At 43.2% G+C, this 144179-nt stretch overlaps 1 protein-coding gene across 2 annotated transcripts; it reads right to left on the minus strand.

Annotated features, from left to right (window-relative positions):
* Positions 1-7113: 7113 nt before the first annotated feature.
* Positions 7114-99358, minus strand: ZEB1 (zinc finger E-box binding homeobox 1). 2 transcript variants are annotated; one of them, XM_066631267.1, is made up of 9 exons: positions 99266-99358; positions 45131-45331; positions 42883-42945; positions 34274-34435; positions 32483-32685; positions 26850-26955; positions 22226-24033; positions 15802-15982; positions 7114-9558 (listed from the first exon to the last, which is right to left on the minus strand). In XM_066631267.1, exons 1-9 carry the CDS (start codon positions 99321-99323, stop codon positions 9026-9028), a joined length of 3315 nt encoding a protein of 1104 aa, XP_066487364.1. In that variant the 5' UTR covers positions 99324-99358; the 3' UTR covers positions 7114-9025. The 2 variants fall into 2 exon arrangements, with proteins under 2 accessions (XP_066487364.1, XP_066487365.1); XM_066631268.1 differs by having other exon boundaries at positions 99307-99325.
* Positions 99359-144179: the final 44821 nt, after the last annotated feature.

Here is a 144179-nt window from a genome sequence, read left to right on the forward strand (position 1 = left end):
TTGGTAAACTACTTTGTGAACTTTTTTTTGATTGAAAAGCAGTATATAAATATCCTTACTACTACTACTAGTTCTGGAAGCTACACAGGTAGGCCTTGGGTCTTCTGCAGTTTAGGTTACCTCCTCAGAACAGTTGATCATATATATGCTTCTTTACCAGACATCTTATTACAGTGGGTGGAATCTTAGCCCATAGGACAGTGGTTTTCAAACTCTCCGGGAGTTTGAAAACTGCTCTAAGTCCTTGCAGGGGTGAGGAGGAGGCAGCAGGGGCGGACGGAAGTTAGCGGGCTAGCAGTCCATATTCCAGCATACTGTACATCCACACAGCAATAACAGAGAGTGAAGTGCTGGGATATATATTGTCCAGGGCCTCACCCATTCTCAGATGACCAAATATACCAGCAATCTTGTCCTATGGTAGGGCTATTCAAACTGGTGCGTCGCTACACCCCAGCCTGTGTGCCCTGGCCTCTGCCCTCTTAAGGGGCAGGAACAGCCAGGAGGCAGGAGCCTCCACTTTCACTTTTGAAGCTGCGGGGAGCCCTGCAGAAGGTCGCGCAGGGCTCCCCACACCCCCGGGAGGCTGCAGGAGGCTCAGGTAAGTGCACCCAAGCCCCTGCAGCCCCCTGAGCAGTGCAATCCTAGGGATCGCGCCGCTGCCTCTTCCCTGCCTCCTGGCTGTTCCTGCCCCTTAAGAGGGCAGAGGCCAGGGCGCACAGGCTGGGGTGTCACGATGCACCAGTTTGAAAAGCCCTACCATAGGACAAGACTGCTGGTATATTTGGTCATTTGAGAACGAGTGAGGCCCTGGACAATATATAGCCCAGCACTTCACTTTCTGTTATTGCTGTGTGGAATGTACAGTATGCTGGAATATGGACTGCTAACCCATTTTCAAGCAATGTTAATGGGACTGGTTTTCATAATTATTCATACAGTACAAATAAATAATGGCATCTTTCTGTTTATTGAAAACAAGTTCACGAATTACATTCCTGTTTGCCAGAAATCTTAGCTATACCTCATGCAGCTAAGCCCAGCCACACATTTCATGCTTTTAAAATACTAAGCTGGGTTATGCAACTTGGTACCAAAGAGATGCGAACCAGAGATCACTAACCAGGATGCTGTCGGAAAAACTGGAATTTTGATTGAAGTGTGGGGGAGGGTTTCTAGGGCAGCTGTTTCAAAGGAGCTTGTCCCCATCATCCAACAATTTGTTTTGAAGTTTTACAGTTGCAAATTGAAAGAGAGAGAACCCTGTGGAGTATTCTTGACACAGCTCATTTTATGAAAAAGGAAAATTGCTGACTCATTGAATGCTGTTTGAATGAACTCAAGAGCTAGCAGAATTTGAGCTGATTAAAAAAAAAATTCAAAGCATTCCAGAGGAAGGAAGATTGGAACTCTTGGTTTCCAAAGTTACCATCTCATGATAAAACTCACTTTTTCATTTCATTAAGAAATGAAGCAAGATGCTGTGATAGGATACCCAGTGTTCATTGAGTCAATAAATGGAAGATTAGTAGGAAACAAAGAATCAAGAGCACTACCCCCCCCCCCTAAAAAGAGAAAAAAAGATGCTGTCTGAGAATTATTCCTCAGAAATGTCCAGATCAGTTGCATAGCTGGGGAAGCAGGTGGCCTCCCTCCCTCACAACTGATCGCTGTCCCTGTGTCCCCTCTGAATGTGACAGGAGCTGTGCTCTGGTCATGTCCAGAGGTTGCTCAGGGGCCCAGAGAAGCTGCATGTGGCCTCCCTGGGTCTCAGAAGACTTCTAAAGGCTCCAGAAGGCTGTAGAACATCACTTCCAGTTTTCTGGAGAAAACAGGAAGTAATGTTGTAAGGCCTTTAGAAGGCCTTGTGAGACCCAGGGAGGCTGTGCACAGTCTCTTCGGGCCTCAGAACACCCTCTGGATGTGACCAGAGTGCAGCTTCAGCTGCATTCCAAGGGGTACAGGTTAGGGGTTGACCCTGGAAGGTGTGCCCAGAGGCAGAACTCCTTCTAGCTATGCTGCTGGGTCCAGATTTTCCAAGGAGAAATTACCAAATTTAGAGTATCAGGAACAAATCACTGGAAACGCCAAATCTGGCATCTGGAACAGAAAGGTGTTTTGAAGGAGGCAAAAATGATCTTATAACCAATAACCTAAAGTATGTTTGAGACAAGAAAAGAGGTGTCAAACATAAGGCTCATGGGCCAAATGTGGCCCCCAGAAGCAATTTATCTGGCCCCTGTTATAATTGGGCTCTCTTATATCTCGAAAATACAAAGAAGATTTGCACATTTTCTCTTCTATCATTTGCAGTTAACGAGTTTCTAGGTGAGAACAAAGTGCTGATTTCTGGTCATCAGCTGTGTAATGATGTCACTTGTCAGCGTATTGATGTCACTTCTGGCCCTCTGTATGAAACACGTTTGACATCCTAGAGCAGGGGTGCTCAAACCCCGGCCCTGGGACCACTTGCAGCCCTTGAGGACTCCCAATCCAGCCCTCAGGGAGCCCCAGTCTCCAATGAGCCTTTGGTGCTCTAGAGACTTGCTGGAGCCCATGCTGGCCTGATGCAACTGCTCTCAGCGTGATGGCCAGTTTGACCTCTCGTGTGAGCTGTGGGATGAGGGCTCCCTCCACTGCTTGCTGTTTCACATCTGTGAAAGTAGCAATAGCAAAGGAAAGGCTGGCCTTGCTTTGTGCAAGGCCTTTTATAGGACGAGCTATTGCAATACCTCATCATTCATTCAAGTTTCATCTCTAATATATTCAATTATGTAAATTTATTCAAATTTAAAATGTAAATTAATCTTTTTTTCCCTGGCCCCCGAGACAGTGTCAGAGAGATGATGGGGCCCTCCTGCCAAAAAGTTTGGACACCCCTGTCCTAGTCTGCCAAAGCAGATGGGATACATTAACAAGAGGTCATTATCTGAGAGGAAAGGAGGTGAAATATTTCTTCTGTATTCCTAAGCCTCAAGGATTCTTCCCTGCTCCTTTTACTAAATGCCTCTTTCCTAAATCTCAATGAACACTTAAAAAATACAAGGGGGAAAGTTGGTCCTTATGACGGACCTTAATTAAGCTATCCATCTTGAATTGTGGTAGTAGCTTTTTCAGCAGATTTGTGCATTTTGGGATAGCATTCAATCCTGAAGACTTGTCACTTTCTCTGATATGCTGGCACAAAGATGTAGAGTTTGGGCTTGGATCTGGGAGGCCTCGATTCAAGTCTCTTCTCAAGTTATGAAACTTACTGGGTAACTTTGGGCAAGTCACACTAAACCTAAAGTACCTTGCAGGAAGTGGTGATACAAAGATAAAGTGGGATAGCTCCATTAATACAAATGTTATGGTACTTTGAGTATTACTAGGCAATTGGAGAAGTCTCATTAGTCCAGAGGTAAGAAGTGAACCAGATATCCAGTTAGTTTGCTCACTGTTCAATTTAAGAACAAAAGACAAAACACAGGACACAAAAATACTTTTATTAAATCTTTATTTCATTTTTAATTCTTATGTGTTACCAAATTCAACTATCACGTTTTAGAAAAAGAACATGGATCTTACCTTTTTGCTTTCACATTCTTCTATCTGTCAGACTTTTCTTTCCGAAATTGCTTTGCTACTTGTATTTAGGGCCATGGTTTTACAATGACATTTAAGAAACTTAACCCGTCCTGTTTATGGATAAAGTTTCAAGGAAACTTTATCACTTCAAGAAAACTGTTATAAGGTTTATATGAAAGTTAAATTGGCCTTAAGAACAGGACAGACCTCCAACTAAAAACCTGCCACAGTGAGTAGACAGTTGATCTTTCATGCTATTGTTAAGTATGTAACAGACCATCCCAGAGGACATCTTCACTCTTTTCCTTCCATCTTGGTACCTGCTTCTGTTTACCCCATGAAGAAAAAAGCATCTAAGAGTATTTTTAGTGGAAAAATGTTGGAAGGGCCAGAGTACCTCTCTAAATTGCATTTGGTTGGGGGGAAAAATGAGGAAACCTACATGGGATTGACAGTGCAACCCCATGCATATCTTCTCAGACGTAAGCCCTTTGAGTTCACTGGGACTTACTCCTACATAGATGTGTATTGGAGAGTGTAGCTTTATCCTCAGCCTCAGTGAATTCAGGATTTCCATCCAAGTAAACATGCATAAGAGGTTCTCTTTCCTTTACTGTGAGACGTTCACTGCAAGAAAACTATATGAATTCTCCAGGTTGTAGCTTTTCATTGACTTATGTACAAGGTGAAAATAACTTGAAAGTAAAATCAGGGCAGGAAACCTCTTATTTCCACATTCAAACAACTCTAGTAAGACACAACTACATGCCAACAATCGAGACAAATCTCAATACTGCCACTAATGGTTGGTTTGCTGTACATAGTAATTGCCAGTTTTCTTTGTCATCAAAGGAGGAATTCAGGATTCTGTTTTTATAACCAGTGCTTTGTGTTCAATGTAATTCACTATGGCTGCAATCCTAACCACACTTTCCTGAGAGTAAGCCCCATTGAACAAAATAGAACTCACTTCTGAGTAGACCTGGTTAGGATTGTGCCCTATGTGAAAAACTATCCTGAACACAGAAAACTACAAAAATTTGGTTGGTCAGAGTGACTTAATCAAAGATGCCAATCCTTGTTTCTTGAACACATTTACAAATAGTTTCATGTGAGTGGGAGGAGCAATCTGGATTTTTTTTTTTAATGGGCCCGATAGTAGCTTCAGTGAGGATTCAGAGGAAAAGGGTTAATTTCCTCCCCTCTAGATTCTAGACTGCCCCACTCACATGGCAGGGGTTTATACATTTGTACTGTCACAGCTAGTTTGATCCTTAGGTAGTAATTGAAGAACTATCCCAATTTATTTATCAGAAAACTGAGTCCAACAAAGATGAACTGATTTATCTACATAATTATGCTGCCACTCAAAATACTAAGAGCAGAAACTACATGTCTGAATTTCTACGCTGTGGTACAGCTGACCTGCATCTTATGCAAAGGTTCCTTCCAGAGTCTGTGCCTATAACCAAAACCACATACACTCAAAATTACCTTGAAATTCCTTGCAGCCAAAAAATATAGTCTCAAAGAACTATGAGAGGCAAACAGGAACCGAAACTGACTTAGGAAAAGCAACTTCATTCTCCAGGGTCAGGCTCACTCCGGGGCATGTATTTAATAAGTGGAACGGTGGGCAGAATCACCTGCACTGTTTAAATTGTTGCTTTTTATGTTTTTGTTTGTTTGCTGAGCACATGCAATTGAATGCATGCAAGTAAAGTTCATGTAAGATGAGGACCGACTGTATTTGATTTGATTCAGAGACTAGGCAAGATTAACATCCTAGTTTTTTTTGTTTTTTTTAAATTCAGATGAACGCTACAGTATCACAGCAAGAAGGTGTTAACCCAAGATGTCATAGCTGAACAACTGCTAAAAAATTAATACAGCTATTTATTTTAAAATAAATTAGTGAGAATAAATCTGTGGAATTTTTAAGTTCAATGAGTATATTAGTTTAGTAGCCATTTATTTCTACCATCCTGGGTGCATCGTCTATGTCATCTTCAAATGATATTTTCTTATGTAAGAACAGCATGCTATGTATGTTTGTTGATGGTAAAATGGTGTGAGATGCTGTAGAACACAAAATACAATGATATTGACATCAAATGATCAGTAAGGTATGGCAGAATGAACTGTATAGGGCAATGGGATTAACAATATTTTTCTTTTAATATTTGATCCTTTAAAGGTACTGTATTATACATTTAAGATGTATACTTCAAGAATTTTTGTAGAGTGCAGGCATTAGCTCATTTTCTTTCCAAAAACTCAACAGTATTCTTTAACATGTTCAAACAAGAGAATAGGCGGCCCAATCCTAAATTGTGCTAGCGTAGTGGGGCCACATGTCTCTGCACTCAATGCAGGTCAGGAGGTGGCTGAAAGTCTCCTTGAGATAAGGGCGTATATTTCCCCTTACACCAAGTAGAGCCCCATCCATCCCTATGGGGCTTCTCAGATCTGAGCCAGTTATTTAGCCCAGTGTAATGGTGGGTGCGCTGGGAGGGGGGTTAGGATATGTTGGAGGCCTGCTTTGCCAATCGTGCCCCCTCCAGGGCTTGATCTGCCCACCCCCACCCAAAAACACCCCCTCCCTTCCTCCAGAATGTCCTTCCACCACCCACTCCCAACCCCTGCACCACCTTACTTGTGCCGGCCAGCATTGTTATGGATTCAGCACTGGCAGGTTGGCACAGGCCATTGGCCCAGTGCTGCTGGCTCATGAGTAGTCCCAAAGTGCTTTACAGCACGTCTGTAACACTCTGAGCTACTGCAGGGGGTGGGACTGAACCGGCTCAACTGGCAGTTAGGGTTGTGCTGTGGGCTGCAAATCAAGATTCCTCTGGTTTGAGGATGATGATGATAGCTAACTTACCTGACAGAGTAACATCAAGATAATTTATGTGAAGTGGTTTCCTTACACACTCAAAAAGCACTTCACAAATGCTCAGTTACATCATCATCAAGCTATAAGTGCTGGTGTCAGGGCTAGAACCTTGGCAGCAATATGGGGAAGGTAACTCCTGTTGCTCTCTGTAAATACTCATCTGGTACATGTTCCATAGAAACAGCAAAATATAACCTCCTTATGTTATGTCGTGAGAATGGATGATGGCCGGATCCCAAAGGATCTCCTCTATGGAGAACTCGTGCAAGGAAAGCGCCCTACAGGTAGACCACAGCTGCGATACAAGGACATCTGCAAGAGGGATCTGAAGGCCTTAGGGATGGACCTCAACAAGTGGGAAACCCTGGCCTCTGAGCGGCCCGCTTGGAGGCAGGCTGTGCAGCATGGCCTTTCCCAGTTTGAAGAGACACTTTGCCAACAGTCTGAGGCTAAGAGGCAAAGAAGGAAGGCCCATAGCCAGGGAGACAGACCAGGGACAGACTGCACTTGCTCCCGGTGTGGAAGGGATTGTCACTCCCGGATTGGCCTTTTCAGCCACACTAGACGCTGTGCCAGAACCACCTTTCAGAGCGCGATACCATAGTCTTTCGAGACTGAAGGTTGCCAATACAAATAATGACAGTAAGTCAGACTTGTTGACGCTTTTTATTGTGAGATGGGGAGTCTGGTAGAAAACTAGAAAATGACCATGATGTAACAAGGAACTTAAAAAAAATGAAGTTTCAGATTTGTAACTCACATACATGAATACAGGAACAAATTGGCACAGAAATGTTAAACATTGTTCCCAACACTGTTTAGAAGATTATTCTAGCTTGGCTTACCTAAGGAAATGAGTGTTTTATGGTTAGGCTAATCTCTTAATAAAACTGCAGAGCATCATGCTATTAGTCATACAGTGATCTCAAAATTTAAGAGCTTTATATTAAAAACTGGGAAAAGGTAAAATGAATTGATTGCAATTGTAAAATTGATACATTCCCATTTTAATTCTTCTCTTCTACAGTCCAAGGCAAGTATAAATGTTAACATAACACTGTTAAATCAAATCTCAATGCAAGAGAACCAATTGCATCTCTACTTTAAATCTTATCAACTTTCCAAATTTTCATACTAAAATATATTATTGTATTAATACAAACTACAGTATTATACACTACACTGTGTAATAAATAAAGAAATATAAAAATAAGACACATAAATATAAAAGTTTTCTAAAACTAAAAAGGTACATATGTCAGTAAGAAGGGTATTAATACTGCCAGGTTTGAAAACATACAATACAAAATGTTGCACAGTTCTATAAACTAAAAGAAATAAAATAATACTGATAGGTTAAAATCAGCTAACATCATCAATAAATGGGGTCCAGAATAACTAACATTTGGAAACATTTATGAGCTCAGTAACATACCATGTATGTATCTGAAGTTGTGAACCAATAAAGCAGATTAAAAATTTCCCTTCATAATTACGGTAGAGAAATTATCCAAATGAAACAATTAAAAGAAAACAATACTGAAGAATTGCATTATGAAATGTACCAGTGCTTTTACTTATCTGATGGCTGAGTGTTTTCCCCCCATGATTTAATACAAATCAACAAATGCTAGTTATTGTAGGCCACACATTGGAGAAAGGCTGGTCAGAGCCTTTAAAATACTGAGAAATGGCACTTACAGCACACAAGGTCTTGCATAAGGCCAGAGGAGATACAAAGCTTCATGTCATATCCTTCATATTTTTTACTACAAACTCCAGACACAATTACAAACACTGATTTTGACAACTTGGCTGTCCTCACCAGTATTAACACTGTTAGTCCCTGCAATCAGAACTCCACCACAATCTTTTCAAACTACATTTTCCACCACATGAGTAAGAAACTTTAGTTCTTCTATCAGCTGCTTCCTTAAGGCTAACAATACACTTTAAATGAGAACATGTTCTACTAACAACATCTAAATGTTATAAACTGCTACCTTCTAAGTTGAATTTACAAAGGTAGTCAAGCCGTGTTTGGAACTGCATCATACCTTTCTGCTTAAGGGAATTCTGTAGTGCAGAAGTTCTCACATTTTAAAAACATAATAAAATATCAAAGCGGAATTGTCTCACTGATAAAATAAAATAAAAAACACAACATAAATCTCTCCCAATTGTACAGCTGAAAAATTAAACCAACAAAAAAAATGAAAAAAATTAATACTGACAAAAACTGATGTCCAACACATATCAAATAAAACATGTTTCCTACAACATGTTAAATCTTTGCTTCCAGAGTCACACGTTCACCTAATCTGCTTCACGTCTCAAACTTGTTCCTAACTTTGAAAACTGTGTGAGAAATTATTAGGTTTGAGGTTCAGGCACACCTGGATATATATATTTTATATTTTTCTTTTTCTTCATTTTTTGTTACACAGTAGTGAACAGGAATCACAGTGCACAGGCTACTGTGCTCCATGAAAAGCATGTAGAGTACAGAACAACCTTCATGACCAGCTGAATTTCTTTCCTTGCACAATACCAAGATATCAGTTAAGCTCTATTGGTTTCTTCTTCTGACGCCTGCTCCTCTTCCTTTATAACCTGTTTAATGCTGCCTTCTTCATTGACCGTTTCTTCATCCTTCATGCTACCTTCAGTTTTTCCTTCTTCCTCCTGTAATTTCCCACATTCTTTCTCCTCTTGCAGCTCCTCCGTCCCTTGATCATCGTCGTCTTCCTCCTCCTCCTCTTTCTCGCTGTCTTCTTCCTCTTCCCGGGTGAGGCTCTCTCTCTCGTCCGAATCAAGCAGCGAGGGAGAAGCCCCGGCTCCTGCATGCTCACTGCTGAGGTGCTCCTGAGCCGCCTCCTCCTGCTCCTCTGTGTCCTCACGTTCTTCTGCTTCTCTTTTGCAGTAGGAATAGCGATGATTCATGTGCTGAGAGTAAGACCCCGAGTGTGAAAAACGTTTGCCACATTTGTCACACTGATAGGGCTTCTCTCCAGAGTGCAGTCTCATGTGTTCGATCAAATGATGCTTGTGTTTAAATGCCTTTTTGCAGATCCCACACTCGTGAGGTCTTTTACCTGAAAAAGAAGAACATAACTTCCCAATGTTAATTGCCCACGTAACACCCTGCATTTCTAACAGCTAGTTTGGAACAAACACACTGCATTCACATCCAGAAGTCCCTGGGTGCCCATGAAGGAAAACAGACAATGAATCTGATCTCCGGGACTCCCAGAGGGCATCCTGTCTTCATTCTGTACTCTTGGGTATAAACCTCTCCCCTTGGACAGTAGGCAGGTCCTTGAATCTTGCAGCATCCCTTCCAAGGGATGACCCTCCCCACTCAGACTGTACTGGGAAAGCAGCAGCACACTCTTCAACCCTAATATAACTAAGGCAGGAACCAACAACCATCTCTTATGAACAAGAAGGCTACAAAGGAAAACATAACATGGCAAACAGAACTTGCCACTGGGAAACCTGGCTACCTCCCTCCGATGTGCCATTAAGGCACACGCTAAGCAGCAGACTGTTCACCTGAGCAGTGGTGGCTAAATGCCCTCCAAGAGTCCTGAAAAACAGAAATTAATGGTAAGAATTTCACTGGTTTTCTCCTAGCACTCCCAGAAGGCAGCCTGTCTTTATTCCATATCGAGATGAGTCTATAGGTGAAACCCCAATTCAAGGATTTAAAACGTTCCTCCCAAATACAGTGGTTGAGAAAAAGTAACCTTATATAATGTTCAACATATATATGGGCTGATACCCAGGGGGCAATCTGACAAATCTCATTCAGGGAAGAATTACCCCTCCCCAAAGGTGGTGAATATTGCAAATTCCATAACTGAATGAGCAGTAATACCTGCTGGTGGAACTTTCTGGTTTCTGATTGTAAAACTGACAAGCTGATAGTTGACAAACAAAATGCATTGAGCCCTATGGAAAGTGAAACTGAGCTACACTGCGTGTTCACTCATGAATAGGCAAATGTGCCTTGGCTCCTATCCAAGGCGAGGCAATGGAGAATGCAAGGCCATCAGAATGGTGAACCTGGAGTTTAACAAATGCTCTAGAACAGGGGTGCTCAATAGGTGGATCGCGATCTACCGGTAGATCGCGAGGCAAAATGAGTAGATCGCGGAGTGCCAACCCCCCCCTTCAGGTGCCTCTGGGAGGAAACACCGGGAGTAAGGCCCATTGTACTCAATGGGGCTTACTCCCAGGTAAGTGTGGCTAGGATTGCAGCCTCACAGCCTAATCCTAGGCATGTCTACTCAGCAGTAAGTCCTGTTATACTCAGTGGGGCTCAAGGTACACCAACATACATTGTACACGTAAATGTTATATGTTATGATGGCGCGAACATTGTAAAAAAAACTCTGGTAGATCTCCGAGCCTTACTGGGTTTCAAAGTACCTCTCGAGCCAAAAAAGTGTGAGCACCCCTGCTCTAGAAGGTAGACCCCCACCATAGCAAAAAGAATAAAAACAGAGGCTTGAGCTGGTAAGGTGAAACTTTTTTTAAAAAGTCTTTTAGGCTAGGTGAGTCTTGACAGTATGTCATTTTTAAAAGTGGGTCCTGGTGCTAAAGAGTTTGGAACTACTCTGCTAATGCAAAAATGTAGTCTTAAGACTCCTTTTCCAATGAAGACTCTCTAAAGGAAACGATGGCAGCCAGCTGATCTAGGTAAAATGCAATGCCCTACATACACCCAGTTCTTGCAATTGTTTTCCTGTTGATGCACTGGTTTGGAACAAAAAGATGCAAAGCTACTTCTTGAGATCTTATGAAACAAAGAATTTCTGGCACAAATGTAGAATCAGGATGCCCTCAGCTTTGAAACTCTCCAGGCAGAAGTGATAGCCACAAGAAAAATCATCTTGAACATCAACAACTTCAAAGGACATACAGCCATAAGCTTAAAGGGAATCCACATCAAAGCTGTAAGAACCCAATTAAAATTCCATGATGGGAATGCATGGACTTGGGGAGGGAGACTGAAATGCTATTGCCCCGTTAGAAACTTGTGAATACAGGTATGACTGTTTATAGAATGTGTTCCGAGCCATCCCCAGGACACTATTTAGGGCTAAAACTTGCTGATAAAGTGTACTGGTGTTTAAGCCACTGGAGAAACTCCAGAAACCAAAGGGAGAGCCCCACTACCTTGGTTTCTCTCCTGTGGCCTGCATCACGTACACCAAGCATTGTTACACACTTTACTGGTGTATGCCCTTATAGAAGATAGCAAGGTGTCCATGACCTTGTCTGAATATCCAAGATACTTAAACCACTGCCTCTCAGTCTCCAGGCTGAACTAGACCATTTGTGGCTGGGGATGACCAATGCATCTGAAGGTCAACCAGGGCAGAATGTCTCCAATGTTTCCTCACTGACATGTTGATAAGATCTGGAAACCACAGCCAACATGGCCAATGAGGAGCCATGCAAATAAATTCTGCCTGGAGCTCCTGCAGCTGACATTGCACCTGTGATAACAGGAGTATAGCTGGAAAGGTATAAAGGCAGTGCTTCTGGCCTTTGTTGAGAGCATGTCAGCTCTGGTAACTATCTGGATGAGGACACATGAAAAATTTAGGCAGATGTGTCTTTTCCAATGTGACAAATGAGTCCAGCAGCAGTTGACTGAATTGGTGCACTATTTGTCTGAACACCTGAGAATGTAGACTCCCACTTTGACTTCTGCAGCGACTGACAACTAAACAAACCCACCATCTGGTTAGATGGCAGGCTCAGATGTTCTGTTCTGAGGGAAATCAGATTCCCTACCCATTCCAGAAGAGCACAGGCTTCCCAGTGAAGTAGTATAGACCTGGTCCCCTTTAGCCTGTCCATGCAGGCCTTGGCAGACACATTATCTGTCTGGATGGTGATGTGAGTAAGATGTCCACCCTGAAAATCCAAGATGGCCAACTTGACTGCCCTTAAGTCAGCTGGTTGACTGAGGCGATGAATGGGCCCATTCAGTCTTCCACAACCTGTCAAACATGGAAAGGGCTTACTGGAACTTCTTGAAGTGTCTTATCAGAAAACTTTAGCCCCTTTTGAGATGGACAGGAAGGCACCATCACACTCTGGCTTATCCTCTGAGAGCTGCTGGTCATGACTAGTTTTTTGTTAGAAGAGCTGGGAATACTATGAGAAAAAAAAAAAGCCTGCCTGTGTACAGGTTGAACTAGCCCAGGTCTTCCTTCAAAAGCTCCCCTTCCTCCTCATCCTCTGAGAAAATAAGAGCTTCTGATCTGTCTGGGGAGAGACAGTTAGGCAGATCAGGCAATACAACTTTGGTTCTTACACCTAGTGCTGCTCCCCCTTTAGAAGGTCATGCCCAATCAAAGGATAGGGCAAGAAATAAGGATTCCTGCCTTGACCCAAACCCTTTGTGACCATCTGATCCATGGTTCATCCATGATCCTTGCTCAAGGAGGCACTGAATTCTTAAGAAGAAGCTTTTTCCAGAGTTGCTTGGACCACTTACTGGATGGTGACCTTCGTCCTCTCTTACTTTTATGTCTGGATCTGCCCTGGGAACTACTGTGTTTATAGCATCTTTTGTTCCTGTGGGTCCTCCTAGAAGGTGACATAGCAAAAACGGCTATGAGACATTTTCCTATATCTAGATGCAATTGCCCTTGTACCTCCCTAGAAACTAATCTTGTACCCAATGCAAAAGCTGTGAGTATGTCTGGTCTCCGCTAAAGTAGGGTAAAATAGGAAGGTCAAAAGGAATTGAAGCTACTCAGTCCTTGATGCTGGATGCTGATGGAGCCTCAATCTTACTGCAAAAGGAGGGTCTGGCTTCTCCCATGTTGGTTACCCCTCCCAAAGCTTTCATCCCTATGATTCTGAGTGAAAAGCCTCGTGGGTGGATTCAGTGTTCCCTGTCTGACCAGCTAGGGGGAAGGGGAGTTAGAATGAAGTCTGGATGAAGTGCAGATAATCTGGACTTCTTGTATGTGTGAATATCTAGTTGTTAGTGATCAGTGGTGGAGAGGGTGAAGATGTACCGGAGCTGCTGAATCTCCCCTTGCAAACCCAATTTGTTCCATAGCTTGGCTATTGGGGGCCCACATCCTGTCGCCACTCAGCTGGCTACATGCAGCCTAATGCCTCTGCTCCTTGGCTGCATTTCCCTGCTGTGGGGCACAAAAAGTGCTGAGGCTGGGGGCCAGGTGCGGTGGATAAATCATGGATAAGGAGTTCTCCCTCCTGACAGTGTGGGGCACAGCGCCTTAGCTAGGGAGCAAGGAGGATAGGAGAGAGAAAGAAAATTAAAGTTGCACTTCAACTTTGTCAATCAGCAGAGCATTTGTGGAAGAGCAGACCCCTGGAAGAGCCAATGCAAGATCTGAGGCCCTGCCTACCGTTTGGGGTAGGGACTACATCCAACGGGTATAGACAGAATGCCCTTCGGGAAACCTGCAAGAAACCTTGCCACCAACACCGAAATATTTCTTAAATCACATTGCTGGTTTGAGGCACAAGCACAAACAGTTTCAGCAAAAGTCACTAGAACTGCTATTCCTCCAGCAACTAAACAGGGATGAAGTTTATGAAAGAATACTTTGAGAGGCTCCTTCCTACTTAACACAGTACATCTCTGCTGTTACCATATGAAGCTGCTTTATACTGAGTCAGACCACTGGTTGATCTTGCTCAGTATACTTGATACTGACTGGCAGAAGTTCTCTAAGGTCTCAGACAGACATTTTTCTCTTCCGTATTTGGAGATGTCAGGAATTGAACCTGGGACCTTCTGCATGCAAAGCAGATGCTCTTCCATGGAGTGATGGCCCCTCCCTTGTTTCAGTTCTGTGCCATGTTACCAACCTGTCTTTCTCTTCTGGCTCCTTCAATACTGCATTCCAGCATGCCACTGTCTCCTCAAGAAATAATCCCTTGACCCATCCTTCCTCTCCTGCCACTACCCAGTTTCCCTTCTACCCTCTGTGTTCAAATCCTGGAGTGCACTGCAGATTCCTGCTGCCTTGACTTTCTGGCCTTCAACCGTGCTCTTGATTCCCTTCCATATGACTTCCACACCCTGTACTCCACTGGAACTGCTCTTACAAAAATCACCAATTATCCTCTTGCTGCCAAATTGAATAAGTCTATTTTGTCCTTATCCTTGACCTCCCTGCTCCATTCCACACAGTTTATTACTCTCTCTTACATGACTCCCTTTTATGCCTTAAGTCTCTGATTCAGATGGTTGTCTCCCTACCTGCCTAATCATACTTTCAGGTTTTAACAGAGAAACTCTTCTGCTTTTCCTCTTTGTCAGGATCCCAGAGGAATCTGTTTTTTGATCCCTGGGTGATCTTATCAAATACCATGACTTCCAGTACCATCTTTATGCAGAGTCTAATACGCCATCCCATTTCTCTCTCCATCGAACTCCACATTCCTAACTTCTGAAAACATTCTGTATGTATGCTTCTTCAGCACCACAAACTCAATATGTTGAAGACAGAACTATTCATTGTTTCCCCTAAACACTCCTCTTTCTCCCTCTCAATTGACAATATAAACCTGTTCAGAAAGCACGATTTTATTTTTGACTATTTTCTTCATTCCCCATATTCACTTTCAGAGCCCTGCATGGCCTTGCCCTTTTTTACCTCTCCTCTCTCATATCTTTGTTCCTCTGGCTCCACCACCAATAGCTGCCTGGGGAACTCCTGTTCTTGGAAGCAGCTTCATTCTTTCGCTCTTGCTGATCACCTATGTCACTTACAGATGCTTCCTCTTCATTCAGATCTCTTCTCAGAACTCATCTTTTCTGTAAAGCTTTTGGCACTACCATCTGGTCCCTTTAACCTACTACAACTAAACCTAAGTACATGTATATGAAATAGCAGCATATTTTTCCTATTTACCCATAACCCCTCTTCTTCCTGTTGTCTTCCTTGCTTGTATCTCAAAGCCTCTTGTATTGTTAGCCTCTTGGGAGAGGCCCTATTTTCTATTGTAAAGTGCCATGCACATCACATAAATAAAAACAAACTCAACCAACCACTGTTTTTATCTCTTAACTTCCCAAGAACAGAGGATAATTTGTTACCTTCTAACTATTCATCATAATCATAAATATATATTTTTAACTTATATATACATAACTTATATTTTTATATTTTAAGTTATATATACATAACTTATATTTTTAACTTATATATATATAAGTATACTAATATATACTAATATATTTTAACTAATATATTTTAATTAATGAATTAGAAACATCATACTGTTGATACATGTCTCATTCTAGCAAGGAAGATCTACATACATTCACGTACCTGTATGTTCATATTTATGTCTCAACAGTGAGCTACTCTTCTGAAATATTTTGTCACACAAATCACAAGCATACATTCCATTTTCTGTCTTTCTCATCTTCTTCTTCGGTGGTGTGGAATCAGAATCATTCTGATCCTCTACATTTGATACCCCTTCTGAGCTAGTGTCTTGTCTTTCATCCTATGAAATAAAGGAACAAAACTATTGAATCTTTTAAATGCAATGCTCACAACAATCTGTATTCTAAAAAAGTTAGTCATGACTGATTCATTAATTGCAGCGGGCTTTAAGAATCCTAACTTTCTTAGAATACAACCTAATAGATGGTAAAATAAAAAGCAACTAAACACTTATTTCACTTTTTGCAAATATCATCCACCATTTACAAAGTGACTGCTCTCTCTTTATACAACTAGCATTGAATTTTCACAAACAACTGGAAGACAGTGAGCAAATCTGGCCCAAGAGGGAAAAGCATGTGAAGTTGCCTCCCTGCTGCTACCGTCCTTTACATGGGGGGAGGGGAGAATGTGCCCCATTCTCTTCCTCCACGGGGCTGAGAAGGCAGGTGAACAGAACACTTCCTCTGCTTCCTGTAGTTCTGTGGCAGAAAGGACATGACAGCAATGGCAGCTGCCACCAATGCGACCTGCCCATTGCTTTCTCCTCTTCCTTGCTTACAGAGGCAGCAGCAGAAGTGGGTGGGCTAAGACAGCTGCCACTGCCATTGTCTCTCTCCACTGTGAGCAAGGAGGCAGCTGTAGGCAGGCTAAGAGGGCAGTTGTGGCTATTGCCTTTCTCTTAATTTGCAGAGGACAACAGTAGGAGTAGCAGCAGCAGTGGCAGCCCTCTTCCTGATTCACCACTGCTGCCTGTCTCCTGGCTCCGTCATGCTCTTTTGAAACAGTGTGGCAGAGTGGTGTGGAACAAGGAAGCTGGGGAAAACAAGAGTGGGGTGGTGCCTCTTTTGGCTTCCTTGTTCAGCCCTGCTCTGCGGCTCTATTTCAAACCACAGAAGGGCAGAGATGGGAAGAGAAACTAAGAGAAAAATGGGAACAGATGAATCAGTCCTGGAAGATAGGCTATGCCTACCTGCCACCTGAAGCAGCCCATTTCACCTCATCTCACAGAACAGCAGGTATTTCATTTAACCCATTTTTGCCCAGTCCACAGATGTACACATTTGGTCCCTATTGCGTATGTGCAACATGGGGCAGAAATGGTTTAAAGATTTGCCTGAACAACAGGTTTCTGAGCACCACAGAGGTTCTTCTAAAAACAAACACGCATTATAACACGGCAGCTGGAGCATGTGTTCCAAAGATGACCCAGCTGACTGAATCGGCCACTTCAAGAAGCAGCTGGAGAGGGGGCACTGCACCTGCCTATCATCTCCCACTAGTCACCACTCCACCCTGCCATTCCAATCTACTCAAATTCTTTTCTCACTCACTGAGTGAGAGTCAGAGGAAGGCAGGAGTGGAATTAGGTCACCTCTTCCTTCAGTGCCAGTGTTGTGAGCAATCGGGGCAGACGTACGGCAGGAAAAAGCAGCAGGGCAATCAAAACAGGATCTCTCTGCCTTCTTCACTTCTTTGCCGACCCAGGAAGACTGTATGGAGCCTCCATGCCCTTCAATTTCTCTCTCTCTCTAAAGCATTGGTTCTCAAACTTTTTAGCAACAGGATCCTCTTTTTAAACTGATACTCTTTCGGGACCCTCCTAGCTTTGTAAGACTTTTAAAAATAAAAGTGATCTAGAAAGAAATAACCTTTTTATTTATTTATTTACAAGTAATATTTTATTTATCTATTTGCAAAAAAACGAGACCCATTTCACTTAATGAGGCAGTCCCAATGAATAGCCTCAAGGCTTGAGGGGCTTAGTTAAGTGACCCAGCCCTCATCTGCCCCCCCCTCCCACTATCTGTCATTGACAGACTTGGAAAGAAAACACACCAGAAAAAAGATGCTGAAACATTTACCTCCCTATATTTACACAAGTTTGCAAACTTCAGGAGCTTAGGTCTTCATAGGGCAGTTAACAGTTATCTGATTTCTGAATAGTCTCAGGGCTTGAGGCAATTAGTTATCTGCTCTTTCTATATCCCTGTTTTCATTGGAGGCTCTTTGAGACCCACTTGGGTCCCAACCCAGTTTGAGAAATGCTGCTGTAAAGCAAGCATGACCTTTAGGTTCACCTGCTGCTAATTGCAACTCATGCTTGGCTCTGTTCAAATAAAACAACATGCTTTGCTCATCTGAATGGTGGCTTTATTTATTGGACAGGAGCAAGAAATGGTGGACAGAGAAGCAAGAGGAAGGTGAAGTGGAAAGATTCCACATTGCTTTGCTCTCCTCTCCTTGCCCATCCGGCTATGATCTTAAAACATACAGGCAGATAAGGAGGAGGCAGTGGCAATAACACTTGTGATGGAACACTTGTGCATGTATGTTAAAAAGAGATGGTGGGGAATTATCAGCATGGTGGTACATACTGGTGGACCTGTGGATGGTGGATCTGTGCAATTCAGCTGGAAGATCCACTGGATTGCCTTGCTGTGGCCACCAGTTAGGATATCCTGGGGCTGCAATCCTAAACACTTTCCTGGGAATAGGGCCCATTGAACTCAATGGAACTTATTTCTGAGTAGACATGCAAAGGATAGGGCTGAAAGTGTATTTAGCATTGAGATAGTATCTGTGCTTTGCATTTTCACTCCTTGGTAATTTTTTTTTCTCAGAAAACAACTTTTTCCAAAGTACTGCGAGCATTATGAATATTTTAAAGTTCCAAATTCGCTTACCTTTTTCTACATAGGTATTCATGTGTTTCTAATGTATTTAAGATAAAGGTTCATCGCCAAACCATTAAGATAAAACTCAGGAAAGTCATTTTTATTTTGGGCTAAGCAATAATCTTTTAATAGTACCAACAAGCTAAAAACCCTTTAAGAAAATACATTTTAAAAATATGGTCACACTATAATCAGCCATTCACAATTTGCTTGTTCCTTAGTAATTTTTTTAGATTTAAAATTAGCAATTAAGTTTAGATTTAAAACTAGTTTAGATTTAAAACTAGGTGACATGGAGAATATTTGTTGTAACAGCTAGGGTGGCTGGAAATCTAGGCAATCCTGATGTAGGATTCAGAACTCCCCATTTGTGACAGAATTAAATAAAACCTCAATTTGACTGTCAGAGTTCTACTCCCAGTGCAATACACAGAAGGCAAGGAATGGAAGTCCTACCCATGCAAAAGAACCCTGGGAAATGGGTACATGGTCTGTCAGCATCTACATCCAGCCACTAGGTTGCTAGAAGTATTACAGCACAACAACCGCTAACATGGTAATAGAAGCTCCTCTCCCCATGCCCCCCCTAATAAAGACAACTGGTCTTCTACTCAGGATATTATAGATTGGGAAAGGCAGAGCAGGGATGTGCTCGAGTCACTGAGCCCAAGCGCAAGTCAAGTCCCAAGTTTAACAACTTGACTTGCGTGTTACAGCGCATGGCCGTCGCAACTCAACCTGAGCCACATTTAGAGTCAAGGACTTGCATGAGCAGAACTTCACAACTAAAAAAAACCCCTCAAACATTCCTTCTCTCCTCCACCCCCTCAACCCCTGCCTCTTGGAACCTAAACCTACCCTCCTCCTACCACATCTGCTGCTGCCATCCTTATGAGTGCTGGCTTCTGGATCATCTAAGAGGTCTTCAGCGTGATGCAGAAGCAGCGAAAAAAAGTAAGCCAGAACATACACACATACGCAAGATAGGGACCTGTGGTAGGACTCATTTCAAGTACTAACTCTTTTTTAGAGTCACTGGCCAGGAGTTGAGTCGAGGTCAGCAAAGTCCAAGACTCGAGTCAAAACAAATTGCAAAAACCCAGTGTTGTCAAAACTTGAGTCAAGTTGTTTCAAGTTAAATGCCCATCCCTGGTGCAGAGGATCCGCATGCTAATCTTAAGACGAATCTCTAATCTTAAAATGAGAGAGGTGTTCTCTAACATCTGGCACAGTATGGGAACTGCAGAGCTAAAGGAATGTTCATGGGTTAGTGCTGCGGTTTTCAAACTCTCCGGGAGTTAGAAACTTGCAGTAAGTCTTGGTGGAGGCGGGGAGGCAGCAGGGGCAGGGGGAAGGCAGCAGTGCGATCCCCAGGATCGTGTCGCTCAGGGGGCTGCAGGGACTGGGATGCACTCACCAGTCCCTGCAGCCCGGTCAGAAGGGAAAGCAGAGCGATTGTGCTCCGCTTCCAGTTTTGCGGAGCAGGGCGTGATTGCTCAGCTTTCACTTTTCCTGACCTGGGGAGCCCTGCCGAAGGTTGCGCAGGACTCCCTGCACCCCGGGGAGGCTGCAGGAAGTGTGGGCAAGTGCACCCAAGCCCCTGCAGCCCCTCTGAGCAGCGCGATCCTGTGGATCGCGCTGCTGCCTTCCCCTGTCTCCTGGCTGCCCCACAGGCTGGCTGCCTCTGTCTCCTGGCTGCCCCAGAGGCCAGGACCCAGAGGCTGGGGCGTTGCGACGCCCCAGTTTGAATACCACTGGGTTAGTGGATAAAGGGCTGCTTGGTTATGTGTGCACATGTGTTTTAATTACTACTATGTTACAACAATCTGTTGTAAGCCTCCTTGAGGATCACATAATTGGAAGGCAGGGATAAATCTTTTAAATACATAAATTTTTAAAAATCTATGTAACATGAAGGGACAAGAGAGACCTGTAACAAAATATTGCATCTCCCCAACCCTAATGCCCACCTCCGGCTGTTAAAGTTTGAAGGAGGCCAATTCCCTCCCCCCCCCCCCCCGTATTCTGCTGTTGTTCTTCCAGCTGCAACCACAACATTCAGTTTCCTGGGAAACACTCAGAATGCTCACTTTGCATCAGGCAAGTTTCAAATTTTTACCTTTACTTTTATTTTAATTTACAAATTTATATACTTCTGTATAAATAGGAAGTTCTCAAAGTACATATAAAGTTCTGAAGATTCGTTCTTAAGTTGAAACATTATATATGTGATATAAATAACTTTATGTAGTGATGGAAAAATAGTATACAAATATTTCTATCAATAATTAACTATAAAACATAATTAACTCCCTAGTAAATTAGGGAGAATCTGTGGTAACCCACTTTTTTGTTGTTTATTGTACAAAATGTGAAGCTTAGATGGGTGGGGCTGCATTTTACAAGTTACCATCTGCCTTTGTAGTAGTTGGGGAGGAACATGTGCTTTATTAAGTGTTTTATTAAGTACTTTTACAGCTTCTCTTTTACCCACCACTCTTGCATTTCCAAAATGCAGTGTATTTTTTTCTCTCAAAAACAGTCTCTTTCTCTCTCCCTCCATCCCCAAATCAGCATCTCTCTCTCCTCTCACCAGCTAGTGCTACTGTGCCTTCATGAAAGTGTTGGAGCAGATGGACAGCTTTTGTGTCCTAATGCTGGGATGTCTGTAAATTGGATGTTCGTAAGCTGGGGTCTACCTGTATAATAGAAACCACTGCCTTATTTTGGGGTGGTCCTGTTTTGCTAGATAGGCACTCAGTGTTTTGATTTTGCTATATACAAAAGGGACTTGTAACAAGATGTTGCATCCCACCAATACTACTTGCACAACAGAGTCAAGGAGGTCAATTCCCTCCCTCTGCTCCCCCCAGTTCTGTTGTTGCTTTTTTCAACTGGCACTTCAGTGCTCAATGGCTTCTAGGGGTGACTGAACATACTCAGTCTACCACAGGCTTTTTTTTTAGAAGGTTGTCTTATTTTGTTTTAAGTTACCAACTTATGTTCTTCTTCATACATAGGAGTCTCTCAAGTATGTAGAGTGCCTGGCTCCATTTTGCATACAAATTGACACACGAGTTTGCTGTTAGATATGCAACAGACTATGAGACACTCAAAATAAATATCATACATGCTTATCATGTGACACTTAGGTCTTTTTGGAAGTGCCCTAGAATATAACAAGCACAGAAAACAAGCATGTGACACTGCCATTGTAGGAGTTCTGAAAAGTTGTGTTATACACATACAACGAGGGGAAATTCTGAAGACTTCTCAAACATGCCTTTGGGTTGCCTTGCCCCAAGGTAAGGAGTGTAGCAAGGGCATTAACATCAGATTCTTGATCTGATCTAACCCATACTAATTGTGTTACTGGGTATGTAGCCGATGGGCATGACAGGTTTACTCTTTGGTTATGCTCATAGTGTGATGTGTTTGCACACAAAAATGTTTGCCTTTATTGATACTGGCATTCAGAATAATCTAATATCAGCAAAACGAAAACTGCATTTTCCCATCCATTTTCTGGGACCTTTTAAATTTGACATTTGCCTCATCATACACATGTGTGTGTGTGTATATATATATTTTTAAAAAAAAACATATAAACAGATAAGCTTAGGTACCTGACTTCCATTGGCCTGTACTGGTTTTGTTGTTTCTTGAACTGCAGGGTTAATTGTGGTAGAATAAGTATAAGCTACTTGTGGGATAAGAATGGTTTGCTTATTGGCAGCAAGAGCTCGTAAGCATGGAACACTGTTCTGGTCAGCAATGGCAACAATTGTAGGTAACTGGGCAGTGACTGTAGGTATAGCAATATTAATGGGATTGGCACTTGGTGGGATTACATTTACAACTGGTTCAGAGTCTGTAATACTGCTGTCCTTTTGTGGCTCTTTTTTTGCACAAGTCAAGTTCAAAGGTTCTTCTTGGACAGAATAAACACTGTTCTGGTAAACACTAGTTATAGCAGATCGTTCCAATGATTCTCCATGTTGCTTTGGTAGTGAAAGGTCAAGAGGTTCTATTTGTGGCTCTTCCTGGACACCCTCATTAAGGAGCACATAACCCTGTGAACTTCTAGATGAAGAGAGGTTAAGGGGTGAGGAGGATGGTGTGTTACTTCGGGAACCATTCTGAGTTGATTCGGTTGATACAGTCTGTGGTTTATCAACTCTGAGGGGACTTTCAGAATTAGATGTGCTGTCCCGGGGTTCGCTTGCAGATACAAGTCCTGTGTGGTCATCGTTACCAACAGAAGTTTTTAATTTGTCAGGCTCGGGGGAAGATGGTCCAGATGATGGTACAGAAATTTGGCCAGCTTGCATTTTCTCAAACCACTTTTTTACTACATCCAGTGGCAAATTTACCGAATCAGCAATTTTTGAGAGCTCTTCTGAGCTTGGTTGTGCATTTAATGCATAGTAGGCTTTTAGGAGGGATAAAAGATTCTTTAAGGGGGGTTGACCAGGAGTTAGGCTAGCTTCCCCTGCTTCTGATGAAACAGAGGACTCAGACTTCTCAGCTTCTGCACCACTAAGCTGAGGTGGCTGAGTAGGATTTTTTATATCATAGTGCTTTGATTCTTGAAGTGCATTAGGATCTCCTGGACAGTCAACAGAAAGAAGGCAAGTGCTATCATTGGTCTTTCCTTCAAAGCTTTTTTCTTTTTCGGACTTCACTCTGAGATCTTCTGGCAACTTTTCAATTTTGCAGCTGTTTACTGGGGTGGAATTTTCTTTTTTCAGGTTCTGTGGCACAACCTGAAGTTGACTAGGTTGCTCCAAACTATAGTTGATGATAATTTTGGTTGTCCCATCTTGATCAACCAAAGGAAGACTGATAGCTGAAATGACGGAATGTCCAGCTTGTTGTATGGATGCAGTGTTGATTGTTTCTTGATCTTTGGATGTAAGGTTGGAATGACTGTTCTCCAATACTTGCCTTATAACATTGCCATCTACAGCAACTTTAAGCACATTTTGAAGGTCAGTTAAATTGATACTTATTGGAGACACCAGACCAACAGTTGGCAAAACAACAGCTTGCACCACACCCTGAGGAGAACTGGTTGCCTGTAATGGGCTACCACCACTAAAAACCCCATTCTGCAAAGGGGCTGAACAGTTGATTCCTGAAGAAACCACTATGGGCTTGAATTCATAATCCACAGGTTCAGTTTTAATTTGGTTAACAGGGAGTTGTTCTTGTAAGGGCTTGTTTTCTATCTTTTGCCGTACTTGTGGTCTTGCTGGGCTACCCGGTGATGCAGAAAGGGAAGGGGAAGAGCACTGAGATGTCTTAAGTCCTGATCGTGCTCGGCCATTCACAGGGACCAAACCAATACATTTCTTACTGCTTATGTGGGAGCTGTAGGATCCAGAATGGGAAAAACGTTTCTTGCAGTTTGGGCACTCATATGGCTTCTCTCCTACATATAAACAAACATAAACAAAGAGAGACCATTATAATACAGTACATTTAATGAAGAAATTATGGGTAGAATTCAAAGAGCCCAGTGTGAAAGCAAGTATGTGCTGGTGCCATTCTACAAACACTCGCACAGGAGGCTGAGGAAGAATTCATACAGTGCAGTAATAGGTGATTTCTACAGCAGTTCCCATAGTTCACCTGTGCAAGAGATCGCACAGGTTCTTCTGCAACTGAAAGGTCACTTTTGCAATTGGTTTCACTACAGCTGTTCCATAAGTAGTAGATGACTTCTGTGTGTGGAAGTACCAACTCTGGATCCAATCCAATACCTACACTGCAGCTTTCTCAAAAGTTCCTAGGTGTGAAACTAATAGGAAGCTATTCAGATTCATAAGCACATGTGCACTTATACCGCCGTATGTAACTTTGATTTTCAGAAAGAAAAATTGCAATAGGCACAATCCAATGAAAGTTAAAAGTTAGTTACCAATAAATCCCACTGAAATAGATTGGGCTTAAAAACCAAATTGAGCATGTTCCACAAACAAGGATTTGAATACCCTTAATGTTTGCTAAATTGTTTCTAAACCCCTTTATATGGGAATTCTCTCTGTTTGCAAAACCTGTATATCAAAGCGTGAGCATTCATGGGATATGTGTATATGCTGGACCTGCTTATGCCATTAGTTCAGCCAAACCACGGACACAGTTTTATATGTTCCTCCTCAATAAAAGGAAAAAAGAAAGATTAACAAACAATGACAAAATCCAAGCAAAACTGAAGTTCTATGACAGCTATAACTGATTAGAAAGTGGTTCCCAAATTGTGGGTTAGGACCTACTGGTGTGTCATGATCTGATTTTTGGTGGGTCATGATGCAAAGATCAGGTAACTAATTGCCTCAAGCCCGGAGGCTATTCAAAAATCAGATACTGTAGCTCCTAATTACTCTGATAAGAGCTCATACCTTGCAGTTTGTAAGCATGAATAAATATAGGGAGATAAATGTTTGACGGTCTTTTTTCTGGTTATTATTATTTATTAATAAAACATTATTCCTTTCTAGATCTTCTTTTTTAAAGCCTGGTAAACCTAGGTGAGTCCCAATACAGTGGCGTTTAAAAAAGTGGGTCCTGGTGCTAAAAACTTTGGGAACCATTGGATTAGAGATACAGGCGTGCCCCTGTATCCACGGGGGTTCCATTCCAAAACCCCCCACGGTTAAGTGAAACCACGGATATGGGCAAATGCCTCACCCCCACCCTCCAGAGCCTAGGGGAACGCTGGTTCTCTCGATTCTGGAGGATCCTCTGAGCCCAGCAGAGGCTACAGATGTCCATCCATGGCCTCTGCCAGGCTCAAACTGAGCCCAACAGTGAAAAATCACTTTGGCTTCTCCGTGAAACTGGAAGTGACTTTTAAATGCCTTACAAGGCAATATAAGACCCGGGCCTCCCAATGCCTTATAAGGCATTAAATGTCACTTCCAGTTCCACGGAGAAACCGAAGTGATGCTTTTTTAACTGTTGGGCTCAGAGGACACTCTGGAGGAGGTGTGCATCGAGAGGAGCCCAGATTTGATACGCGGATAAATGAATTTGCAGATACAGGATCCACGATACAGGATTGTGTACAACAGACACTGGAAGTCAAACTACTGGGAGCAGAGAGAAAAGAAACAGCCACCAACTTTGTTACTATTATCATTTATTGGCTTTATATCCTGTTTTTCTGCAATATAATTGAAGTGGTTCCAAAAGTGCCTTTGTAAATAGTTCATGCACATTTCAAAAGGGTTTGCACAAGCTGTGGTATAAATGAAAACACACTTGGATTGAAGTTTCATTTTTCATACATAACCATGTTATGAAAAGTATAAACTATCACCCAATGGGAGAAAAAAAAACCCTCAGCAAGTGGAAAGGCACAGTTGGATCCAAACACTAGGATCATAATAAAAAAGCAGCATCTGTCAGAGAAAACACTGGGCATCTAAAGAGAGAAACACGATACTGCCACCCTTACATATTAGTCAATATGGTGGTCATGCAGTTAAACTGCTTGGGTATCGCACAGTAAGCCTATCTGTACAAAGTCTTTTATTGCCATATATCCTAATCTGCACTGTATCCAGAGCAGGTTAGGAAGAGGCTGAAAGGCTATTAGGGGTAAGGGGATATTTTTCTCCTCATGCCAAGGAAAGCCGTATCCTGCCCTATGGGGCTTCTCAGATCCACCCCAGCTATTTACATGGTGCCAGTCCAGGAAGCCCAATGTAGCACTGGGAGGCTCAAGAGGGGTGTTAGGATATAGCAAAGGAGGGCTCCACCAATCCTGCCCCCTCTCCTGGGCCCATTTCACACCCATTCCGCCTTGTCCCGTCCAGGAACCTCCCTCCTGACACCTCTGCACCACTTGGCACCTTACCTGCTTGCGCCATTGGCCAGTGATCTAGATGCAGCGCTGGCGGAGGCCTTCCTACCAGTACTGCTTGCTCACGAGTTGGCACAAAAGCGCTTAATGGCACTTTTACAATGGCACTTTTACACATGCTGGCGCAGTAACTGTTGTGCCAGCACAACACAACAATAGGATTGCACTGCTAGTTGCCTTATTGTGCACTTTTGCTTTACTTTACATAAGTCTACAATGCAGGTAACAAACAAATGCAGCTTTATCACCATTTGGCATAAATGCACACTTTCTGACAATAAGCCCTACTGAACAAAGTGGAACTTACTTCTGAGTAAACATGCACAGAACTGTGTTATAAACAACATTCTATACTGACAAGCAAGACCTAGGATATTTACCACTGTGGATTCGTAGGTGTTCCTTTAAGTGATGCTTGTATTTGAAAGCTTTTCCACATTCAGTGCACTTAAATTTTCGGTTACCACTAGATTGCGTTACATGTCTCTGTAAAACAGAATGTGCAGGTTGGTCAGAAGAAAAAAAACACAGCCAAAACAGTATGTGAAGAATCTCTTGTTTGCAATATATCAAATTCAAAATTCAAGAGCGTTAAAAATAATCATCAAATGATTGAAGATATTGTTTGTGAAAATGAACTAGTAAAAAGAAAAGGTGAGTAAACAAGTTAGAAACATAAGTCACAAAAATCATTTGCCCTCTTACCAAAACTTCAGGTAGAGGTAGAATTGCCATTTTACAGATCTAAGAATTCAGCAATTCCCTTATTCTATTTGTAAAACAGATATCTAAAGAATCTGGGTTATGACACAAAGAAACATTAAAGCCTGTTTAAATTTTAATCATTTGACTTGATTTTTCCATTACATGCTTCCAGCTCTTACTCTTGGTCTCGAATTCCTTTAGGTAACGACATCACAGGACTGCTCTAGAGAAGATAGTCCAGTAACAAATGAACGAAGTCACAAATCATTCCCCAAATAAATGCACTTATATTAAAAGTACAGCTTGCAAATAACTAGCAATCAGCATTAATGAGTTATCCTGATACTATGGAACTACAGGTGGGGCATCTGTATCCACGGATTGTGTACTGAGACAAAGGGAAACCAGAAGTAGCGTTTTTCGGCCAAAAAGACCATTCCGAAGCCCGCAGAGGCCATGGGCGGACGCATGCAGCCTCCAGAAAGCCCTCCAGAGGTGACTGGAATTCAGCTCTGGTAGCCTCTGGAGGGCTTAAAGAAGCAAAAACTGTGGACTTCATTATCCATGGTTTTTGGTGTCTGTGGGGGGGGGGTCCGAGAACAGATTCCCCACGGATAACAAGGCCCCACCTGTACCTCATTAAAAAATCCTTTGTCACCATGTTTTTAAGTATTTGCAGTATTTTATGGCAGCAACAGCTAACAAAGGTGAACTTAAAATATAGCCTATATACACACAGGAAATGTTTTTGTAAGAGGTAAAGCAATGCGTTTACCATCTTTTGAATATTACTGTTTTCACTTTAAAAGTGTAATTTAATTGTTTTTATGTGATCCACTGGGATTGTTGTCTTGTTTTATCGTTTTAATTGTTTTTAACGTTTTATTTTTCTTCTACGTTTTGAATTTTTTAAGTTGCCTGATTGCCCTTACAGAGAGAAAGACAGGGTAAAAATTCTTCAAATAAATATTATAAAAACATATCTCTAATTGGATTTCATAAGTTTGCATTCCAGAAATTCTTGCTCATTTTCAGGAACTTTCAGAAAAAGAATTACAATGCAAAAAGAATTACAATACAAAGTTTCTTTTCATCTTTTATTGTCGAATTATTTCAATGTGAATAACTGAACAATTCAAAACTCCCCAGGGTTTCAGTGTACATAGGTTATTTCAAAAATTACCCATGTAAATTAGCCTTCTAATATTAATTTGCAAATCACACTATTTCAAAAAGTATAAATCAAGAGGTGCCTGTATCTCTAACATTCAGCACAGTGGTGAAGTTGGCCCCAGAATGCCTGTCTTGAAAGGCCTGACCTTTAAAGGACAGAAGACTTGTCCCTGACACTGTTCAGGGCTTTGGAGATAAAACAGATAAAAAAACAGACAAAAGAAAATATTTCTTTACCCAGCATGCAATTTGTTTGTGGAACTCCTTGCCAAAAAATGTGGTGATGGTGTCCAACCTAAATGCCTTTAAAAGGGTATTGGATAGATTTCTGGAGGAAAAGCTCATCACAGATTAAAAGCCATGATGGGTATGTACAACCTCCTGGTTTTAGAAATAGGCTATATCAGAAAGCCAGGTGCAAGAGAGTGGCACCAGAATGCAGGTGTCGTGTTGTCTTGTGAGCTTTCTGAGGCAGCTGGTGAGCCACTGTGAGATACAGGAAGCTGGACTAGATGGGCCTTTGGCCTGATCCAGTGGGGCACTTCTTATGTTCTTAACAAATGCCTCTAAAGCCTCTAAAGTGTGGTGTCAGCAACAGAAACAACTCTCACCTCTCCATGACAGGGTTGATGGCAACCACAAATTTTGTCTGGCTATCAAGACCAGCCAACATTTGTAGATCTTGCTCTGCAGATGCAAACATCAGCTGAAGTTTGCAATCTAATAATTCCTTAATGAACTGCATCACAAAATCTGTTTGATTATAATTCAGTATAACCCTGATTTTCTTCACCATTCCAAAAAGAATATGTACACATATTGTATAATTTATGTATTAAAGCCATAACTAGTTTAGACTACTATTTCATGAGGCATAAAGTAGTGGCACTTAATTAAAAATGAAGTCCTGCTAACACAAATGGAAAGCTCCATTTAGCTTTAATGGACCTGGATTTCACTTGCAGCTTGCATGACATAAGAAGAACAAACAAATAAAATGTGTGCTAACTTAAAGTTGCTAATTAGATAGCATTACCTACACCTACAGATTGCCTAACAGAAACTAGCACCATCAGGAAGTCTGTAAATATTATAAGGAATTAAAGACAAATAATATAAACAAAGCATATTCATTAAATGATCAAGCATAAGAGAAAGAGTAACTCTGTCTAATGGTAGCAGATACCAAAAGTAGGAGTAATGAAACAGTTATTTTCTAGTTCTTTAAAAATGTGCCATAATTATCAGTACCTTAATTATCACAATGGCAACATTATCTGAGTCACTAGTATACCCTCATTTAATACTTAAGCAGTTGAGGCTGAGATATGGTAACTTGCCCAGGGCCATCAACTGAGTTTGTGGCTCAGATATTCAGAAAAATCTGAAGTGAAAAGCAAAGAACCACCATCGACACCTCTAGCTGTGATTGACTAAGTTTGGATTGTGTCCCACAGTGTCCATAGAACCACTCTGTAGGGAGAAGGGGAAGTCAGTGAAGCCTAAATCCTTTTCTATTGTAAAATTTCTCCATTGATAGATTTTCTGCAAGTCACTCTGTCTTGCAGACAGCTCTGTCACCTGAGCTCTGTCACCTGAAGGGGGAGGCACAACTGTTTTAATTAAACAAATAAACCAACCAACCAAATTATAACCAGCCTAAAAGTGAACCCAAATTCTTTTAAGATCTGTTTATGGTTAGCTGGTGGATAGCTTGGTGAAAGAGTCTATCTAGTTTGCAGTGGTTGCAAAGAAGACCAATTCTATGCTTAGGATAATTTAAAAAGGGAGTGAGAATAAAAATGATCAATATTATAATGCCATTGTTCAAACAGATGGTAAGACAACATCTGGAACATTGCATACAATTCTGGTCACCACATCTCAAAAACAATATAGTGGAACTGGAAAAAGTGCAGAAGAGAGTGACCAAAATGATTACTGGGCTGGGGTACCTCCCCTTTGAGGAAAGCCTGCAGCATTTGGGGTTCTTCACAGACTGGAAAAAGGGCACTTGAGGGGGAACATGTTTGAGATACATAATATGATGTATAGGGTGGGTAGAGTGGATAGAGGTATGTTCTTTTCCCTCACACACAACATCAGAACCAGGGGACATTCACGAAAGTCCATCACAGAATATAAGCCATGATGGACAGAAGTAGGCTACCACAGAATGCCAGATGCAAGGGATTGGCAACAGGGATTTTGCTATCTGAGGCATCTGGTGAGCCACTGAGAGATAGGAGAAGCTGGAATAGACGGGTTTTTGGCTTGATCCAGCAGGGCTCTTCTTATGTTCTGGTGTAGTTATAAAAATCACAGTGGTTTCACCTACAGCTTGCACAAGCTTATGGTGGTGACTACAGCAAGGTAAACAGGAATGTGTTTTTAGCATTTGTCCCCTTGCTGCAGAGTAGGCCCCCAGCAGCTGCAATAGGTCAACTCAGACCTGCACCAGCGATATCTCTGGCACAAGTCCACATTGATCTGTGCAGGCAGATCAGGCGCCGAAAGGTGGTTTGGATATGGCATGTGTTGGCACCAGCAATTCCACCCTGTTCCAGGCCTGATCCACCCACCCCATCTCCTCCCCTTCACCCTTCCTCCTGCCCTCACGCTGGAATTACCTGCTCAATAAGTGTCCTGACAGCCACTGTGCATACGGTGGCCAGATTCTCTGTGCTGTTGCTAAGCATTTTATTATATTTTTGTGACAGCTTGTGTTGGTAGAGCATGTGTTCTGCCTGTGCAGTGCTTAAATAGGATTGGGCTGTAAAACTGTCTACGCTTTGTTATAATAAGGGAAAGACAAATAAAAATAAAAAAGAAAAACATTTTTTGCAAATTCAACTTTGTTAAAATGCAACATTGTTTAAAAAGGCTTCTTGGAATCAATTTGGTCAGAGATTTTGGACTAGAAAAATTTAGGCTGCAATCGTATACACACCTTCCTAGGAGTGAGTCCCAGACTTACTCAGTAAGTAAGTCTCAGACTTATTTCTGAGTTGACATCCATAGGATTGTGCTATTAGTTAAATAGTTTCCAAGCCTAAGGATGAGGAACCTAGAATAAATTTCTGTACAATCAAGAAAATTTAACAAGAGCTATATTACAAGTTTGCCAAATCAATAGTTTTGAAGAGAAAAAAACAACCAACCACAAAAAAAGAAACCACATCCACACAAACCCCACAATGACAAGATTTCAAGGAGTAATGTCACTAGCCAACGAACAAGATAACTATGGTAAGGACACACACAACAGTTGCCACCTATAGCATTTTGTAAAAGTGGAACAAAGGACACTAAAAAAAAAAGTAATAGGCCTCTTAATTGATCCCATCAAGTACGTTACTGAGAAAATTCTGTTCTTCTGGCACATGCATCCCAATGCCCATTTATTCACTAAAAATACAGCACAGTGGTCTCAAAGTAAGGCTGTAGGTGTGAAGACAGTGAACTAAAGCTCAGCAGAAAAACACTGGGATTTCAAACAAGTCAAAGCTTTGTATTCAGTCCGGGTTGGTTGATACAAAAATTTGTCTTAACATCTTCAAATTGCAGCATAGGGCAGATCTCTCCGTACAACCAACCAGTTATATTCTGCTGTTCATGCCCATGGAGAGAGAGACTTTACAGGACAGAACTTACAGAGGGGTGGTTTGAAACAGCATACAGGACAATTCTGTTTAGGTTAAAAAACTAAATGCCCAAGTCAGGCAAGCTTCCTGTTACTGCCTGTGAGAGCTTCTCTGAGGTGCAATTATCTCCATGAAACCATGCAATCACCCAAGAAACTGTCATATTACTATGCCATTACCAGTCTACAATGGGCCAGTTAATAAGGAAAGTGCCCTATAGTAGAAAGTGCCCTGTAGTAAGGAAAGTGCCCAATTAAATAATTAAAGTTATAAGAACAGTTTTCATAAATAATATAGCAGGATGACCCAATGTCATCTGGATACTAAGACTATGGTGTATGAGGACCTGAATCACTAGAACGCACAATAATGAACATATCCTTGTATGAAGTGTCAAACACTTCAGAACTATTATTCCAAATGTTATTCCTGTCAAGTATATCTTGCATACCATGATATTTTAAGGCAATTATAGGTACTTTATCACTTACTTGATCTCTTCCTGATTTATGTGATGTCATATGGCGTTCAAGTTGTGTTCTGTATGCAAATGTGTAACTGCATAAGGAGCAACTAAAGTTATCTTCATTTTTTTCATGGCGGTATTTAATGTGTTCCTTCAGAGATGTAAAGCGTTTATACCCTCTATCACAGTAAGGGCATGTAAGCAGCTGGGAAAATGCATCTGGTGTGCCTAAATAAAATGGAGAATACATTTTTCATTAGCTAATCATTGAAGCATAGGCTGTAAACAAGAGTGTCAATAAGAATACGTCAATTCCGAGTTATCTGAAGCGCCCAAAAGTTGCTAATTTGTGAGCTTGTTGCTGTTTGGTGATATAATCTAGTGACAACCTCCCCCGCCCCCACCTACAGTGCTGAGATAATTAGGAGTTCAACAGTGCTGCAGGTCAACCAATGAAACTCAAAATGGGATACGCAAAACGTTTCCAAAAAGAAAGATATAGTTCTGGACTGGAGTATAAGATGGTTAAACTCCTCTGTGAAATTGTTAATGTTTATTAATTCACCCTCAGTTGTTTTTAAGGAACTGAAAGGCACAACTGTACAGCGTATGCAAGACAGGGGTACTCAAATCACCCAGAAAACAAAAAATTGAGTGAAGTCAATGTGGAATCTTCATCAGCTTAATTACTTATTTTATTTTTCACATTTTTATACTGTCCTTCCTCCAAGCTCAGAGTGGTATTCTTTCCCACCTTCTGTCCTCACAACAACCCTGTGAGGTACATGAGGCTGAGAGATAGGGACTGCCCCAGGTTACCCAGTAAGCTTCACGGCTGAGCAAGGATTTGCACCTGGATCTTCCAGGCTCAGTCCAACACCGGAATTGCTACACCATCCTGGTTCATGTTACGCAATTATGTTTTAAAAGGCACAATCTTTATCCTCCTCTGTCTTGCAAACAAGAGGCCTATGACAGGAAACCTGGTAACCAAAAATTAAATCTGGTTTGTATCCATCATACTTTCAATTATGGCACCTGGTGTCAGGTTATGGCACCTGGCCTAGAGGGGTTGGACAGATTATGGAGGAAAAGTCCATCAGAGGTTACGATGCCTCTATGCAACCTTCAGATCTTAGAGGGAGCCTGTCTCTGATTGCCAGGTGCAAGAGAGTGGCAATAGGGTACAGGTATTTGGGGCATTTGGTAGGCCACTGTGAGATACAGCAAATTGGACTAGATAGGTCCATGGCCTGATCTAGCAGAGCTCTACTTAGATCTTTTTTGCATTTAAAACAGCCATGGCGATGTGAGAGAGGGGAATGCCTTGTTCCTCATCTTCAGTTCCTCTTTGTGGATTCCAGTGTGAAAAATCTTTTCTCATTTTTCTCTTTTGGCAGGTGTTTTCTGATGGTATGCTCCATTTAACTTCACTAGCACCCACACTTCTGGAAAATGAAACCAAACACTGGGATGGTACTGGCTCCTGCTTCTCATCAGTTTGTCAGGATCAGTTTAGGGCAATGGAATCAGTAGCCAATCGCATCCTGTCTGTTGGTACTGGGGAAGAAGGAGTAAGACAAAAGTATAGGGAAGTGCACACATCCCATTTTAAACATTCTTTGGAGAACATGAGCAATGGGCCAGAAAAATCAGAGAGCTTTCTTAGGCTATTTTATGATATATAAAGTCTATGTATTTCCTCAGTTGAAATTACATCAATGTAGATCTGTATCATTTAAAAACAGAAAGCAATAAATATAATACTTATTTTCAATTACACCATTTAACAGAAAACTGAAATAACAACATTTACCATTTTCATCTTGGCCACTGGCCTCTGGCGTGCCTTGTCTCTGGTCCTCCTCAGGTGCTTCAGGGTAGATAACTGCTGTATCTTCTTGTTGCAGAAATTCTTCAACATTATGGTCATGATTTTGTTCATTTTCTGCATCAGAATCACATTCATCTTCTTTTACTAGAAGTAAAAAAGAAATACTATTTGCAAATTGTTTATAGATTCTAACCAGTAGCATTTGGCTTTTTGTAAGAAAAAAATTGATTGGTGTGAAAAATTTGGGTGCGAAAAATAGATTGAAACATGTGGACAGGAGCGAAAAGAGCCAGAAGAGGGCTCCAGTAGTTAGGACTGTAATGCTTTACACATCTCCTTATCATTCCTCAAGGATAACTATCCTGAACTAGCACCTAATTTCCATATTATTCCATTATTCTAACTTTTGCATAATATTGCAAATGTTCTAAAACCTCAGTCTTGAAGCCACTTAAAAAACAAGTATATATACAGTGGACTTGTTAAGTTTCAGTCCGCAAGTGAACTTGTACTTTCTTCTCTGAAAATATGTTTGCCAGCATTCTAAAGCTGACAATTCAACAGGAGAGGTTTGAATGTTTACAACTGTTACATTGAGCAGCTTAGCCAACTCTGGGGGAAGTTGTTGGTGACAGGGATAAAATCATCTGTGCTTTTATTGGTGCCAAGAAAAACGTCCGTTCTGTTATTTTTTGGCATGCGCATAAGCACAGATCTGTTTGTGCATTAAGAGTGAAAAGCAACATGATTCAGAAACCAATGCTCTCACTCCAGAGTGGCTTTGTCTGCCCTTCCTGATGTCATCATGCAATCAGATCTGAATGATGATGACAGCACTGCATCCAGGAAAACAACACAATAAATTAACTAACTGTATTTATATACCGCTTTTCAACTAAAAGTTCACAATAAATAAAACAAATGCACCAAAATAGCATCCAATCAAGGAGCAGCTGATCAATGAACAGGCTGCAAATAAAGTGAACAAAATGTTCAGAGGTTATTTATTTTCCCCCCAAATTTTTATTGCAATTAGCCCAGACTTATTTGACATTTTTATATAAGATTACTTGAACTATGACAGCAACTCTGAAGTTCACACTCATTTTCACTTGGATTTCCTCACTCTGGCCAGCCTCTATATTTGGAAGGATCAAATAAATTTATTCTAAGACAAATAAAAAATTTGCCAGGTTTTTTTTTGCTTCTTTCAAAGCTTTCAGAATAATAAACTTTTTGGGTACAATACAGAATGCTTAAGGGTCTGGCAAAATGATGCAAAGCCTGGTTAAATCAGCATGGTAATTTTCTGCCAACACTTTTATTTTGATTTTTGCAGCTTCTTGCCTCCTCTCCTTATGTTGAATTCAAACCTCTGCTGCTTCCATTCATCCTTTCCTTCAGATCTTAGTTATGGCAATTGGTTTATTATTATTATTATTATTAACAGTATTTATATACCGCTTTTCAACTAAAAGTTCACAAAACGGTTTACAGAGAAAAATCAAATAACTAAATGGCTCCCTGTCCCAAAAGGGCTCACAATCTAAAAAGATGCAAATGAATACCAGCAGACAGCCACTAGAACAGATAGTGCTGGGGTGAGGTGGGCCAGTTACTCTCCCCCTGCTAAAAAAAGGAGCACCCACTTGAAAAAGTGCCTCTTACCCAATTAGCAGGGGTTTAGCTTTGAAGACTCAATTAGAAATGTTACTTGAAGTTGAACTCTGCCCCTCCCCTCTTACAAAGGAACACTAACTGCTCTTTGACAAAAAGCAGGAGGTGGAGAAGAAAAAAAGCAGCAAGAAGCATATTCCCCCCACCCCACTTACTTTTGTATGCTACAAAACATGCAGAAAAATACTGAAAGCTGCTTTAGGTACCCTGTGATGGAGAAGGGGAAAGGCATGATATAAATATTGTAAATAAATGAAGATCCGCAGCTGAACTTTATATGACTTTTGGAATAACAATTTACATATAATGTTTCCACATCTCTTTGCCATGTGAGATCATCTGGCAGGGCCTTACTCATACTCATCCATTAGAAATTATGCTGATGGCGATACAGGACAAGGTCTTTTATGTTGTGTCACCATACTTTTGAAACTCCCTCTGAAAGGGAGGCAATATAAGGACATAGAACAATGGTAATCTTTGATCTGCAAGGTCTATAGAGTGTTGATTTTAATTCTGACTGTCAGAAGTATTCTTATTTTTGATATAGTTTTTATTGGCTACAGTATTGCTGTATTATTGATTTCTTTTCAAAAGAAAGGAGATCTTTCTTTTGTGGTGAAAATAAAATTTTCATCAATATGAAAGATACCAAAGTAGTACCTTGTAATTTTTTGTTTTTAAAGGAACAGTATCAAATTTAAAATTGCATACGTGACTTTGAAAGTCCATTTGGAGAACTAGAAGACTTAATAGCCACAACCTAGAAGCCAACTGCATGCAGAGTGACTATGAAAAGGCTGGCATCATAATGCAAAGCATATAGCCCTTCCTTCTCACTGCTACATATGGGAAGTACAGCATATGTAAGCATTTGTAATGTGGTAATGCAATTTCTGTTCATTTTTGATCCTTTAATACTCTGGTTACTGCATTTTCACATCTCTAGGGCATGAGATTCCCAAGATGATAAAGAAGTTGCAGAACGCATAGAAGTTCTTGAAGACTACAATGATCATAGGAGGTGGATGTCTCTCACTCCAGAGTTATGATACAGTGCAAGCTTAAAGTTCCATGCAACGAAAAAAAAGCAAACACTTTTCTTCAAAGAGGAAATATTTAAAAAAGAAGAAATTAGGGGACTAGTGAAAAGGAAGCTGAAAGGGAAAGTCAAGAGGGTCTTAACATCCAAGGGTGTCAAATTCCTTTCATACAGGGGGCCAAATAGCATTTACGATGCCTGCTGAGGGTTGGAAGTGACATCATGAAACAGGAAATGACATCATTAAGTGTGTCATGACCAGAAATAAGCACTTTTTTTCCTCATTTAGGAACTCATTAATTGCAAATGACAGAAGAGAAAATATGCAAATCTTGAGCATATTTTTAAGATCTGGGAAATCCCAATTATCACACAGCAGTGATACTGTTTTAGTAGATACCCTTTCAGCAGTAACACTGTGGCATAGCCAGCAGCTGAGAGCAGCTGATGGAGGTGCTGGGACAGCCTGAGGGCCGGATAAAGAGCTTCTGGGGGCCACATCCAGCGCATGGGCCTGATGTTTGACACCCCTGGTCTAAGCCCTCCAGGTTATTTAAAACTACAAGGGAAACATAGCAAGTATATTGCTAACTAGAGAGGTTCCACTACTCCAGGAAGATGTTGACATGAATCACCAGTGGAGTCAAGGAAGCTATAAAATGCAGCTTCTCATACACACTGGTGGGGCCTGAGCTGACAGTGACAAACCAGGATGAAATCAATAAAATGCCGAACCAGGTGTGGTAGCTATGAAGAAGGTAAATTCCTTTATATGGGTTCATTAGGAAAAGGGTTAAGAATAAGACTGCTAATGTTATAATACTTCTATACAGGGCTTTTTTTCTAATGGAATGCGGGGGGACGGAGTTCCGGCACCTTTTTGCAGGGGCCCCTCCCCTTCGGAGGCATTCTAGAAGGGGGGAGCAAAACAGAGGCAGAGCAGACAGGCACAGGATTGGACTCTAAGGCTGTCATCCTATCCACAGTAAGCCCCATTCACTAAAGTGGACTTCTGAGTAGACATGCATAGGATTGGGCTCTTAGGCTGCAATCCTAGGCACTTTCCTGGGAGTAAGCTCCATTGACTAGAATGAGACTTACTTCAGAGTAGACATACCTAGGATTGGGCTCTTAATCCTGGCAGAGATATATATCTGCACCCATTTTCACATACTAAGGGCAGGTGAAAAGGGATTCTACGTGTGTACAACATGCTGTCCAGCCTTGCCAGAGATCTTCCTCGTCCTTCCCCCACAAGCATGCCCTCCGCCAGCCAGCATTTGCAGCTCCTCTCCAGCAATGCACAGCAGCTGCTCAGGGCAGCAGAGAACATACAATTGCATGCCAAGCGCCTTCCCAAAGACACAGAATATTCTGATAATAATAATAATAATAATAATAATAATAATAATAATAATAATAATAATAATAATAACTTTATTTCTACCCCGCCTTTCTCCCCGAAGGGACTCAAGGCGGCTTACAACATATTAAAAACAATTTAAAAACAAATAAAAACATATTAACACATACTAAAAACAGCAGTCAGAGTAAAAATAGGTAAAAAGAGCATAGAGCAGCAGCAAGTCATAAAAGAATCAGGCCTGTAAAAAAAATATTAAAAGATGTTAAAAAGATGTTAAAAGGCCAAGAACTCAGAAGGCCTGTTTAAACAGAAGGGTCTTCAGGCCTTGCCGAAAGGTCTCAAGAGAGGGAGCCATTCTTAAGTCAAGGGGAAGGGAGTTCCATAGCGTTGGTGCCACTACTGAGAAGGCCCTATTTCTTGCAGCCGCCCCACGTACCTCCCTAGGCGGCGGCACTTATAAAAAGGCCTTCTCTGATGACCTGAGAGGGCGAGCCGGATTGTACGGGAGCAGGCGATCTCTAAGATACCCTGGTCCAGAGCAGTATAGGGCTTTAAAGGTCAATACCAGCATCTTGAATTGGGCCCGGAAACGAATGGGCAGCCAGTGCAGCCGCTGGAGAAGCGGACTGACAGGGTCGAACCGCCTACCTCCAGTAACCACACGGGCCGCCGCATTCTGCACTAGTTGCAGTTTCCGAACCGTCTTCAAGGGCAGCCCCACATAGAGTGCGTTACAGTAATCTAATCTCAATGTCACTGAGGCATGGATCACCGTGGCCAGGTCTGCACGATCCAAGTACGGCCGCAGCTGGCGCACCAGCCGAAGCTGAGCGAAGGCCCCCCTAGCCACAGCCGCCACCTGGGAATCCAGGAGCAGCTGCGAGTCCAGGTGGACCCCCAAGCTGCGGACCTGCTCCTTCAGAGGGAGTGCAACCCCATTCAGCGCAAGCCGATAGTCCAGCACCTGCATCGAGGATTTCCTAACCAGGAGAGCCTCTGTCTTATCCGGATTTAATTTCAGCTTGTTAGCCCCCATCCAGATCCTCACTGCCTCCAGACAGCGCTCCAGGTCCTCAACCGCCACCCTGGAGTCTGGAGGAAAGGAGAGATAGAGCTGGGTGTCATCAGCATATTGATGGCACCCCACTCCAAACCCCCGGATGACCTCTCCCAGCGGTTTCATGTAGATGTTAAATAGCATGGGGGACAGAATTGAGCCCTGTGGCACCCCGCATCTCAAGGGCCAGGGTGTCGAACAGGCATCCCCCAGCACCACCATCTGGGACTGACCCTCCAAGTAGGAGCGGAACCACCACAAAACAGTGCCTCCAGCTCCCAACTCGGCCAATCGGCCCAGAAGGATACCATGGTCGATGGTATCGAAAGCCGCTGAGAGGTCCAGCAGGACCAACAGGGACGCACTCCCCCTGTCCAGTCCCCGGCGTAGGTCATCCACCAAGGCGACCAAGGCGGTTTCCGTCCCAAAGCCCGGCCTGAAGCCAGATTGAAAAGGATTCAGATAATCCGCTTCATCCAAGACCCTCTGGAGTTGGGATGCCACCACCCGCTCAATTACCTTGCCCAGAAACGGGATGTTGGAGACTGGCCGGTAGTTATCCAACACAGTGGAATCCAGGGAGGGCTTCTTCAGGAGGGGGCGAACCACCGCCCGTTTCAAAGCGAGTGGTAACGTCCCCTCCATCAAGGAAGAGTTGACCACCCTCCCTGTCCACTCAGCCAGCCCACCCCGGGCAGCTCTTATCAACCAAGCTGGGCAAGGGTCGAGCAGGCAGGCAGATGGCCTCACACTCCAAAGGAGTCTGTCCACATCCTCAGGCTGTACAAGCTGAAAAGAATCCCACAACACAGGACAAGCAGTTGCCAAGGGGACATCGTCAGACACTGTCAATGTGGCATCCAAGTTGTGACGAATACGATTGATTTTATCTGCAAAATGTTGCGCAAACACGTCACAGCGGCTGACCGTGTATTCCTCCTGGTCTACTGGGGGGACCTGATGGAGGAGGCCCCGCACCACACGGAACAGCTCTGCCGGACGGTTGTCAGCAGACGCAATGGTAGCAGAGAAGAACGATCTCTTTGCTGCTACCACCGCCACGGAATAGGCTCTGTAATGGGCTCTACTCCGTGTCCGGTCGGATTCATCCCGAGTTTTCTGCCACCGTCGCTCTAGACGCCTGCCCTGCCGCTTCATCCTTCGCAGCTCCTCAGTGAACCAAGGAGCCGCTCCGAGTCTGCGACGTGGCAGAGGTCGCTCCGGAGCAATCTCATCCACTGCCCTGGTCATTTCCCCATTCCAGAGGTCAACCAGGGCCTCAGATGAGACGCCAGTCTTGGCAGTGGGGAAATCCCCCAGAGCCCTCAGGAAACCTTCAGGATCCATTAGCCTCCGGGGGCGGACCATAGAAAACGGTACCATGATACCTGAATTAAATCATATTTAATTGCTTGTTTGCAAATGTAGCTGTTTCTATGTGCACCTAAGGACCCCTCTCGTGTAAGAATTCCTTTTTTGTTCTTACTCCCACAGTTGCTTAGAGTAATTTTACTACATGGAACTCATGTAAGCCATTTTTTGTAATCCATTCACTTCTTCCTCTCCTCGAAGTAGTGCCACACTACATACTACACGCTACAAGTGCACCTGTACAGTATTTTTCCCCATGTGTAGAAAAAATAGCTAGGGGGAAGGGGATGTGGAGATTGACAGCCTAATCCTATGCATGTCTACTCAGAAGTAAGTTCATCTTTAGGGGGGAAGCACATTAAAAAATATTTTATTTCTCCAATAAAAAATGGCAAATAAATAAATAAATAAATAAATAAATAAATAAATAAATAAATAAAGATTAACAAGTTGTGAGTTCCTGCACCTTTTTTTCCACAAAAAAAGCACTGCTTCTATATAATTTATAGTGTGGCTGCATTTGGAAGTGGTGTACAGTTCTGGCCACCACAGCTCAAGAAGGATATTTTAGAGCTGGAAAAGGTGCAAAAGAAGACAACTGCACTGATCAGAAGGATGAAGCACCTTCCTTAGGAAGAAAAGCTACATCTGGTTTTATTCTTTTCAATTTGAGACAAAGGGAACAGGTGGGGACAAAACAGGTGTTTGAAACTTATCAAATGTGTATGGTGTGGAAAAAGTGGATACAGACAAGCTTTTCCCCCTTATCACAATATTAGAACCAGAGGTCATCCAACAAAACTAACTAACGGAACATTTAAGATGGGCATAATTATTTACTTCAGTGCAGAATACAGTCTTTGGAATATGTTGCCCTAAAATGTGCTGATGATCCCTAGCTTGAATGGCTTTAGAAGGAGAATGGATAAAATCAAGGCGAACAGGTCTGTCAATGGCTATTAGACATTATCACTACGCACTACTTTCAGCTGCAGGTTGCATAAATGCCTCTTTTTGCAGGAGACCAATGGTGGGACACAAGCATACAGGCAGCGCTTCGGTATCCACTGATTTGACTCCCCACTGATATCGGGTTCCACATTTAAATGGTCCGTAACAAAGGAAAAAGCCCCCAAATGCCAGTTCCTACTTTCATGCTGTTAAACTGCACTAGTTGCAAACTTCTTGCGGTTAAAGATAGCTTTAAAGACCCACTCCCGAGTTTTGTGCTCCTCCATTCTTGCCCCAGAATGCATTGGTATAGACACTATACTAATTCAGCCATTAGGATGGAGTGAATAATGGAATCTAATGGGATGAAATTATTCCATTAGGAGCAATGGAAGAGCAAGAAATTTCGAAGAGGGTTTTTAAAGTTATTTTTCCACTGATTTGGTTTCCACTAATTTTTTTTCTTAATCCACTGGGGGTTCAGGAACAGAACCCCCAGGGAATAATGAGGCACAACCTGTACTCCTCTCTTCTGCTTGTGGGTTTCCCATAGGCAGCTGGTGGGCCACTGTGGGGGAAAAAACATGCTGGACTAGATGGGCCTTTGGCCTGATTTAGCAAGACTTTTCTTATGTTCTAGCAAATAAACATGTCTTCGGTATATTGTGGCTCATTATATACACTCATTTTATGTCCACTGTTGAGCATAAGATGCAATATTAAGTATTCTAGCTGATATTGTTACATCAGCAGTGTCCCGTCACAATATGTTGTAATCTTGCAACAGACTAGAAAAAAGTGTTCATCTAATGCTCTTGGTACTTGAACCAAAAATGCAGCTGAGAGACTGCAGAGGTACTGCAGGCAGGGGAAGGAATTGCTCTGCATAATTTAGCAGCAACACCTCAAAACTGCTCTAATGGGGCACTAAGCTGGCTGTTTTCAATAGCAGTATTTCTATAGCTTAAAGCCTCAACTGGTATATGTATGTGTAAATATCAAAGCAGATCAAAGAGAAAGGGATGTTAATAAAGAATAATTTTCCTTCTCAAGAATATGTAGTTATGCAAACTTCAAGGATATGCCAAATATCACAAAAACAACCAAGAAACTTGGTGACAACTTACCTATACATCCAGATTCATCGGCTTGAGCTTCAGGCCCCAGGATTTCCTTTGCTTCTTTACTAGCTAAAATATGACATGACAGAAGACAAGATTAATACTTTACATAATCCTAAAACTCTTTAATTTATTTAGAAAAACATTTTTAGTTTCTTGCTGTCTGGGGAAAATAGTTCCATAGATAGCAGTAACCACATGCATTGTTCATGATCACACAGAAACGGACTACGCCTTACATTAAGTGTGACCTTAGAGTTTTTGTCTTTAAGGGCTTTAAGCCTTTTCCCTGCCAGTCTTTCGGTTGCTGTTTGCAAAGGTTAAAAGTTCCCATTGGTGCCAATGGGAGCATTTGTCCAAGAGCACAAAGCATCTGGGGGTTAGCGGTATGTAGATTAGGCAGGACCCCAATTTGTATCTCAACCCCTGAAACTCCTGTTTAGGAAAAAATGTTAGCTCCAATGATGGACTTAATGAAATATGTAGTTTGGTCCAAAGATAGTAGAATTTTTCAGTCACTCAGCTTGTTTATTTAACAGACTTATCTCTCAACATTCAGGTTTAAAAACCTCCCAAGACAGTGAATAACAACATTAAAAATGGCAATAAAATTAAAAGCAATTATAAGACAAAAACCAGCACTACTTTAACAGAAAGCAAACAGGTATCTTCAATCATCAGTACGCTAAGTGAACACACAGGGTAAGGGAACTGCACAAATGATGTACTGCAACTGAAAGGTCTTGTCCTCATCATCAACCTCACCACAGAAGGCAGCAATGCTCTGAGCAGGGACACGGATGAAAAGTGGACAAGTTCACATGGAAGTAGGCTGTCCTTCAAGTCAACCAGTCCAAGCTGTTGAGGGCTCTGACCCATTCAATCTGCACTTTTAATTGTACCTAAAAGCAACCTGGTAATCAGTAAAGCAAGCTCTTTAACTCAATGGCAAGATATGCTACCTGCTATCAATACCAGTTAACAGCCTTGCCATTATATTCTGAAAACTCTCTTAAGATCGTGCAATTAAAAAAAGAGACTTGCATAAAGTGAGTACTATTACAGCACGTATAGAAGTGGCCAGGTTCCACTTGAAATAGTTTGCTTAGAAGAGCTGACAGTCCACTATTTATAATTGATGTGTATGTTTAAAAAGTGTTTAACAGCCCTACCCAAAAAACCATGCAAGGATTTGTAGGGAAGACTATGATGAAAGCCTCACAATTGCAGCTGATGTCTTCTGGAAGATTCCTCCTAAAGAATTCACAGCATGCCTCTGTAAATAGCCCTGACTTTAAAAACATGACTGAAATTAAATTATGTTTTAGTACAAATCTGAGCATGACACTAGAGATTATTTTGGTGCATTCTCTACTTCATTTCAGAAGTTCTACCTTCTTTGTTGGCAGGTGATTTCACTACCACATGCATGCTTTTATTAAGCAGCCATTACGTATACTGAGTTATTTATACACAGCTAAATTGATAGTAACCTAAGTAAGTCCTCTGACAGCTTCCCAGTAACAGATTTAAATTTATTTATTGCTACAAAGTGATATTTGCTTCACATACTGCAGTGTTCCTCAAACTGTGGGTCGGGACCCACTAGTAGGTCACAAGCCAATTTCAGGGGGATCCCCATTCATTTCAATACTTTTACTATATTAGACTTGATGCTACTATGGTATGCGACTGCATTTGGGGAAATGTTACAGACCTATACTTTTAACAAGCTACTATGTATATTCTTTTAATAATGATAGTAAATGGGACTTACTCCTGGGTAGGCGTAGGTAGGATTGCAGCTTAGGATAGTTAAAAATTTTCCTGCTTGATGATGTCACATCCACTCATGACATCACTTCCAGTGGGTCCTGACAGATTCTCATCCTAAAAAGTGGGTCCCGGTGCTAAATGTGTGAGAACCACTGATGTACTGTATATTTACTACAACCAAACCCAAGCTGAGCTGGTGTATAAAGGGGCATCCAAATATGATCTCCAATCTTTCTTTTAATGTTGCACATGACCAGATCTTGCTGCCACCCTCTCCCCATAACCACCTCCTCTTTGACCACCTAGCTTCGTATTCAAAGTGTGCTGGGCAGAGTAAACTGGGAATGGCAGTCACTGATCAAGAGACTTTCCTTTCACTGCAGAATGCAAAGTTATTTTAGTACAATATAACATTCTAAAACAAGTTAATAATTTATTTCTATGCCTGTGAATCCTTCTAGTTGTCTATGACACATACCTTCATCTTCCCAGCAACTGTTTGCACTTCCTTCTCTTTCGTTGCTTTCTGGTAATACTGTATGGTCTTTTGGCAAGTCATCGTCTGGCACACTATTTTCACCATCTGCTACATCTGTTATACTTTCCTCTTCGACAATGTGCAATTTGTCTTCATCGTCTGAATCTGAATTTGTTTCCACAACATTGTTGTAATTGGTAACTGAAGAGAAACAAAAAAGAGGTCACATAACTATGCTGTTCTGTGGAGATTCATTTCTAATAAGAATATTGATTATTAACAGCACAATCCTTACTCAAAAGTATGCTCTACTGTGTTCTGTAGAACTTGCTCCCAGGTAAATATTCATAGGATTGCAGCCTCTGTCTGCTTGGGAAGTACTGTGCACTACTTCAAAGGTGAACCATCCATTCTAGACACACAGCAATATACTACCATTATCTGCAGTAAAAGAAAGGCATTCTGTCCATTGTTACTGTCTATGTTCCTTGGATTGCCCTTGCACTAAAACAAAGTCTGGGTGTGTCTACTGCAGCTGCATTTCTGGAATGTGTCCTATGAACAGCTGTTCAGATCACTTTCTTATGCTGGGAGTATCCCTCATTAGAGTACCTCACTGAAAAGATATTTAGTTTTCCCCATTACGTTCCTCACAAGATCTGGACACTGCCCCAAACAGGCTACTTAAGACCTCAGGCCAGAGCAGTTAAAAGCAGCAAACTGAGGAGCTGCAGTTTTTGTCAATTTCACTCAAAAGTCTCCACCCACTCCAAGGGGGCCAACTAGATCAGCAGCTTGCTAGAAAGGGTTCCTGAGCTTATCACCACCAAGCAGGAGAGGGTGGAACCCTCTAAGCCATCCTAATGAACCATCTGAGCCATCCTACTCATGAGTAACCAACCCAAGCTTTATTTGGATTAATAGGTTTGGACATTTACAAGCAATACCCATGACAAGTAGGCTACAGGGTCAGTAGACTACAGATGCAACTGCCTAGAGTGTCAAGTTACAGCAATTATTGCTTCTTCCAAGCAGCATGGTGAAATGGTAAGAGTGGGTCTGAATGGATACCACTTTTTCTGTACACAGCAGTTATGAGTTTAGCAACCACTGATCTAGATCCCACAGTCAGCACAAGTGTGTTTGAAGTTGGTCAAGAAAGTTTTGGTGTTATCACGTGGGGAAAAGCTAAGTTTTTTTTTCCTGTCTGCAAAGAGAAGGGGAAACTAGACCTTGTTAGAGGTGTTCCTTCTACATCACTCGTAGGTTCTCCCTCTAGTGCTAGGTGCTGCTTCTCCCTCTCCTTTTCCTCAGCTAGCATTCTTTCCTCCTGCACCCATTCAATTCTAATTCCATGCAGCACATCTGAGCTGAAATTTAAATCAGCTCAGCCGTTTTTGGTCATTCCCCACTACCGCTAGAGCTTGACCCAAGATGATAGGGATTCCCAGAAACTACCAGACCCATCCTCCTTGAGGTTCTACAAGTTGCGGACCCCCTTCCATGTCATTTGGAGTCATGTCATTTTGTCATTAAGATGCAGTTTCCTAGTTCCGACTCTACAATGGGCTGGAAACAGTTAATGCAGCCTTACAAGAGCATATATAAGGTGCTCCCCTAATCTCACTACCTCATTGGTCCCAAGAGATAATGGTTTGTCTTTTATCCCAGACTTGTGCATGTCAGCAATCACATCTTTCTCCAAAGAGGAAAAAATTCAAAACTGCTACAGTTCAAACTCAGAATTTTTACTTGAGGTTAAACTTTGGATCCTACTGTTGGACACCATGAGATGATGGGGAGGAGAAGCGCAAATAAGGGGAGCTCCATCACCACTTGTGAATCAAGCATGGCTATATATTCTGGACATTTTTCATGAGAAAAATCTCATGAAATCAATATACAGTATACAATGAAACTTATTTGAAAAAAACAGATGTTCCTGAGGTTTAATTTTATATATGAGATAATTAACATTTTCTTGTTGCTTTAATCACTGTATAGATTTTTCCTCACATATAGTGCTCCAGTAAGTGATATCTTTGTCATACATCAAATCCTTTTTGTGTGCTATAGCCCTGTTTCAGTTCCAAAGTTGAAATCCTTATAAAAATTCATACATGTTAGGGATATAGCTGGTCTTACCAAAGGGGAATATACTGATTTTCAGGTCTTAAATGCTGGTTACATAGGCCCATGTATGAGCAGTGTGTGCAAACCGACCTATATAGTGTGCAATGTCCATACCCTATTATATTCAGCAACCACCTTTCTTTAATGGTTATATCAATAGCTAAGGTCCTGCAACATTTAAAAACAAAATGTGCGTTGGCCATATCTCAGTAGCAACCGGATCAGTTTATTGTTTCTATGTGTGACCAGGGGCATGTATGCTGATGAAGGGCTTGAACAGCACACACACAGGGGAAATGGTCTGTGTAAATCAGCACCAAAGGAATTTTGGCATTTAGCCTTGCAGCAAAAGGGACTCTAAAATTAAAATTCCCCTCCTTGACAGTTATTTCATTTTTATCTCACTCTTTCACCAAATAGTATACATTACAGTCACATCCTATTTTCACAAGTCTAAAATTGCATAGACAGGCAATGTAGTCACAAAATCCCTTTTACAGAAAGTCTCTTGAATATTGATACAATTCTATCACTAATTGACAGCAAACCCTGTCATTTGAATACTGCTCAGTATGTAATTAAGGCAAACTAGCAGCTTATGACAACTCAGCATTTAGACTGGCCAACTTTGGGCCACTTAAAGCTAAATTACTTCACAGGATTGTGGGGTGTGCATAGGGAAAATCTTGTATGCTGCCATGAGCTCTTTGAATGGTGGGCTAACAATGAAATAAGCCTCTGTTTTAGATCATAAGAGCAAAATGGTTAGCATTCTTGAGGTCATAGAAGCATAATGTCCAGGCATCCTAACTATAAACCACAGGAACATGTTACCTTTGACAAGCAATGTGAGATATCAAAATCTGAGGTGCAAAAATAGTCTCTAAGTGCAAGACATCAAAAAGCAAAGTTGTTCAGCTTATGTTCCACCTAATTGTAGATATCTATCCCCCTCCATACTTCCTCTAGTACCATGAAATTAAAAATTACAGACTTAGTTTTCATTAGGGATAACTTTCTTCGCAATTGACCAAGGCTCATACACCATATTCATGTCTATTTTAGGGACTTTAGGGTACTTTCAAGTAAAAAAAGGGACCAAACTAGGGACTTTTTAAATACAATGGGAACAGTAGTAATAATAATAATAATAATAATAATAATAATAATAATAATAATAATAATAATAATAATAATATTATTATTATTATTATTATTATTATTATTATTATTATTATTAATTTATTAATTTATACCCCACCTTTAAAAAACACTTTAAAAAATACAACATTAAAAACAATTTACAATAATTAGAAAATCTAAAAACAAACAAACCTCGTGGATTTTCATCTAAAAAGCAAGAAGCAAGAATGCCAGCCAGCCTGTCAACAATTAAAAGCTTTTTGAAATAAAAAGGTCTTCAGTCCACGCCGAAACGTTAGCAACAAGGGAGCAGTTCTCAGTTCTAAGGGGAGGGTATTCCACAGTTCAGGGGCCACCACCGAGAAGGCCCTCTTCCTGGCCGCTGCCCCTCTCACATCTCTTAGTGGCGACACAGTCAAAAGGGCCCCCCGAGGTGATCTAAGAGCACAGGCAGGATTGTAGGGAAGGAGGCGGTCCCTCAAATACCCCAGACCCGAGCCATAAAGGGCTTTAAAAGTCAAAACTAGCACCTTGAATTGGGCCCGGAACAGAACCGGCAGCCAGTGTAGCCGCCGGAGCAACGGCTCGACAGAGTCAAACCGACGTGCCCCAGCAACCACACGAGCAGCCGCATTCTGTACTAGTTGTAATTTCCGGACCGTCTTCAAAGGCAGCCCCACGTAGAGCGCATTGCAATAATCTAATCTACGAGATGTCACTAGGGCATGGGTTACTGTGGCCAGGTCCGCGCAGCTCAGGTACGGTCGCAGCTGGCGAATCAGCCGAAGCTGAGCAAAGGCTCCCCTGGCCACCGCTGCCACATGGGACTCCAGGAGCAGCTGTGGATCCAGGAGAACCCCCAAGCTGCGGACCTGCTCCTTCAGAGGGAGTGCAACCCCTCAAAAACATCACTCAAAAGAATGTGTGTGTGGGTGTTTTAAACTAAGCAGGTTAATATTAAACAAAAAACTTCAAGAACTCTTTTCAATGTATATTTACTTTTTAAGTTCCATTTTTACGTAGCTTGTCTTTTAACTAACTCACAGCCCAATCCTGAGCTGCCCAGAGTGCTCAGGCTCAGCGGCACTGAAAAGCGCTGCCGCCAAATCCTGCATCTCCCGCGCTACCGCAGGAGGCTCCTCGGGAGAAGGGGACGTTTGTCCCCTTCCCCCAAGTAAGGTAAGCAGCCCCAAATGGGGCTACTCATTTAGAGTAAAGGCGCTCGTATAGGGTGCGCAGCCTTCCACGAGCGCCCTGGATCCAGCGGAGCTCAGCTTCACGGATCCTCCTCCCGCCTGCCCTCGGCATGCCTCCCACCCACCCCTTGGCATGCATCCTCCCCACCCCCTCCGGCCTCCCCCCTTCCCAGAACTCCTCCTCTATTCCCCTGTCCCCAGTGGTGGGAGACTGCCAAGCTGCAGAACCTGGGCGATTGCCCCACACTAGCCAGCACTGGCAGGTGCTGGGCTAGCACTGGTTGGAGCCAGCAGTGAGCCCCACGAATGTGCCTTATGGTGCGTTTGTGACTGTGGTCAGCGGCATGGAGCCGTGCTGCCGACCACAGGATTGGTCTCTCAACCTTTAATTTTATCAATTATTTTAGCCATATTTGAGGGAGGTGGTGCTCCCAATGGCATCAAAGTGGACAGTGGTTTGCCCCCTCCTGAAAAAGCCCTCTTTGGATCCCACTATGTTAGATAATTATCAGCTAGTTTCGAACCTCCCATTTCTGGGCAAAATGGTAGCATCTCAGCTCCAGAGAATTTTGGCTCTCTTTCAGTCTGTCTCTAGGCTTGATTTCAGGACAGAGACAGCCTTGGTGGATGACCTATGCTGAGGACTTGACAGACAGTGTGCATCCTTACTGATCCTTTTGGACCTTCCAGTGGTTTTCAGCACCATTGATCATGGTGTCTGTCTGGGATGACTGACTGAGTTGGGTATTGGGGCACCGTTCTGTGGTGGTTCCATTCCTTCTTAGCCAACAGATCCCAGCTGGTGGTACTGGGGGGACTCCTGTTCAGCACCTTGATCCTTGGTGTACGAGGTGCTGCAGGGTTCTATACTGTCCCTCATGTTATTTAATATTGACATGAAACCACTGGGTGATCCGGAGATTTGCCATTGGGTGCCTGGTGTGTAAAAAAAGTTAAAGCGGAAGCCCTCAGCTTCAAGTCAAAAGTTCAGAAACGCTTCATTGTGTCTGGGAAATACCTTCAGGAGAAATATGATTTCGGGTCTGAATTGCTGCAACTTGCCTAAAAATTATACTAGAAGTCCTAAAACTTACATAAATTATTCAAAAGAAATTTCATATACCCATTTTAAAGAACTTTAAGGACCTAGGATTAGAAAAGGGACTTTAGGGACGAAATATGAGTTCTGAATTGACTTGAACAATTCTACCTTAATTTTGGATTCATGGGACTTTGAATTATTGACTCGATTGTGTAGCTTTGAAGTGTAAGTCTTCCTTAGCCTTAACCCTATGGAACCAATAGTCAAAAAGTCAAAGATTGTTTATTGTATTAGCTAATAGCCATCACAATAAGATAAAACATGTAAATCTAAAAATACATCAAAGATACAAACAATGATAAAATGATAAAATGAGGTCAAAATCAAGCACAAAAGGCACCTACACCCATCATATTAAGGAATCTCCTTTACAATCTACCGCTATTTCCCCCAGGTAGTTGGCACGAATAGTTCTGGCAGCTTTGGCAAACAGCGCCATGCTATAGGTGACCGATGGGTCATAATCGGAAAGTAACCAATACAATTTCGTGTGTTCTCCCCTTGAAGGGTAGCCAAAATAGGCTCCAAAAATCTTATCCTAGGATTTTGATAAAGCTGACAATGAAGCAGGTAATGTACAATATCTTCAATCTGTCCTGCTCCGCAAATACAAAGCCTCAAATGCCTGGGAATGGACATATATCTGCCATCTAGAACTGCAGTTGGCATGGTTTGAAAACGTAGTTCAGTGAACGCCTTTCTCAAGGAGGCAAAGGTAAGTGAATATAAATAGTGCACTCTTGAGTGACTTGGTTTCAAGAAACAGTACAACTGGGAGAAATTTGAAGATCTTACTATATCTAAATCCTGATCATTATCCAGTTTAAACATCCATTCCCTTAGCATTTGTTTTATTTCAGAAAAGACAAAAATGTCAGTAGAAAGGGCTTTAGATTTTAGGAGCATTTGCACCTGAGTGGCCCAGCCTCCTCTCTCCACTGCTCAGCCAAACAGAGTTTAGGAAGACGATTTTCCGACATGTCCAGGACTCTCTTGTAATAAGAAATTATAGCCACGGCAGCCCTGGCCTTAATAGATACCATACCTGTCTCCATTCTAAGAAAAGCTGCCGGAGTAGATGGTGGAACAGCTAAAATGTGCCTCAAAAATTTATTTTGAGCAACTTCGGGAATATATATGTTGTTCTGTTTAATACCCCAGATCTCTATACCATATAACATTTGGGAAATTACTCTCCCTGAGAAAACCTTTAAAGCTGGAATTACCAAGTTGCCTCCTCTAGAATGGAAAAATTTTAATAAGGCATAACTTGATTTTTGTGCTAATGTTTTAACATTCTGAAGTTGGAATTTCCAGCTGTTTCTTTCGTCGAAGAATACACCCAAATATTTAAAGGCAGGAACTTGTTCAATCTTGCGATCACCCAAAGTCCAACTAAATTTTGGAGAATGCTTGCCAAAAACCACTATTTTGGATTTGGCGTAATTCACCTTCAATTGCTCCGAATCACTGAAATCTTGCAGCGTATTTAGGATTCTCTTAAGCCCTTTCCTATTCAAAGATAATAAAACAATGTCGTCTGCATAAATGAGGGTTGCAATCTTATGATTTCCAATTGAGGGGGGGAAATGATCTGCATGAGTTAGAACATTTACAATGTTGTTGATATAAAGATTGAAAAGAAGTGGGGCCAACAAACATCCTAGTCTAACACCTTTGGTAGAACAAATTTCCTCCGTCAGTCTACCATCTGCATGGAACCAATAGTGCTCTTGCAGTTCTCTCAGAATTTAAAGGACAGTCTTGAAAACCCACTGTTTTTCACATTTTTATAGTGCCCCAAGGACCTCAAGGTATTGTACATAGTATCTTTCCTCCTTTTTTACTCATAACAACCCTGTGAGGTAGGTGAGACAGACACAGTGACCAGCTCAAGGTCACTAAGGAAGCTTCATAGATTCAAGGAAGCTGAGCAGGGATTTGACAAACCAATGTACTTCCTCTTATAGTTCTGAGACTTTAGAGTAGCACTAATCTAGAATAGAATGTTAGCTTTTAGTAATAGTGAAGTCTTGCTTAGTTATTAAGCAAGTTAATAGTGCTTAAGTTCTATAGTTCTTCACTTAGTGCTTCACTTAGTTAATAGTGAAGTTGCTTAGTTATTAAGAACTAAGATCACCAAATATGCCAAGCAGAATTTTCACTGGAGAGGAACAGACAAGCACATCACACGGTCCACTTTCATATTTAGAACTCATTTTTACAATTCAGCAGAATCATGGACAATCTTTAGTTGGACTGCACTTATTCAGGCAGCAGGTGGAAGGCACGCGACCCCACCCCATCTTAAATTTATGCATACACAGTGGATTATGTCAAAAAGGGCTCAGCATAGTTTTCCCTCCAACACTCTATGTGAAGGAAGATTTTTACCCCCACAGGAAAGAATTCAGCCCTACAAGCCTCCAGTTTTAACTTGAAGCTCAACAGCCCAGGGAAAGTTTATTACTTGATTTTGCTTATTGTATAAACCGGCACACCTTTTTCACTTGGGACAGCTGTTGGCATCCTTTAGTCTCGGAAGACTATGGTATCGCGCTCTGAATGGTGGCTCTGGAACAGTGTCCTCTCCAGTACGCGAAGCCTGGGTAAAGTAGGTATGGAGGATAGGCTGTTACCCATGCAGCAAATCCCCCCTCTCCACATCGCTGAAATGGTCCAATGGAAAGGCAGAAGCCAATACGGTTGGTTCCAGCGGCGTCGCAGGAGTTGCCAGAACGTGACTGTGTTCAGCCATGAACTGCCTCAGGGACTCCGGCTCCTGATTTTGCCTCGAGGTTGACTCCTGAAGCCTTTTCCTTAACTGGATGTAGCCACAAGGCAGTGGAGTTTGGGATCAGAGTTTTCCTTCTCTCAGATGAGCTGCCTTCCCAGGCTGACGAGCCCCATCTACCCGGTGGCTGTTTAGTCGCCTCTTATGACAAGTACAGCCAAACTGAGGGCCTATTCTTATCCCCAGCCCCCAGGGGGTCACTTGGGACAACTGTGAAGTTTAGAATATTCTAGAGGTGCAAGACAGAAGCATGAAGTGTGTGAGATATAGAAACATTTCAAATCTTGATTTGCTTCCAAGGGTATCCACCAGGAATGGTGGTTGGTTGGCAACCTTCAGTCTTGAAAGACTATGGTATCGCGCTCTAAATGGTGGTTCTGGAACAGCGTCTAGTGTGGCTGAAAAGGCCAATTTGGGAGTGACAATCCCTTCCACACTGGGAGCAAGTGCAGTCTGTCCCTGGTCTGTCTCCCTGGCTATGGGCCTTCCTTCTTTGCCTCAGTCTGTTGGCCAAGTGTCTCTTCAAACTGGGAAAGGCCATGCTGCACAGCCTAACTCCAAGCGGGCCGCTCAGAGGCCAGGATTTCCCACTTGTTGAGGTCCACTCCTAAGGCCTTCTGATCCCTCTTGCAGATGTCCTTGTATCGCAGCTGTGGTCTACCTGTAGGGCGATTTCCTTGCACGAGTTCTCCATAGAGGAGATCCTTTGGGATCCGGCCATCATCCATTCTCACGACATGACCGAGCCAATGCAGGCGTCTCTGTTTCAGCAGTGCATACATGCTAGGGATTCCAGCACGTTCCAGGACTGTGTTGTTTGGAACTTTGTCCTGCCAGGTGATGCTGAGAATGCGTCGGAGGCAGCGCATGTGGAAAGCGTTCAGTTTCCTCTCCTGTATTCCTGTATTCCACCAGGAATACAAACAGGTAAATAGGCATTTTATTGAATGTTAGAGCCAAATCACACATGTACTTGTATAAGCTCTGAACTTGTTATTGTTCAAATCAAAATATTTGAACAATAACAAGTTCAGAGTAGTGCAAAACCATGATCGAGGGTGAAAGGAGTTTCAATAATTTGTCCATGCCATTGTTCCAATCTGAATGGCACTCCCACACTATTCATAGCAGTTCAAAGCTACATGAATCATTGTATTCTTCAGAACCAACACTTCCCAAGTTACTGTCCAGAGACACATTCAAAGTAGAATTCATTCCAACAACTCACATTCTTAATAATCAGAGCCTAGGAATAGAAAAGCTTGTCCCTTAAAGGTATTATGGTGTTGGTCAAAATGTAAGGTTACAATGCAAGTTATTCACAAGAACATCAACGGTTGATGATATACTGTAACATTTGCAAGAAAAAGTTTATGGAAAATGTTTACGTACAAATTGAAGAGTTTAGGAATATTTAAAAGATCCCTCATAAGTTTTTGTATACATCAGTGCCAATATAAGAAGAAGAGCCCCGCTGGATCACGCCAAAGGCCCATCTAGTCCAGCTTCATGTATCTCACAGTGGCCCAGCATGTTTCAGTGAGCACACAAGACAACAAGACACAACTTGCATGCTGGTGCCCTCCCCTGCATCTGCCACTCTGAGGTAGCCTATAAAACTAGGAGATGCACATACCTATCATGATTTGTAACCCGTGATGAACTTTTCCTCCAGAAATTTGTCCAAACCCATCTTACAAGTATATAGATAAGATGTTATCACTACTTCCTGCTGAAAGGAGTTCCACAGACTAATCACAAGCCGGGTAAATAAACATATTCTTTTGTCTGTCCATTAAAAACTCTTTACTGGGTTAAAAAAAATCCTGAGAGCTAGTTTAAGAAAAAGTTTTAATTTATTTAGTTCATTTTTATACCACCCTTCCTCCAAGGAGCTCTGGACATTATACTCCTTTTGTCCTTACAACAATCCTGTGAGGTAGGTGAGACTGGGAGATACTGTCTGGCCCAAAGTCACATAAGAATCTTCACGGCTGAGAGGGTATTTGAACTTGGATTGTACAGGTCCAAGTCCAAATCCCAAACCATACACCATCCTGGCTCTCAAGTTTTATTTTGATTCAGCAATTCTTACATCAAGTGGTGATTATGTAGGATATTTTAAAAATAAGAACATAAGAACAGCCCCACTGGATCAGGCCATAGGCCCATCTAGTCCAGCTTCTTGTATCTCACAGCGGCCCACCAAATGCCCCAGGGAGCACACCAGATAACAAGAGACCTGCAACCTGGTGCATCTGACATAGCCCATTTCTAAAATCAGGAGGTTGCACATACACATCATGGCTTATAACCCATAATGGATTTTTCCTCCAGAAACTTGTCCAATCCCCTTTTAAAGACATCTAGGCCAGATGCTGTCACCATATCCGGTGGCAAGGAATTCCACAGACCAATCACACGATGAGTAAAGAAATATTTTCTTTTGTCTGTTCTAACTCTCCCAACACTCAATTTTAGTGGATGTCCCCTGGTTCTGATGTTATGTGAGAGTGTAAAGAGCATCTCTCTATCCACGTTATCCTTCCCATGCATAATTTTGTATGTCTCAATCATGTCCCCCCTCAGGCGCCTCTTTTCTAGGCTGAAGATGCCTAAATGCCATAGCCTTTCCTCATAAGAAAGGTGCCCCAGCCCAGTAATCATCTTGGCCGCTCTCTTTTGCACCTTTTCCATTTCCACTATGCCCTTTTTGATATGTGGTGACCAGAACTTTAACTTTAAATACTTGAAAAACTTTAACCTCACAGCAATTAGCACGTAAAACTGGCAACCAGCATATCAGAGTCTGCTTCAAAATAAAAACAGTCTTATCACAAGACTATGTAGATATTTCTACTTTGATCAAGTACACCTGGATCGTAAACCTCAAATTTATGAACTAAGTAGTCAGCTGATAGAGACATAAGTATGCACAACACAGTATAAGACACAAATGCAAACTGACAATTAAATGTTAGTGTTAATGCTAATGTAAAAAATATTAGTAATTCACTAACACCAAACCAAACTCCCTCCCAATAATGCATAAACCTACTATGCGCAGGTCAAAATGCAGATATCACCATAGAACAAATTAGTTAAGATTGAGCAGCATAAGCGTTCTAACAGCCATCTAGCAAACAAGGAACTGTCAACATCTCATAACCTATTATTCACACCTCTTTAATCACTGCCATGAAGTCAATTATGAATAGCCTCATACATTTTTAAATAAGGTCATTCTGAAATGAAACAGAGGAAACATTCTAGAACATGAGATAAGCATTCTAAAATGTAACAGAACTGAGCATATTAAAGAGTATTCATAGTTTAAAAGGAGAACACAAAAATCTTGTTACTAAAAACTGATAAAAAGTCAAGGATTCACTAGTGCATCTAAACCCCAAATCATTTTGAAATCTGCAGGCATGGTTCTTTCCCATCATTAAATAATTCAGACCATGAGCATAATGGGAAATATTGAATTAGATACAAAATAAGTTAAAGCAGTCTGCAAGTAATCAATGCTAGAAAATGTAACATCAGAATTGGACTTTAAAATTAAGAAGTTAGGAAACCAGATAATCTGAGGAAAAAGTGAACTGTACAAGAGATTGGTGCATTAGTGCAATCTAGGCATATCTATTCAAAGGCAAGCCTCCCTGAAATAAATGGGACTTATTACCACGTAAGTGTCTATAGCAGTGGTTCTCACAACTTTTAGACAGGTTCTGCAAACCCACTTTGCAGAATGACAATCTGTCCGGAACCCACCGGAAGTGATGTCATCAACCTGGAAGTGATGTCATGGCCGGAAGTGACATCATCAAACAGGACGTGACATCACTGTTCTCACCCAGTAGTTCATAAACTGCAAGTGACAAGAGAAAATAGTCCAGCTCAGAAGCTTGTTTCAATTCTCACTGCACCTCCTGCCATTGCTACCAAGCATCCCACCTGTTCACTGTATTAAAGGGAGAGTATCCCATGGTGTTTTATTAGCTTTTATTGGGTTATTTTTCAGCCATTTTCCAATATAAGGAGAAAAAAACCTATGTAAACCTTGACACATATTTAAACCTTTTAAAACCTCCCCCACTTCAGGGATCTGCTGAGGTTTTAGTGCCTGGAGGGGGGTGGGAAGCGCAGGGTTTGGGTTGGATGGGAGTGGGGGGAGAGGGGGAGCTGGCTCACAGGGGAGAGCTTGAGCTGGAAGGAAATGGTGAAAGATGAAGCAAAACAAACAAGTGTGCCTCCCATTTGCAGGGAGAGGCTGCAGCCCACCTCAAGATAATCCAGCAGGGCTCCCTGAAGGCACACTCACTCCTGTGCAAGCCGCCCTTTTGCTCCTGGGAGGAGCTTTGAGTGCACACAGGCAAGCTGGGGTAAAGGCAGTTCTAGCTTCAAAGATGGAGCCGGATGCCTAATTTGCCGGTTTCCAAGAAGGTCACCCGCATCTTTCTGCGACCCACTGGACCTCAGGTCGCAACCCACCAAGTGGGTCGCGACCCACAGTTTCAGGAACGCTGGTCTATAGGATTGCAACGTTAAATATTTAAAAGGAACCACTGGACAAAGTTAAAAAACAAAAATCAGAAATGGATATTAAATTTCAGTTATGAGGATGAAACAAGTCTACTAGAAGAAAAAATTGAAGGCTTGAATAATAAAAATAGGAAGCTTAAAATCAAGAGACTTGAAAGAAAGAAAAAAGTTCAATCCTAGCAGAGAGATCAATATAGCATGTCCAGATGTCAGCAAATGACTGAATTCAGGAATAGCAAGGCAGGTTTAGGGAGGAAGTGGTGCTTGGCGATGTGCATTCAGGAGAATAGGAAGTCAAGTATCACAGCAAAACCACAGTATTAAAGTTGATCTCACCTATTATATGAAGATTTCTGACTGAAAGTAATAAGTGCAAGGTTACTATGTGTTGTGGTAGGAATGGTTCTTTTAGGTTAGATGAGAAAGATTGCTTACAACAGAGCAATTGATAAAGCAAAGGGTTTTGCAAAGGTGAGATATACAGGAGTACAAAACAAGAGCAGGTAAATTGGATAATTCAGCAAGTTTACACTCAATTTAAAAAAAACACATACATGGGACAATACAATTCCCCTATTAGCCTCATGTATGAAACTGGCTGAAAAACCTCTGGAACACACTCGACATGAGCGTTCTGCAATAAAATCTTTTTATGCCATAAGGGAGTGACACACCAGATGTGTTGGACATCTCACACTGTAATTTTGAGCATTATTTTGAGGAACTACTCTTTTTAGGCACACCATAACCTTAGAGCAGGAGTGTCCAAACTTTTTGGCAGGAGGGCTACATTGTCTCTCTGACACTGTGTCGGCGGCCAGGAAAAAAATAATTTACATTACAAATTTGAATAAATTTACATAAATATATTAGAAATGGAATTTATATGAATGAATGAACGTCTTGCAGTAGCTCAAGGCCTATAAAAGGCCTTGCACAAAGCAAGGCCAGCCTTTCCTTCACTGCCACTGCTGCTTCACAGACGTGAAACAGTAAGGAGTGGAGGAAGCCCTAGTCCCACAGCTCATACAAGAGGTTGAACAGTTGCCCTCATACTGAGAGCAGTTGCGTCAGGTCAGCATTGGCTCCAGCAAATTTCCAGAGGACCAGGGGCTCATTGGAGACTGTGAACTCCCCACCGGCCAGATTGGGAATCCTTGAGGGTCGCAAATGGCCCCTGGGTTGGGTTTGGACATCCCTACCTCAGAGCTACAACTGTCTGATGAATCTCTGCAGAGATTCTGAAAACATTTTAGATAAAGTTTTAAAAATATGGACATGAGTCCTTTTCTGGAGCTCCAATCCCAGCCAGTGCATCCAGGATCATTATCTGCAAGGTCAGTAAAGCATATGCTTCCTCATTAGCACAGCTGAAGAGGTGAACTCGCAAGTCAACACCCTATTCTGTCACCAAATTTAAATGAATGGAGACGCCAGTGGCGTAGCTAATGATTGTGTAGCCCTGTGCCAAGCTCCGAATGTTGTCCCAGAAGTGATGTCACAACAGGAAGTGACATCATGCCCAGGCTTTAGAAATGGATGAAAATTGGGAGGAACTCACTTCCTTCCCCCAGCAGCTCCTCACCCACTTGCTTTGCTGCCTCCCCTCAAGTTAGTGGCATAGCTAAGGTATCTGCTACCTAGGGTCAAAGAAGATTTGTAGCCCCCCCTCCAGACAAAATCAAATTTAATTAAGTAAATAAATAAAAAATATGCCCCTTATTGGTCAGAGACACTCTGATGGGGTGAAGAGAGATGGTTATTCTCCCCTTGCTAAACATAAGAGAGGTACCACTTGAAAAACTGCCTTTTTTACCCAGTTAGCAGGGGTAATTGTATTATGATACATGGAAATGAGAGCTGACATGTATTAACACCTTATTGATTACATGCTGTATCATGATAATATGTCATTGCAACATGTCAATAACATAATAAGATGTCATTGGCTCTCAGAACAATCAGTTTCATAGGTCAGTTTTGAGTTAAGAAAATCCACTTTTTGTTCCATAAAGCAGTTGTTTTCATTTTATGGTTAACTGGTCATAACTTGTGATGGAATACAGATATTTCAATGCAGTTCATTTCATTGCATTCAGCATAAAATTACCTTTCCAATGATATATAACATGATAACATTCATACATACCAAGATTTTCACAATTTTGGTCACTAGTGTCAAGCTCAGCTTGTTGCCCCCCTAAAGCTTGATGCCCGGTGCCGCTGCTACCCCCTGCACTCCCTTAGCTACGCCACTGGGAGACGCTTCTTTAAAAACCCACACATTTTTGACTTGCAGAAATGCAAAACTTCTTTATTGTCAGTAATTTCTGCAAGACCCATAGAAGTACATTCTTCATCCAAGTGATTTTTTGGAATAAAGAAATGGTAGTTTATATATTAGCATAAAAAAAGACAGCTTACATTTCTGAGCACATGAATATGCCAACAATTGCACAAGGAACTGTACAATCCTGGAGGTATAGGGCAGGGTTGGTGTGACCAAGAAGGCCACCTGATGCTACCACATCCCTGCCACTGACGCTTCTGCACTAAAAAAGCCCCTTGCCTTGCTCCTGGAGCAGTTTCTTCAAACATGGAAACCCTGCAATTCTGCATTTGATGAAACTGCACCAGGAGAAAGGAGGTGGATAATCTGCTTTCTGCTTAGATTTAGTGGGTAGAAAGTAGATCAATACAGTTCACATTTGTGGTGGACTGGAGGTAGGTGGTGACCAGGCAGACTCAGGGTGAAGGGCACCCAGAATCTGTTGCCCCCTTGCCCCCACCACTGACATAACTTGCATCATGTGGCTTCATATGAATGGGCCATACCTTGCAAAGGGAAACCAATTCCCTGGGAGAAGTTTGATTTTCCCACAAGGATTTTTCCCTAAACTTATCAGTGCAAGAAAAATAGCTGCTTTGCAAGAATAAAGCAGAGTGTGTTGTAATCCTGATGTATGAAAATTCTTTAGCCTCTACAGTTACCCTTAATTCAACAGAACCAAAACTGTCATTTGCTTGCTATTCTTCCTTGTGCTCAAATTCTCATTTTTCAAAACACTAAGTAAATTTGAATGAGAAATGCTTCATGGAAAAAAGCATAGACATACTGTTTTAAAAAGCTTTCAAAAAGTAGAAGGATGTTTGTGCGCACATCAGCACTGTTAGCGGTACCTGTGTTGATTCTTTCATACCATAGTCTCTATGTTTGAATATCTGTAGCATTTCCATATGAATAAATAACCAGCCCCCTAAAGTGGGACAAACTCCACTGCAATTTTTCTTGCACTTGTAGCCCTTTAAGAAAAAAGCAGTACAAAAGCTACCTCAGCAATGCCCAGCCATTCAAGAGCACTGCCTGTCTTCAAGGATCAGGCAAGGATTTGTTTCATCCCACTGACATTTATATAGTTATTAAGCAAGCATTACTGGATGAGTGCCATAGTAGGGTGAATAGTTAAATATGTCCCATTGCACTCCCAAAATTATCTATTCACACCCGAGAACATTAAAAAAAGTTGGAAATAAGAGAATTGGTACAGAGTACTTGAACTGGCTGAATCCAAGTACCATTTGGACGTTGTGCCTACCTTGAATTGATCTCTAACTTGTCTAAAGGAGACAGATTTGTATTAAGCAGTAGGAAGGATAAACACATCCCACAGCTAGCAGCTGACATGAAGTAGGTATATTTTTCTCACCCAATAGTACTATGGCATCCAGGATAGCACAAGGAGCACTTTTAAGCAGCTTCAGTTAGTGCACCAAAAATTAGAGCTGGCCCCTCTAATTCATATGCTTGTAATATCTGGATTAATGTAATATGCCCTATATACAGTTATGCCTTTGAGTAAATTCAGAATTCAGCTGCCAGACTTCTACCCCATTGTTTTTTTCCCAGCTGCAGTGGCTACTACTGCACTATAATTTGTTTCCACACTAAATTCACAGTGTTTAAATTCAAACTCATAGCTTTTATCTTTAAGGCTGAAATGGTCCAGTGTAAAGGTCAGCTGCTCAGATGCTCTGTTCAACAACTGAGGTCCCATTAGTTGACATTCCCACCCACTCTGATGCCTTAAGTGGTCATGCAGGACAAGACCTTGACTGTGGCACCTAGATTGCAGAACATCCTCCCTAGGAGGCCGAAATGGCTACTGAAGGTTAACAGATAAAATATGGCTTTTTAGGCAAAGTTTTGATTAAAACAGGTTTTATTTGCTGCTTGTGCTTTAAGGTCATTCACATGCCTGTCTTTATTTTTAAAAATTAACATAACGTATTGGCAAAGTGACTTTGAAGGTCTCTGATGCAAGAATGGGTATATGCTTTAGTTACACTAGCAAGCTGCAGATCCCAAGGCCAAAACACATCTCCAGAAATTAAACTGGCTACTAAATCTGTTTGGACTCGCAGTAGAGAACTGTTATTTAACCCTTTCCTCAGAGTGGTTCCAAATATTTTCAGCCCCGCCTTGAACAAAGTTGGCAGCCACTCTGAAGCTGCATTTCAGTTAAACACACACACAAAATGGGTGATCAATCATGGATCTCCTGGAGACTGTGCAATTTTGCCCCAACAGGCTTACTTATCTGTCATGGCTTTGAATTTCATGCTTTTGGAGCAATTCTGAGCACAGGAAGAAACAAAAGTGCCACTCAAACATTCAAGGTACAAACAAAGAACTGAAAAGGAGAAGAATGGTTACTTAAGTCGTACTCTGACACATTCCAATATTTTCATACTACTTTTTTCCTTTTAGGTTTACCATAACATTTTGGTTCTTACAAGAATATTTTTAGCCAAGTTCTTACTTGGAATTGAAATTCTAGCAGGCTACTTCTGAAATCTGATTCATAATGCATGCATCAAGAACTCTGAAGAAGTACAGAAACACATACTTATAGTTTGATCCTATGCATTTTTTTTTCCAAACAACTATCTCCCCTTAAATTCAGTAGCGCTATGATTGCAGCCTGAGCCATTAGTGGTATATATCTCACAGATCTATTTCTAGGCCCTTATTCTATAAACAGAAAACACTGAAATAAATACACTTGACAAATGCTGATCACCAGTTGAGATAGTTACCAAACGCTTTTGAAATATCGTACCCAGAAATTGTGCCTAGCAAGTCAATTTAACATAAGAACAGTCCCACTGGATCAGGCCATGGGCCCATCTAGTCCAGTTTCCTGTATCTCACAGTGGCCCATCAAATGCCCCAGGGAGCACACCTGATAACAAGAGACCTGCATCGTGGTGCCCTCCCTTGCACCTGGTATTCTGATACATAGCCCATTTCTAAAATCAGGAGGTTGCACATACACATCGTGGCTTGTAACCCATAATGGATTTTTCCTCCAGAAACTTGTCCAATCCCCTTTTAAAGGCACCCAGGCCAGATGCCATCACCACATCCTGTGGCAAGGAGTTAATTTGCTTACTAGGAAATGGCTGTAGCAAATATCCAGCCTGAATCATGCTTCTTGTGCATATTAAAATGTTTCAAGTTGAAAGAAAAGTGGAAGGCAGTACATAAAGGCATGCCTTGTATCCCCAGGGGTTCCATTAGGGAACCTCTCCCCCCCCCCATGGTTAACTGAAACTGCAGATACCAGGGAACGCCCCCAACCCTCTGGTGGATCCTCTGAACCCAGCAGAAGTTGTGCACATTCGTTCACAGCCTCTGCCAGACTCGGACTGAGCCGTAGAGTAAAAAAGTCACTTCTGGTTTTATGAAAAAGCCAAAAGTGACGCTTTTAATGCTTTATAAGGTGTTTAAAACATCACTTCAGTTGTAACCGCCTTGGGTCCCTTTAGGGAGAAGGGTGGGGTATAAATAAAGTTATTATTATTATTAACCACCACCCTAATCCGTGTTTTGACTTGGAAGGCCTACCCTTCGCAGTTTCCCTCCGTCCAACATTGTCTGCCTGATATACTGTATCTGGAAATTTAAAACAGATACCAAGAACATCCACAGATGCAAGTGAAAAGTGGGGAAGAAGAGATGGGAACTCCAATGTGTGCATATAAAACTCTTGCATGAACTTAAGGGCTCTGTGGCCTTAACAAAGTATAAAAATGCATGAGGTAACATATATTCAGCTACAGAACTACAACGTTGTTCAGTCAGTTAGGCATGCTTAGCCTGAATTTAATTAAACTGTTTCATGAGTGCTCGCAATCAACCTGTTGGGATGTCTACGAAAAGGACATCAGATAAAGGCTTCCAAGTTTTAAAAACAGTTCAGCTACAAAGCAAATGTGCATTTTAATTAACTGATCCCATAAGACCAATTAACAAAACATTCACTTTTTGCTAGGTACTAGAGACCACTCAAATATTTCAGAGATAGTACAAATAGTAAGTGCACAAAATCAGATTTGGGAATAGACTACATATAGAACACTGAAAAGCAGAACCTATCATTTACCTATCATATCAGAATCTATCATTTATGATTTAGAGCAGCGGTTTTCAACCGCTGTGACACGGCACACTGGTGTGCCACGAGGCTGCCTCAGGTGTGATGCGGGATCAGAGGAGGCAGGCAGCAGCTGTGTGCCCACCTGCGGGAGAAGTGGCTGCTTTGAGCCTGCCTCGGCAGGGAGAACAAGGGAGTAGCCAGGGAAAGGGCTGGTCAAGGCTGCTTTGCATCCCACGCAGCAGCTGAAGAGTCTGTTTGGAGCTTGCTCCTGCTACTGAGCACGACTCAGGCTGCAACCTGATTGTCACTTTCCTGGGAGTAAGCCCCATTGACTACTATGGGGCTTACTTCTGAGTAGACATGCATAGGGTTTGTCACGAAGGCGGTTGTTGCCTGCCTGCGTGCTGATTGCCCAACCAGAGAAGCCTGGAGGAGCCAGGAGGTGGGAGCTGCGGAGTGAGTGAGAAGAGGGAGCCAGAAGCTGCAAGCAGGTACACAGCGAGCGAGTCTGCTGAGACCCCAACCTACATACTGGCTGGCTGAAAAGGGTTCATGAAGGTCCCTTTTCCTTGCCAGTTTGCCTGCAGTTCCCCAAAGCGATCCTCCCTGCACTTTGGGGCTTTTAGAGGAAGGGCGCTCGGCCACAATCCTATCCACACTTTCCTGGGAGTAAGCCCCATTGACTACAATGGAGCTTACTTCTGAGCAGCCATACATAGGATTGGGCTTTTGGTTGCATTCTTTTTTCTCAAATACAAAAGCAGGCAATTGACATTTCTCTCCTCTTCTCCCCCACCTCACCCCCTTCCCCAGGCATATTCCCCCCCCCCAAAAAAAATCTCACAATCACAGTTAGAAACTCTTACTGTCCCTCCCCTCACTGGTCCACACCTTCCAAAGATACAGAATCACTGCCTCACATTCTCTCTCTCTCTCTCCCCCACCCCCAGTTTAATCCTGCACTTGTTTCAATCATGTCTCCTCACTGCCCCTCACCCACTATGTGATTAACCTGCCCTGTCCTCGCCAACACTTTCTGGCACTTTTGATAAGAATTTGAACATAGGATTTTTCTTTTTTCAGAAATCACATATACCTCCCTCCCCATGCTTCTTGTCAATTTTTTTGTCATGTAATGATTTAATTGTATTAATTTTATTAATTCAAGATTAACTGTAATGTAGTAATTTAATCTAAGTTAAAAACTGGTAGTGTGCCTTGACAATTTTAGCGCCTTGTCAGTGTGCCATGAGCTGAAAAAGACTGAAAATGGCTGATTTAGAGGAACAGCAGCAGCATTTTATCAATTCAAATAAAAGCCCTTTATCCATTTAATGATTCATATTGTGTAGCATGTCTTAGTAATCTATACCAACCAGTGATGATCTTATACAAACTTATGCCTATATCATTATGTCTTGCTTTATAGCAGAAACAGACTTGTGACACCTTAAGGACTAATAAATTTATTCCAAAAGTTTTTGCGGTGTCCACAAAAAACATGCAAAAACAAATTTTAATAATCAAAGCACCATAGTCAGGCCCATCCCTTGAGTAGAGGAATTGGGGAGGCCACACTGGGCATGCTGCTTGGGGTGGGAGGGCCTGTGGAGTGTCTCGCCTTATTCAATTCTCCCCTTCTTTTTCTTGGAGGATAATATATCCAATTTTGTTGAGAGAATGTCCTGTAGTCTGTTCTGTTTTAGCTGTTATAGACTAACACAGGCAAACATCTAGAATTTGCTTTCTAGCAGATTCCAAGAATTTTCCAGAGTTAGAAAAAGTGATCTTTGAACACAGTGGTGAAAGAAAGATTTGTCCCCCACCCCTTTTGATCACACCAAAAGCAGGAAAGTTCTGAGGACCCCTGAAGCATGTATGTGCACACTTATGTTGGTGCAACAGCTGCAGCCGTACTTGAGTTGATCAGACCCAACCACTGTGGTCCATGCCTTAATAAGTTCCAGACTGGATAACTAATGCTCTCTACATGGGGCTGCTCTCTATATGGGGGCTACCCTTGAAGAGTTTGGAAGCTGTAATTAGTGCTGAATGTGGCAGCATGGGTGGTTACTGGAGCTAGGCGGTTTGATTCTGTTGGTCTGCTGCTTTGATGACTTCTTCTCCCATACATTACGGCTCATCATTTTTGGTCATCTGAGGGGCACTCCTATAAGTGCCACTTTTGTCCCAGGTTAGAGGGATGGTGGCGCAAGGGTATACCTTTTCTGTAGTGGCACCTCAATTATGGAACTCCCTTGCAGACGAATTAAGAACTCTTCCCTACCTCATGGCTTTTCAGGAAGGACTCAAAATGTTTGTTTTGTCTGATATTTGAGTGATGCTTTGTTGTCTGACCTCTGAAGCTCATGTCTCTACAATAATGATTTGGTCTAAATAGTTGCCCACCATAAAATGGTTTTATTGTACTTATCACTTTATTGTTTTACATATTGTACATTTTAGTGTGGTATTTGTAAGCCAACTTGGGCATTTGCCCAAATAACAAACATGGTGGTCCTGAACATTATGATCCATCTTCGAGATCTGCCAGAGTAGAAATAATCTTGTTCATGAAAACAAAGTATACTAACAAAGTATGCTGCTGCTACTATTACTAATTATTTGCATGACAGTTTTCCCTTAATTTTACTCCTTATCAGGATTAAACAAGCCATCCTATTGACACAAAAATATTAAAATTTTATAACATAAAATACAAGACAATTTGCATAGTCTTGAGGAATTTCCATTTTTCATAAAGAATTTGAGACCCACTGTGCTGAGTTTGGCCAGAAGAACTCCTGATTCAAGTTCTCATATAGGTATGTATAAAGCTCACTTTGCCTTTGGAAAAACCCACTCTTTTGCAGCCTAATCACTCAATAAAGATTCTAGAAAGCCAAAGGAGGATGCTCTGTATACCTTGGAGGAGAGCAGGATACATAGAGAAATATAGAACTTTTACCTTTGTTATGATTTAAACTTTTAAATGGTCTGCAAGCATTCCCATCACAAAAGGTTCACTTTTGAAGTTCTGTAAGCAAAGCAGTACAGTATTTAGATAATGTATTAATCGGTCTGAAGCTATTCAATTATCTGTTTAGCCAGGATTCATGGCTGAATGGAAAAATATGGGAGCCCTCCAGTGGTCAAAATATCATCAACACTTGTTAATAAACTCAAGCCATTTACATACACCGAGTGTAAGGACACAAAGTTTTGCCAAAGTTTTGTTTTGGCATACGAAACATTGTAGAGTTACAGCAAGAATAATCAAATTCATTCTGCTGCGAAGGTTTAGCACTTACCCATGACACTACCACCACTCTAATTTAATGTAGTCTTAGGAAGTGGAAAGCTGTTCTGACATTAGAATAATTTACCATCACCTCGTAGAATAGCTTTTGCATTTCTCAGAACTGGAAACCAAAGACCCTGATTTTTCCTTCCCAACTTTACAGAGTTCTTGAGCACTACTGAGCACTTGAACATCCCAAGTTCCACTTTTCACTTATTCTGCCAGTTACTGTGGTGGTCTTGCACACATTAAAAATTAGCAATTAGAGCTATTACTACCCAGATTAGCCAAACTTCACCATTAAGGAACAGTATAATAAATTGAACCCAGAAACTAAAAGCTGTATACAGGGAAACCCCTGTATCTGCAGATCCCCTATCCGTGGTTTCAGGTATCTGCGGATGCACGGAACCCTCATGCATAGCCCCTCAACCATGCACCCATTTACCCACTTTAAAACTTTACTGGGTGAAGACGCACTTTGCAAGCTGCCTTCCAGCAGGCAGCACATTTGGAAAAACTGAAGGTCAACAGGAAGCGCTAACTTCGTTTCCTGTTGACCTCCAAGTTTTGCAAGTGTTCCTGTAGCTAGAGCACTTGCAAAACATAAAAGGAGATCAAAATGAGTTCTTCTTTTGACATCCTCCGGATAAATAAATCCACAATTTTTGGCCTTTCACCCTCCAAAGTGGAGCGGCACTGTGATCTGGTCCCCTCCAGAGGACTTTCTGAAGTCTGCAGAGGCAGCGCATGTCTGCCCACTGCCTCTGAGGGATTCAAAGAGGATCCTAGAAGCAAAAAACGTGACTTCTGGTTTCCCCAGGGAAACTTGCAGTGACAAACTGAGACTTCCCTGGGCCTCAGAATGCCTTAGAAGGCATTGAAACATCACTGCACTTTCCCTCAGGAAACCGGAAGTCACATTTTTCCTGCTCTAGGAGCTAGTCAGTGCAGAGGAGCCTTTGAAGTGCAGACACTTCATGCACATTGTGACCCTCAAGGGCAGAAAGAATGCCCAATTCGCCCAGACTGCCCCCAACTCAAATGCATGGCTACATGCATTCGGTGAATGTAAAAGAAATAGCCCTCCTAATGTCCAGTGTATGTAGAACTCTTCCTCTTGGTGAACAGAAATGCTTCCATTTAGTTACTTGATTTTCTCTGTAAATCACTTTGAACTTTCTTGTTGAAATGTGGTATATAAATATTCTTAATAATAGCTCCTATGGACTGGGGATCATGGTTGGCTCAGCTTCAAGACTTCTGACACTTGGAGCTCCAATTTGTAACAAACTGGTTCATATACGGACGACCCCAATGATGAACTGTAGAAGCAGCTAGGTCAAAAGTTCCATTTGTGGGCAACTACCTTGTCTCCCCCTCCGCTTGGGGCATATGCCCAGCTTTTTGGATGAAAGACCATTGGATGATATGTTACTCAATGCATCAGTTCCAAACCATGTATGCCAGGATGCAGTCTTCGAACCTGGGTCTCCTTGTTTGTGTTTGTTTTTGCTGTATGCGATGTGTTGTTGGTTTGTATCTGTACCACATTACCTTTCAGAGATTGTAGAAAGGGTTTCAGTGTTTTGAACATGGCATGGCATTCCAAAATGTAGATGGAAAGTTTTACGCAGTAGTGGCCAGGTTCCAATGTTTCTAAGAAATGGCAATGGGCTCCCCATCATCATATGGAAGTATTAATGGCTACTGTCCTTGATGGTGATTTGGGATGGAAAATAACATACCTGAAAAGAGCACTGAGAAGGGGCCAATACCAGAGGGACTGCTGTATATGATCTCAAATCAAATTTAAAGTATTTGTACCTCAACCTTCAGCTGACAAGGGTACAGAGTGGCTTACATTAAAAAAATATATACGGGAAATCATCACAGAAAAAAGTTGAGGGAGAAGGTACGTATAACTTGGGAGAAATTTCTGAAAGAACAATAGGTGGATGGCTCTGACTCAAATCCTCCTCCCCCTTTGAAACAGAAGATGGAAAAGTGAGAGGGACTGTCAGCGTCTTGGGGAGAATAGATATGGGTGACATTACTGTTGAAGTTGACAAAACCAACTGCAGTGAAAATCAACATTGTTGATTGAACCAAAGTAAGACTTGGGGTGTGTGTGTGTGTGTGTGTGTGTGTGTGTGTGTGTGTGAGTGAGTGAGTGAGAGAGTGAGAGAGATGAATCAACATTGAGGAAATCACTGTTTGTGACTAGGTTATCAGCTGGCACAAAGAGCAGCTTTGTGGCAATTCCCCATTGAGGGTGGTGCTATCTGATAGAAGTGATGGCTGGAGCTGCAGCAGCAGAGGATTATTTTACATTCAAACCTAACTGAGTTGACCCAAGTTAAATGTCTCCACTGTTGGTTCTCACTTGGTGGGTGGACATATTCTGACTATGGAGAGACTCTTGGGTTACAATACAATTAACATGGTGATCTGCAGGCATGGTCTAAAATGGGACTTCTGCTACAAGCCCAAGTCTCAGCATAGGCAGAAATCAGCCTATGAGTTCTTGAAAATGATGTATACCGAAACATCTGTCTCCCTTTCTAAGATAGCATGGACTGCATCAACTCAGGTGAAGAACCCAGACACTGTGCTTTTGATCTGCTGGAGATTTAGATAATTCCAGAGTAGGCTTACAAATTGGTTCACTCTTCAAGACCAGAGAATGCATCAGCGTGGACATTTGAGCCCTTAAGGTGGATGGTGTCAGTGCACAGGCCCCAGAAGGCTTTACCATGGATTTAGATCCCAAGCAATGATGTTTTGCCATCAGCAGAGAAGAGTTCAGTGTCATTGAGGAGACATTTTATAAGTGTCATTGCTTAACATACAGCAGTATAGAGAACTTTTTTTTTTGTCCAACTACTACTTTCACTAAACTTGGAAGTATAATACTTTCACTATAACTTGAGCTAAAAGCTGTTGGTTTTCCTCCTTTTTGCCAACTGAGGGAACTGAAGACAAAAGAGGAAGCATTGTTAACAATGCTGCTAAGGCAGTGGACAAAAAAAGAACTGAGGAATTGAGCATTCTGATCCTCAAGGCATATGGTGTGCTTGGGCATCCCCCACTGAAGGGCAGGGGCAGAGCCCTTGAAAGGCTCTGGAGGCATCAAGGTCAGTTCTGTGCATATGCAGAAGTCCATTATGTGTGACTGTACAGAAACCCAAAGAAGAACCACCTCTAGATAAATAGGCAGACAAGTTACAACAAAAGCAAAAAATGACTTGGGGCACAATCTTATACACCAGTGGTTCTCAAACTTCTCAGAAGCTTTACTCCCGGGGTAAGTCTTTGCAGGGGAGGGTGCAAGGGCAGTGATGCGATCCCCAGAATTGCATCGCTAACTGGTGCAAGGGAGGTGCCTTTACCTACTAATATGCGCAGGATGTTGCAGGAGGAGCAGGGTGCCTCCACAGGGCTTCCCAAGTCTTAGAACTTTGGAAAAATGTGAGCGCAAAGCACTTCCTCTGTGTTTGCAATGAGGAAGTGCTTGCACTCATGTTTATCCAACATCCTAAGACTCGGGGAGACCTTCAGAGAGCTCCCCGCTCCTCCTGCAATGTCCTGCACACAGAAATAGGTAAAAGCACACCTGTTCCAGCTCTGTCAGCAACACAATCCTTGAGATCATGTTGTTGCTCTAGCTCCTTCCCTGCCCCTTAAAAGGCCTGGGGGAGCTTAACTGCTGCAAGGATTTTATATGTTAGATACTGGAAAGATATTAAAATTCCAATGAAAGATGAATAGAGAAAATTATGAACGTGGCGGAAATGGATAGGCTTACAGAAATTTTTGGATCAATAGCACAAACCAACACAGATAGAGCAATGGAGACCATTTTATGCTTGGTTGAAAATGAAGTTGTAGATGTATAAGATAGGGCATTTAGATGAATATATTGTATACATGATATATTATACAGGATATGATATAATAGATAAATGATATTAAGAGGCTAAACTAGAAGAGAAACAAGATTAGAAGATATGTATTGATTGATTAGATATATTGATATATGATTGCTTGCACCCTCCAATGGTGTGTTTTTTTGTGTTGGGTATTGAATTTGTGTTTGTTTATATTTGTTGTTTGTTTTTATTTTGGAAAATAAGAAATTTTTTTTACAAAGGCCTGGGGGAGCTTTATACCCACCAGTTTGAGAACCACTGCTGTACACTTATATGGGAGCAAACCCCACTGGACACAATGGGACTGACATCTGAGTAGACATAAAGTGCAATCCAATGCAAGATAGGTACAGGTGGATAAGTGGGCTAATAGCTAATAACAGACTTACAAAACTGCATCAAATAAAATTATTATTATATATAGTTTGCAATAAATATTCAAGTGCAAGTTTGAGTGGTAATAGTGTAATGCGAACAAACTCCAAAAAACTCCACAGGTTGATTCCAGTAAAGCATACAGGTCAATTAGTTTTTAAAAAGGTCTTACAAGTCATGGTTCACACATAAAGCAATCAAAGCACTCACTCAAGTTCTATTCAACAGGAAATGAAGCAGAAAGTCTTTTAGATGTCTAGCAAAGACAAATGGCAATCACTCTTCATGTGTTCAAGTTATCTATTGACCTTTATTACAAAAGATACAGGACCAATTTAGACCTCCAAATCAGCATTTAGCTATAATTTGCCTATTTGACCAAAATTATAAATACCCTGTACAGTTCTTATTCATATATTCACCTACTTGTGCAAACTTACAACCTGATCCTATGCGTGTCTAGGATCAAGTAAGCAAATCCCATTCTAGTCAATGGGGCTTATTCCCAGGTAAACGTGCATAGAATTGCAGCCTTAGAGATAGTGAATAAAGATCTGGATTTACAATACCCCAATATGCCTCAAAGCTGACGGAATTGTTACCCCAATATGCCTCGAATACCCCAATACCTCGAATACAATTCAATTCAATTGTATTTGAATACCTCGAATACAAAACCCAATATGCCTCAAAGCTGACGGAACATTCCAAGATCCAGGTCTACAGACCTTGAGTCTTGAGTACACTTCTGCACTGCAGCGAGTCATGGACTCTTCGCTCACAACAGGAGAGGAAACTGAACGCTTTCCACATGCGCTGCCTCCGACGCACCCTCGGTATCACCTGGCAGAACAAAGTTCCAAACAACACAGTCCTGGAACGATCTGGAATCCCTAGCATGTATGCACTGCTGAAACAGAGATGCCTGCGTTGGCTTGGTCATGTCATGAGAATGGGCGATGGCCGGATCCCAAAGGATCTCCTCTATGGAGAACTCGTGCAGGGAAAGCGCCCTACAGGTAGACCACAGCTGCGATACAAAGATATCTGCAAGAGGGATCTGAAGGTCTTAGGAATGGACCTTAGCAGGTGGGAAACCTTGGCCTCTGAGCTTCCTGCTTGGAGGCAGGCTGTGCAGCATGGCCTCTTCCAGTTTGAAGAGACACTTGGCCAACAGACTGAGGCAAAAAGGCAAAGAAGGAAGGCCCATAGCCAGGGAGACAGAGAAGGGACAGAGTACACTTGCTCCCAGTGTGGAAGGGATGGTCACTCCCGAACTGGCCTTTTCAGCCACACTAGACGCTGTTCCAGAACCACCATTCAGAGCGCGATGCCAGTCTTTCGAGACTGAAGGTTGCCAACAATATGCCTCTCTCAGTGTACATAAATAACAGATCATTTGGGGCAGATATTTTCCTGTTAAGTTTCCTTCAAATCACTAAACTTTTGTATTTTGAGAAACTTTAGGACACAAGGGTGTCAACTTCATATCTTATCTTCCTTAATCCTGCAACAGTTGTGCTTTATTTTCCATAATTAACTGCATTAGATGTAGTTTGGTGTAAGAAGCTTCAGTAAGAGCTCCCAGAATCTTTTAATTGTAGTATATCCTCATTCTTTGTAAAAGTTCCCACTTCAGTTATTTATACATATGTCCATATAAGCAATACAGTGCTTTAGGACAGTATTTTGCTAGAACCCAGAGCATAGAAATAGGGAAAATTTCATCCTAGACCAGGGGTGCTCACACTTTTTTGGCTCGAGAGCTACTTTGAAACCCAGCAAGGCCCGGAGATCTACCAGAGTTTTTTTACAATGTTCGCACCATCATAACATATAACATTTATGTGTACAATGTATGTTGGTGTACCTTGCATAACCGCATGAGCCAATATTGCACAACACAACATAATTAACTATAAACATTTTTTGTAATTACTTGAGTTTACTTTGATGACTTGCACTGAAGTGAATCAGCCAAGGATGCATAGTCCGGACAGTAGCTGCTGACAGCCAGCCTCAAGCACACTTCCAAATGTTCATCAGTCATGGTGGAATGGTACTTGGACTTAATGATCTTCATGTAGGAAAAGGCTGACTGACATAAATAAGTGGAGCCCTTCCTGCCTCAGGTGCTCTTATATCCCTGAGGGCCCTATTGCCTTCAAGTGGCTGCAGCTATGCAGCACACTCTGCTGGATGCCCAGGCCTTACCCTTAAAGGGGCCACTGCTGACACCACATCTACCTCCTCACCAGATCTTCCTCGATTCCAATACAAGTGGGGGGGGGCAGATCTCTATACAGACCAGTGCAAAAACAGAGGAAAGGTGTGGGGGAGGGAAGTTCTCTATATAGACATCACAGCAAGACCAGTGCAAAACCCCTTGCACACAGAACCAACAGATGGAAGTTGGGGGGGGGGCGATCTCCATACATACCAGTGCAAAAACAGGGGAAAGGTAAGTCAGCCCCAGTAGAGTCAACAGGGCTCACTCCCAGGGATGCGTGGACAGGAGAGAAGCCTGCCAGCGGCTCCTCTCCAGGTCTACTCACGAGTCAGCCCCAGTAGAGTCAACGGGGCTCACTCCCAGGGATGCATGGACAGGAGCTCACTCCCAGGGAGCTCACTCCCAGGACGGGGCTCACTCCCAGGGATGTGTGGACGGGAGAGAAGCCTGCAATCGACTCATTTTGCCTCGAGATCGACCAGTAGATCGTGATCAACGTATTGAGTACCCCTGTCCTAGACACATTTTATTATTGATCTTCACCAAAATGCAATCCAGCAGATTATATCAAGAAGTTGTTTTACATAAGTGATGCTTCTATAAAGATGTCAATGATAAATACAATTTTCCTGAAGACTAAGGTTCTTGAAGCCCTGCATGGCAACTTTCAGAATACCCTACATAACTTTAGGGATAGAACTAGTGAAGGTACAATCGTCTTTAACAGAAGTTATTTACATCCTGGTTCTTCAAATATTAGAAGAGTTTGCATTAAAAAGCATATTATAGCGAGTTGATAATTACTCTCACTGACATAATACTGCTAGGGTAACAAAAATTCTGGTGGTAAGACTCCAAAAAAATACTGAAGGCTTGCATATAGACTGTTCCAGCAAAAAAACAACAAACTCAAACTGAAATGAATAGTAAAAATAGAGTTGTCACACACATTATCAAGAGCCTCCATGACAGATCTTCATACTCTCATGGAAATATATCTGTATGTATATCTGCTTCTCATTTAAAATCCCAAAGCAGCTTACACAACAAAGATGGCTGTTTTAATAGGATAAGATCACCAAGTGCAACAGAAAACCTAAAGCAAAAAAAGAATGGATAAGAGCCAAAAGTCCACTTTGCACGGAGCTTTCTGAAACAAAATTGTCTTCAACCTCTGTTGAAAGATGGTAAAGGAGGGATCCAATCTATTCTCTGTACAGGCAAAGCTTCATCAGTCACTGAAAAAAAGACAATATCCCAGGTAGCCACGAACCAAATTTCCCTGAACGCCAATCTGAAGAACTGGACAAGTTCATAGAGGAACAGATGGTATTTAAGGTAACTAGACAGAGAAAGGGCTTTCAAGGAAAAAGATAGGTGTTCATAGGTGTGCTTTTTTGTGTATTATCTTTTTCACCAATTTTGATAAGCAAATAGAAAAAGGCAAAGAGTGGTGGTGGTTTTTCTTTTAAATTTTACTTGCTGTTGAAGTGTTCAGATACAGTGAAAGCAGGTGCAGCCCACATGTACTCCAGCGCTTGTGCTAGGATGCTGGAAGCAGCAAAAGGGGGCATGCAAAATAGCACAAGTGAAAAATGACAGCCATTTCAAGGGAGCATGCAAAATAGCAAAATACACATATACACACACACACGAAGTAATACAGGAGATGGTGCAGTGGTTCAGGAATTAGAAATGGAAGATACAGGCTCAAATCCTCATTTAGCCATGAAGCTGCCTGGGTGACATTGGGTCACTGGCTATCTCTCAGCCTCACCCTACCTCACAGGGTTGTTGTGAGGTCAAAAGGATGGAAGGAACCATGTACACCACCCTGAGCTCCTTGGAGGAAGGGCAATATAAAATATGAAAAAAATACAAATGTAAAACATCCACGCAGGACACAGAACAGAGAGTCTCATTATTCCAGAGGGTTTTGTTCGAAGAACTCATGTGGATGGCAAAAAAAGAGGAACCATAGCAAATCAATTTAAAAAACAAAGTTTCTTTGCTCAGGTGATTTAAAAACATCCTTGCTGACCTTTGTGATGTTAAGAGTCATTAAGAGGACAATCCAACAATCAGTCTCTCTCAAAGTGCTCAGAAAGGCTTCACTCCTACCCTTCTCTTCACAAATGCAAAGTATCTTTCTTTCATATGATCAGGGGGAAGGGAGAGGTCTTGGGCTGAAGCTGCCTGAAGAAACCAACAAAATGATTGATGGATTGTCAGTCTGCTGCCCCCCCCCATTGTTAAACACTGTTTTCCTTTAATTTAAAGGGCTCTTCTTAATGCATTGAGAAAAATCCATGTATGATTAGGTTATACCTGTAATGGCTTGCATGACTGCCTCTCTCTCTACAACAGTAAGAAAAGAGGTTTTTTTAAACTGTGATTTTAAAGGGATGCATTTTCTCCCTTCTCCAGGGATCAGCACATTCTTTCTCATTTGCAGTGGCCATTCCTGTTGAGTCAAATCCGTGTAGAAAATATCCGTGTGTAACAAGGCTGGACCTGTATAGCCCATTACTTATGGGGGGGGGAACCGTAGCATGCATCAATAGGCAATTTTACCAAGCTAGCCCAGAATTCTGTTAGCACAAAGTGGTGGGACAACCTTTCATCACAAAACCACACCTTGTGTGACTGCTTCCAACACGCAGCACCTCATCTTCTTGCAGCTGGATAACAGGGTTAAGCCACTGGGAGAGGAATGGTGCCTTCTGAAAGCCACAGTATCCTTGTCTGAGGTTGATACTGCTGAATGAAAGCTGAAGCCATCTAGCGGTGGAAACCAATACTGTACTGCACCAATAAGAAAAATGAACCCACAATGCCTTGCTGGAATTTTCTAGCCTTCAGAGGTCCTGAAGAGGCCTCTGCAACTTGTTTGGAAAGAAAACAGGACCATGAGACAACACTAAGAGGAGTAAAATTGGGGTTGCTTTATTAGTAAAATAGTTTTATTCCTTTTTGATGCAAATTTCACATTTTATTGCATTAGTTCACATTTACCAAAAACACACACCTGTACCAATACAAAGGTAATGGAACATAGAGCTTCTTTTTCCAGATAGGGTCAGAGATGGAGAACCAACAAAAGCTTGCAAAAAAGCTGGCAGGCACTTGCCATCCAGACACAAGTCTGGACTTAACAGCACCTCAAACTGCTTAATTTTTGATAGGGTTGTGTTCCATTAGAAAGGTCAAATGGACCAGCCTCCCACTAACAGCACCTCTGTCTTGTTTGTGTTAAAGCAAAAGCTTTGATCAACTTCCAGACCAGAACCACCTCCAAAATATCTGTTGTGCTTCTACGATCATAATAGATGAACATTCCAAAACTGCTCATTGTAGCAGGGTAGCAGTTCTTTCAGTGGGAGGCAAGCCTCAAGCATAAATGTGGAATAGCAGGAGAAGGGGGGGGGCAGTTTTGCTCTTCTACAACTGTTGCTGCAAATAGACAGATAGGGGCAGAATATATGGAAGGGGAATCTTTCTTCCAACTCTTGCATGTTGGAAGACCCATACCAGTGAGTCATGACCCAATTTTTGATGGTTCACGAAACTGACAGAATAGTTCAGGCTATGTACATCAAGGGTTAAACAACCAGCTACTTGGCGGGGAGCACTGCTGCCTAATCATCATTATAGCCACCAAGGCTTAAGCTGCTGGTAAAGTGAAACTTCTTTTTAGGTGGGTCCTGATACAAAAAGTTCAGGAACCACAGACTAAAACACTGTGATTTGGCAACTAAGTTTTGCGTTTATCCAGGTAACCAACACAATGGATATACTGACTGATTTCAGACAAACAAAACATAACTGTCATATTTATACCACATGACTTGTCAAACCACCACTTAATTTGCTAACCACCAGTGAAATTGTACATTTCCATCTACGTCATGGAAATGACTGTTGTCATGAATTCCCCTCAAGGAGCGCTGCAGTTCCATCCAAGTCACCCAGGTTCATGGGAGATGTGCATCAAGGGGTTCCACAAGGAAACGGACAGCTCTGCCCAAACTCTGAACAAATCAACTATTTGAGCTAAGTAACAATTTACTCTGCTTTATTCTGTGAGTCTCTAACATTCATAGGAAAACATGTCGCTTTACAGCCTGCTTATGGATCCCCATCCGTTTAACAAATTGCCTTCGTTTCCAGGTGCTTCATCCACACTGTCCCACACTGTCCCAGCTTTGCCAACCAGTCTGCCTCCTCTCCTCTTGCTCCTAGGTTAAGCATTGGGGGAAGTAGCTCTCATCCTACTAGTTAGTCTGCACAGTTGGGTCAGAGTTGCTGGTCCTTGGGGCTCTCATGTGGGCAGTTCTGAGGGCAACTGCTACCTCCTCAGGTGCAGCCCCCTTCTCTTGGCATCAGTGCCTGAGGGTCTGGACTCCTCAGTTGCTTCCCTGGCTCTGAGCACTCCCCCCCCCCCCCGCAGCCCTGGCATCCACTTGTCACTCCAGGCTACTCTTCCCCTTGCTTCCCATTCCAATTTTTAAAGAGCATTCCAGTTTCCAAAGAGCCAGTCAGGATGGGTGATGTGCTCTGCTCTTTTCCACCTGCCCCTGCTGCCCAATCAGACAGGTGGCAGACTTGGCCACTCCTCATCTTGTTTGAGCAGCTTTGTTGGCCGCAGTGATCTGCCATGTCACCACCAGCCATCCTAAGTCTGCTGCGGGCTCAGATCCACACTCCCCACTGGGATGCCTGCTGGACAGCCACAGATGGGGAGCCCTTTGCCACCCTATCTGGCAGGGCAGGCGCAATAGGCTCTCTCATCATCATAGCATTCTTTGGCTTTCAGAGGAATAATGAATAAGTAAACAGACTTATCAAAACAATATTAACGCTGCTGCTTGGCAATTCCTTGTGCCCACTAGATAGTTTAGAATCAGAACACCATATTAGTTTCTAAGATACCAGAAGAGAGAATACTCAGAGTATACCAACACACTAAAGAGGACTGGTACCACAGTATATTACCACTTTACTGCCAGTGAGGAAGACAAAAGTTCTCAAAGTGAAATGTATTCCACATTCTCAAGAAAGTGCATAGAAAAATAACCATTTTACTGGTGTGTTATGAGCCTCAAAACATTTGCTTACTATTAAAACTGTGAACTCCATTCTAAGGTTTGTATTCCTCAAAATCTAGCACAGGGGTGGGCAAACCCTGGCCCAGAGGCTTTGTGACCCTTGGGGGCCAACAATCTGGTCCCCATGGAGCTCCCAGTCTCCAATGAGCCTCTGGTCTGTCAGACTGTTGGAGTCCACACTGGCCCACAACTACTGGTTGCCACCATCAAATGCAAGCTACGGGGCCAAGTTAGAGCAAAGCCTTTTTATAGTCTCCATGTGTTTTTCTGCTTTTCTCTGGGTATTATTCTACCCCCCTCCCCCAGTTGCTTCTGAACAACTTATGTCTCCATGTGTTTCTGGCTTGGTATGTATGTTTTCACTGTGCAAGAGGTGTGCGGCAAATAGTTTGTAGTTCTCATGGGGTTCTACATGCCTGTATTATAGTTCTCAAGTGTATTATAAATAAGCTCAGTAAAATTCATTCATTCATACAACTTCCATCTCTAATATATTCATTTATGTAAATTTATTCAAATTTGAAATGTAAATTAATTTTCCTGGCCCCCAACACAGTGTCAGAGAGATGAAAGGGAGAGGGCAGCCAGGTGATCCCCAGGATTGCATTACTAAGAGGGGCAATGGGGGTGCTTTTTACTTACTTTCATTAAGAGACGTGGGGAACCCCGCGCAGTCTTCCACAGGGCTCCCCTGATGCTTGGAATGGTGAGACATAAGCACTCGCAAAGCACTTCCTCATTGCGATGCAAAGAGGAAGTGCTGAGGAAGTGCTTTGCATACGCTTAATGTCTCAACATTCCAAGCATCCGGGAGTCCTACAGAGGGCTAAGCAGGACTCCTGGAAGCTGCAGCAGCCCTACATTACTGAAAGTAAGTAAAAAGTGCCCCCATTGCCCCTCTTAGCAATACGATCCTGGGGATCGCCTTGTTGCCCTCTCCCCTTCCTCCCCCCCTTAAAGGAATGGGGAAACCTTTACACCAGGGGTGCTCACACTTTTTTGGCTCGAGAGCTACTTTGAAACCCAGCAAGGCCCGGAGATCTACCAGAGTTTTTTTTTACAATGTTCGCGCCATCATAACATATAACATTTATGTGTACAATGTATGTTGGTGTACCTTGAGCCCCACTGAGTATAACAGAACTTATTCCTGAGTAGACATGCCTAGGATTAGGCTGTGAGGCTGCAATCCTAGCCACACTTACCTGGGAGTAAGCCCCACTGAGTACAATGGGCCTTACTCCTGGCATTTCCTCCCAGAGGTACCTGAAGGGGGGGGTCAGCACTCCACGATCTACTCATTTTGCCTCGCGATCTACCGGTAGATCGCAATCCACCTATTGAGCACCCCTGCTTTACACAAACGGGTGGTCATGACCCACCAGTCTGAGTACCACTGATCTAGTGAAATTGATGGGCAGGAGACTGAGGACAAAGAAGCAACTCTGATGATAACTGAACTATGCCTACTACTTTTATTACAATGCTCGTAGCCATGAACAGGTTTAAGTGAATACTGTATATACTTGTGAGCAAGAGAATACCTTTAAATGCCTGTTCCAGCTCAGTTTCTAGAAGGCAACCAGGGCTAGAAATCTTGCAACCAGCGCAGCGAACAGGAGTTCTGCATGGGAATGCACAATTGAATGGAAGCATCTAGCAGCAACTCCAGAGATTCTACAGACTCTAAGAAATATAGCCCACAAGGAAAAATCAGTGTTTTGCACATGTTCCTGTGCCTGCTGGCAGGCACCGAGAAACAGGTATGTGAAGAAGAAGCTTGTGAGTCTGACTCGGAGTGTTTTACTCCGAGCCACATGGGGAAGGCAGATGATTCCATGGTCAACACAAGGCTGAAGGCTCAAAAAAGGAATGCAAGTGACATAGGAAACTGGGACTGGTGATGGGAAATGCCAATAGAAGGAACAAAATGAAATGGAATTTACTTGTGTGGTAGTGGAATCATTTTATACTCCTGCTTCCTAGCCACTAAGGCAGTTTGTTAGCAGAAAGAAAACCAGGTAAGTCATGAAGAATATAGATAAATTTATTAACCTGACACTAAAATATTAATTGACAAATACTACTTTTGGAAAATTGTGATGTGGTTCTGGGCACCCAATTTGCATAATAGGTATCAAAAATGGTAACAGTTCCTGAAACCAATTATGTGATCTAGCAATTTTGGAATCACTTGTAGTTCTTCAACTAGCAGATAGCGTATTTTCCCAATGATCAATCCTATGCATGTTTACTAAGTTGTCCTATTCTTTTCACTCCCAAGAATTGTGGATAGATTGCAGCCTAAATCCACAATCTACAAATGAGTTGTTAACTTGGAACATACATAGGTTGAAGTATCTGGCTCTTGCCAGCTAAGCACTATGGTGACTGCCTACATCAAAGAACCAAAGGAAATCCTATGCCTGCATGAGAGTGCTGATGCAGGCATCCATAACTCATAAGACATCCACTAAAATTGAGTGTTGGGAGAGTTAGGATAGACAAAAGAAAATATTTCTTTACTCAGCATGTGGTTGGTCTGTGGAACTCCTTGCCACAGGATGTGGTGATGGCATCTGGCCTGGATGCCTTTAAAAGGGGATTGGACAAGTTTCTGGAGGAAAAATCCATTACAGGTTACAAGCCATGATGTGTATGTGCAACTTCCTGATTTTAGAAATGGGCTGAATCAGAATGCCAGATGCAAGGGAGGGCACCAGGATGCAGATCTCTTGCTGTTCTGTGTGCTTCCTGGGGCATTTGGTGGGCCACTGTGAGATACAGGAAGCTGGACTAGATGGGCCTATGGCCTGATCCAGGGGGGCTGTTCTTAAGTTCTTATGTTCACTCCACCTTGCTGCACATGTTCTTACAGTCAAGACCAGGGGTCTTACTGTTCCTTCACAAGGGAAACCTCTTCCATGGCTCCCGGGCTATTTCCCTGCCTGTGCACCAGCATAGGGCAAAGGAGGCAAAGGTGCACTTCAGTTCCTCCCACCTGATTTCAGTTCCTCCCACCTGATAAAAAATCCCTGGATAAATAGGTTGCACCTGTATACCATAAACGCTTTTGTTTTTCTTTAGCAAAAGCCATCCCATGACAGTGCATTTAACAATAGACTTAAGACTACTGGGTGATTTACAATGGTTTACAGGTGGTTTACCAGCTCCCTGGCTGGTTGCCCCAAGGTTACACCCATGCCCTGTTACGTGTAGATTCACGCATATCCACCACGCACAGAGCACTGGACAGATATGTTTCTTCCATGGAATACTTCAGTTACAACAATTTATACATAGATTGCAAAGGGAGCATACTTTCAATGAAAGTACAAAGGACTGCTCACAGAAGTGCTCTACATATGGGAAGAAGTGCATCTCCAATGCTTGCTCACAAGCCTCATACTGTGCAAAGCCCACCTTGCAGGTAACAGAATGAAACAATCCTACATTCTACTATATTGCAATAGCTTGACTTTAATCTCTTTGCTCTTTCAGCCATTGTCAATTATAGCCACATTTCAGATTTGTCCATGTTCTTTCCTCTTTTGTCCGATTTCATCCAACCTTCCACAATATTCACTGACATTCTTATGCTTATTTCTTTATTTAGATTTTGCACGCATTCACATGTGGTTTAGTTAGTTCTTTACCATTTTTGCTGGCCAAAATAAATTTGAAAGCTAAATAAAGCTACGCTCTGGCATTCATCCATTTTTTACTTTTGTCCATTCTCTGGTCCATAATCAGACAAAAGTGCAAGGTATTGCTGTACAGTTCAAACGGCATTCTATTTCTTCTACAACCAAATACTAAGAAATTTATGTAGGCCTGAGAATTACACTGTCACATGCAAGAATAGGGGTTCCAATTTTATAAAGACAATTCCTTACAAAATGTATTTCCTACAGCAAAACTGTAAATCAGCATCCTTCGGTTTAAAACATTCTTTGACTATCACCTTTTAAGTAACCATAACACATGTTTCCTACCTACTCCTCAATTTGTACTGCTTCACAGAAGTGGCAAGTTCAAAGTGTCCAACATTGTTTGGTCAGTCTCTTTTGCAGACTCTCTACTATACATCTCCAGAAAGAAAATGTAAAGGTAACTAAAGTTTTTGTCATTCTATTCTTCCAATCTTTTACCGTTTTTTGCATGATACATCAAATACAGATTCAGAACTCACATTACAAACATCCTTAATGCACTTCATCATTAAGGCTTATATTTGTGTCTCTAATATATCAAGGTCCATTCCTCCCCCCCCCACTAGAAAAATCAGTAGCCTAGCTCCAATTGGTTTGTATTTTCAAACTGTTAAAGAAAATCTCTCCCATCCCACACAAACCACTACAATAGTGCAAGATAAAAATGGGATCACTACAAGTTGACCCTCATGCTTTGTTCTTCCCATTCAGGGTACAGAGTGAAAAGATTTAAACACACATCTGATTTGACAAGCATTCAGGCTCACAAAGAATGTGGTGAGAGCGAAATCATACTTGAAGCATTTGCAAGCTCCTGTGTCAAAGGTTGTTAGTTTTTCAGCTGCCAGTGCCAACATTTGATATGTGACTGTCAGTCTTCTGTACACTACATATTTTGACAAAATCTTGAGTTGGCCAACTGGAACTTGCTGCACGTTCTATATCAGAAACATAGATGCCATCAGCCTATATGGAATGCCAAATATCAATAAAAAGTAATTTTAAACCAAGCTCTTCTCAGAATTTTTTTAGAAACTACTAGAATAAAAATCTAAGCTGAACTAACCCAGGCTTCAAAAAGTGAGATAAATCACAGGTTACTCTGGTTTACAGAACAATGAAATAAACATTGCAGTTTTCTAAGCATTTCAAGTAAGATGTATAAAAAGGCACACTTAAATAAAAACTAAGGAACCTATTCCTGAGAAGGACATTATCCATGATCATCTCGAAGGATTAGATTAGCTGACTACAAGTTGACAACGAAGAAAGCAACCAAAAGCCTGCCAAGTGGAACAAGTGTATTCTTCTCTGTTGGAATAACTCTCAGCTACCACGATGAAGATATTTAGCTAACAAACAGCAATATATATTTTCATACCATCATGCTTCTTGGCCCAAGTTTCAAAGTCACCATTATCGACACTGTTTACTGGTTAGGTTAGGGTCACCAGTTTGGGGGATGCCATGAAGGAAGCCAGTTTAGCAGTTGCCAAACCAGACAGACAATCTTGAAGCTCTCTTACTGTATAAATAAATCCCACACCAAGATGTTCAAAGACAAGACAAGACATCAGCCAAAAATCCACATTGGTACTATGCTAGAAAATGTAAGCCGGGTCTCATGGCTTACAGATTATAGCAAAAATAAAGGCAAGCTGGGTGAACTGTAAAAGCTTATATTGAAAGGTGCTAAACACTCTGATGCAACACTGAACTGATGAATTCTAAAACCATAACTAATCACATTTTGCTCACATCTTCAGAGCATGTTATTTTCCATTATAAAAATGCTCATTATGATGATAGGACCGAGGGCACACAGATAAGGAATTTGGAGTGGAACACTTTGCAATCGTATTCAGTACACTTCTGGGATCCCAAGTCAGCAGAAGGTCAGATTGTCCAGGGTCAGGATCAGAGTTGAATTTTGGCCAATTTTCTCCAGCAAGCACATGGCAGCCATTCATTTCAGATTGTGCATAATTGTTACAGAAGGCTGGCGGGCAGGTGAGCAGAAGGATGCATAATGCCACCAGGTTCAAAATTGACTAAACCCTACAATTATAAATTTGTAAAACCGTATGGGCCCTCCCCATACACATTCTGATTTGTACTCAATACTTCCACTTTCTCTGATCAGTGATAGAAAGAACTCAAAGCCTGCCTGCATCCTACACCTGAAATGTGAAGAAACTGTGGAAGCATCTCTGGATGGTTGCTGCAGGTGGAGACAGAGATAGGACCAGGCCTGCTTCTGCAGACCCAGCCATGCTTTAAGTAAAAACTGTAGTCTGTTAGAGATGCAATTGAAGAAAGCTTTGCCTTCTATCCCCACCTCAGAACTGGTGACAGGAAACTTTATTTGCATCTGTGGCGAGGTGCAGCTATTGCTTTAGGACAGGCTGAGATCTGCAGAACCAGGCCTTGTCCTGATCCTGACTTCATACAAGGCACCAGATAGAGAAAGTTCAGTTTTCACACAAAGCTAACAAATAAACAGCTAACCTAACTCAAGAATGTATTTGGCTTGTGAGACAAATAAAACAAATCAATTAAAAATCATGTTAGGTAGCCAACAAGTCACCTCAAGTGTGGTACAACTAAGAGACATTAAAGCGAACAGTCTTCCATTTTTCCTATACATCTCCAATGATCTCAGAATGATACTTATGAACTATTTCAGAGGTTGACTAGTATTAGATGGAGATAACACAAAGCACACAAAATAAAAAAGAACTGTGCAAGAATTCTAAAGCTCGGGTCCATTACAGTTACCACAGAGCACTCAACAGTCACTTTAAAGCTTAGGAAATCCTATGCTGTGGTTAGGACCATGTGTGTCTTTCCACAGATTCACAAGTATTACTGGTTTCCCTTTACTGCAAAGTGGGAAGTATGTGTGTCTTAAGAAGTATTACTAAACACACACAAGGCACTTCTGTAGTGAACAAGACTCTCCCACAACTCTAAATTAAAAACATAATTATACAGCACTAACATAAAGAACTGTTTAAAGGCAAGCTACAACTATCCATTAGTTTCCATGCATCTTAAAACAAAAATGCTTGAATGTTTTAGCAGCCAAGTAGAATTCTCTTTTTGTGAATAAAGCAAATAGCAGTGTTAAAAATTTACTGTAGTTCTGTAAACAGACAGTACTTTAAAGTACATGGCTAAAGTACACAGTTATTAGAAACTTAGGATGTTAAGGCAGTCACAAACTTGAACACCATAAAGAATAAACTGACAAAAGTAACATATACACACACATTCACTCACTCAACCAATCACTACCTATTCCTTGACCTCTTATCAAACTTAAATATCAGAAGATCAAAGACTTTTAGCAATGAGCTGTCTCTACTGAAAGGCAACTGGAATGCTCACTGCTTTCTGCAATATACTGAACATTCCATCCCATTTCATTTCAAAGAGAACAGCTAACTCCTGACATTGTGACTCGAGTCAGATGACCCTCCAAAACATGGTTTGAAATATTGCTGCTTTTTGACAGACTTGCACATTTTCTTTACCCTTCTTGTGTCTGGCTTCTTTCCATTTTCTGCATAAGCACTAGCCATAGTTGACTATAATGCTTGAACTGGCAAACTACTGCTGGGAGTTGGCCTTCAAAAAGGAATTTGAAATCCACTTCAAGCCACAGTTTTGAAATCTTAGCACTTGATCATCAATTAATTTATCAGATTGGGTGCAATGACAAACTGTGGCTAGGGCTGAACAGGAAACAGAGAAGGAAGATGTGCATGAGATAGCAGAGAAGCAAACAAGAATACAGATTGGTACCTGATCTGGAAGTCTGAACAGTTGGAGTTTCCCTTCCAGAATAAATAGTACCGTCAGGAGGTGGTACATTTTCAACTGGAACCACACCACAAGAAGAGAGGATCAGATACTCTTTCCCCACAACCTTTAGCCCCAGTCTTTATCCCCACACTACAGTAGTTAAGTATATATGAAGGGCCAAATGACATTTATTACTGTAATTTAAAAATTTTGTATCCTGCCTTTCCTTTGCCAGGGTAATTGCTCCAGAATACCATTAAATGCCATGTTAAATGCAAAAATACAGTTTAGGGCTTAGTTTTTATGCGCCTATTCTCATATCCAATATGCTACCATAACACCCTTTTTGACTGATTGAATCACATCACGATGATTTTGCAGCCTTTTGAAGAGGCACATGATAACTTACTGTGCGTATTTGTGAAACACAGTCCTCTCCCCAACATTTTGTCTCACTACTTGTTTTACCCAGTAAAAAGGCTTGGATATGTGCTTGAGCCGTGATACTGAATAGGACTGCTGATCCAGCGACACTTCATTCCTCCCCTGCCCACAACAGATGTAAACAGGTTTAAAAATTTTTTTCTTCATGTACGCTAGCAGGTAACAGACACATAAATATTATATGTCAGATCAGTACGTATGTTAAAGGTTCATAGCACAACAGCACCAAGACTATGTTCAAGAATACGAGAATACATTTTAAGCAGCTGAAGTTTCAGTGGGGGGAAGAAGAATCCCAGGTGATGTGTTGTCCACTGAGAAGAGACAATATTCATACTTTAGAAGAAAAGACAGGACATCTCCCATTAGGCCTGAAGAAGCCATAGCAGCACACACTGTACAATTTTCTATTGGTCTACTGGGACCAACTACCACTCAGACCCTCCCAACTCCATCAGCTGCCAGCTACCCTAGAGATAAGTGCAAAGGGAGAAAGACTGTAGTCCTTTTCTATTGGCTTGCTGAAACTAATTGAACTTTACAGTGTTTCTGTTAGCCACCTGGGATTCTCTTTTTTCAATGAAAGTCAGGACATAAATTTAAAAGACCGTGCCACAGGTTCAGTCTTGTTTCAACAAAACAAAAGCCAAAAATAAAAATTTTATTTAACTGAATTCATCCAACCAAATGCTTTTCCTCCTGTGAGCAAAGATGTACAGCCTGAGGATTAATTTAAGACTGCAGTAAAAAGAAATAATAAAAAGCATGCTTGCTAACTGAAGCCCTCGTCATTGATTGCTTTATATGTAAAGGGAAGAGCCCTGATGTAATCCAATGGATCCAAGTCCAGGCGCCCAGTAGTATTCTCTTAGTTACCATTTTCTGTTAACAAGCAGCAGCTCCTTTGCATACAGCAGGTTAGCTGTCTCTGGAAAACAGTTCCAATTGAAAACACATCAATCCTGTCAGTGCTGGTGAATACTGTAAATTCTCATTTTTGTTGCTGGTTTTCACCAGTTACTTAGGTGCATTTAGGTAGCATTCTAATTTAAAGTAGCTCTTATATGCATATTACCTTGGAAATGCATCTTAGTATTTGATACCTAACAGGGAATGGGACGGACCAGTAAGAGGGTACAGCAAATCCAGATCAGCTACTCAGAATGTTACCATCCAACCCTTCTACTTCCCCTGCAGATAAACAGGCCTTTGCATTTTTTTTCTCTTCTCCTATGCTCCAGCAACAGGGGCCATGCATCTTGGACCATGCATTTGCCCAAAACACTATTCAGTATAATCCACCATCATTGTTACAAATAAAGATTATGTACCTTATCCTATACAAAGGAAGGGGATAGGCCACTTGTGGAAAAGAGCTGCAGCAAGGGGTAGGGGTTTTAACGTCATCACAGGCAAGTTAATTTATGAAGGCTGCTATCTCACTAGGTATCCATCTGATGTGAGCAAAAACTTCTGCATAGTGCAATGAGTCATCACAGGATAAACTACAGCTCTGACTGCCATGCTGCAGACAGAGATTTCCATATCTTGGGTTTTGCTTTCCTTTTACACAGTTCTCTCCCCCCCACCAAGGCAAACAGTTATTATTCCCAACTGTTCACTCCGAAAAATCTACAGGGTTTGAGGCTCCTATTCCAAAACTATGCAGTACTAGTATTTCTAGAAGCAAGACACTCTGCTTCTGAACCAAATTCCCATGCTTTAGTTTCAACAGTTATACACTGTTGAACAGACAATTATAATGAATATGGGTAACAAAAACAGAATTAAGGTTGGAAAGCCAAAAAGCAGAGATCTATATATTCCTGCCCTTCATATAATCCTAACACAGCTTGCCACAACCAAAGCACACTAACACCGATACATTTACCATGCAAAAACAATGCTGAAAGAGACATAACACTGAATAATTATGTCTGAAAAGTATCCCAAGAAGATGCAATGTTCACCCAATAAAGTACTGAATATAAAGTTACCTTAAAAATAAACAATGCAGTACAGAGTGCTAAAAGGTAGAATACTACTTTGAATTTTCAAAAAGTTCTGCTATCATACAATTTTTTTCTAGTTCTAAAACAGATATGTTTATGCTTCAGGAATTCTATTATTTCTAAGTCCTCACAATATGGCTAAAAACAGTAGAGATTCTTAAAGATATCAATATGAAAAATTAACTTCACAGATCATAGAATTCATGGTAGCAGTGGTCCAGAGTTGAAAGGGGCTACAGAGAAAAGCATGTTCATAGTATGACTAGCCCAACTGGGTTCTCTTTATTGGACTCCTTCCAGCTACATTGCCATAACCAGGATTCCTGTGCCTTAAGATTGCACAGAAATAGAACACTGACAGGTGCACTTTCTCCTGCCTGATTCAGTGTTGGAAGGAACTGCCTGCTGAACTTTTCTGGACATCAGCAGACAGTACAGCCCATTTTATCAATCAGTTTCATGACTGCGTCACAAGGTATTATGGGAAGAACCAGACTGGCACAATGCTGAGCAAACATTTCTCTGGCTCGGATTCACACCATGCCGGGTTGTACTGACTTGCAAAAAAGGTTTCAAAACTTCATACTAAAACAGTACAAACAGGTACTGGTTAATTAATACTGCTATCAAAATGATTTAGCTTATGACCTCAGAAACACATTTAGGAATGGATATTCCAACACTGGACCCCTGTCTGGTGAGTACTTCCCTGAAAGCACTGCAGAAAAGTTTGTATGATCAGATCAGCGACACAATCTGCTGTAGTTCTATGCAACACTTCCCCCCCAGAACTCTTCAAAGGAGCTTTAGAGTAGAATACATGGGGACTTCCTGTGGACATCTGTTTAAGTATTAGCTTCAGGAGAGAATACTAGGTACTAGGCATACTAGGCATAGATAGGTAGCCTAAAACTAAAATCTTAATTTAAAAATGCATGTTTCCTCACGATCATGAACTAAACCTTTAGGATACTATTTCCATTGCATGTACTCACAATGAGCTATGCAGATCTCTGTTAAAGTTTCAAATGCAGTTCCCTTAACTGGAAATTAATGGTACTATTAAAAACATGATAGCTTCTGGTAAAAATGTGCATGAGAAGTATGACAAGAAAAAGAATATGGCTGCCAAGCTGTATTAACATCAGTTGCCCATAATTATTTGCTGAACCTATTTCAAGGAGCTCTACAATTCACTTTACAGTAAGGAAATAAGTTTTATTTATCAACCCTATAAGCCAAATTATTGTATGCATGATGCCATGTACACTTAAGCATTTGCACTATCTCCAAAACAGAGGCTATGATTTTTTTGTCGTAGTAGCTAAAGCATTATCTGGAGTAGCCATATGCCAGGGGACACTTGAAATTCTAGAGGATATCAACTGAAAGTTCCAAATGAGCATTAACTATGACTACCACTCTCTGGAGCATCTAATAGTCAAACAACACATTACTTTCAACATACTCTAAGTTTAAGCAGCAGGAGAACTGGCCCCATGGATCTGGAGAAAAGCAGAAGGGTAGGTGAATTTTAACCCTATCTTGATATCAGCCTTGGCCCCACCCCCCAGCTAATTGCCAGGGGGGAAGCATCCACTGGTACCAATGGAAGTTTTTTTCCAGGTACAAACAGCAGCTGGAGTGGGTGGGTGAGATCCAGACCATGGCGGGTGACAGTTAAAATCCTCACCCTGTCTTGATCTCAATTGGCTATTTAAGCTGAACACTAGTTTTCTGTTCTAGTGTAGTCTACAACCCCAAAGACATTCTTTTGATAAACTTAGAAGCTACTTCCATCACGGCCATCTCCTCTGACCATGGTCCAAAGCACTCTAAACAAAGCTTACCTGAAGAAAAGGGAAAGACATAAAGAAGGTAGTTCAGAATTTCTTAGGCCCCCTACAAATTCCACTAACACAGGCCTACAAAACTGAGGGTCAGAAAAGTTTTTCCAAATTTTATGGTGGTTTGAGATGAATTTTGAGATGAATGAATGGTTCAAGCAGCTTCCTTATGAGGAAGTCGTGGTGTAGGCTTCCTCATGAGGAAGCTGCTTAAACCATTCACTAGAGGCTATACTATATCTCCAAAACTAGACATGATAGGGCAAAACGGATGCCATTTTTGGAATCAGCACTCCAAATATACCCAGGAATTGGTGTAACGATTAAGGAAGCAAAATGTGTGTTGGCCTGTGTAATCTTTGGAGGATATTTTGCACAGTTCTTCAAACAAGAAATGGCCCCCATAAAGAAAGGAATGCAGAGCTTCTTTTCCCTTCAGCCTCTGCAAGGATCTGCAGTCCCCAGTACAGTCCTGGTAGAAAAAAACACATTACCCTTGAGCCTGGAGTGGCCTATGCTATTATCTACCACTAGCGTCTTGCCCTTCCTTTGAGAGCCTGCAGGGAAAGGGGAGGTTATGACCAACATAACCTGCATGTTGCATGAAGCACCAGACCTTGCTGCTTCCACTATCACCTTTGCCTGCCCCAAGGCAAACTTGGGATAGGGGGGCATTGGGAGTGGCAAGGCTCAGGTGCTTCTTAATCAGTTGAAAAGCAAAGGCTTTCAATAGGGAAATGCTATGTGACTGAAACATTCAAACCTCATTTGCAGTAAGAGGAAAAAATGAACAGCAACATCTGTGTGGCAACCTTGAGATTTAAGATTTCTGGAAGCTTTGATGACATAGAAAAATTTTTTTTAGCATTTTTCTTAAAAATGGAAATAATGAAATACAAATTTATCAAATTTAAATGTATTACATACGATTCCATAAATTACATGTTCGCACGGAGGTATAAATGTGTGCGGGGGTGGAGGGGTAGGCCTTCCAGTAATGGTGCCTAGGCTGCAGAATTTGCTGTCCAGGATTTGGGCCCCTTTCTTGTTTGTTTTTAAGCATTGCGTTAAGGCACAGTTTCAGTAAACATTTTACCTGGTTGGTGCTTGAAAATTTGGCCCTGGTTTCACTGTTGCTGATGTTGCTGTACTGCTGGTTTAGGGCCTAATCCTATCCAATTTTCCAGTGCTTGTGCAGCCGTGCCATTGAAGCATGTGCTGCATCCTACTGTAGGGGGACAGTCATGGAGGCCTCCTCCAGGTAAGGGAACATGTGTTCCCTTTCTTCAGGGCTGCATTGTGGTTGTGCTGGATTTATATTGTTTATTGTGCTATAACAGTTTCTCAGTGTTCCTAGGAGCGCTGGGGCTCCCTGAGACACCTTCAGGGGCTCGCAGCCATCAACTGCTCAGCACTTTCTCCCTTTGAGCATGCACCAGTGCACTGAGGCTCCCAAGACTCTGCATGTGTCTTCCCAAGACTTTGTACACTTTGTTATAAGCGGAAAGGATCCCAGAGATCAAACGTTTTGAGAACTACTGTGCTATAGGATAGACCAGTGTTTCTCAAAATGTGAGTCAGGACCCACTAGGTGGGTCACAAGCCAATTTCAGGTGGGTCCCCATTCATTTCAATATTTTATTTTAAACATGTTAGACTTGCTGGTCTGTGACTGCATTTGGGGAAATGTCACAGATTTGTACTTTCAATAGACTATTATGAAGATGCTTTTCACAACAATAGTTAATGGAACTTACTCCTGGGTAAGTTTGGGTAGAACTGCAGCCTGGGATTGTAAAAAATTTTCCTGTTTGATGTCACTTCTGGTCAGGACATCACTTCCGGTGAGTCCCGACAGATTCTCATTCTAAAAAGTGTGTCCCGGTGCCAAACATGTGAGAACCACTAGAATAGACTACTCCTAATGCATTCTTATTTACATTTATTTACATTTATTTGTATTGTTAGCTGCCTTTGGGATCCTTTTGGGTCAGCTTTCAAAAAATACGAATTCACTAACTCAGTAAAATTTATTGGATGCTGGAAAAAGCACACCTGCCCTGACTAGCTTAGTATAATATTTTCATACTGGTGGCAAATCAAGAAAGTGACTTGCTAATGATCAAACAATGAATACATGGCATAAAGTTCTTCAATATAAAGTGCCATTGTGGGGATTTGTCAAAAATAGAAACCTGTCTAGTGTAGACCAACAAAAAATAAGAGAGAATAAAAGAAATGGTAGTTTGATTCTGCTGGGAATTCAGGCAAGATAAAAATTATGCCACTGGCCAATATAAAGAGAGAAGCAGAATATAACTGTTTTTCCCTTGGATGAGGCACCTTTCCAGTTAGATAAAGGAAGGAAAGATAGGAATGCAGAGACCACCAACACCTCTGGGACTCTAGCTCAGGTACAAAAGCACTTCTGCCAGTGCTGTTTTGAGTCAGATTTGTGACCATACCATCTCTGGTACACAACATGAATGCACAAAGTTAAAATGCACTGGTTTTGTTCTTGACAGTGTGACATACTTCCAATACCCTAGGGGGAAAATAATACAAGTGACCATGCAAGGAATGAAATTGCATAACAGAGTTTGAGCCAGAAGTCCCTGGTTCAAATCTCAGCTCAGACATGAGCTGCCTTAGGCAAGGTATAATCTCTCATCCCAAATCCAAATATCTGCAATATGCTAATACTACCATCTAACAGATTTGTTGTAAGACTAGTGAGAGGATGCAAGTCAAGTGCTCTGAATTATCAAAAAGGACCAACATAATTGCTAAATAGTATTATGATTTAGGGCGCAATCTAACCAACTTTCCAGCACCAAGGTAAGAGCAATGCAGCTCCGAGGTAAGGGAACAAGCATTGCCCTTACCTTGAGGAGGCCTCTGTGACTGCCTCCCAACTGCAGAATACAGCACATGCCCCACTGGCACATCTATGCCAGTGCTGGAAAGTTGGTTAGGACTGCGTCCTTAAATACTTGGCTTTAGGCACATTTCCAGTAAGATAACAAGTATATATTCAGACATATGTGTTATTACGATCAGCTAGACTTAAGCTGCACAATATAATGAGCTACTGTAGCATAGTGGCAAAGAGACTGAACTGCCAATCAGAACTTCCTCAGTTCAATCTTGTCTGAGTGGTCTTCGACAAATCTCTCCCTTTGGGCCTCACTCTTGAGCTGCAATATGGGGATACTACTACTCACTGTACAGGATTGTTGTAAGGACAACATCAAGGTAAGGCAGATGAAGAGCTCTGAACATTCAGAAAATACTACTGTTTATAATAGTACTTTGAGTGAAGTAACCAATAGCTATTTTAGTTGTGGAGCTAACATTACTTGCAAACTTCAGTAGAGCTTGGCCTAGACCTAGACTAACCACAAACCCAGCCAAAAAAACCTAAATGAGTAAGTGAAAGATCCTTTCACAGAATGTCAGTAGATTTCTGTATATTACTTTTGATTCTGTTTTGTTGTTAGACAAAATAAGACATGATGTTTGAGGAAAAAATCTCATTGAGATTGTATAAGTATTCTAACCCAAGTGGTCATGTTTCAGGCACATTTAAGCCCACATTTCACAATTTTAAACTCAAAATGCAGATAGCTAATGCTGCTTTTTCCTCAGGTTCAGCCTACAATTAGTGTTAACAGTAACCTTCCACTCTCTAGTATTTAAACTTACTATTTTTTTCTATTCATATTATTTTATGAAAAAATTTTGTAGACTATTCAAAGCCTTTGTTCTTGAATACATGTCAATGGTTCTACTTTCCTAAGTGCTCCTTAGAAAACTTCAAAGAAAGATTTGAGAAAATTTGTGTTACAGAATTCTGTAAAACTGCAGGTTAAGTTACAAGGTTTGCCAGGTTTTAGACTACACTGAGAATTATTCTCAGCTGTACTGACATACCTTTCAGTTATATTCAACTAGATGGTTAGAATTTGCAGTTATATTAGTGTCAGTGGGACTAATTTTATCAAGATTATGGAGTGAGCTTAACCTAATGGGCAGAAAGTGCCAAACACTTTTGCAAGTGCAACAGCTTTAAAGTATTTTCATTAGCACCCTGTACTAGTCAATTCAGAAGAGGATAGCAGAGTAATTAGCTATAGGAATTAAGATGCTACATATCTCATATATAGCTAAATATATATAGCTATATATGAAGATAGCTAAACTAATGGGGGAGAGAGAAGGCATATGGTTTAAATAAGCATCTTTATTTCTTCTACTGCTGTCTTTCCCTTCCCATCTTATTAAACAATAAACTACTAAGTTCCCTTCTAAACTCTATATTTTCTTTAATTAAATAAATAAATAAACACACACACACACACACTCCCCATTAGCTCAGCTGTAGTACTTAATTTGGTGTTACAACTAAGTCAGTCATCAAAGACTGTCCTCCTAAATGCTGCTGACATAAATTAAGCATCCTGTCTAATACTGTGCAATATCTCTGAGTGGCAAGAAATCAACACTACCTTTATAAAAGAGATTTGGTACAGAAATAATTTCAGTTCCCCATTTATGACAAAGGTTTAAAGGGTTAACTTTCTTAGCAATTCTGATCAGTAAACATTTGCAAGTCAAACAGGAACCTACTGCTGAGAAATCTCTATTATCCAGCATATATTATCTAGCCTATAAAGTGATGGTTGATGTACAGCAGCTCAAGTTATTTTGCATTTGTTAGAAAGATTACATTTGAGTCAAAACCATCCAATAATAAACCAAAGGTTTTCTTTCAAATCCCCCAAACAGGTGGGATGATTTGGAAGAAAGATCATGAAAAAATGAAAAGCTACCTGGAATGGCATTCTATCCCATACACCTTTTGTTTTCTGTGAGTCATGCATGCTGCAGACAAAACGGTTTGTGCTAAACAGCTTCAAATCTGTTTTTCTAATATTAAGCACAAAGGAAAAACACTGACAGCCAGCATGGTAAATAAATCCCTCCCTTGAGAATGAAAGCAGCAGACAGGAGAGGGCTGACATGCATGCTACAGAAACCTCGCACACCATTTTTTTTTCTACCTGCACAAGTTGCCATTTGCTGCAGCCGTCAGAATCTCCTTTTCCCCCCGTTGATTTCAAGACCTATATACTTGGGCACGCTCTCAAGGCATCTGCTGATATGCTTTAGAGGTAGAATATTCCAATTAAGAGTATCTTTAACGGAAAATCCATTTTCTTTCCTGTTCAGGTAAACATGTTTACTGCTCCTGCCCAGAGACTGGGTGGTTCAGACTCGCATGTCATACACATGTCGTCAGCAAGAAAAGCCCCCTTTCTCTATCGTTAACATTTTAAATAAGGTAACAAGACAGCAGCACTTTCCAAACTTACCTTTAATAAAATCTCAACATTACACACACACACACACACACACACACACACACAAGATTTAAAAACAGGAAATTAGCATTGCAATATCCCATGTATATTCCAATACCTGCTATAAATAAAACCACCCCATACCATGCAGAGAACTACTAGTTCTGAGCCACCAGACCAACTTGTTAGTCGGGTAGAAGAAATGTTTACGTGCACATTTCACACATTAAGTATCACAAGCCGTGGCTCCCCCACCCACCCCGGGAAACCATAATTCCCACTCGGAGGTATTAAAACCCTGTGCAAAACGTCACGATCTCGGACCAACCACTAAAAAAACCCTTCCTATCCATAACCCGTATACAGGAAATGCCACATGAAAGCTCACAAAAACTGCCAAGAAAGGATGTAAAACGAGAGGTTTTGTAACCTATGAAGTCACCAGCCAGACCAATAGCTTTCCCGTTATTTTCTAGAAGAAATTAAAGAAAAAGAATCATCCAACAACAACTAAGTTTTGAGGATTTATTCCCCCACTTTCCAACACAGCTTTATAGAATGGTATGTACCCAAAGCAAAAACACACACATACACAAAAAGAAAAAGCAGATAACCCTTCCATCTGAAAAGTGAGCGTCATTCCTTATATAGGCTGTAGCAGTTGTTCAGAACCAGCCGGGAAAGCAGGGGAGGGATGGGGGCGCAGCGGCCAAACCGTTACCACCCATGATGATGATGATTCTACAAACAGGTACCTTCAAATCCAAGAAGGGGGGGGGGAGAGAGAGAAGGAAAAAGAAACTTGGCCCATTCTAGTTCCCTCCCCAACCCACACAAGGAAACCTTCCGTCCTCTTCCTCCCCCCACCCCATCCCACCTCAGTTGATAAAGGAGAGGAGAAAGAAACCCACTTCTAACACTTCTGCCAAAGATCTGGAGGTTGGCGGGGGTGAGGGAGGAGAAACAATATGTTCAATGGCTACAGAGATAAATCAACATGCACTGCAGGCACTCAAAGAGGCGGAGGCGAAAGTAGCGAGCGGTGGTGGTTGGGGGGGGGAGTGAAGCAAAGAAAAAAGCTGAGAAGGGAGGAGGAGGAGAGGAAGGGAGGGGGTCCCTTTCAAGGCAATCTCAGGGGTGCGCATGTGGTGCGGTTCCCTTGCAAATGAGGAGGAAAAAATCAATACACACTGCAGCAAGCAACAGTGGTTCCCTCTGGCTGCAATCCTACCCACACAAGCCCCACTGACTATAGTGGGAGTTACTTCTGAGTAGACGTTCATAGGATTGGTCAGTAAGGCTCCAATCCTACCTACACTTACCTAGGAGTAAGCCCCATTGACTATAGTGGGACTTCTGAGTAAACATGCATGGGGTTGGGCTCTCAGTGCCTCCACCCCCTTCTTCCTCTCTCACCCCCCTCAACCAGCACCAACACCTTCACCCCACACCAGCCAGGGCCAAAACACGCCACCCTCCTTCAGAGAGATGAGGTCCCCCCCCCCATTACAGGCACCCTATCCCAGCTCGTTGAGGCGGGTAGTTGGATATGTAGTTAGTTGAGAGGAATAGTTAGTTCCACACGCAGTTGCACTAAACTATACGAAGTCTCACCCCCCCCTTACAAAGCACCCGAAACTACTGAGGTGGGGGGAGAGGCAAGAATCATGAAGTGAGAAGTCCATTGCTGTGCCTTCACTGGGACTCTCCTGGGGGGGGGGAAGACTCCCCCTCCCCTTTCCCCACAAGGGAACCCCTTCCAAAGCACCCCAAACTATTGAAGTGGAGAGGGGGGGGGGAGAAGAGAGAAGCCCAGTCAAGAAGTACTGTCTGGGGGACTTTCCTGAGGAGGGGACTTCCTCTCTTCCCCCCCACATGAGAACCCAAAGTACCCCCAACTACTGAGTTGGGGGGAGAGGCAAGAACCATGCAGTGGAAAGCCCAGTGCTGAGCTTCACTGGGACTTTCCTGAGGGGGGGTGAGGAGAGGAGGGGAAGATCCCCCTCCATTCCTCCCCCCACAAGGGAACCCTTTCCAAAGCACCCCAAACCAAGTGGGGGGGGGAGGGAAGCCCAGTCCAGAAGTGCTGCCTGAGGGGGGATGAGACTCCCCCCTCCCGTCTCTCCCCTCGCAAAGCACCTCAACCACTGAAGTGGGGGGAGGACAGAAGTGCTGCCTGAGGGGAGAGGGAGGGGATAGGTGAGGTGGGGGAGACTCCCCTCCCCCACAGGGGAGCCCCTTGCGAAGCGCCGCAGCCGCTGAAGGGGAGCCCAGTCCCGAAGCGCTGCCTGAGGGGTGAGGGGACTCCCCTCCCCCACCTGGGGACCCTGAAAAGTTTGAGCGCGCTGCCGGGCGCCTCCCGGTCCCGCGGCTTCGCTCCGCGGCAGGGCGGGAGGAAGGAAGGAGGCAGGGGCCGGGGCCGAGTAACGGTCCCGGCCGGCTGGCGAGAGGAGCGAGCGCAGCGCAGCGGCGGGCAGGCGCCGCTAGGCGGAGGCTGCAGCCGAGCGAGCGCGGCTCCAGGTAGCGGACCTAACGGTGCAGCGGCGCAGGAGCGCCCGGGAGACGCTCGGCCCCGGCCCGGCCCCGGCCCCGGCCCCGGCCCCGGCCCGCCGCCCGCGCGCCCCGGCAGCCCAGCGCAGCCACTGACCGTTGTTGCGCCGCGGGTTCGCCTGCTTCCTGCGCTTACACCTGGGGCCATCCGCCATGATCCTCGCTGTCTCGCGCTCCGCCGCCCGCTCCCTCCCCCTCCCCCGCCCGGACCTGGTTTACGACACTGGGTGGCTCGGCGGGTGTGTGCCTGCTCTTTACATCACCTTCCCACACCTACTCCAGCCGCCCAACCTCGTCGCCACGGAGACGCGCTTTACGGCAGCCTCCGGCCGGCGCGGCGCGGAGAAAAGTTTCTTCTGCCCGCAGCCAGCAGGTGCCGGCCCGGGGGAGGGCTGGGGGGCGCCCCGCGCGGGGCCCGGGAGGGCGGGGGCCTCGCGCGCAGCTCAGTCACGGCAGCGCCGCCGCGCAAGTCTCGGAGGTAAGCCCCGTTAGAGTCAGGGCGCTTCCTCTCAGGTAAGTGGGTCGGAGTGCAGCCCCAGCCTATGCACGTCTACTCAGAAGTAAACCCCATTAAAGTCAATGGCGCTTACTCCCAGGTAAGTGTGGATAGGACTGCCGCCTGAGAGCCCCATCCTAGGCATGTCTACTCAGAAGTAAGTCCTGTTATAGTCAAGGTGCTTACTCCCAGGTAAGTGTGGACAGGGTTGCAGCCTGAGAGCCCAATCCTGCTCAGAAGTAAGTCCCATTGGAGTCAAGGTGCTTACACCCAGGTAAGTGTGGATAGGACTGCCACTTGACAGCCCCATCCTAGGCATGTCTACTCAGAAGTAAGTCCTGTTATAGTCAAGGGGCTTACTCCCAGGTAAGTGTGGACAGGATTGCAGCCTGAGAGCCCAATCCTGCTCAGAAGTAAGTCCCATTGGAGTCAAGGTGCTTACACCCAGGTAAGTGTGGATAGGACTGCCACTTGACAGCCCCATCCTAGGCAGGTCGACTCAAAGTAAGTCCCCTTAAAGTCAATGGGGCTTACTCCCAGGAAAGTATGGATAGGATTGGGCTGTCAGTGCTTCAGTTCTCCCCCCCCCCCCCCAAAGCAAAAATAAAAAAAATTAAAAGTTTGGGAAGAGAATCAAAATTAAAAGTTTGGGATGTCGCACCCAGAGTTTTAAAAAAGTGATAAATGGGGCAGCGGCATAGCTAAGACATCTATCTGCTACCCAGGGTCAAAGAAGATTTTGTAGCCGACACCCCATTCCACAATAAATCAAATTTAATTTATTAAGTAAGTAAGTAAACATTTTTCTAGTTATTTGGCTATAACTTTTGATAGAGTACAGATATTCCAGTGTTTTTTGTTTCATTGAATTCAGCATTAAATTACCTTTCCAAGGATATATAACATGATGGTATTTTTTGTACATAGGTTCTCACAATTTTGGCCACTGGTGCAGCCATTTTCAACCACTGTGTTGTGGCACATTGGTGTGCAATGAGTGATCCACAGGCATGCCACAGGAACTTGGGGGAAGATAATTTATTAGTAGGGCCAATAGGGGATGTGAGCCACCCATTGGCAGCATGGTGTGCCTTGTCATTTGTCAAAAACCTGATGGTGTGCCTTGACCATTTTAGTGCCTTGTCAATGTGCCCTGAGATGAAAAAGGTTGAAAATCACTGCACTTGTGTCAAGCTGTGCTTGTTGCCTGGTGCAACTGCTATCCCTTGCACCCCCTTGGCTATGCCATTGCATGCATGCACACACACAAAACCGAGAACTGGTGCTGGAAAAGGAATGAGAAGATAGGAAGCTGGAATGCTGAGCTCTTCCGACAGAAATGCATGGAAGCTCTGAATAGCTATTAGCAGCTAATGCACTGACAGTGCACTAAAATGGCCAAGGCACACTATTGGGTTTTTAACAATTGACAAGGCACACCATGCTGCCAGTGGGGTCTGACCTCCCCAAATGGCCCTACTAATAAATGATCCTCTCCCAATCTCCTGCAGCATACCTGCAGACCATTTGTGGCACACTAATTAAAAATCACTGAGCTATAGCAATAGAGCAGTGTTTCTTACCCAGTGGTACTCATATCACTGGTGGTACTTGAGGTTATGTCCAGTAGTACTTGCGGGACCCCCAGGCCCCCACTGCCTGGCAGTGGGATCAGCAGTGGAAGGTGACAAGCAGCAGTAGGAGGCTCAGCTTGGCAGATAGAGCTCCAATGAGTGCTTGAAAAAGTCCTCCCTGTCACCCTGATCCTCTTACTGTTGTTTGCACTGGAGCAAAGCCTTTCTCTGCATGGTGTATGTACTGCATCCTCACACACATCCCAAGCTCACTGGGAGTGTATAATGGACACTGTGGTGGCTAGTTTTCCTGCCTCCCCATCAGCCAATGGAACCATCCCCTAGAGCAGTGATTTTCAGCGTTTTTCATCTCACAGCACCCTGGCAAGGCATTAAAATGGTCAAGGCGCACCATCAGGTTTTTGACCATTGACAAGGCACCCCGTGCTGCCAATGGAAGGGGCTCACATCCCCCAATGGCCCTAATAAATGACCCTCTCCCAAATTCCCATGGCACACTTGGGGACCATTCGTGGTACACCAGTGTGCACAGTACTGGTGAAAATATGGCACAGCTTTCTAAGCAGTAGAATGGCACAGTAGTTGAAAATAGCTGCCCTAGAGCCCCAGCAGTGACATAGGAGCCTCTGAGATTGCCTCCATTTGTAGATGAAGGTCTTGAGTACAGCAGTCTCTTGGTTGGGTGAGTCTCAAGGGTGAGTCTCTTGGCTGACTCATGCTACCAGTACTAGGGGTTTAGTGGTTGGCCTGGCCAGTGAACCCTTGATCAGGGTGACCCCTTATGCCACCCCTGCAAGATGAACATGACAATGGCTTTGGTGTTAGTAAATAATGGAACCTCTATGTGTAGTAGTTCACTTTTTAATACCAAGTGAAGAAGATGACTGTAGCATTTGGGTCCAGCTGCTGTTGGAAAGAGAACACTGGAGTAGTTGGACCTTGATCTGATCAAGTAGGGAGGTTCTTGTGTTCTTACATAGATGTTAAGAGGAGAGTGAAGCTCGGCTCCTCAGGTGGATGATGACGGAGTTCTACTGCTTAGAAAGCTGTGCATTAGAGTGTCATTCCTCCTCCAGATCTGTAATACAGCTTCACCTGCTTTTCTAATTGGTACCTCCGCCCCCTCCATAGATTAGTGGCAGGGATTTACTTGTCATGCACTTAACAGTCTAGGTGTTGCCATAAGATGCTTTTCGGTTCCAACAGTAATTATTATCTTACAGGACTTTTAAAAAAAGGTTTAGAAGAGGAGGAGGATGCCAGCTCAACAACATTAGGGACTTGTATTTTTTCGTCTTTCATTACAAGGGATAGCTGAGAAAGAAGTCACGTCTAAAGAGGGAACTTTTAGCTAATTAAAACAAGACTGGATTGTCAAGCATCTGAATCTCATTCCCATGTGGTACTCTCATACACAATGCAACAGTGTCAGAAAAAATATTCTCTGTGTGTGGAATTTGCTGTTTAGAAAACGAAAATAGGATTGACCTTATTACTGAATGTACATGTGTTCAGTTTTGTGTATTGGGACCTCACTCATAGGTGCACATGGGTGCTGCAAACATTTATTCACTTAATGGAATCAAGATGGACCAAAAGATATCAGGGCCACCTCTTCTACCCATGCATCCATGCAGGGGCCTGCAGTACCCAAATAGGTGTCAAGCCAATGGTGTGGTGTGGGCAGCCCAGTTAGCATTGGGCTGTTAGTTTTTCAAGTAAACGAACTAGAGTTTGTGCATCCCTTATCTGAGGTGCTTGGGACCAGAAGCATTTTGGATAGTGGATTTTTCCATATTTTGGAATACTTGCACATACAGTACATAATGAGAGATCTTGGAGATGAAGCTCAACTTAAACACAAAATTAATATATGATTCATATACCCCTTATACACATAGCCTGAAAATAATTTTATACAGTATTTTTAACAATTTTTTGCATGAAAAAAGGTTGTGGCATGAAACGCAGTTTGTGATTTTATTTCTTTAGGCAAAAAAAAGTTTTTACAAAGTCATCTTGGTGCTCAAAAAAGTTCCATATTTTGGAATTCCGGATAAGGGATGCCCAACCTATATTATGCTATCTGATGGCATATCTTTTTGTAAGATAAAGACAAAAAAGTCTTTAATCTTTTTGTAAGAGACTGGCAAGTTTCCACAGGTGTCATCCAGTTGACCTATCAGGATGACTTTTCACTTCTATTTTATGCTTTGTAAATTCCTGATCTCTGTAACTGGCTCAGAATCAGTTCTCTAATTATAAATATTTATGACTCTACCTACCAATCAACCAATTAGTATGCACTCTTCTTTAGATTTCTAAATACATGGGAAGTGTTGCTTAAATCAATTCTTGATTATCTAAATTGCTGATTTAAATCACTCTACCCTGGGAGTTAAACATATGTAGTAGAAGTGCTTTCACTAGGGATAGTCATCTTAATTCTCATGTGATTGGTGTCTTCAGTGCCTAGGTTGTAGAACTTCTAGAACACAGAATTTCATCCACTGCTTACATCCCCTTGTTCTCTATCACTTGCACACAAGAAAAATAAAGCCCCAAATCCTTAGAATAGTGTTTAAGGGCATATACATAAAAATCATTTAATCCAGATTAGTCTTTATTATTATTATCTGCTGTATTCACCATCTGGATGGCCAGTGACAGTCTGTCCCGTCCCCATTCCCCCCCGCCCCCCACAAATAGCAGCAGTAGGGTGATCTCTTTTGGGACCATGGTGGGGGCAGCACTACTCATGTGCACCTGATCTGCTGTGGGTGTGTGTGCTTCTATTTACTGCAGAGGGGGGGGAAGCATGCTGATTCTGACACAGTTAAATACCATAATGGTTCAAAAATACCATAAAAATACAGAATGGCTTTCAAAGGTTGATAAGTTCTGTTGTATTGTTAGAACTTCCATTGTTCAGCATTTTAGTCTGGTTTATGATTATATAACAATCTAATAATGGTTATTGAAATGCAGTTCAGTTATCAGTCACTAGAAGCTATTCTATATTTGTATAATATTTTGAGAATTGCAGAATGTTCTTTCCCTTCCTGTTTGATTTTAAAGAGCAATGCTACATGATGACATAGTGAGTCATCAGAGGGCAGATTGTCCCTGTGGGAAATGACAGCCCATGGAAGGAGTGCTGCTGCTACTGTTGTGAAACAGGACATGGTGAAATGAGGTAAGTTGGGACACTGTTTTGGCTCCTGACCACTTCCAGGTGTCCAGGAGAATGTTCAGCTCGGTCTGTGCAAACTATAGCTTGCACTGAAACTAGGATTTCAAACTATGGTCTGAAGGTGAGCCTTCTCTCATATAGACAGCCTCACTGCCTAAGATCTTCAGAGAGGACACTTTTTTGTGTGCTCCCTTTTGACAGAAGCAAGGGTGTAGCAGTGAGAGGAAGGGCCTTCTCAGTGGTGTCCCTCCAAATGTGGGGTTCTCTCCTGGGCAAACTGCTATCCACCCCCTCCCTGGATACTTGGATAGAGCTTGAAGACTTTTTAAAATTACAATTTTTAGGTCATTTGTGCTACTGTGATTTTAATATTGTGATAGTATTATGTATATTTTTATTATATTATTATAAACCACCTCGGCATCAGGTTTCATTACTTGGGACAGGTGATATATAAATCTGTAAATGAATAAACTGGCATAATTTCAATCTGTATCATTAAAATAATGTAAGCAAAATGTATGTTATTGAATTGGCATGTTTTAAGATACAGGCACCTCCCTGTATCTGCGAATCTGGTATCCATGATTTCAGTTATCTGCTCTTCTCCTTGCACCCAGTACTTTCCATTTTTTTCATCAACAAGCAGTCGTGTTTCTTGTTTTTACAGATGCTACAAGAGGAAAGCAGTGAGCAGGCAGGCAGCCTGCATTCTAGGGTGACACAGTCAGAACATTAGTTTCCTCCCCCTAGTGTGTAGGCTGCCAGCATGCATATTGCGTTCCTCTTGTAGCATCTATAAAAGTAAGAAACATGATTGCTTGTTAATGAAGAAAATGGAAGAAATGGTGCAGGGGTGGGGGCCACAGAGCATTGCACCTATATGGTTCCCATATATCTGCAGGGAGGGCTGGAATGGACCCCTACGGATATAGGGAGACAACTGTAGTTCCAAATATTCCAGTATAAATAATTCATAAGAAAAGTTTGGAATTTGTTTCAATAAAAAAATTTAAACTACATTAAGGATGCAATCCTAACCAACTTTCCCACACTGGCAGGCAGCCCAATCCTGAGCTGCCTGGAGCTGCGGGACCTGGCGGCTCCACAGAGGGCTCCTGCCAGATCCAGAGCCTCCTGCACTACTGTGAGAGGCTCCTTGGGAGAAGGGTCCCCTTCCCCCAGGTAAGAGAAGCGGCCCCGCAATGGGGCTACTCACTTTAACGGTGACTGTTGGGTCACTGCTAAAGTGAAGGCGCTCGTGTGGGGCGAGCAGCCCTACCCAAGCGCCCTGAATCCTGCAGAGCTTGGCTCCATGATCCACCTCTCCCCCGCCCCCGAAATGCCCCCCATACCCCCGACCATGCCTCCCCCTTCCCAGAACGCCTTCCCCACACCCCTGACCACGCCCCCATTTCCCATTCCGCAGCCCGGTGATCACAGAGACCACCGGCTGCGGAACACGGGCACCCGCCGCGTGCTGGCTCAGTACCGGCCAGAGCTGTGCCAGCTCTGGTGGGAGCCTGGCAGTAAGCCCAGCAAACATGCCTTATGGCATGTTTGCGACTGTGGTCCGCGCCATGGAGGCGCGGATCACAGGATCGGGCTCATAACTGTGTCAGTGGGGTACATACTGCATCTTGCAGTTGGGGGGCAGTCACGGAGGCCTCCTCAAGGTAAGGCAATGTTTGTTCCCTTAACTCAGAGTTGCATTGTCCTTATCTCAGTGCTGGAAAGTTGCCCTCAATGCTCTTTTCTTGATTATATACCCCTAATCAAAGTTCAGCTATGTTTGGTTATTGGAAAAACCTGAGGAATTTATATGGGACAATTATTCTTTCTGAGTTTTGCTTCGGTTTCCTTTCTGCAGTGCCAATCTGTATAATGCCCTAATAGAAGCCTTCCCTTGGCAATTACCTGTAACCTGTGAGAAACAGTGTCAAATTATGTAATATGGCAAAGTGCTATTTTATTTCAGAACTGCTTTTTTTTTCCTTTTAGGTGCAAGTGAACAGGTTGTCTGATGCCTAGCAAATGTTGTATTTGTACTTTGTAGCTATGATTTCCATTGCCTTTTCAGTAAACATTAATTTGTTGGGAGAAAAAATGTGTGGGTGTCGTCATTGCCCCCCCCCCCCCACGAAGACACATGGCGTATTTTTGTTGCCTTCTGCATTGGACATGCTGTTTCTAGCTTAGCTCTTTTACACACAGCCATACCTGCCATGAGCTTCCTCAAAATATTATGCTGTTGTTCTTTTGGCTTTTATTTGAAACTGTTTTCTTGGTTACAGCCTCAATACATCTGGCTCACTCAGGTGTCTCAATCTTTACAAGATTTCTCTAATTCACCAAACAGTTTTTTTTCTCCTCATGCTTTTATTGCAGCATATCATTTGCAAAATTCTGTTTTATAGCCAAAATCCTCTTATAACCTGTTTATTTCTCATCTCTTTTTTAAAGTTGCAAAACACTCTGAGTTTTGGAAAGCATTATTGATATTTCAGGAGAGCCTCATATCTGTCAGTAATCACTGCATTTCCTTCCATGAAGTCACATTTTTATCACATTCTAATTTGCAGCAGCACTATAGTTACCAATCTTTAGTGTGTGGAAACATAGCAATCTTAAACTGAACATAAGAACAGCCCACTGGATCAGGCCATAGGCCCATCTAGTCCAGCTTCCTGTATCTCACAGCGGCCCACCAAATGCCCCAGGGAACACACCAGATAACAAGAGACCTCATCCTGGTGCCCTCCCTTGCATCTGGCATTCTGACATAACCCATTTCTAAAATCAGGAGGTTGCGCATACACATCATGGCTTGTACCCCATAATGGATTTTTCCTCCAGAAACTTGTCCAATCCCCTTTTAAAGGCGTCTAGGCTAGACGCCATCACCACATCGTATGGCAAGGAGTTCCACAGACCGACCACACGCTGAGTAAAGAAATATTACTATTTCTTGTGTAAAACTTGTGTAAAGTTTTCTTGTGTAAAACTTCCACAGTCCCATTCAGAGCGTGACACCATAGTCTTCCGAGACTGAAGGATGCCAACTTTCCTTATAACACTTGGATCACAAAGCTATTCACATCAATCAAAATACAAAATGATTCAAACTGTGTGTGTGTGTGTGTTGTATGTGTGTGTGTGTGGGGGATTTCAACCTAATCAAGGTGCATAGAAGAGTGCCCGTCTGAAATCCTGAAGAAGCACTGCCAGTTTATGTAGATAGTACTCATCTAGATGGAGCAATGGTTTGACTCAGTGTAAAGCAGCTTCCTAAGACTATATTCAGTTAGAGCTATTGCTAGGTAATTGTATATTGAATTATAATCTCCAAGTGGGCTGAGCCAAAGTTTCCCAGCTTGCATTGGCTTCTACAGTCGCCATGTGTTGGGAATCAAGTGGACCTGCTGTGTCTGAAGGGATCCAGCAGAATAGATTCCTTAGCCAACAGTTGTTTAACTGAAAAACAACTCTCAAATGCACAAATGGTTTTCTTTTTGTCTGCCTGTATTTGTGGAAAAGCTCAGTTCCTTGAGGTTTTTGACAGAACTTGTCTATTTGCAAAGCATTTTTAATTCAGTGGCATCACAGCCCAATCCTAGCCTGCGCCATATGCAGCACAGGTTAGGAGATGGAAGGAACACAACTTGGAGTAAGGGGACTTATTTCCCCTTACACCGAGTAATGCTGCAGCCACTGCAATGGGGCTATTCTGATCTGCACCAGCCAAATCGCTGGTGCAGATCCGAGCAACATGGTGTAAGCTGTGGGGGGGTTAGGGTCTTGCCTAAGTGCTGGAGGCTAGTCCCACCCCCCCTCCTGGGACCAGTCTGCCCACCAACCCCCCACTCTGAAATGCCCTCCTCACAACCCCTTGTGCTGTCCTCTCCAGGCTGATGCAACCTTAACTGCTCAGGCTGGTTCAGAGGCTGGATGTGGCCTCTGCCAGCCAGCACACTTACTCGCACCAGCCCAGCCAACTCTCCCAGCGTCTTAAGGTACATTTGTGACACTCCCGGGCTGGTGCAAGGGACTTGCGCAAGCTGAACAGCACATTGGGATTGTGCTCCAAGCCTAATTTGGGCTATTACTGATTGCAAGCTATGGTGCAATCTAGAATAAGAAAGGCATAGTTAGTTGTGACTAACGTTGCTGGATTTTTCTTTCAGTTTCATGTTTTTTAAAAACAACTAACCTATTCCAAGTGTCTAACTTTGACTTTTCTAGATCTTTAACGTGTCTTGGAACAGTTTACCTTTGCACTCGGCCCCATAACAGAACAATTCATTAAAACTTTATTTTCTGTGGGGAAAATGTTGGCAGTAGTTACTCATCCACCTGTCTGCCTTAATAAAATGCTAATATATAAACTGAAACATGCTTCTTGTGGAAGTAACTTTAAATGAGAGACCACAATACTGGACTGAAGAGCCAAGGGTCTGATCTAAAGCCAACTGAAGCCAATTATTATTCCCATTAGTTTTAGTGATCTATGGTTTGGGCCTCAAATACATCTGCGCTCTCCTTTTAAATGCACACAAAGGGCAAACCAGTATGTGATGTTGCTACAGTAAAATGTGGAAACAGTTCATAGGAAGCAAACTCTCAGCTACACACATTTTATGGAACAAATTAAGGAGCAATATATGCAAATGCTGTGCCATTTCAGACCTTGCAAATTGTAAGTGTCCATGCATTATGTAAAGCTTTAACATCCTCCTTAGACTTCATTGCAAAAAGAAAAGACAGAAAAATGAAGGCCGACCTTTGAAATGTTCAGTAACATGTCTAGAGCGTCAATATAATGACGTGCAGCATCAAAAGAGGCACTCCAGGTTCTCCCAAGGGCTTGCCTGTGTCCAATAGAATTCTTGACATTTTCAATGCTGTTGACCCTAACCCATACCTATGGTGAGTCGCAGACTGTTTTTGATATAGATGGGTAAACTGGTATAGTCTCAGTGGCGGGTCTAAGCAGGCAGGGGGGCAAAAGCCCCAGGGGCCACATCTGTGCCCCTGTGCCCTCCATGGCGCCGCCCCACCCATGTGCTGCTGCTGCTGCTTCTGCCCGCCCTCTGGAGCCATTCTGGGGGGCAGGCAAAGCCCAGCACAACCTTCTCTCTGATGCTCCAAAGGCTTCTGGAGCACCCTTAACAGTACTTCTGGTTTTCTGTCAGAAAACTGGATGTACTTTCAATGGCACTCCAGAAGCCTCAGACGGCCTTTGGAGCATGCGGGGGAAGGTCACGCAAGGCTCCATGTGATCAGGTAAATTTGGGGGGAGCGGCGTGCTGTGGGAGTGTGTGGCATGTTGCAAGCCTTGCACCAGGCGATACAGCAGCCAGGTCCGTAACTATCTCAAACAAAATTGGGGGAGTGGTGGATCGGATTTACCAAGCCATGTTAAGATTCAATAAATGCCCACTTAAGCACCTTCCTGCCAATCCCTACCCCTAAGCAACACTTTGCCTGCCTTCTCTGTATTTACCAATCTGGCAGTGGGACAGAAGGCACTGTCAGCAACTGAGTGAAGATGGAGGGGGGAGTTTGCTCTTCTCTCCCCACTTCATTTTCCTGGTGCTCTGTGAGAAGTTCACAAAAAACAAGCACCACCAGTGATGGTGACTTGGAGGCTAAGAAGGTTTGTTTCTTTCTCTTCCCCTGTTTGTCCTAGTACTCAGCTCTTTAGAATGCCTGGTCCAAATAAATTTTTCAAGCAAATTACAAGTGCCAAAAGAAATGGCAAAGTTTCCTTTTGTCCTCACACACTACAGCAATGTGCTGAAGCAAAGAAAGTAGGGGAGAAAAAATTCTCCTGGCGCTCAAGTCACTGCCACAGGGTTTTCTGGTATGCTGCTAAGAAAAACTTGTGACAGTTGGACTTGGGGGCCAGGTGAATTTTCTTCTCTCTTCTCCTCTTTTCATTGTTCTAGATTAGAACGTTGCTTCTTAGTAAAGTAATAGATTTAGGAAGATTCCCCTATCTGTTGTTGCCTCTGCAGCCATCTCACCACTGCCTTGAACTGGTAAGGAAAAGGGAGAAATTCAGAGAGGTTCTGCAGGTGGGGACAATTTTGGACGGTTGAAGGGTTTGCTTCTCCTTGGAAGCCAACCTTTCAAACCTCTGACATTCTTCCTTGAACCTGAATTTAGGGAAGTTTGCAGGTGTTCCTTGATTTTGAAAATTCCCTCCATTTCAAAAACTCACCATATGGTACAGTGTGTGTGTGGGGGGGGAGAGTTGTATTTGCAAAAATCCAAGTCATCTTTACTCAGGTCTGAGGGTCCTGATCAAGTTTTCCAAACGACATAGAAAAATTCTGATTTAAGCCTTTTAAAAATTTTGCATAGCAAAATTAAACTGTTTAATGTACACTCTGGTATAGAAATTGTAGGTTTAAAACTGTGTGAGCCAACCCCAGAGCAGTGATGTACAGCTCCGTTTTGCTCCCCCTGCCAGGAATGGCTCCGAAGGGAGGGGCCACCCCGCTAAGCCTCCCCGTTGGACTGGCTGCTCCGTCCCTCCTCCAGCTACACCACTGCCGCCCCAAAGTCAGATTATGTAAGAACAAGGTTAACCTGAATGTTCTCCAGTTTCAATTTTCAGATTAAAGCTTTTTTTATCAGGTAGAAATATTTCCTGAAAGATATTTAGACTGCAAATATTCACTTTTTTCAGTGCTACTGTTTGCCTCAGCTGTTACCTCTTGCTGCTGCCTGCTTTAATCTCATGCATGATTTCAGTCAATTAAGAATTGTGATGCTGTTTTGCCAGATTCCCAGTCCAGACTTCACTTAGAGCAGAGGTTCTCACCCTTTTCAACCCAGGACCCACTTCTGAGAATGACAATCTGTCTGGGACCCACCAGAAGTGACGTCATCAACCTGGAAGTGATGTCACGACAGGAAGTGACATCATCAAGCAGGAAGTGACATCACTGATATCAGAGCTGGAAGTGATTTCATCAAACAGGAAGTGACATCACTGTTCTTACCTAGGAACTCAAACAGTAAATGACAAGAGAAAATATTCCAGCTCAGAAGCTTCTTCCAATTCTCCCCCCCCTTACCATTGTTCCATACCATAAGTAAGCCCTTCTTACTGCCCTTTGTGTTAAGTTGGGAACATCATTTAATGTAGCTTTGTGATATTCTCCAAAAGGAAAGGTCCTTAAATCTTATTATTCACTCCCTGGAACTAGCCTGGGTCATGGTGCTTTGGAGACAAGGATGCCAGCAGGTGAAACAGTGTTTGGGTGGGCATAGGGCAATGTGGAAGTCAGGGCTCCTGAGTTCGCAAAATTAATGACATGATTCTGTGCTTTGAAAAGGTCTGGTGTTTATATTTAAAAAGTAATTATCCATTTCTACTGAATATCTTAATGCTTCCAGGAATAAATATGAAAGTTTAACAACCCGCATCTGTAAAGCCACCACCAAGAAGTAGGAAGTTTTAAACATATGCCAGAACTGTCAGCTGGCAACAATAAAGCAAAACTGGTGAAAGACCATGGCAGAGCTCGAATTCTCTGAAGACTGAACCAGAGATACAAGCAAGGAGTAAACCTTGTGGGCTTTGAAATCACTCAGCTGCCAGGACAGCCACCACCATTTCCATCATCAGTAACACACCCCATTTCACAAATTACCCTGAAGCTTCCAAATGCTTCTCTGTCACATACACTGACTTTACTTTCTGTTAATTTCACATACAAACCTAAAGATAACCAAAATCATGGAACTGGAAGGGGCATACGAGGTCATCTAGTCCACTCCCCTGTCTGTAGCTTCTCAGACATGTTCAGTGCAGAAGAGATGACCAAGGCACTTGGAGAGATGTATCATATCTGTTTGACTACTTTTAATGGTGTGCATCAGAGAAGTGTGGGACCATGGAGCATCCCCCTCATAGCTGGAAAAATAGGGATGCTCTACTGTTCTCCTCCCAGCTGCTAAAAGAAGCCAAACAGTGGGGTAGCTATATTGGGAGCGCTCACTTGTCATGGCCTCTCCACACTCCCTCTTGCCTGGATGAGTGTGTGGCAGCAGAGTGTGGGCACTGAAGCCTCCACCCATGGTCCCCACTCCAGAGCGCTTTTCCACTCCCCCACTCTCCTCTCCTCTCCCCTCCTTTGAATGGGGCTGGGCAGCAGCACACTCACAGAGGAAAAGTGAGTGCCTGCCCTGCACATGTGCAAGCCGCTCTTTCTGTTTGTTTACTCTGTGCCTGGAAGAGTAAAATACCTCCCCAAGGGTCTGATTGCCCTTTCTCAAAATGGCTCCGCCTGGGTCACTTTGCCCTTTTTCAAAATGGCAGCCACCATCTTATCACGACCCACCAGAAATTCAATCATGACCCACCAAGTGGGTCACGACCCACAGTTTGAGAACCTCTGACTTAGAGAATTATGCCCACTTTCAGCTAATTAGCTCCCCTTCTTTACCAGAAATGACCCTCGTTCTGCCTTGCAGTCTCCAAATTTTCCTCCTCCTACCCACACCAAACCCTCCCTTCATCAGGTGCTTTTATGCCACTGCTGACACCACATCCTATCTCCTCACCAGATCTTCCACAATTCCAATACAGATGCCATGAGGTGACATCATCACACTGTTCAGCCAATCTTACATGTTGACATAACAGATGGAAAATGTGCAGAATTGGGTGATGACATCACTGCCAATCATTGAAAAGAGATCCTTGATGATACCGCTGAAAATGTTTTTGAAATGCTGAATGGCTTTGGCTTATTCTCATGTAATAAGTCGGTCTACAGTAACTAAAATTGGAATAGGCACTGTGTCCTTCCAAATGTATGACTATTCTCTGTATGCCGCAGCATATTTGTTTAGCACAAAGTGAGAGACATGCCCTCGTATCCGTGCTGGGTTCCATTATGGAACCCCCCCCCCATGGATACCTGAATCCTCAAATATGAGGAGACATCTACCCCCACCTCTGCTCCCCTTGCCTCTGGAGGATGCTATGAGTCTGTCCATGGCCTCTGCCAGGCCCAGACTAAGCCTTGGAGGTGAAAAAACTTCACTTCTGGTTTTACAAAAAAGAAAAAAACACACAGAAGTAACATTTTTTCACCTTTGCTGGGCTCAGAGAACCCTCCGGAGGCGAGCGCAAGGGGGCCATGGACCTGTAAGTGAATCCGTGGATACTGATATGGGCCCCCCTCATACTTTATAAAGATCCAGGTCTACAGAGCTTGCGTCCTGAATACACTTCTATACTGCAGCGAGTCATGGACTTTTCGCTCACAACAGGAGAGGAAATCGAACGCTTTCCACATGTGCTGCCTCCGACGCATCCTCGGCATCACCTGGCAGGACAAAGTTTCAAACAACACAGTCCTGGAACAAGCTGGAATCCCTAGCATGTATGCACTGCTGAAACAGAGACGCCTGCGTTCGCTCAGTCATGTCGTGAGAATGGATGATGGCCGGATCCCAAAGGATCTGCTCTATGGAGAACTCGTGCAGGGAAAGCGCCCTACAGGTAGACCACAGCTGCGATACAAGGACATCTGCAAGAGGGATCTGAAGGCCTTAGGAATGGAGCTCAACAGGTGGGAAACCCTGACCTCTGAGCGGCCCGCTTGGAGGCAGGCTGTGCAGCATGGCCTTTCCCAGTTTGAAGAGACACTTGGCCAACAGACTGAGGCAAAGAGGCAAAGAAGGAAGGCCCATAGCCAGGGAGACAGACCAGGGACAGACTGCACTTGCTCCCAGTGTGGAAGGGATTGTCACTCCTGAATTGGCCTTTTCAGCCACACTAGACGCTGTTCCAGAACCACCATTCAGAGCGTGATACCAGAGTCTTTCGAGACTGAAGGTTGCCAACTAACTATGTTAACAAGGAGGAGGATATAGATAGTACTTTTGTATTTCTGCATTTGTTCTCCAACCCTTGATAGGGAGCTTTTAAAGCATTCAAGGTAGACTAAACAAGAGACAGTTGAAACAATAGGTTTGCTTCTTCTTCTGGTTTTAACATGCGAATGCATCAATTGTGAGGTTCTGAGCACCGTTCTAATTAATAAACAAAGACAGTGTGGAATCTATCTCTTTCATCTGAATCAATAAACAGAGAAGTCATGAGAAAGGGACCTTTTCCCTTCAGGGAGCCTTTTCTTGTTAACTTGACTCAGGTTGTTAGTACTGACACTTATCCACTCCCCCCCCCCACTTCCTTGTTAAATCTCTCCCCCCCCCCCCATTTTCTGTTTCTGAGAGTCTGTATACTGTTTCAGGGTTGCCATTTATGTCTCATTTCTATATTTCTTTATGTTATGTGTAGGTTTATATGTTGTGAACACAAACTTCCTGAACAGAAGTGTCTTTGAATTGGTACATCAGTCCCTGAAAAAACAAAAAGGATGTCAAATGTCACTTTAATTCATGATTAAAAATGTGTCAACGTTTTAAATATAGCCTGCTTTTCCAGCCAAAAAAGAAAACAGCTGAAACCTATTTGGAAGTAGTTTACATTTTAAAATTACAGCCTTAGGCTATAATCCTAAACACAGTTTTCTGGGAGCAAACCCCATTGAACACAACAGAGCTAACTTCTGAGTAGACATGCATAGGATTGCACTGAGGTTCCAGTCCTATGCACAGTTACCGGAGAATAAGTTTGATTGAATTCAATGATATTTACTTCTGAGTAGACATGTATACAACTGTGCAGAGGGCATAATTAGTCTGGGGAAACCCCCATACCTCTTCTCTGAAAATGTGAATACCTGCTGTCATTGGGCACATCCAAATGAATTATGCAGCTAGCCCTATCCACCCAAGTAAGCTTTGGCCCTGTTTATCTCATATCCCAGCCCCTCGTTCTACATGGCAAACTGCTAAGGATTTCAAGACTGGCACAATATATAGCATAGGGTGTGTTGTTACAGTTAGACAAACAAAGTTTCAAAGCACACGGGGCACAAATTCCCCCTGAAATACCTCTATGTTTCCTTGCCATTTCGTGTAATAACAATGCTTGCTCAAAGTTGAAGGAAATAGGTAGAAGAGGTTGTGTATTTGTGTGCGTTTGAAAGGAGTTTCACATCCCCCATTCCAGATCCTAATTCTGAGTCAATTTGACTAGCTATATTCCGTTTTTCCTTTTTTGAGATGAGATAGTACTACCCCACAAGGGAGCAATAACAGTAATGGAATAATTCGGTTTATTTAAAATAAAAACCTTATCCTGACATTTTCTTTTTTGTTGAGAGGTCATACAGATTATTTCTGCCCATTTGAGTGAAACCATTTCCAATAAAAGTGTGAATATACAAATTCTAGAAGACCTACAGTACACTTACATGCCTATGAATGCCACACCGATGCATGCCTACTCAGAAATAAACTCCATGAAGTTCTATGGGACTTACTCCTAGGTAAATGTGTACAGAATTGCAGGCTTAGGCTGCAATCCTAACCACACTTCTCCAGGAGTATGCTCCATTGACTAGAATGGGACTTCTGAGTAGACATGCATAGGATTGGGCTTTCAGACTATAATCCTAAACACAGAGCTAACTTCTGAGTAGATATGAATAGGATTGCATTGAGGTTGCAGTCCTACACACAGTTCTGAGAACAAGTTTAACTGAATTCAATGATATTTACAACTGAGTAAACCTGTAGAATTGTGTAGAGGGCAGAATTCTTTTACTGGGAATCAAGAATTGCTTGACATGGTAGCATAACTAGAGGCGGTGCAAAGCATGAAGTTTTGCAGGAAACCTGCAAAAAGCAGAGATGTGCACCTCTGCTTTGCTCTAGTGGCCCAGAATGGCTCCAAAAGGGAGGGGCTGCTTGCATGGCGCAGTGAGGCTCCCTGCAAAACTTAGTGCTTTGCAGTCCCTTTAGCTACGCTACTGGCTCGACATACCTTTGTTTGTTTTTTAAACAGTGGTCAATAAAACAGTGGCCATAGAATAGCCACATGTGGTCTGAAACATGGGGAAGGGCCAAAGCGACCCCCACTGTCCTTAAACGGCACTAATTTGTGCATGTATCCTGAGCTTTCAAATTGCAGCATAGGAAAAAAAAGTGCTATTTCAAATATTACCCACAGACGTACAAGAGGAAATGAAGTGTGGGTGACTTCCATATCTGCTCCTTGCCATTTTCTGCAACATGTGCAGTCATCCCAAGACGTCACTGTTCTCTACTGATTGTCTAAAGTCCATTGCAAATGATCATAAACGGCAATATAGAAGGCTTATAGAATTCTTCAGAATGACCCCCAAATGGTTATCAACTCCCCATCCCAGCAATGTCTCTTTAAGAGCACCGTTCCGTGCATTACAGAATGCTATATGAAAGTGATTACAGAAGAGGATTGGAACACACAGAACTCCTTCTGAAAAGGCAGACTTTGTAAAAAAGAAAAATTATGTAATTCAGAGCCTCGAGCTATAAACTGTAGCAAAAATCAGGCAAGCAACTGCTTGCTTGCATAATAATCCTCCCATATATTCAGGCCAAAGCACTAGCTTGAGAAATTATGATGAATGTCGAAGGAAATGTAAAGTACTGTACCAAGGCATTATACATGAATACAAAGGCTTCATCGCTTTTAAAAGCTTATTCCTCTAGGCATGGCGCTTAGCTGCTCCTGTATAAAGTATTTCTCCATATGCACTTCAAAACTCTATTAAATAAAATCCACCCAACGAATGGCAGATCTTGCCTCCTGGTATGTGAATCCAAAAGGCTTCCTGGAAATTTATATTTTCCGTGGAACACGTCCTTTCCTCACTATTTAGGATGAGGAATTTTGCTGAGCTCAGAATATTAATCTGACCTGCGCAGATTTTTTTCTCCTTTTTTTTTTTTTAAATCTACAAGTCAAAATACAGGAAAATATGAGTCAATTTCTTGTCTCTTCAAATAAATATATTCTGATCCCATCTGTTTTCAGCTTGGCCATCCATTCTTACTGACCTGTCCACTCCTTATAAGGTGTGCGTATCTGACATTTTTGTGATGGAAAATGCTGTAAAGTATGAAGCAGGAATAACAGCCCAATCCAAACTAAGCTCCCCCCCCCAACACGGACGCAGCCAAACCAATGGAGCATGTGCTGCATCCCACAAGGGGGGACAGTCCCAGAAGCCTCCTTAAAGTAAGGGACCATTGGTTCCCCTGTGCAAGCCTCTGCTGCCTCAATGGGTTTCCTTGGATCTGCACTATTTTGCCAGCACAAATCCCAGTGGACCCAGGGAAATGGACTGAGGCTGGGAAGGGGGATAGGATATCAGTGGAGCCACTGCTGCTGACAACTGCCCCTTCCCACCCTCAATTCACCCCATCCCCTTCCCCACCCTCCCTCATTCCCTCATTCCCTCACCCCCCCATCCTTTCTGCTTACCATCAACCAACAGAGAGTGATCTCTCTGCCAGCCCACCATTGCACTGGTGACCTTGTTGCACTCACCAGTGGAACTTCTGCCTGCATCCTTTCGCTTCCATCAGTGGAACACACATTCAGCTGGGGGAAGCTTATGATAGAATTGGGCTGTAAGTAACTGCAAGCATGCAGCCTATGCGCAGGCAATAGGGCTCTTGCTGTGGCCCACAGCTACCTCATGCCCTCAGATGTATACCAAAAGATATTTCCTTCAGAACTGCTTCTCTTTTGCACTCATTTTCTACAGGGAATCTACCTCCTGGGTGACCTTGGGCCAGTCATTATGTCGCAATGTCACCTACCTCACAGGGTTGTTGTGAGGACAAAAAGAGGGACCTATGTATGGCACTCTGAGCTCCTTGGAGGAAAGGTGCTATAAAAATGTGAAAAATAAATAAAAATGACACAGTTTGTGTACTGTTGTTATCCTGTGTTTTCTCCATGTTACATAAAAGCATTTATATCTCACCTTTCCAACTCCTGACAGGCAGCTTATAAAAAAAGAATCATTAAACAATATAAACAAAACATAATAATAAGAAAACAAAAACAATATACAATGTAAAACAACAATCAATTAAACCTGGCTAGGCAAAACAAAAACTTTTAAATGCCCATTTGAAATGCCAACAAAGGGGGGATGGTTCCAACCTCAACTGGAAATGTATTTCATAGGCTGGGTGCCACCACAGATAATGCCCTGCCACAAATCACCACCCAGTGTATGTCTAAAGGTGATGGTACTTGCAATAGGGTCATGTGTGACCACCTCATGGGTCGGGCAGAGTCATGTGGGGAAAGATGGTCTTTCAAATGTCTAGGTCCCAAACTAGTAAGAGTTGTATACGCAATCACTAGCACTTTGAATTGTGCTCACAACCCTAGACACCTGTCAATAGCCTTTCAGCTGCACTGTGTACCAGTTGAAGTTTCTAAAACAGTCTTCAAGCACAGCTCCAAGTAGAGCGTGTTACAGTAGTCCAACCTGGATGTCACCAGAGCATGGATAACCAAAGCATGTCTTGTCTAAGAAAGGATACAGTTGGCACACCAGCCTAGAGGCAATGTGGACCACATCCATCACCTGGATATCCAGGTTCAAATCCAGATCCAGGAGTGCCCCCAACAGTGAACCTGATGAGCCTTGTTCAAAGATCTCAGTAGCATTGTCTTTTCCACTGCAAGTTTCCATTGTCTTTTTCCAGTGCGACTTGACAAGTCTTGTTCAAAGATCTCCTCAATACCATTGGCTTCTCCAGGTTTAATTTAAGGTTGTTTGCTATCATTCAGGACATCAGTGATTCAGGACTTTCATAGCCTCCTTGACAGGTGATGGAATTGAAGGATAGAGCTTGGTGTTAGAGCTGCACATTGGTGTCACCCAACCCCAGATGTTCTCCTCCAGAGGTTTCATTTAGATAATAATGATAATAATGAAGTGTGGGACAGTCTCAAACCTTGAGGGACACCATAAACCAGTGGCCATGGCACTGACCAGGCATTCTCCAGCACTTCCTCCTGGAAGCCACTCCTAGAAAGGATTGATCTCACAGCAAAACAGTGCCTCCAATCCCCATCCTTTCCAGGCAGTCAAGATGGACCTTATGGCCAATGGTATAAAATACTGCAGTCCAGCAGAACCAACAGGGATGCAGTCTCCCTTTCGAACTCCTGTCGTCCACCAAGGCCACTGAGGTTGTTTGTGTCCCAAACCCCAGCCTGAAGTGAATTGAAAAGGATCTGGAAAATCAGCTTCCTCTAAGAATCTGTGGAGCTGGGTTGCCACTGCTCTCTTGAACTCATCCTGCCAAAAAAATGGCTAATTGGTGATAAATGGCAAGCAGTTAAGGATGGGGGATGGAGGAAATAACTATGGAAAGAAATTAGATAACATGAAAATTTCTACAAGGTCAGGAGAAGGAGTGGATGGAACGCAGTGGGTGTGTATGACAAAAACAGAGCTACACCCATCAAAGTGCAGATGCTCTGTTGCAATTCTCAGTGTAAAGCAAAGTGAAAAAAGCAACCATTGGGCAGCACTAAGAGACCCCTGATGCCTCTGGGAGCCCACAAAACAACAAGGTACCTGCATCCTGGTGCCATCCATTACACATGACATTCGGAGGTAGCAAAATAGCCAGTGCCAACTTGAAAAGCCCCCTTTGTGGGGCTTTCCTTGAGGAGACCTCTGGCGGATTCCCCGCACCCGCACGATATAGTGATAGACATTTTGGTGCTGCTGTTCTTCTGGGCACTGGGAAGCATAGGATTGGACTGTCCATGGGCGTCTCAGCATGCTGCAGAGGGTATAGCATCTGGAGCAAGTCAAACGAGCTGGGTGCCAGCCCTTCATGTCTCCACCAAGTCATCAATCTCCCCCTGTTCTGCCCCATTCCTACCACCCTACTGGCCTGGCCTGGCTGGCCTTCTCCCACTGCTGCATGTAGGGCCTCTGCAGCATCTCCAGTAGCTGTCTAAAAGCACATGGCTACACACACTTCCACACCTGTTTACAATGCCCATAAAGCATGTTCTATCACCGGAACTCTAGTTCTGGCAATGGCAACGCCATATAAGATTGGGCTGCAAAACATTGTAACCAATGGATCTAACCAATTATTTAATTTCACATTTCAGTACTAATTGTTATTATAAGAAATATGGGTTCAGAGACTGTAGAGGAAAACTGAAGAAAAACCCTGTGTCAGTCTGGTTATGTAATAGGAAACTTTGTATAACACATTTTTGGTGACCTGGTTTGTTTTCCCAAATTCACTACAATCCCAGCGTAAACACTCTTTTGAGCTCGTTGTGACATGAAAATTGTACTATAGTAAATAATTTGAAGTGCCGTGCATTAGTTTGACAGCGGCCACACAATGGGATTTTGAGAAAATTGTTACAGGAATTAATACTCCATTTGAAGAAGGCAAGTGAGAGCGACTGTTTCAAGACAACTGTTTGTCTCTCTAGGTGGTTTATTAATTTTTCTCTTCTCTTAATCTTTCCATAATCCTAAACAATTTGTGATTATTCCAGTAGAGATGAAAATGGCACTTGATGCCAATAACAAAAGCATTCCCAATTCTTTGGGCTTCTTATGAGAAAAGGTGTCTTTGACAGTGTAACTGAACCACCAATTAGTTGCCAACTGGTCTGCTGTGAGTAAAGATTTTATTATTTCTGTAGCTCTTACTTAAGCATATTTGTTAGAGATGAAGCCAAAGCCTAGGGGTGTCACCCAACTCAAAATTACTTTTCTTTTTAAAAAAATTAATTTCCAAGCAGACAGTGCGGTTCCAATGGTTATTTGTCACTATTGGAAAAAAATAATGTGAAACAATTACATTGTCATGGAATATTCAGAAACTATGTCCTAGATTGCGCATGTGCAACAGATTGAGGGCGTAGTAGAATCCTGAAGGGCTGTCATGGATTTCAGACTACAATCAGGGTGGTGGTAACACTTTTGAATGATGTCCTGGATTAAAAATAAAAAAAGAAAGAAAGATTTCCCTGCAAATAGAAAACTATCACAGCAGATAGAAGACTGGATTGGAACTTTTCTCCCTGCTATGCTATATTTCTTCTACCAAGGAGTTTTCAATGTGGTGACATTTTTAAAAAATTGTAATCCCAACCTGCACGCTGTAATGATACCGTGCACTCTACCACTTCAGTTTTTTGTATGTATGGACAAGTTCTATATAAATACCAGTTGCAGGATGAACTCCTTATTGGCATGTATCTAAAAGATGCTTTGAAGTTCAGTTTTCTAAAATACAGTGATAAGAACACTAATTGGCCCTTACTCTTTACTTGGTGATTAAATTAACTAAGCAGGTCACACACTTGGCTTGGACTGTCTACCTTTGTGAATCCAGAAACTGGGAACTTCACTTTACAATGTTCTTTCAACAAGTGAAGTTTTCCAACACAAATGGAGAGAAAGGCATCCAAGAATAAGGAATGCTGATCCTAGCAAACTTGAGACGAGACCAGAAAAAAATAAACATTTCTGCTCCAATATCGGGACCATTTTGTGTGTATTTAAATAAGAATTTAGGATGTGATCCACATCCCACTGAAGGTGTTGGCAAGTGTCCAGTGGATTTTAATAGAGGTGGATTATCCCATTGCCACCTGTGCATTCAGTTGGACCAAGTGGGGCTGGATGGTCTAGCCATCTCAGATAAGCTGCTGTCATGCTGCTGAATTGCATGTGGGGAGGGGGAAGTAGGGCACAGGACTAAATCCTGAGGCAATTGATTTAAACTATTCTTGATTATCTGGTAGGGCTACATGTGTGCTGCACCAGGAGGCAGATTGGATCAGAGAATTCTGCATGCACCACCTGTTTGCAAGCATGCTTTCCCATTTAGGTAGGTATGTATGCGTGGAAGCAGGAAGTGCATTCTTTTGAACTGGGGCAACATTGTGCCTGGGCTTGATCGTTAGACCATTTTCGGAATAAATAACATTTTCCTGCCAAAGCAGACAAGAAAGCATGACCTCACAGGGTAAGGAATATTCCTTGGTGTAAGTTAAGAATGTTGAAGATCTGGTTGTATTCATTTAGCAGCTGGCCGTGACTTCCACCAGCAGCCCCCTTCCTCTGGCAGAGGCTCCTTCCCTGCACTGCAAAAGAGCTTATGTGTTTCCTTGGATTCTTCAGTTGACATGCAGGCAAGTCCAGCAGAGGAGAACAGCTGCAAAACAGGCAGCAAATCCAAAAGAAGCTGAAAATTGATTTCAGGAGAAGCATAAAGAATGGAACAAGAGCTTATCGAGATGCCCCCCCCCCCCGTCAACATATCGCTTCCTTGAAAGATAAAGTGTTGAGTTATTTTTCCTTCTATGGAACTGGACAGAAAATGCCGTTAATGTACAGCTTCAGGACTGTGTGGAGTTTTCGAGGGCTGATTCTGAACAGAGGTCGACTTGGCACACGTCATTGGTGAAGGAGGACAATACAGTGCATGCTATTTGCATCTCAAGAGACCATGTTTCCAAGAGTGTGTTACAATGTGTGCTTTCTGCCATGAATCTTATTGAGAAACCATACAAGGCAGTGTTTCTCAACATGCCACTTCACGTGGTCTGCCTATTTGAAGCACCACCAGAAGTAACTGGTGATGACATCATTGCCAATCACTTCTGGGTTGGGAGGCCAGATGCGGCCCGACAAACAAAAAGTGCGTTTTGGAGCTTCCTACTACTGTTTGTTATGTCACATTCCAGGTCTCTGCCAGACAACAGGGGTCCATGGGTCCTGTGAGTACCACACTTAAGTACCACTGGTGGTACCCATATTACTGGTTGAGAAACACTGACATAAGGATTTATTTTCAAATAAATATCATTGGTGCATTTCTTCTTGAGAAGACAGCATTCATGGTCACTTTATTTCTATCTTTCATTATTCCATAGCACCTAAAAGCAAGGGGAAGCTCATCCATTAATGGGGTGAAACCACTGCATGTGGTGAGTGCAGGGAACTGGCATCCACTGCCTCCCAACTCATCATGAGCGCCATCGTGCCTGCCTGCCGGGCCGCAGCTTGTAGTAGCTCTTCACTCTGTCTCTTCATCTGCCCATCACGCTTCTTGCTTCCTCTATGTCTTCTCTCTTCTTGCTGCTTGCCTCAGTGACATTGCCACACTCACAGCCCCCTGATCCTGATGCGAGTGGGAGGTTTAGAGTGCATGAGAGTTCACACTGAAAGTTCTGACTGCAGTGCACACCAAACTTAAAAAGAAGTTGCTGTTGCAGCATGAAGTGTGTGTGTACGGGGGGGGGGGGTGCAACCTGTTAGGAAAGGATGGAATCAGCATTCACCTGAAATCACCCTGTGTTGGACCCTCTGCTCATCAACACTATAGATATGGGCATATACTGTATAATGCACAGATTTGGTTTGGGAAATACCTGCATCTTCAAAACACCCTTTTGGGTCAGTTCTTGCATCTTCAGGTTGGAGCTGATGAGCTGAAGAGATGACACCACATGTTTATGTGAACACACCCAACACAGGCAATAACTGTACCTATTGCCTGCTGCTCTTTACATTTTGTGCCCAATCCTATCCACCTTTCCAGCGCTGATGCATCCGCAGTGCAGCCCTGAGGTATGGGAACAAACACTCCCTTACCTTGGGGAGGCCTCCAAGGTGACTGTCCCGTTGGCAGGGCTGCATCTGCACTGAAAAGTTGTAACTCTGTATTGGATTGCAACCTGAAAGAGTTGTGTACTGTGTTGTGTTGTGTACTGTCAAACTGCCTATTAGATTGCAACTGAAAGAGCAATCCTATGCATGTCTACTCAGAATTAAGTCTCATTGAGCTCAGTGGAACTTACTCCCAGGAAAGTACGAATAGTATCACAGCCTTAGACTGCCTTGCCCAAACTACAAATGTTTTAGTTTCTGCTTTTTGGAGCTCTGAGGAAAGTCCATATCCCAACTCTTGTTTTAAAAAAATAATAATGTAATGTACTGAAACAATACAATAGTTTCAGCTTCAGTATTATTTACAGCCAACATTCCAAGGCCAGCTGGCATTTACAGAGCTATCTGCACAAGAAAATGGAAAGCACAGATAGTTATATGATGCTTATATGATGCCAATCTCAGTGCAGTCTGCCTTTTATCTACATTTGCCTACCTTAAATATCAACAACATTGTTACTTTGGAATTTTGTGATGAAGCTTAAACTCAAAACTGCTTTCCAGAACAGCAAGAAATATTTGAACAACTTTCGGCTTTCAGTCTGTGATTCAGAGATTTATTTATAAGACTGCTGATTTTGGGCCATCAAACATATACATTCAAGCTGCAGGAATGACTCACATTTGTGGGAGGTAATTACTACCAGAAAGTACATCTAACTTTTGTAAGTTTCTCTTTAAAATGTCCACTTAAGAGCAGCATGTTCTAAAAATAGCATGTTTTGTTATACATTCAGTAAGATTCAGCTTTACTGAGTGGAATGATCGGGGCCAGCCTGAGGCCAGCTGATGTGGGTTGCATCAACTGCTGATTGTGAGGGCTACAAGGGGGTGTCGGATTTGGGGTACCTTTCACTCCAAGTATGCTGCTGCTGCTGCTGTCTCCCTCCAACCCACTGCTGATGCAAGCCACACATGAGAAGCAGATCATTCCCATCCTTACCGGCCTCGTCGTATATGATCATAAAAACTAGGAGTCCTGCACTTCCCGGTTTGACAACAGTGCAGAAGGAGCATGGGAAAGGTTTTGGGCAGTGGTTCCCAGGCAGCTGTGGAAACCAGCCAGGGGAGCTGCAGAATCCTCACGAAAAGCCTGCACCCTATATAATCTATAGGATTGTAGTTCTAATAGGGACCCTTGACCAATGGCCCAGTAGGTCAAGGGAGCCGCCATTTATAGTGCAGAGTTGGCAAACCTGAGATGGAATCAGGCAGAACTCTTGTGCTGCCCTGGGTGTGATTTTATATAAATAATCTATAGAGGTTTGGACCTGTGGCTGAGAGCATGTTTAGCCTTTATGGAAAATGAGTCTGTAGAACAGGCACTTGCATGATGGTGTGTGGCTTTGGGATCATCATTTATTTATTTATTTGCAATGTTTTTACCCTGCCTTTCCCAACAGGTGCCCAAGGCTACTAGATTGCAATCCTGAGCACTCACACTGCCAGCGCAAGTCTCTTGCGCCAGCCCAAGAGTGTGGCAAATGTGCCTCCATTCAAGTTGGGGAGGCAAGTGCAAGGATGCCCACCAGACTCCCTGAGCCGGAGCAAGCCATGGAGGAGATGAGTTCATGCTGACGGCGGGTTGCCAGTGCAGGGTTTGGGGAGAGCAGAGGAGGGTGTTTCGGGGGAGTTCCAGGGCAGTGGGGGAGGGCAGCAGGCAGACCAATGGGCGGTCCGGGCCCAGGAGGGGGGCAGCCACCCACAGCCCAGCACTGATGCTAAGGGTATTCTAAATATCCCAGTGATGTTCTTGCACTCCAAACAAGTTGTTCATCCCCATCCTTTGACTGTATTATTCTTGCAAGGACTTCATTTATTGCTAAACATCTTTGGCCTTCCTGCAGAGCAGATGGATTCCACTCAGTTCTGTGGTCCTGTTGTACAAGAACTGCCAAAGTAGCAGCATGACACAGTTCTTCTCTGATTAGATGGATGTTAGTTATGAATCAGAATGGCAGGGAGCCAAGCACTGTCTTCTGCTTGTCATAATCCTAGAAATTAATCTTAGAAATCAATACAGGGGATTAAGCCCATTTCCAAAATGCTGTCATCATTTCCCCCACAAAAATCTCAGGGCTTTCTGAGCAGTGTTACTATAATTTGGCCACCCTCTAAAAATTCCCACAAACCCCACAGCAAGGATCGAGTGACTCCTCCCTTATTAGGATAATGCAATCAGCTGTCATTCCACAATCCTGAGGTTTAAAAAACCAAATAGATGCTGCTGTGTCTGTCATTTGCAGGAGAGACAAAAGCAAACTGCTATTATACTGCAATTACAAATGTAAGTAGGAGGTTCTCCATTCATTCCTGTGGACTGTGGGGCCATAGGAAACAGCAGGATAATTCTAAATACACATCAAAACTGTGCATGTGTAAAGTATTTTGGGTCACTAATGTTTTGATCACTGCCTAAGAGGGATTAAATAAAATACTGGTTCGTATAGAACTGATTCATTGAGGTCCATCAAGCCAACCAGTAACTGCCTTTACAAAATCTGGTTCTTCTGAACAAATTTCTGATCATATTGGACATGTTAGTTGAACTGTGTTTCAACATCTCTTTGATTACTCTCTAATCAAGAGCATTTCTGATTGCATATTTGCTGGTACTGCGGATGCAGTCTGCAGTAATGGGGATCATGAATGGGCAGACCCACGACGAGTAGCCAGGCAACTGAACCTTGCAACGGAATAGGTTCTTCCCAAGCTGCAGGCTATCATTTCTACTTTCTTCTCCATCTAGGACAGCACTCATTACATCACCAGATCCAGCCTCCTGACCTTTACTGCCTATGACAAAAATCCTTGAGCTTCCCCTGATTTTTGCCTATTTTTTGTTACATTTAGGTCCTGCAACCAGTTGAAGACTCCTTTGAGAATTCCCATTGGCCACTGGGGTGGCGAGAGATGAGGAAGTGTTCAGCTGAAGGCCATCTTCTTCTTCCTTCATCAGCCTGAAAATGAACCAACTGATGCCAGTGGCTGCAGCAGGAAGAGCAGCAGGGGGAGGAATGACCATCTACCAGCCAGCGAGTCAGCCAGCATGGCAAGGGAGGGGAAGCTGAGGGGGTGGAACTGAATGAGCTGGAGGTGTAGCAATTTAGTGTGGGTGTTTGCATGCACACAAACTGGCTGGTGCTTCATGGCCAAGGGGAACCTGGTGCCACCCCAGACAAAGATATCTGCTGCCAGGGACTTTCAAAAGAGGCTTTGTACTTCCATATAGCCCACTATATACAGCCCAAAGGATCTCCTCTATGGAGAACTCGTGCAAGGAAAGCGCCCTACAGGTAGACCACAGCTGTGATACAAGGACATCTGCAAGAGGGACCTGAAGGCCTTAGGAGTGGACCTCAACAGGTGGGAAACCCTGGCCTCTGAGCGGCCCGCTTGGAGGCAGGCTGTGCAGCATGGCCTTTCCCAGTTTGGAGAGACACTTGGCCAACAGTCTGAGGCTAAGAGGCAAAGAAGGAAGGCCCATAGCCAGGGAGACAGACCAGGGATAGACTGCACTTGCTCCCAGTGTGGAAAGGATTGTCACTCCCGAATTGGCCTTTTCAGCCACACTAGACGCTGTTCCAGAACCACCTTTCAGAGCACGATACCATAGTCTTTCGAGACTGAAGGTTGCCAACATAGCCCACTATGTATATCTGAATTGCAAGCCACTTTGGGAATCAATCTTAACTGAAGATATTATTTGCTGAATGAATGAATGAGCACCGGGTCTAAAAGAGAAAATATTTTAGGGTGCAACTGCATGCTTTAGTCACACAGTTTAAAATACATCTTGTCAAAAAAGAGGGGAAATTTTCCTAGTAAATGTTGTTGAGGCTTCTTCTTTAGTACTTAGCTGGTGCTTGATGAGCAGGTTGACCAATATGCTGCTGTGGGTGCTGCTGGGATCCATGTGTCATTCGTGACATGTTTCCACTCTTGGCAATTGTTGGTGATGTTTCTAGTCTCTTTGATGGTCAATCGTTGGTTTCTTCGAACTTCCTCAATGTGTTTGAGCCACGTTTTCTTTGATGCTGCCTGTTGAACCCTCTGAAGTTACTTAACTCCGCCAAGGATGGTCCCAAGCCCAGCTGCAAAAGGAGGAGGGTGGTCACCCTGCTGAACTAGGAGACCAGGCAAGAGATCACATGGAAATCTGAACAAACTCATTCAATGTTAAGGTTACAGCTTGGATACTTAAAAGATTTGAAAAAGATCCAGAGTACATATTTTTAGCTTTAGAACTTACTTGATGTGCAAAAGAGAGCAAGGTGCAAAAGAGAGCGACTAAGATGATTACGGGGCTGGGGCACCTTCCTTATGAGGAAAGGCTACGGCGTTTGGGCCTCTTCAGCCTAGAAAAGAGACGCTTGAGGGGGGACATGATTGAGACATACAAAATTATGCAGGGGATGGACAGAATGGATAGGGAGATGCTCTTTACACTCTCACATAACACCAGAACCAGGGGACATCCACTAAAATTGAGTGTTGGGAGAGTTAAAACAGACAAAAGAAAATATTTCTTTACTCAGCGTGTGGTTGGTCTGTGGAACTCCTTGCCACAGGATGTGGTGATGGCGTCTAGCCCGGACGCCTTTAAAAAGGGATTGGACAAGTTTCTGGAGGAAAAATCCATTACGGGGTACAAGCCATGATGTGTATGTGCAACCTCCTGATTTTAGAAATGGGTTATGTCAGAATGCCAGATGCAAGGGAGGCACCAGGATACAGGTCTCTTGCTGTCTTGTGTGCTCCCTGGGGCATTTGGTGGGCCGCTGTGAGATACAGGAAGCTGGACTAGATGGGCCTATGGCCTGATCCAGTGGAGCTGTTCTTATGTTCTTATGATGTCTCTGATGCCAGGGCCAGCCATTCCATGAGGCCAACTGAAGCGGTCACATTAGGCTATCACATCAGATTGGTGGTGGGGGGAATGCCCATTTCTGCCCACCTACTTGCCTCCCCTGCTCCTCTTCCTGCTTCCACATGGGAGAATACTGGCCTAGGACATTGGAGAGCGGAAGAAACAGAGGCTGGCACATCATCAGGTAAGAGGGCAGCATTTGGCAAGCTGCCTCAGAAATCAGGAGGTTTTAGACTGGCTCTCAGCCCAAGCCGACCCACGCTTTCCTGGGAGTAAGCCCCATTGACTCTAATGGGACTTACTTCTGAGTAGACATGCATAGGCTTGGGCTGTCAGTCTGTCGCCACAAGTGGCAGCTGTCCTCCTAAGCTTGTTTGTTTCATAGCGATTCACCTTCACTGTGGAGACTCAGGGGGCAACTGGGGCTGAAAGGAAATTACTAGGAACACAGCTCATCACAGATTTTTATCTTAAAAAGAGACGTTTTACAGAAATAACATGCAGTCCAATCTCCCTTGCTATGCTTTTAGTCCACTGAAGCTCAAGTTTTGAATATTAGGAATTCGGTTTTAAGGGAAATGTTTTGTAAAAAATCAGCCTTGAGAGAAAAACTGGTCAAAAACCAAGAGAATTAATGAAAACTAATGGGGGGAAATTGCCAGTGGGATCAGAGCAAACCACAGTTCTGAATGGTTAATCATGAATGCAGTGCATATGAAAAGGACTCTCACATCCCATTCATTATGTGGGGCTGCTGGCTAGGGAAGCGGAAGATGATAAAAGAACCCGTAAGTGCTGACCATGTGCCCAGAATCAGTGGTGTAGATAGAGGGGGTGCAAACCACTAAGTTTTGCAAGGAGCCTCACTGCAGCATGTAAGGGGCCCCTTCCCTTTGGAGCCATTCCAAGCAGGGGGAGCAAAATGGAGGCGTTCTATTTGGGTGATGTAGGAGAACTCAAATCTGCAATGGTAATTGTAGAATCTGCTTCCCAGTGCCCACATTTCAACAGTAACCTGACAAATAAATTTTACTTTGAACTGTCTCTTTAAGTTGGCACTGTGGCTGACTGATTTCCTGTAAGAAATGGGGAAAACCATGACAGCAGCACCAACTGTCAGGCACTGATCAAATTGCAGGCCTGGCAGAAGTGCCACACCACATCACACAAGTCGTAAAATGCACTTAATAACAGCAATGGGTAAAACATATTACTCAAAATCATTAGCTGCCTTTGAAAAACTATGGATTGAATCTGATATCTGAGGCTTAGATGCCTGCTCTGTTATGAAGTTATTTGTTTGCAGTTATGGAGACAAGATGTTTTTTGTCCACAGAGACATCCCTTAAAACAGCTGGCAGAAGGAATGAGAATACAAGTCTCAACTGACAAAGTACAAAAAGAATGTTCACAAGCATTCATGGAAATCTTGCGCTTAATACCTACATCGGGCCGGAAAATGATTTTTCTTCAAGAGCAGATGAGCTGTGCATTTCTCTACCTGGTAAACTTCATTATTTAATATTAATATTGACAAAAACTGACAGTGATGTTTAAAGGCCTCAGTGATGTTTAAAGGCTTCTGGAGGCCTCAGAAGGCTTTTGGAGGGCTAGAGGACAAGGCTCCAGATGCAACCGGTAAGTTGGGGAGAGGGGGTTGGCATTCTGTGGTCCTGGCCCCAGGTGGCACATGGGCCAGGATCACAAGTGGCCAGATCAGCTGTCTTCAACAACAGGCACAGCTGGTGCATCAACTGAAACTGGGCAAAAGTGTTCCTGGTGAAACCCAATTCTTCAGGGTCTAAGAGTACTGTCAGCCTGTGAACCTGGTCTTTCACTAGTAGTGCAACCCCATCCAGAACAGGCTGTGCTCCCAGTTCTGAATCAACTGTCCTACTGACCAAAAGCACTTCCATTTTGCCTGGATTAAGTTTCAAGTTGTTAACCCACTTATGGACTTTACCTCAATGGGCATCAGTTCAGAACATCCGCCGCCTCCCTAGTCCCTGATGGAAAGGAGAGATAGGTGGGTGTCATCGGCATATTGATAGCACTAGGTTCTAAATCCCTGACAATCTCTCCCAGAAGTTACATATAGAAGTTAAGCAGCATGTGGGCCAGAATAGAATCTTGTGAGACCCCATTGACCAAAGGGCCTAGACTCAGTTCTCCTACCTTCTGTATACAGGTAGTCCCCAGTTCTCCTACCTTGTGACAGGTAGTCCTGTACCTAGATATATCAGAGAAGAACATCCTGGCCTATAGCATTATTTGTTTCATTTGTTCTCTGTTCTGTTTATCCCCTTCTTTGTCTGGTCATCACCCTAGCAAGCCTAATTCTGCCATCACTCTGATGGCTGGATGAATTTCACCCAGCATATCTAGGCCTTAATTAAGAAATATGCGATTGGCACAAAAACAAAGCTTTTCACTATTTCCGTATTACGGTTGGATCGTGCTTCCTGGGTCAGTTTTTCCTTCAAAATGCAGTTTTATTGAAAACGTGTAACTGCCAGAAACAGCTGGGGATGGTGAGATAGATAAGAAACCCATGAAAGGGCAAGAGCCTTCTCATATTTTAAGTCCTGTGATTGAAAGCGTATAATTCCTCCTGCTTTGTTACTAACTTCCAGCAGTAAATATCCTTTTGCTGGGGGGACGGGACGGACGACTTTTGATTCTGTGGAGAATTTGAACCTGCAAAAATATTTTATTCCTTTTGAGAAAAGTGAATCTATGAGCTTTGGAAAAGCAATACATTTGACTCTCATAATCCAATCACCCTTTAGGTGGGAAGCCTTTCAAAACCAGAGGAAAAATCCCATAATGTAAATATTGCTTCTAGTCTCCATGTTCTCAGGGTGGTTGTTATTTTAGTGTCACAGGACCCTCAGTACACATTAAAACTTGTCTGTCAAGAGAAGCATTTTTGATTCTGTTCTCTTTGTTATTTCAGGGTCTTGCAGATGAAATATAATGTTTATGAGACTCTGCAGTTTGCCCTGGCTCATGTGCAGTGTATACATTTGGTTTACAAGGGGGAATGACCTCAGCCACCGAGCTTTCAGGCAACGGTTCCCAGTGGTGGCATTCAAGTCTTAAAAGCAGCGCTGCGGCAAGGATGCATACAAATGTGTTAAATAAATACAAAAAGATTGCAACATGAATTACTCCAATTTTGAACATTCTTATGATTAAGCATACCAAAAGGAATTGAAACATCAGACTCATTTGGAAAGTGGGAGGGGACACTTACATGTCATGTTGTGGTGCCCACAGTACTTACTGAGCTGCCCCCTGCAGCTATGCCACTGGGTGTTTGCAACTGTCCCCCACCACTGCAGGGTGTAGCACATGCCCCATTGGCACAGATGCATTGGCACTGGAAAGTTGGATAGGATTGGGCCCTGAGTTAATGTGATAAAATTATATTTTATTTTACTAACCTTTAATAAAATTACTTTAACTATAGTGGGCTACTTGAAGCTATTTGACTGCTTGAGACAGAACGTAGCTCTGCCGTGTCCTGTTCTCCCCCCCCCCGCCCCAGCTTCACTGCCCTTACCTGGCTCCTTCTTGAATCAAAGCAAGAAATACGAAGCAAGTCAGGATCACTCCCACATCACCCTATATTTCTGTCTTTGTTTAAAGCCTGTGCAGAGGAAAAAGTGATTTGTCTCCTACCCCCACTGGGTTCTTTTAAAGCACCCAGTGGAGGATGGTGAAGGAGCCAGATTGCTGCACACCAAAGTTCGGCATGCAACAATTTAACTCCTTCCTCCGCACAGGCAATGCAGGGTGCTCTAGGGGCATATTCTGCATTCTTTGCTTTGATAAAAAGCCACACAGAGGAAGGGGCCGGTAAAGAGGCCAGCTCTTTCCACGTTGGCAGAGTGGGCCGGAGGTGGTGGGTGTCTGTTTGTCACCACTCTGCTCAGGCCCCAATGCAAATAGGCTTATTTGCATTATGGATGACCTGGCCATGTTCTCTTGGCCCATTGTCCACCCATGGCTGGCAGCCTACCCACCCACAAACTTCCATAGAGAATGAATCCTCTGATGCATCATTTGAGAACTGAAGATAGAAGGCACAGTCAGGGTCACTCAGGTTTTACAGCCCTCATCAGGCAAAAACGGGATATAGGAATGTGGCAGCCCTTGTGATGGGTAGGTGATTAAAGGTTCAGGATTGGGCAGGCCAGAGTTGGACTGTGTCTTTTGCTCCTCTACACGGTTCACTGTTTAGTTTGTGGAATTTGCTGCCACAAGATGGAGCAACGGCCACTAGCTTGGAGGGCTTTAAAATGCCCCCTTTGACTGGAGTCATATGTGAGTCATAATGGGCAGCCGTCGGGACTCATCCAGAGCCCTTTACTGACTCATTTTGACTCAAGTTCTGAGTCTTTTTGATACACCTGTCAGGCACAGCTCCGCAGGAAAAATAGAGGTTCTGCCAGGGTGTGTGAGGAGTAACAACACAAAAATGAACCTGGGAAGTATGCAGTGCCCCCCTCACAACCAGCAGCCATCACTCCAAATGCAAAAGTGAATTGCAATGACACAAAACACATCATGCGTGACATCACCAACTACTTACTTTTAGGTTCAGAGGTATGTGCAGACTGGGAGCATTCCCATTTTCAGTTGCTCTCCCCCCCTCCCCCCTCCCTGGGCTTCTGAAAGCCACTTTTTCCTATGGCTGACCAATCCCTCCCCCCTCCCTTATCCAGAGAAAAAAGATCAGGCAACCCATTCTTTGTCCAATGTTTGTTCCTTGAGAGATGGACAAGACAGGTTGCTCCAGCCTCCCTCCTCCGTGAACTGACTGGACCCACATTTCCTCCTCCTTCCACCTCATGCTCAATTCAGTTACCCAAAACAAAAACCTTAACCCTTCCTCCTTCCCTCACCCCCCCATCCATGCATCCTGACTGAAGCTAACTTACCCTGCTATTCACACCAGTCAATGCCAGCTTCCAAATCGCCACAGGAGGTCTTTTACACAATGCGGAAGCCACGAGAAAAGTAAGCAAGCACATCCATACACAGACTTGAGTCTGCACACATGGGGACTTATTTCCAAGTCAGTGGCTCCAAACTCAAGTCCCAGGTCATAGAGATGCATGACTTGAGTCATGCACGAGTCACACAAATGTGTTTCAGCAGCTCAAACTCAAACCAATTCACTCAAGTGTTCATCCCCAGTGGCTTCTAGTCATGATGGCTATGTGCTGCTTCTGGGCTCTGAATACCAGCTGAAGGGGAGCAATGGCAGGAGAGAAGTGTGCCAGATGAGCTTCTCAGAGGCAGCTGGTGGAACACTGTGTGAAACCAGTTGCTGGGCTACAGGGGCCTTTGGCCAGATTCAGCAAGACTGTGTCGGTGAGAGCGTTGAGCAAGAAGACCTCATTTCTATCCAACAGTTCTGTTATTTTGTGACCAGCACTTCCATTACGTTCCTTAAAAGCCTCTTTTGGGACAAGCTTTTCTACTGCACTGCTTTTTACTTGCTACACTGATCTTGGAGAAACAAGGTTCGCCACCCAGTACTCTCAGCCTTCCAAAGGTCTTATTACTTTCTGATGTAATTGAGGAGTTTCCTTTTGCCCTCCCAAATCGGCGTTAATCAGTTTCCATAATGTTTCTTGAAAGAGAGATGTTTATTCTCCAGACAAGTTCCTTTGTAGGAGAACAGTCCAAGGACAGAGCTATTTTATATACCATCGCTTTATTCCACTTGGAGGAACAGCAAAAGGAGACCATGTGATTAGTCAGAAGAGGAAAGCGTAACAAGGTACTGGCAGGGTTTGTAGATTTTTTCTCCATCTCTCATAAAAATGATTTTTCCAGGGAAATCTGGAGTGAAAGAACAAATGTGAGCCATCCCTGATCTCTGAAAATTGATCGGTGTACTGTTTTCATTAGAAACACTACCACCTTCCACCTGCCTTGTAACCAGAGAGCACCACTAAGGCACTTCTTGTTCTGGGAGATTCCTCTCTACTTCTGGACGTGCCAGGAATTTGGCTTCCAATGTGAGCCAGCATGGGTTAGATGTGGGAAATGGAAGAACTTTTGCAGCTGCTCCTGAGTCAGGGAACAAAGTTTTTTAAGTGTGTTGAGTCAGTTAGCTAGCTAAATTACATTTCTGAAGAATGAAAACAAAAAAAGAAAGAAAGCCTCACAAAGCCACTTTTGGAAGGCTAGTTTTCAATGGGCTCATTTTGTAGATCAGAAATTATAATCAGAAATGTCTGTGCAGCCTTGTTAAAATATGAGAAAGGGCACTACATTCTTTAGCAAGATAAAAACTAGCGGCCCCTATGCATCCTTGAGCCTTATTTTGCCACACACGCAGACACAATTAAAGGGGGTGTGTGAGATTGAGCCAAGGTCAATTTCACCAACTAAGGCTGCAATCCTAACTACACTTTCCTGAGAGTAAGCCCCATTGAACAAGATAGGACTTACTTCTGAGTAGACCTGGTTGGGCTTGTGCCCTAACTGCACCTATATGATAGATCAGGGGTGCCCAAACCCTGGCCTGGGGGCCACTTGTGGCCCTTGGGGGATCTCAATCTGGCCCTCGGGGAGCCCCCAGTCTCCAGTGAGCCTCCAGAGACTTGCTGGAGCCAGTGCTGGCCCGACGCAACTGCTCTCAGCATGAGGATGACTGTCCCTCCACTACTTGCTGTTTCACATCTGTGATGTAGCAATGGCAGCAAAGGAAAGGCTGGCCTTGCTTTGTGCAAGGCCTTTTATAGGACTTGAGCTACTGCAAGACCTTCATTCATTCATATAAGTTCCATCTCTAATATATTTATTTATGTAAATTTATTCAAATTTTAAATGGTAAACTAATTCTTTTTTCCCTGGCCCCCGACACAATGTCAGAGAGATGATGTGGCCCTCCTGCCAAAATGTTTGGACACCCTTGTGATAGATCATAAACTAATAGAGCAATCCTAGCTCTCCCCTGAGCCAGAGCAGGTCCCTTGTGCTGGCTCCCAAGTGTTCAAATGTGCCATAAAGCATGTTCATGGTTACTCAGGAGCAGGCTCAGCCAGTACTGACTTGCCAGAGCTCAATCCAGAGAAAGTGTGTTTCTGCTGGCCTGGGCAGGCCAGTGCAGGAGGTGAGAGAAAGTGATGGGAGAGCAGAATGGAGGTGGGGGGGGGTGTTTTGTTTGGGGAGGGCAGACAAGGAGGCAGATTGGGTCCAGGAAGGGGGTGGGACTGGTTGTGGAAGCACAGATTGGATCCTAACCTCTGACCCAACCAACATTACATGGGCCACTCAGATTTGTGCCTGCAAAACTGCAGGCACAGATCCAAGCAGCCTCATAGGGCTGGCTGGCACACCTGTAAAAGCCAGTGCCATACACACCTCGTGGCCTTCAAAGAACTGGGTGTAACTTTGTTGAAAGTAGACCAGTCTCACCTTGAAAAGTGTTTTCATGTTTGTATCCCACTTTTCCTGCAAGGAGCTCAGGGTGCTGGTATGCATGGCGTAATTCCATTTAATTTTCACAACTCCTCTGTAATATAGGGCTGAGAGAAGGTGCCCAGCCCAAAGTTTATCAACAGAGCTTCATAGGCAAGGGGCGATTTTAACCTGTGCCCAATACTCTACCACATCTGTACTGAAAAATTGTCTCATTGACCTCACTCAGATTACTGGAGAGCAAATGACTGGATGGTTGCATTCTAAACACAAGACAAAACAATAATTCTTCCAGGAACTGCTGCTAGACTGATGGCTGCAGCATACAGCACAAGGGCCTAATGTCCTCTGAATATTATCAGCCTCAGTAGGAAACAATGAGCCCAGCTCTCCTCCTACTCCCTCACTGTGACTCAGCAGTAACTCCACTGAGTCATCATAGTTAGCTGGCCGGTTCCCAACCCGGTGTGTGAAGAGAAGCAGACCTTTAGGATCAATTCCAGAATGTTATTATCTGGAATTTTTAGTCTCTCTCTCACTTCCTTGAACGTGTCTCAATGAGCGTTTGGTATGTTTTCTGTTATTCCAGTCTGAAACAGGACCAAGACAACCAAAAAAATCATGCCTCTTCAACAGCTTACAGCCTATGAAATAAGCAATGAGTCAAAGACCATTGTGAGAATAACACTGAAAAACTGACCACGATTATCTCCTCCCATCTCAGGAAAATGTGTTGGCTGGAGCTCTAGATGTGTTGTTGCCTGACACATATGTGCACCCATGGATGTGGAGGGCATGATCCAGACCAGGCTGAATCATGTTCTCCTGGATCCCGGTCAGAGCATGATCCCGGTCAGCCTTTTGTTGCTTAGGTCAGGCTGATGGTGGGAGTTGTACAAACCTTTGAGTAAAAAGGTCAACTTTGGTTCATTGGAGCAGCACCCACCCCTGTCCCACGGGCTTACAAGTCTTGCTCTGGAAAATTCCACAGCCAGTCACACTGTGCTCAGCCATCCTATTCAGACCTGCAAACATTATCATAATCTGGGACAGTTTTTCTCAAACTGTGGGTCAGGACCCACTAGGTGGGTCGTGAACCTATTCCAGGTGGGTCCCCATTCATTTCAAAATTTTATTTTTAATATATTAGACACAGATAGTATGTGTCTGCATTTGGGGAAATGTTACAGACCTAAACTTTTAACAAGCTAGTATGTATATTCTTTTAACAATGATAGTAAATGGGACTTACTCCTGGGTAAGTGTGAACAGGATTGCAGCCTAGGATTGTTAAAAATGTTCCTGCTTGATGATGTCACTTCTGGTCATTACATCACTCTGGTGGGTCCTGATAGATTCTCATTCTAAAAAGTGGGTCCTGGTGCTAAATGTGTGAGAACCACTACTCTAGGAGCTTCCTGGCTCTGAGATAAACAGGACCATTTGTTGTCACAAAATATGTACCTTTAACCCCTGGCTTACCCCATCAATTTCTACTGGGAATTCAATCAAGAGCCTTATGCTAAATAGAAACAGTGTTTATATTCCCACCTCCTTTGTTTGGTGTGAGTTTTCTAAGTATGTGTGTATGTGAGTCTAAAGGCCTAAGCCTATGTGGCCTTACAAAGCAGATCCCTTGATCTGCCACCATAAAGCCTGGGATGCTGGCCTTACTGCTATCATGTGCTACAGAGCCACTGGTGCAAATGGCTGGAGGCACTGCACATGCAAAAGCAGCTCCAAGATGCCCCAGATGCAAGAGCAGGTAGGTCCATTTGGGGTGGGGAGCGATCCAGGCAGGGGCGAGACAGGAAGGATTTCAGTGGCAGCTGTACATGCTGAGATCCTATCCCCCTCAAACCCCCCCCCCCCCAAAATGCCACCTGAGTCTCCTTGGACTTAGGCCAGCAAAATAGCTGGTGTAAGTCCGAGAAGACCCATTGGAGGCCAGGGAGGTAAGTAAGAAAAGTTTTATTTACCTCTCTGAGCCTATAATAATAATAATAATAATATACAGTATTTATATACCGCCTTTCTTGGTCTTTATTCAAGACTTTATTCAAGGCGGTTTACACAGGCAGGCTTATTAAATCCACGCAGGGATTTTTACAAATTGAAAGAAGGTTCTCTCTTTCAAGAACCACCACATTCAAGATGTTACACTCCGATCTGGTTTAACATTCTGGCCTCCATCCTCCCACGCTCCGAGCAGATGGAACAGCTCAGCTGCAGCTTGCCAGCTGCTTCAAGGTCGCACGGTGCCGGTGGCCTTGAACTGCCGACCTTGTGGATGTTAATCTTCAGGCAAATGGAGGCTCTACCCTCTAGACCAGACCTCCTGCCCTATGGACTGGTGGGGGATACCATTGGGCAGTAGGACTCCTTAGTCTAACTTTGTACTAACAAGGGGGAGGCTGGAGATTAACCCTCAGCTTCCAAAACATATGCTTCCCCTCAAGCAATCAAACAAAGTTTCCAAGCAGTGACCCACTTGATGGCTCTTGCCAAATGGGAGCCAGGTTTCCTGTGCCCCCATCTTGGGGGATTATTCAGTGAGAGTAATTGTCTGGTGAGAGAGACAAGCTCCCCACTGCAAATGAATGCAAGTGAGTTACATGTTTTATGGCCCACTCCTTACCTGTAGTCCTGACCTAAGCCACGGTCTTGTATCATGGCTGGAACACTTGGTTCTTTGTAGTTGCTTTCCCCTTCTTTCCTGCTCCAGCAATCTACCTTTTCTCTCCTTCCTCCAATACCCCACAAACCTCACTTCCTGACTACTACAACACAGCAGATGCCTGAGCGTGGTAAAATGCTTACACGTCTTCTACAGAAGAACAGCTCCTCCAGCTCAGTTCAAGTATCTTATCAAAGGCTGTGATGGCCCTTTTTGACTTTTGCCACTTTGATCTGCTGGCTCCAAAGTCTTCTCCCATTGGCTCTTTATGTTCTTTTGGTTTACCCGTATCCTGAATTTGTAATAGGCCAAGGTAATTTTGCACAGGTACCTGTTATGCATTGAGTGCTGTATATAGCATTCTGTTTTCAGGTGGAATGGTTGAACTACATGATTTCAAGGGTGGGGCTGTTGCTTCGTGTTAAGTGCACATTTTGTAAGTTGAAAGCTCCAGGTTCAATCCCCAACATCTCCAGGTTGGACTGGAAAAGGCTCTTTTTCTGAAACCCTAAAGAGCTTCTGCCCATCAGTGAGCTGGAGGAACCAATACAGATCATGCCTTGTTATTCACTGGTGTTCCGTTCCGGAACCCTCAATGGATAAAAAAATCAGTGGATACCAAATTAGTGGAAAAATTACTTTAAAGACTCACTTCCAGGTTCTTTGCTCCTCTACTGTTGCCCTAGAATGCATTTTACATTGACACAATACCGCATTCAGCCACTAGATGGGGTGAATAATGGAATCTAATGGAATTAAATAATAATTATTTAACAGCGCTAAGGTAGGAAATTGGATTTTGGTACTTTTTTTCCTTGTTACAAGGCATTTAAAGGTGTACCTCAGTATCAGTGGTGAGTGAAATTAGTGGATACCAAATCAGTGGATAATGAGGCACGACCTGTAGTCTGATAGTATAAGTCATCTTCATATGTTCTGACTATGTATTGGCAACCTTCAGTCTCGAAAGACTATGGTATCGCGCTCTGAAAGGTGGTTCTGACACAGCGTCTAGTGTGGCTGAAAAGGCCAATCCGGGAGTGACAATCCCTTCCACACCGGGAGCAAGTGCAGTCTGTCCCTGGTCTGTCTCCCTGGCTATGGGCCTTCCTTCTTTGCCTCTTTGCCTCAGACTGTTGGCAAAGTGTCTCTTCAAACTGGGAAAGGCCATGCTGCACAGCCTGCCTCCAAGCGGGCCGCTCAGAGGCCAGGGTTTCCCACTTGTTGAGGTCCATCCCTAAGGCCTTCAGATCCCTCTTGCAGATGTCCTTGTATCGCAGGTGTGGTCTACCTGTAGGGCGCTTTCCTTGCACGAGTTCTCCATAGAGGAGATTCTTTGGGATCCGGCTATCATCCATTCTCACGACATGACCAAGCCAACGCAGGCGTCTCTGTTTCAGCAGTGCATACATGCTAGGGATTCCAGCACGTTCCAGGACTGTGTTGTTTGGAACTTTGTCCTGCCAGGTGATGCCGAGGATGCGTCGGAGGCAGCGCATGTGGAAAGCGCTCAGTTTCCTCTCCTGTTGTGAGCGAAGAGTCCATGACTCGCTGCAGTACAGAAGTGTACTCAGGACGCAAGCTCTGTAGACCTGGATCTTGGTATGTTCCGTCAGCTTCTTGTTGGACCAGACTCTCTTTGTGAGTCTGGAAAACGTGGTAGCTGCTTTACCGATGCGCTTGTTTAGCTCGGTATCGAGAGAAAGAGTGTCGGAGATCGTTGAGCCAAGGTACACAAAGTCATGGACAACCTCCAGTTCATGCTCAGAGATTGTAATGCAGGGAGGTGAGTCCACATCCTGAACCATGACCTGTGTTTTCTTCAGGCTGATTGTCAGTCCAAAATCTTGGCAGGCTTTGCTAAAACGATCCATGAGCTGCTGGAGATCTTTGGCAGAGTGGGTAGTGACAGCTGCATCGTCGGCAAAGAGGAAGTCACGCAGACATTTCAGCTGGACTTTGGACTTTGCTCTCAACCTGGAGAGGTTGAAGAGCTTTCCGTCTGATCTGGTCCGGAGATAGATGCCTTCTGTTGCAGTTCCAAAGGCCTGCTTCAGCAGGACAGCGAAGAAAATCCCAAACAAGGTTGGTGCAAGAACACAGCCCTGCTTCACTCCGCTTCGGATGTCAAAAGGGTCTGATGTGGAGCCATCGAAGACAACAGTGCCCTTCATGTCCTTGTGGAAAGATCTGATGATGCTGAGGAGCCTGGGTGGACATCCAATCTTGGGGAGAATCTTGAAGAGGCCGTCTCTGCTGACCAGGTCGAAAGCCTTCGTGAGATCTATGAAGGCTATAAAGAGTGGCTGTCGTTGTTCCCTGCATTTCTCCTGCAGTTGTCTAAGGGAGAATACCATATCAGTGGTGGACCTGTTGGCTCGGAATCCACACTGCGATTCTGGATAGACGCTCTCTGCAAGTACCTGGAGCCTCTTTAGTACAACTCGGGCAAACAGCTTTCCTACAACGCTAAGGAGAGAGATGCCGCGGTAGTTGTTGCAGTCACCCCTGTCACCTTTGTTCTTGTACAGCGTGATGATGTTTGCATCCCTCATGTCTTGAGGTACTCCACCTTCTCTCCAGCAGAGACAGAGGATTTCATGCAGCTCAGTGATGATGATCTCTTTGCAGCATTTTAGGACTTCAGCAGGGATGCTGTCTTTTCCAGGTGCCTTGCCAAAGGCAAGGGAGTCCAGGGCCACGTGAAGTTCTTCTAGGGTTGGTTCACTGTCAAGCTCTTCCAGCACAGGCAGGCACTCAATGTTGTTCAGTGCTTCTTCGGTGACTACATTTTCTCTGGAATATAGCTCAGAGTAGTGCTGCACCCAGCGTTCCATCTGCTGCGCCCGATCCTGGATGACCTCGCCTGTGGCAGACTTCAGAGGGGCAATTTTCCTCTGTGTTGGACCTAGGGCCTGCTTGATACCATCATACATCCCCTTGATGTTGCCCGTGTCAGCTGCTATCTGTATCTCGGAACAGAGCTGGAGCCAGTAGTCGTTAGCACATCTCCTGGCAGTCTGTTGGACTTTGCTGTGAGCAGTTCGGAGGACCTGCAGGTTGCGCTCACTGGGACAGGCCTTGTATGCTGCTTGAGCTCTCCTCTTTTCCTCAATGACTGGTGTCAACTCCTCAGAGTGGGCTTCAAACCAGTCTGCCGCCTTGTTGGTCTTCTTGCCGAATATGGACAAGGCGGTGTTGTAAACGGTATTCTTGAAATGCTCCCATCTGTTGGATGCGTTTGCGTTGGCCGGGCCTGGAAGAGATTCCTCAAGCGCTTGTGCAAATTCCTCCACTTTTCTCTGATCCCGGGTCTTGCTGGTATCAATGCGAGGTCTTCCTTCCTTTTTCGTGTGATACAGTCGCTTTGTTTGCAGTTTCACTCTGCTGCACACCAGGGAGTGGTCAGTGTCGCAGGCAGCACCATGATAACTGCGTGTGATCTTGATGCTGGGAAGGCTGGAGCGTCTGGTGAGGATCAGGTCGAGCTGGTGCCAGTGCTTTGATCTTGGATGTCTCCAAGAAACTCTATGTTGGGGCTTTGTGTTGAAGAACGTGTTGCTGACACAGAGACCGTGATGACAGCAAAACTCTAGCAGGCGTTGGCCATTTTCGTTCATCCTCCCAGTGCCAAACTGACCTAAGCAAGTGGGCCATGAACTGTTATCAGCACCAACTCTAGCATTGAAATCGCCGAGGATGAACAATGGCTCTTTTACAGGGATTTTCTTGACAGTGGTGGCCAGGTCATCATAGAATTTGTCTTTGGCTTCTGCTGGAGACGACAGAGTCGGTGCATAAGCACTGATGAGAGTGACAGGTCCTGCTGATGACTGGAGCTGCAGGGACAAAATTCTTTCACTTCCCACAGTAGGTGGGATGATGGATTTCAGCAGGGTATTTCTGACCGCAAAGCCAACGCCATGTTCCCTGGTTTCGTTTGGTGGTTTTCCCTGCCAGAAAAATGAGAAATTTCTCTCCTTGACAGATCCGGAATCTGGCAGCCTAGTCTCTTGAAGGGCGACGATGTCCATTTGCAGTCTGCTCAGCTCCATGTCGATGACAGCTGTTTTGCGTGCGTCGTCTATTTCTTGCAGGTCATCAGAGAAGCCAGGTGTCATTGTCCTAACGTTCCAGGTGCCCAGCTTTAGGGCAGTAGTTTTCTGTTTTCTGTTGCATGGTGCAGAGTTGTCGATCCGCTTGTCGGTTTTCACCCTAAACCCCACGCACCCCATGAGGTTAACGGACCGTGGCGAGGCAACACCGTACTGGCTGGGGACTGCCCAGCTTAAGGCGGGCGGTAGCTGCCCAATGAGATGCAATGATCTCTCCCACCGTCGGAAGCAGCCCCTGGCGTCATGCTCTACGCCAATCGAGCAAAGACTTATAACCGGTAAACTGCTGCTTCCCGTGTTGTGCCAACGCCGTATGGTGAAGTTGGAGTGTCCTCTCCAGTGCGCGAAGCCTGGGTAAAGAAGGTATGGAGGATAGGCTGTTACCCATGCAGCAAATCCCCCCTCTCCACGTCGCTGGAATGGTCCAATGGAAAGGCAGAAGCCAATACGGTTGGTTCCAGCGGCGTCGCAGGAGTTGCCAGAACGTGACTGTGTTCAGCCATGAACTGCCTAAGGGACTCCGGCTCCTGATTTTGCCTCGAGGTTGACTCCTGAAGCCTTTTCCACAACTGGATGTAGCCACAAGGCAGTGGAGGTTTGAGGTCAGAGTTTCCTTCTCTTAGATGAGCTGCCTTCCTAGGCTGACGAGTCCCATCTACCCGGTGGCTGTTCAGTCGCCTCTTACGACAAGTACAGCCAAACTGAGGGCCTATTCTTATCCCCAGCCCCCAGGGCTGACTAGAAGGCTGCAATCCTATGCACATTTAACTATAAGTCTCTTTGGGACCTTTGCCTAAGTCACGGGGCATAGAACAGGGCTACAAGACCACAGTCAATGACCATAGTCAATACTTGGATTGTAACTCAAGGCTACCATCTTTTTTACAATGCCTGTTGCTGTGAGTAGCAAAAAAGTGAAATTAAAATGCACACAAAATCTAGACCTGTTTTCTCA

The sequence above is a fragment of the Tiliqua scincoides genome, chromosome 5 (genome assembly GCF_035046505.1).
Source record: "Tiliqua scincoides isolate rTilSci1 chromosome 5, rTilSci1.hap2, whole genome shotgun sequence".
NCBI classification, from domain to species: domain Eukaryota; kingdom Metazoa; phylum Chordata; class Lepidosauria; order Squamata; family Scincidae; genus Tiliqua; species Tiliqua scincoides.

Coding starts and splice junctions, on each gene's coding strand:
- ZEB1 (XM_066631267.1), bottom strand. CDS start 99,323: ATGGCGGATGGCCCCAGGTGTAAGCGCAGGAAGCAGGCGAACCCGCGG. Junction 42,946..45,130: donor CAGTTGCTGGGAAGATGAAG/GTATGTGTCATA, acceptor GTCATATTTTAG/CTAGTAAAGAAGCAAAGGAA. Junction 15,983..22,225: donor TACAGGCCAATGGAAGTCAG/GTACCTAAGCTT, acceptor TTTATTTCATAG/GATGAAAGACAAGACACTAG.